Source organism: Chionomys nivalis, chromosome 19 (genome assembly GCF_950005125.1).
Source record: "Chionomys nivalis chromosome 19, mChiNiv1.1, whole genome shotgun sequence".
Classification (NCBI taxonomy): Eukaryota; Metazoa; Chordata; class Mammalia; order Rodentia; family Cricetidae; genus Chionomys; species Chionomys nivalis.
Genome location: NC_080104.1, coordinates 22697924 through 22842102, shown reverse-complemented (window position 1 = coordinate 22842102; position 144179 = coordinate 22697924). Strand labels below are relative to the sequence as shown.

General features: G+C 39.6%; 1 protein-coding gene across 1 annotated transcript; it reads right to left on the bottom strand.

Annotated features, from left to right (window-relative positions):
- Positions 1-52459: 52459 nt before the first annotated feature.
- On the bottom strand, positions 52460-136535 carry Lmbrd1 (LMBR1 domain containing 1). Its single transcript, XM_057751331.1, has 16 exons — positions 136310-136535; positions 130774-130950; positions 120857-120917; positions 102200-102297; positions 100645-100712; positions 95106-95194; positions 91659-91732; positions 84685-84810; positions 81782-81934; positions 65230-65294; positions 64810-64912; positions 64196-64300; positions 62331-62480; positions 60438-60516; positions 53799-53890; positions 52460-53437 (listed from the first exon to the last, which is right to left on the bottom strand). The coding sequence occupies exons 1-16, from the start codon at positions 136367-136369 to the stop codon at positions 53324-53326; spliced, it is 1614 nt and encodes a 537-aa protein (XP_057607314.1). The 5' UTR covers positions 136370-136535; the 3' UTR covers positions 52460-53323.
- Between the last annotated feature and the right edge of the window lie 7644 nt (positions 136536-144179).

The following is a 144179-nucleotide window of genomic DNA, read 5'->3' as shown; positions in this document are numbered from 1 at the left end:
AGTGCTGGGTTCAAAGGTGTACTTCCCCATGCGAAGCTTAGACCAGAATACTTGTTTAAAAAAATTATTTCTATTTTTAATTGGGGCTGTGTGTGCAGATAAACAAACCTGCCTGCAAAGGCCAGAAGAGGCCATTGGATCCCCTGGAGCTGGAGTTACAGGCACGGTTAGCTCTCTCACACTGGTGTGGAGAACCAAATGCCAGTCCTCTGCAAAAGCTGTATGGAAACTTAACCGCTGAAGTGTCTGTCTACCCCAGACCAGAACATTTTGGGGAGCTAATCCAATTGTTAGTTTTTGTTACTGTAATTATTCAGCCAAAAATAAGGCTGCACTTCCGGGTTCTAGAGGGATGCATGTGCAGACAAGCCCTCAGGCAGAAGTGCCTGAATGTTAAAGGACCCCACGTGACCCACATGTTACATCCACGTGTGACTCAGCTAAACCCTTGCGCACGTGTGTGAACCCGACATCTGCGTATGATATAGCCACATCAACCCCCTGTGTGCATGCACTAGGCAGGTTTTAAAAGCTGGATGCGCCATCTTCCCCCAGATAAGAGTCAAGTTATATTTAAAGTTGCCTTGGAGAAGGCTTGCTTGTATTATTATTATTATTATTATAACAAGGTAAAATTGTGCTTTTTATCCTTATTCTGAGGAAACTGAAGTCTGGGAAGTTGAGCAAATTAAACTTAGGCAGAGCCAGTATTAAATCCTTGGAAATCTGTTCCAACCACTGATACCATAATTGATAATTCTGAATTGAAATCTTATCTCTCACATAGGACCTTTTTGGAAAATCTATCTCTAAACCTCATAGAAGTTATCTGTATTAGTCCTTAATAAACAACTTATACTGTGTATTTATGTTAGTTATGTATTAGTGCTTCACAAATTATCTCAAAACCTAAAGATAATAATCATTAGCTCTGCTCAGTCTCAAAGGGCTAAGAATCTACAGGTAGGTGAGCTGGGTGGCTCTGCGTCATTCCTCATACTGCCTTGCAGTAACCTGAAGACAGGGAGTGTGTCCTCAGGAAAGACTGTTGAGTCTTTGCTGTAATTCTTTCTCCTGGGACTTCATAAGTGGCGAGGCAGTGATTTAAGGAGCCATGTGGTGTGTGTGTGTGTATGTTTTATGGTTTTCCTTCTTTCTTTCTTCCTCTCTCCCTCTCTCTCTCTCTTTCTTTCTTTCTTTGAGAATTCTGCCAATTCTCAGTTTAAGCACCATAATATCTGTTTTAACCAAGTCAACTCACATGAGCTGCTATTACAACCCAATCTTAAGAAGCAGAAGAGGGCTCGACCCTCTAAAAAGAGACTCAAAGCATTTTAGACATCTTTTAAATTCATCTGCAATATTTAGTTTAATTCAATTCGAGAGATTTCTGGCTTCCCTGGCAAACTTTCAAAAAATTAATTTTATCTTTAATTATCAGGACTGTTCTATCTATTTACAGCATCTCATTTTAAGATAGGGGAAAAATCTGACCTATGTCATCTCTTCTGATTGTTACCTAGACATTACGCCATTATAATGGCGTAATGTACCGAGAAATGTTGAGCTAATAAAGGATGGACACTGACTAGCCATTCTGTGTCACCATGGCCTCATCTGCAGCCAAAGTTCATTAAATTCCCTCTCCTCTCCTGAATCATGTTAACAAATATACAAAGTTTGTTTCAGACTCAAATGGCTAGCCCTTCTCCTTGGGTTAGTGGATACCTTTTCCATAGGCTCTGGCCTACAATGCCCCAACCAGAGGTGCTCAGTAGGTAGTCTATTATATTTTAACTCTTGCATTTTCACTTACACTAATAACTAATAGGACTGACCACTCAGTCTAAGGAAAATGTTCTCAGCTTTGGTGCTGCCTACACTTGGTACTGAATGTGAAGCACCATCCTGCCCACTGTAACACACTTAGCAGCATGCCTGGCCTCTACTCGTGAGATATTAACAACACTTCTCAGTAAATAAAAATGTCTCTAGTTATTGCCAGGTGTGACCCACTGGACTAAGCTATTATGATTAAAATCAGATATTTTCCATGTCACATTTTAGGGTATCTATGAGAAGTTCTCTTTTCTCGTGTAGTACTGGCTGTCACAGAACCCACTATGTCAACCAGAGTGACCTCAAACTTACAGAGACTGACATGCCTCTGCCTCTGCTTTCTGAGTGCTGAGATTAAAGGCATGAAACATCACACCCAACTCATACTTTATCTCTTACATTAACTTCTCTGAGTAGCAATCACGTACCCATCCTTTCACTAAACATCTTATCAAAATATTAAAATCCACTGGCTTTGTATAACAGACATGCAATTTATTCCATTATGTGTCCCTGACACATAAAGACGCTGAAGAAGAATTGCATAATGTCTAGGTTTCAGAGCTCTTGTGGACACACACACACACACCTAAGCTTTGCTTTTCTTCTACAGGTATTCCTCACTTCCCTCCTCAGTGATTCCTGGTGAGCACCAAACGCTTACAAAGGGTCACAGACTTTCATATGTACATCTCACTTTCCATCAGGAGAACCAATAAATAAGTCAAATCTGGAAGAAAAGAAAGATTCTTGGACAGGGTTAATAATAGCGCTAAAGGGCTGAGACAAGTAGCCCTCTATTCACAGGGTCCAGTGAGAATGGAGAAGGTTGAGACTAGAGAGGTTCAAAGTAGGATGGTGCCATGGGGAAAGAGGAGAAAAGAAGCATTTCTGCAAGGAAGACAACAGATACATTTAAAAGACAACTCAGATTTTAGCAGAAACTTGACCCATGGCCTTGGCTGAAATTAGGAAAGCATCTAAAAAAACGGTTGTCATCATAAAAATGTAAGAAAATGTAATGCATTCATTACTCCACAATAATTGCTTAGTACCCATTTTTGTGTCCAGTGACGTCCTAAGCACACATCCATACCTAGGCCCCTTGACCTTCCCCAAAAGCCTCCAGTAGCTGTCTACTGACTCCCTTACCTTGACAAATAAGGTCTTTTTTACTTGACCCTCCTCTACCATCTCAGTCCAGCCTTCTCGTTTGAGGTACAGTATTTTGCTAATGGTATTTCCTTGAAATGTCTTTCCTACCGTTCAGCCTTGATTTTCTCTAACTGCTCCTGTGCTGGCTAGTTTTAAGACAAATTGACCCAATCTAAAGTCACCAGAGAGGAGGGAGCCTCCATAAGATCAGGCTATAAGCAGCCCTGTAGGATATTTTCTTAATTAGTGATTGATGTGGGAGGGCCTAGTCCATTGTAGGTGGTGCCATCCCTGGGCTGGTGAACCTTATCTCTTAAGAGAGCAGACTGAGCAAGCCTTGAGGAGCAAGCCAGTAAGCAGCATTCTTCCATGGCCACTACATCAGTTCCTGCCTCCAGGTTCCTCCCCTGTTTAAGTTTCTATCCGGACTTCCTTCAGTGATGGACTAAACTGTGGTGGTGTAAGCCAAATACCTTTCCTTCCCAACTTGCTTTTGGTCCCGGTGTTTCATGACAGCAATAGAAATAAGACAACCCTCTTCCCAGCATCTCCTCTGTCAAGGATTTATCATCTCTCAAGACCCAGATGTAATATTTGCTGCTCTAAATCTCAGTTTCTAACTCCAGTTAATAACCACTCACAGTGACTTCTTTAATGCCCTTCGAACCTCTTAGAGGAAGCTTCTGACTAGTAAAGCCCTTCAGAAGGAGAAAGTTTTATTCACCTTTGCCCTGTCTTTGAGAACTCTGAAAACTACTCTTGGTTGTCCACTTGACTACTCATGGAAGCCACCAAAACCCAAGTGGCTTGCTACACCTGTGACGATTTTTTTTTCTTAATTAAATCATTTGAAGTGGAAAGATCAACTTTTGATCCCAGTCTTTTGAGGTTGGGAAGGTACACCTTTAATCCATATCTTTTGATGTAAGAAGACCCACTTTTAATTCAAGCCACACCTTCTGCTGGCATCCTAATATAAAGAACATGGAAGAAGGAAGCTTGCTTGCTCTTTGCCTGTTAGCTGTCATTCTCACTGGCTAGTCCATTCCTTCTCTGGTATGAGAGTCTACGTTAGGATTCTGGCATACACTGCACACCAGCAGAGACATCCAGTCTTATGGACTGAACAACTAATGGATTCGTGGACCATCCATTGGTAAACAGCCATTGTTAGACGAGCTGGACCACAGCCTATAAGTCATTCTAGCATATACCTTCTATATTCGTATATATTTATATATAATCATATATATTCATTCTATCAATTCTTCTTTTCTAGAGAATCCTAAAACAAAGACCATATGTGCTTAGTAAACATTTATTGAATTAAATTAGAAATTGGATTTTCTTTAAAATTTTAAAGATTAAGCAAAACCTAAGCCAGCATAACCATTTCCACTTTCTGTGTATGCTGCCAAATATCTTAATAACTTTGGCATCTGAAGAACTTTATTTCATTTCTGAAGTGCTTTATAAATATTCTCTAATTAACCCTCCAATGGCTCTGGGCCGGTTTATTGAGTGACTCTGGGTCCTGTGGACCATCGCCCTTATGAAGGAGGTAAGCTGCACATTTTCCAGAACACAAAGAAGGAAGCTAGCAGGTTCCAAGTGCAGCAGCTTGTCAGACATTCCGAGGGGCTGTGGCAGTGGGGAGTAACACTCAGAAAGCACAAACATTCCTTTCTCCTTTTTCTTTGTTACCAACCACATTTTTATTTTGACTTTTAAATGTTAATTTTTATAAATTCTAGAAAACGATTCAGGTCCTCTGGAGCCATTCTATTTTTGTAAACAGCAAATGTCCAAAGCAAAAATATAAATTTGTGTATGTGGTTGTGTTCAGAGGGAGAGACAAAAATTAATTAAGCATACTAGAAAGCGTCTTTTGGATACAGGCAACTCTAAGCCAAATCATTATGGAAACATATAGGTCTGGTGGATAAGTATGTTCAAAAGTCACTTGTAACACAAGCATCATGAATCTGGCTCTCTGTCATAACATCTATTTCACACGCAAAATGAGGTTCCACACAATTGTTTTATAATTGTATCCTCTAGTCAAATTACACAGAACCATATATAGAAAGTTATATGTAAGAAAGTGCTTTCCCCTCAGATTTACTACTCTGAGATATCATAGAATTGTGTCTAATTTAATTTAGTCCAACATGTTACAAAATTTATTTTAGCACCAACAACAAGTCAAGCACCACACCAAAATGTTTTTGATAATCTTTTTTTGCTTTTTGTTTTGTTTTATTTGTTTTGGTTTTGGTTTTTCAAGACAGGGTTTCTCTGTGTTATAGCCTTGGCTGTTCTGGAGCTGCTCTGTAGAGCAGGCTGGCCTTGAACTCACAGAGATACACCTGCCTCTGCCTCCTGAGTGCTGGGATTAAAGAAGTGTGGCACCACCACCCAGCACACCGTAACAATATCAAGCATCTGTAAAAGCATATCTTGTGCTGTAGTTAAGCACATATAATAGTATTCCTAAGATATTCTAGGCAGATTGACTATGAAGACATCATTATCAATGTATCTCTTGATTTCATGCACACTGAAGCACTTAGTATTTAAATTACAAAGTATGAGAACACATTTTCTCATTTAAGCAATGTTAAACTCAGAAGATATGACCCAGGGTTCAAATAAGAGAGTAGTGCAGTACCGATCCCTTTTATTAAGGGACAGTTTTCAAGAGTCTTAGAGGATGTCTGAAAGTTCCAGGAAACCTGGCGAACCATCATATATGTAGCACAGTATGAATACACGGAACAAAGGGGTGATTCGTAGCCTGGGTAAGACCCACAGAGAACTCACCACGCTACTCAAAACAGTATACAGGGGCTGGAGAGATGGCTCAGAGGTTAAGAGCACTGGCTGCTCTCCAAGGTCATGAGTTCAATTCCCAGAAACCACGTGGTGGCTCATCCGTAATGAGATCTGGTGCTTTCTTCTGGCATGGAGATGTACATTCAAGAGGAACACTGTATACATAATAAATAAATAAATCTTTTTTTTTTTAAAAAAAAAGTATACAGCCTTAAACTTTTCAGTTATTCCTGGAATGTTCACTTAGTATTTTTAGACCGCAGGTGAGAGGAGTAACTGAAAACAAGAAAATGAAACCGCAAATAAGGGGGGCTATTTTCTATATTAACTTGTTCCAGTGAGAAAATTAAGTTCTCCCTTCAAAACTGCTGTGGCAAGTACACAACCGCTGATCCATTTCCTCTCCCGGCAGTGTGTATTTTTGATGAGACTGGGGGTGTTTAAGGTGTATCGCCATAGACGAGTGCATGCTCTTGAAACGATGTAAGAAAGACAACATGTCGTCTCTGTGGCCGTCCTCCTAAGAGCGTATAGCTTTGACTTAGCAATTGAATCTCTATGAAGAGAGACATGCTATAGCCCGTTTGATTAGGATTCTTCACAACTTTCAAGATCATTCCAAACAAAGGCTGTCACCACCACCACAGGTTGGCTAAAGAGACATGACAATTATGGTTAATCGCTTAGATAAAAACCTGGAACAGAAAAGGGGCATTGGATGAAAAATGGGAAACATCACTAACACATGGCTTCATTAATATTAATGTATCAATATTGGCTCATCAATTGTAGCAATGGACCATGCAAGTTTACAGTATTAGTAACATAGGGAAGTGGGTGAGGGATACATAGAAAATGTTTGCTTTCTTTTGTCCCATACCCCTAAAAGTTCTAAGATAAAAGCTCAGTTTAAATTAATTTGTGCTAAAGAACAAGAGCAGATACCTATATCAAGGAAAGAACCCATGCATAGACTATGTAGAGACAGAGGGATGGGGTGGAGAGGTGGCTCAGCACTTTAGAGTATTTGCTGCTCTTAGAGAAGACTGAAGTTACAATATTAGGACCCATGCCAAGTGGCTCAAAGCATCTGTGACTGAAGCACCAGGGTATCCGACACCTCCCTGGTCTCTCCAGGTACTGCGCTCCCATGCACTTTCCATGCATACACATACAAATATGCATAAATTTAAAAAATAATAAATGCTTATTTAAAAAAGAATGAATTTGTGTCAGAATATATATTCCGAAACAACATGCCAAGGGGAAACTATAAGCACTGTAATTTAAAAAAAAAATTTCAAAAGAGAAATTGCCAATGACCAGGTAGAGAGGACGGTGATTAGTATCATCACTTATCAAGAGAAAACAAACTAAAACTATAAGAAACCGTACCACTTCCAACCAGATGAACACGGCTTCAGAATCTTAACAGTGCTAAATCCTGGTGTGAAGACAGGAAGTCGTAACATTGATGCTGGGATGGGGTATTGGTGAAACTATCCTGTAAAACTATTGTCTATTAAATAAATTGTTTACATCCTGAATGCCACACAGTGTTAATCATAAGGACCCCAAATCTAAATAACCACACTCTAAATCCCACCAACAAAAAATGGATAAACATCTGCACATGCACATAGTGGGATATTAAACAATAACAAAGAGACATGCAGTTACCACATATAAACATTGTAGGTGAATCTCAGAGAAATGAACGAAGGAGCCAAGCATACAAGGGTCCTACCATACTCTTAGTCAGAAGACAGGTGTGAGCTATGGAACTGAGAGATGAGAATTCACAGCCCGTTTCTTGGTTTTGCAGACTGCCAATCCATTGCAGAACCCTAGCCCCGGCCTTCATTGTAAACACTTCCATTTTCAAAGTAACAACATGTCTGAAGTCGAACACAGTATTTCTTAACTGATAACCATGGACTGTCAGCTGTCTTCTAAGGAAATGGAATATTTGTTGGATGTGCAGCAACCAAGAAACATGCAGCTGTTTCATGGTGTCTGTCTCCAGCTGGGCAAAAATGCCTTACTGCTGTTAGCATCCTTCAGGCTATAGATAGGCTGTTACTACCTTTTTAAACTAAGGACCAGGAAATGGTCTTCCCAGTGTGTACTAATGAATAGTCTATATCCTCACACCTCAGCTTCATTATAATATTTTCATTGTGGTGTTGGCCTCCCCTCCCCCTCTCTGAGCTTCTCTAGAGGATTATGGGAAGAAATACTTTAAAAGGGAGACCCTGACAGCCATAAATTGGGAGGGAGAGAAAGGGTCACTTCCCCTTATGACTATGCCCTTTGCCTCATCAATATTTATAAAAACATATCCATTCCAATCACCAAACTGTCAAAACACAATCTTTATGAAGTCATAGAGAAAATACGAGTCTTAGATATCTGATATTAAAGAGTTGCTGTTTATTTGTAATGCTAATCTTAGTGGCTACATGCTAAATGGGCAGCCCTTGTGCTTTGCTTAATACAAAGTTTTATTATTTCACTTTAAAGTTATGCATAAAAGTAAATAGTCGGAATGATAATGAGATCTATTTTATGTCCTTGATTTTTCAGGTCAGTATACCGAGTGGATGCTATTACGCCTTTCTGTCATAGTTCATTCATCTTTCTTCTCCCCCCAGTCCTCCTTCATTCTCTGGAACTTCTCTTACTGTCCCCTTAGTTTCCAAGAAGCCCCTCTAGGAACCGTTGTTGATGAGGAAGGAGAAAAGACCTGCGAAGAGGCAGTTCAAGGCTGTTAGAACTGGGACCGGCATGAGTAGCTCTGTCTCTTCCCTTCACAACTAGTTCTGTCTTGGTCAGAAACAAGAAACGCCCTGCTTCTATCAGCAGCTCTGTACCAGCTGGCGAGCAAACAGCAAAAATGGTTAAGTGCCTCGATTTGTGCTCTTGTTGTTATTTTTCCTCTCTGTGCCAGTTACTTTTAGTCAACTTGTCACAACATAGAGCTACCTGGTGCCCTACTTAGGGTTTCTATTGCTGGGATGAAACGCCATGAGCAAAAGCAACTTAGGGATGAAAGGGTTTATTTGTTCACAGTTCCATGTAACGGTTCATCATCAAAGGTAGTGAGGGCAGGAACCTGGAGGCAGGAACTCATGCAGAGGTCATGGAGGGTGCTGCTTGCTGGCTTGCTCGGTCAGTTAGTATTCTTAAAAAACCAGAACCACCAACCCAAGGATAGGGCCACCCAGAGTGAACTGGGCCCTCCCCCATTGATAAACCATTAAGAAAACGCTTCATAGTGGGATCTTACGAAGGTATTTTCTCAGCTGAGGATCCCTCTTCTCTGATGACTCTAGCTTCTATCAAGTTGACCCAAAACTAGCCAGTACCCCTGGGAAAAAGGAACTTCCACAGAGGGATTGCCTCCATTGAATTGCACTACAGGCCAACGATTGATGTAGAAGGTCTCAGTCCCTTAGGGTAGTGCCACCCTTTGGTAGGTAGCCATGTGTCATAGAAGTAAGCTAGCTGAGCGAGTCTTCAGGAACAAACTGGTAGATAGCATTCCTCCATGATTCCTGTCTCTCTTTCTGGTTTGAGTTCTTGTCCTTGACTTCCCTCGATGATGGACTGTAAGCAGGACATGTAAGCCAAATAAACCTATCTTCCCCCAAGTTGTACTGCTTCATGTTTACCACAGCTGTGGTACCCAACTGGGGCACTCTTCTTTCCTGCAGCAACTTAAGGAGCACAGCTATGCGGAAGGTCTGAGAGACTGGATGCCCCATTGGTCCTAGAACGTGTCCCTCCAACTCCAGTCTTGACACCTGGGTGGAGAGGCACATGTATACCCTGAAGGTGTGAGACCTCGATTGAGCAGCTCGCTCCTACACTGTGCCTCAGCCCAGTGAAGCCGTACTGACTCCCAGTAGGGACCTCCCAGCTACACAGGCGTTCTTCCTGTTTCCTTCCTACTGGTTACTCACCTATAATGAAGTGCTTTCCTGGAACTTACTCCTCCATTGTCAGTGAAAGTCCTTCTTGGAGCTCCTGAGACAAAGTACCTGAAGATATTGGCCAGGAGGGCATTGGGGGTTGTTTATTGTTCAAGACCCTAGCTCCCGGAGTTACACGCACCTCAAGTAAGAAAGCCTCCGTCATACTCAAAGATCACTGGCCCTTATTTCAACACATACTTCATTACACTTTCTTTTCTCCACTTTAGCCTCTCAAGAAAGTTCTCCTTCCTCGTGGTCTTATTGTTCACTTTGCTGTTCTACACACACACACACATTTAAATCTAGATTATGTATGTTATAGACAATTTAAAGCATTTGTCACTCTGAGTCTGCCTTATTTAAAAATCTCCAGAGAGATCATCGTAAGAAAATGTTTTTTTAAAAAAAACCTCCATGTCGTATTTTCTTTAACTGTTCATCTGTTATGTCATCTGAGATGGTTCCATTTCTTGGCTATGATGAGCAGTATAACAATAAACAACGAACATAAGCAAGTACCTCTGTGGCAACTCGACTTAGAGTACTCTGAGTATAGCCAGAAACGGAATTTCTAAAGCATATGTTAGTTCTACCTCGGGTTTTGCAGGCTTCCCACACTGATCTCTTTCTTTATTGGCTGCACTGTCTTACAAGTCCACCACTGGCGTTTACGGGTGCTGTTTCCCCACGCCCTCTACCAAAATTATTGGTACTTCTTTTCTTTCCTTCTTTCCTTTTGTTTGTTGTTTGTATGGTTTCTGAGACAGGGTTGATCAGTGTAGCCTAGTTTGTCCTGCACTCTCTCTCTCTGTAGACCAGGCTGGCTTTGAACTCACAGAGATCTTCCTGCCTCTGACTCCTGAGTACTGAAATTAAAGGTGTGCGCCACCACCTTCCAGCTACTTATTTTCTTCATGAGAGGCATTTTGACTTGGGCAAGGTAGATATAAAGAAGTTCTTTCTCAAATATATAGTGGCCACTGGATTCTTTTGAAAATTGAACAATTGGTTGATTGTATGATTGAAGTATATTTTGGTTTGTGTGTTCAATTTTATTTTTATATTTATTCGTTTTATGTCTGGGTGTTTATCGGTCTGTGTGTCTGTGTACCATGTATGTGCCTGGTTCCCAAAGAAGCCAAAGGGTGGTACTGGATATCCTGGATCTGGAGTTACAGGGGATTGGGTCCTGGGAACCAAATCTGGCTCCTCTGCAAGAGCAGCCAGTGCTCTCTTAAACACTGAGCCATCTCTGCAGCCCTAAGTATTTTTTTCCTTTATATATTATAGATATGAACACTCTGTTGTGCCTCTGGAAAGTATTTTTTCCTACTCTGTAAACTAGCTCTTCATTTGAGTGGTCATGTACTTTGCTTTGCAAATTCTAATTTGTTTGTCAGTTCTTGGGATAATTCTCTGTTCTATCGGAATATTTTTCAGTAAGTTCTTATTTGTGTATATGTCATTAAGTATTTTCCATATGTTTTCCTCTGGGTATTTCAAAGTTTGATGTCTTACTTTAAGTTCTTCAGTCCATTTGTAGTTGATTTTTGCGACAGAAGGGTACCCTCCTCTGTCTGTTATCAATCTCTACCATCGTCTACAGACACAACTCCTCCTTTTTTAGATGCTTCAAAATTTGGACCAGTAAAATGAATCATCCCCTCTAATAATTTGCTTACAGCATTTAATTTTACATATATATATATATATATATATATATATTTTTTTTTTTTTTAAAAAGCCTGCCAATGCAAGATACCACTATGGTAAAATTCACTTTACAGTTACCCAGGAGCAGTTCATAGCCTGCACTCGACTAAATCCACAGAAATAATTCGCCCAAGGAGTTAATTGCCATCCAATTCATTGCTTTTCATATCATCTAAGCTGCTGAAGCAACTAGTTACCTGAAAAATTATGTATTTTTTTTTTGGAATGCTTGTCAAATTTAATTTGGTTGAGTTCTAAGGCCGAATTAGCAAGCATTTTTCTATTTCTTATGCCTGAAGAGTCACAGGTATATCTGCTACGTTTGACTGTGGTGTGCGAGAGAGTAACCCTTCTCTCGGCAGCTGTGCCGTCTCTCAAAGGACACCTCTGTTGAAGCTGCTGTTGAGCATAACAGCTGTCGACAGCTAATTGCCTGGTAGCATACCTAGTTTTCTTACATCGCAGCCATTGATTTGAGCTTTGGGCTGGTGTTTGATGTGTTTTATCAAGGGCATATCCATTTTAAGAGGAGGCTCTTTTAATGCAAAAATCAATGTCTCTTCCTTTGGCTTTCTTCACCAATTTGATAGGAATAAATTTGGTTGTCCTAACACTGAGGGAGGAATGCTGGAGGGCTCAGAAGTTATATTCGTGTGCTATGTCTAAATATAAATATAAAGGCTGAGAACACAATTCACTGGTAGATCAGTTGTCTTGCACTGTGAGCATCTGAACTCCAGCCTTAGCAGCGTAAAAACCATTGATATTCAAGTCCTGTCTTCTGACTTCTCATTAATTTGCATTATTTAAGCAAATATCAAATAAATATATAACACCTAGTAAATTTGAACACCAGATAAATAATAATATTTTCAGTCTAAGTATGTCCTGTGGATATTTAGTGTATTTTATGCATATAAAGTGCTTATGCAACATTCACCTATAAATGCTAAAGAACTTGTTGTTTACCTGATATTCAAATTTAATCTTGTATCGTGTATTTTGTTTGATAATCTTAACCCTTCCTTACATCAACACTAGAAACACATTTCTGGCACTCACAAGTATATGAGACATTGCACATCATTTTAGTTATTACTGGGCTTACAGGACTGGTGTCTCAAGGGTACCAAGTTGATAGTCAGCCAGTTATACAGAATGTTTCAGAATTGAATTTCAAGAGCAAGTCTTCACCTGAAAAGCAAAGCCATCATCCGAAGCATCTCAGTCAATGTGACAATAGATTCACTTGGAGAGAGAGTTGTCCTCTTAGCTGGAGAACTTGACATTCTGCATAAAGAGTGTCAGTAACTTTCCTCTGTGACTTGGGGGCAGCCACAACCTTGCAGAAGAAATCAAAGTAATCTTTACTAAAGAATTGCTTCTCAAACTTTAAACACATGCAAATTACCTTGGGATCTTGTTAAAATGCAGATTCTGCTTAGGGGGAATGAATTCTGCATTTCAAACAAGGTTTTAGGTAATTCTCATACTATACTCCACTCCAAGGAGCAAGGGGCTAGAGCAGCTCTTTTCAATCTGGGGGTCGCAACCCCCTGGAGGGTCGAACGCCCCTTTCACAGGGGTCGCCTTAGACCATCTGAAAACAGATATTTACATTATGATTCATAAGAGTAGCAAAATTACAGTTAGGAAGTAGCAACAGAAATGGTTGGGGGATCACCACAATCTGGGGAACTGTATTAAAGGGTCACAGCATTTGGAAGGCTGTGAACCACTGAGCTAGACTAGAAGGACCTAGGTAAGAGATGCTGGGCAAACTGTGACACCAAGGAAAGCTACCCCATGGTAATAACTTGAGTCTCAAGGATGCTCAGAATCAGGTAAGTGACCTGTGCTCAAAGTTAGGAATATAGTCAGAATTTCATTAACGAATGATTGAGGATGTATGAGAACCAGCCCTAATTGTATATATCTGTTGCCTGAGACAGGTAAGTAACACAAATACATGATCATTGCTTGGGTCACAAAATTAGGGTTTACAAAAAATGTCTTAAAAGCAAACCAATCCATAAGGTTCTCTGGCTCTGGGCTGGAGCTGTCGCCTTAAGATGTATATGCCTACCTGGCCCTGGGATAGGTTTCAGGACAGCACAGGAACCTCTTGACATCATGTGAAATTGGATGCAAATGATGTAGCACTGATAATTAAAATAGTTAACAAGCATATGGCTCAGGGGTAACTCCAACTGAAAGGTATGTCCAGCCAGCTCAGAGAGGGACTAGCCTGTAAGCCATCCTGTGTGTGTCCCAGTTGAGCCTCGGAACCTCCTGTTTCCAAGGCTGCTTTACTTTCCAGTCACCTCCTGAAGAAATCAGTGATCCACACAAAGGCCAGAGCCACAGCTGTCAGTGGATTGTAGCCGGCCATGGAAAGTTACACACTTCAGAAACTGAGCCCACTACGTGATTGATGAGAGTTATTATTATGTGGTTATCACCATGTATTTTTCAAAATTGCTTTCCCTGAGTTAAATTAGAGTTAAATTGTAAGGTTTCACTGAGGATTAACAAGAAAGAGTCTCATGAAATTAGCTATTATAAGTTTTTTGAAGCCCACACAGAGCTTATTTCATTGTGAGGCCTACCCAACAGAGTTCCAGATCTAGACTGCAAGTCAGCTCAAGGGATGTCTAAATTTGAAAGTTGTTTTTTTTTTTTTTTTTAAAAAATCTCTTGTTACCATTTGCAGGTTTGAAGGTTGTTTTTATGATATGATTAAAAGGACTTCTTTTCATTTCCCACCCCCAATTCTTCTAACTTTGTAGAGAGCTCAAGTTGGCTGCCAGAGAGAGAATTCTTCAAGTCAAGAGTGGAAGCCTGAAGAAGAAGAAAAGGGGAGATGAGAATTTGCTCCCACAACTAAAAAGGGACAAAATTATCATCATCATCATCATCATCATCATCATCATCATCATCTTAGCCATCTTTTGAGAAGTCAAGAGCCCCCATAATAGTGTAACTACCTAACTCTAATTCACTGCGGCTCTCCCTGGAGGAGGCTGCACCCACATGCGTATATGCACATCTGACTTTCTATGACTACCTGTTGGAGAAGCCCACACCCATGCTCACTGCTATATCTTACTTCCTTTCTCCAATGACTCTCTCTTTCCCTTGACTTTTAACCTTTAAGCCTGTCTTATCTTTAATAAGATCTCCAACTCAGTCTAGTTCCATGGGCTATGTCTATTTCCTTACCAAAGGTAGGAATCCTGGTTTGGTTAAACTGAGTCCAAACTGAGAAGTTTGGAGCAACTCCTGAGGCTGCTGTGTGACCATTTAGAATAGTGTCTCGTTCCCCTCATTACTGATGACTGAACCTTTGCAGAAGCAGAGAGGAAGGGATGGTGGGGGGAGTGCATCACTCCAGTCTCACATCCTCACTGGGCACCCTGCAAATATGTACAGAACTCTAAGAGCACAGCAAAGAGAACTCACCAGATCACCCCGGAAAGGAAACACCCAACTGCCAGGACTCAGGTCCAGTCTGCTCAAGGTGGGGTTTTGTTCACCTTTATGACCAAGGGTTGTGAGTGCAAGGATTTCTTCCTTGACCTTTTGTTTTGTTTTGTTTTTTTTCCCAGAAACTCCCAGGCCTGCCTCTTTTTTAATTCTTTTTCTAATAGACCAATGAAAAGAAACAAAAGCTGATGAAACAGACAAACAAAGCATTCACCTCAGTGCTGCAGGGTAACCTAGTCAACCTTTAAATTAAAAAACCTGAGTTTCCAATCCTCTGCCTCTGAGGGTTCTGTCTCCCTGCTGATAGAAGCAACTCAGGAACTTTATTTTAAGAAAGAAGGGTCTGGAACAAAAAGCAGCAAGGAATACAGGCAAAACACAGCCGAGCATGAAAGAAAGCTGAGATGAAGAGAGGAAAATAGCTGCATTACCTGTGGAGGCTTAGAAAAGCCAGCATAGAAGGGAGATGACGGTTTGGGGTATTTGTCCCTAAATAACAGATGCCAGCTTGAGAGCAATTTTTCGATGAGAGATTTTGTATGTTTGATTAAAAGGACTGGTAATACATGGTAGGTGCTCAATGAATTGTAAAAAACAGACTGTAAAAAGAAAGAAATTAGGGCAATAAACAAAAAATTGGAAGATGTACTGATCACATTTGTAAATAGTCTTTAAACTCAGAAGAATGGAACTAATAATAGCTAATAATATCTTTTTATATAAAGAAATCTCATTAAGCCATATTGGACACGGTCAAACTTATTTTAGTACAATTTAGCTCGTAAATCAAAGGTTGAACTGATCTAGAAGGTGATTCAAAATTCATAATTAAAGCGATCTGGCCAGTTACTACGTAGACAGAATAATCTTTCTATTACTTTGTAGCTAAAATAAATCCTTAGCCCTGCTTCTCCAACTTCTCTCTGGTGCAATCATTGAGTTCTAGTGTTTCTTTCATTTTTTATTTTTTGTCTTTTTATGTTGTTTCTTTTAAAAAAGGTTTATCTTATTATTCTCATTTATGTATGTATATGTGTGCATACATGTGTAAGCCAGAAGAGGATGTCGGTTTCCATAGCGCTAGAGTTACTGGCAGGTGTGAACTCCCTATAATGGTACTAGGAGACAAACTCTTGTCTTCTACGAACTACTGAGCCCCCTTGTTATAGCCTTCTTGCTTTGTTTTTATCTCACCATCTCTTCTTAGAATATAAAACAGCTTCCATCTGAGGAGAAAAAGACATACAACTTTACCCCAGGATATGAGATATACATCATGAAGTTCCTTTGAGTCCGTGCCAGTATCAAATGACAGGTGATATGCTAGTTCCTAAAACGGCATTGCCAACAAAGATAGGCCTAAGTCAATTGAAAGCAGACGACTAGAGGGGAAATTTTGTGACGGAAAGACAAAACAAAGCACCCTCCACCACCAGAAAAACTATCACGGAGACCAGCATCCCCCTCCCTAGAAAAACTATCATGGAGACCAGCATCCCCCTCCTCAGAAAACTGGCACTAAGACCAGCATTTTCATTTTCTCTGTATTTCTCCGCCTCAGAAGAGCCATGTTACAATTTTGTTGTTTTGCTAATGTTCCTTATTTGTTTGTTTTGAGATGAGATAGTTTCACCTTGAGATTTTTTTTCCAAGATTAATTTTTCTTACGTTCACATACCTGTGTCAGTGTCAATGTATGTCACGTGTGTGGATAGGTGCCCATGAGATCCAGAAGAAGACTGAGATGCTATGGAGCCAGGGTTACAGGCCATTGTAAGTCACCCGATGTGAAATTGCTGACTTTCACATTGAAATGAGGTTTTCTAGGATAGCCAAAAACACTTGTAACTGCCGAGTCAACTTAGGACCCCAAGAAATTGTCCACTCTTGATAATTTTTAACTTGTTTTTACATTTATTTGTTTCTGTGAAATGATTTTTATAGTGATATATACTCATAACATACATACTCATAACATTGTAAATAAAACAGTTTTTTGATGAATTATTAAGATCTTTCCATAAAACACAATCCATAGATGCAAGATGAAAGGTAACAACAACAACAAAAATGTTATCAGACATTTAGGGGTAAACACTGAGTCCTGGCAGCCTTAACAAGGTAAGCTTAGCTATGCTTCCTCGATATGCCAATTAAAGAGACAAATAATAGTGAAAAGAAGGGAAAAAGGATTCATCCGAAGTGGCTGGGTTTAGGTTCAATGGTTCCCAAGTACATCTTTGTGGTACTAAGATAAGGCTTGGGCTTAAACAGGGGAAGAAGCATGAAGCCTGCTTTCCTGCTGGAGCGGTCCTATCCGTCACGGACAGCACCTGTTACTCCAGGTATCAGAACCGTGTGGAATCTCTCCTAGAAGGCAATTTACTCCTGTGGCTGGCATTTAGACGTTAGTCTTTCTCTTCTCCCAGCATCAGATTCCTGGAGAAACTTTTTTCAAGGGTTTGGTGACAAAAAGTCCCCTACTTTAAGATACAGGACCTTCTGCCCGGAGAATAGCAATCACACTGAGAGGTACTACAGACGACACGGTGTCTTAGTGAAGGCTCACAGGTACCACTAGAACACAGAAGATCCTGAGGATAGCTTCATTTATGAAGCTTACACTAGGTGAGGCTCCTGCTAAGCTCCCTTAATTATTTTACTTGGTTCCTGAGGATAATTCAATGATAGGACAATGTCCATTGTTCAGATCAGGAAGCTAAAGTTTAGGAAAGTCAAGCAAATGGCTTAGGAGTCACAGTCATTAAACTAATGTGAAATTGCTCCTTTTAATTACCAATAAAATGTGATGGCTGATGCTGGTTGTCAAATTGACCACACCTGGAATCAACTAATATCCAGGATGCTGGGCACTCCTAAGAAGGGTTCCTTAATCAGATTGTGTAAAGCCGGGCTGTAGTGGCCTGAAGAACCACCCTAAATCTGGACCACACCTTCCAGATAAAAGGACCCAAAAGAAGGGAGTTTTGCTTTGTGCCTGCTTGCCCTCACTCCCAATAGCAAGTTTCTCTGATATTAGAAAAACTTCTCTAGGATTCCACCATAGATCAAACACTAGCTGCTCTCCAAGAGTCCCCCAGGGCCAGATTGGGACTGCTCAGACATGCAGGCTTGGGGACTGAAAAACTACCAGATTCTCAGCCTTTTCGGTATGAGATAATTATCGTTGAACTCCCAGGACTATACCACATCCTGTAAGTGTGTACACACACACATATGCATATATAATGTAAGCATATATATGCATAAACATATATATAACTATCATTTCTGTTCCTTTAGGTAACCCTGACTAATACACCAGTTAAAGCAAGGAACAAACAGGTTTTGAAATTGCTGCCTAAGGAAAGTTGGCTTTTTAAACCCACATCCACTCAGCCCTCTTTCTGTGCTGACTCGTCCTTCTAAGCAGGAGGCAGCAGCATCAGTCAGATCTCATGGTACAAGGACAACTGCTTCAACCCTTCAAAGCTCTATCTGCAAATGTCATAGAGATGCCACCTGGAATGTTCTCCTCCGGTATCACAGTGTAGATTTGACTGCTTCTTACTAATTTTATCAAGGCAGACCACTTGGATGCACCCCGGTTCAGCAATCAGAATAGCACGGTGCATTGAATGGACTCATGCTCGCGTTTTCCTAGAAGACAGAACACATAAAAATACCCCCCCCCCCGCCTTGCTGGACATGACCAGATTCTATGTGGGAACATTAATGAATTCTTTCCTGATCGGCAATGGATAGAAAGCCCAAGCGAGGCGACCGAAATCCATTCTTTAATTTGCAGCCAAGTAATTAGACGGCAGCGAAACGCATCCTGAGTCCCTTGTAGAAAGCCCAACAAACAGCCAGAGAGCGAACGAGCATGCAACTATTTCAAGGCAGTGGAAGTGTGTATACATGCTAATGACATGATAGAAAATAAATCCCTTATCAAAAGAATGTCTAACAGCTGAGAAAAGCCCACAGCATCCCTATGATAAAAAGAGATAAAAAATGTAGTTTTCTTAAAAGTGTCAGTCTATAAAAGCTGCTGCTCATCACACAGGAAAACCTGGGGATGGAGACTATTCAGCTTTTAATCCCCATGTTCTTCCTTGTTCAGAACTGAACATAATACTTTGGTATTGTAGAAATGTAGTTCTTTGAGGCTTGAAGAATATTAAAACTTGAGTGTCAAACATCTCATTAAAATGGACAGTTTTACTTGCTTCCAGACAACAGAATAACTTAAAATTGGAACCTGGTATTTTTATTACAAAACCACGGTTCTATATTTTGAATATAAAGTAATAAATATATGTGTGTTTTATGCATTTTGGTATAAAATTTTTCTCTGATAGTATTTTATACACTGTAATTATATAGAATTACACATACTGTTTGCATAATTGTAAATTTTAAAAAGAAATGGGAGTCAAATTGTAGGCTGACATTTTAAAATATGCATTAAGTACAAATTGCAAGTCGGGTAGCATCCACTTTTGTATTTACTGAGCTGTGATCTTTGTATTGGGGGTTGGAAATGCATTCCTGTGTCATTAAAGAAAATCCCAAGCACATTGTCAGCTCCTTACTATGATAAATATTATGTATATTTATACTAACATTTCTTTTCTATTTCTAGCTTTTGTTAAGATTTCCTATTCTATTCAACTTCAGATATGGTTAAGTCTTTGGGTAAATTAACATTCAATTCTACTCTTTCAGAAGCAAGCCCTTTTGATTTTTGATAATTGCATTCGTGGGTCACTAATTACCTTGGTTTTGTTCTAATTCTTGACTCCAAGACTATTACTTGACTCCGTTTCCTCTATCTGACCTTCTGCTTTCATTTCACCTGGCCCCTCAGGTAAGTGAGCACATGATTGTCGGCTGCTCTGTGTGCTGGTTTGAATGAAAATGGCCCAAGATAGTGCAAATGTTTGCATTCTTAGTCGCTAGTTGTTGAACAGTTGAGAAAGGAATATGAGGTGTGGGAGTAGGTGTGTCCTTGTGGGAGGAGGTGCGTCACTGGGGGTGGGCTCTGAGATTTCAAAAGCCCATGCCAGGTCCGGTGTCCCCCCTGTCTCTCTCTCTCTCTCTCTCTCTCTCTCTCTCTCTCTCTCTCTCTCTCCCCCCCCCCCACTGCATGAGGATCAGGATGCAGATCTTTCAGCTAATGCTACAGTGCCATGCCTATCTGCTCCCCACCAAGATGATCATGGGCTCGCCCTCTGAAATCCATAAGCAAGTCCCCAATGAAATGCTTTCTTTTATAGGAGTTGCCTTCATCATCTTGTCTCTGTCATACCAATAGAAGAATTAGTAAGACATGTTGTTATTCTCCTGGCTTTTTTTTTTCAATAGTGAGGGGCAGACCCAGCTCTCTACTGTCCTCTTCAGCAGGCTCAAAAGGTTCCTACATCTTTGAGGGACCTTGACTCAATCCCAAGCAGGATTCATGGCTTTGATGCAGAAAAGGATTTCAGGCCTAACCAGTTGGATGCAAAGCTGGAGATTTTATTAAAGATTATTCCCTGTAGGTTTTAAGTGAGGGTTTGGAGATGGAGAGATGTTCATAGAGAACTAAGACACGTCCAAGTGAGTTTCCTAGGGGAAAGTAAGAGCTACGTTTGAGTATGGGCTCCTCACAGGAGAGCCACTACCAGTCTTACTTAGATTTAGCCATATATACCATCTTGGTAGCTTATAAGTTATAGTTCAAAAGACTGCTGTGATGACTACTCTTATTTGTCAACTTGCCTACATCTGGAATTAACTAAAATACAAAAATGGAAGCCACATCTGTGAGGGATTTTTGCTTAATTTGAAGTAAGAAGATCCCCTGCAAATTCAGATTTTTGAGGTAGGAAGACATACCTTTAATCCAGATCTTTTGAGGTGGTAAGACCCTCCTTTAATCTGGCCCATACCTACAGCTGGAAGACTATATAAGGATATGAAAGAAGGAAGCTTTTGCTCTTTGCCTGCTTGCTCTCGCCTTGCTGGCAAATCCATTCCTTTACTGGCATTAGAGCCTACTTCTTTGAGATTCTAGTACCTAATGAAGACCAGCTGAGACATCAAGCCTAATGGACTAAGTAACTTCTGGATCCTTGGACTTTCTGTTCACAGCCAGCCATTGTTGGATTAGCTGGACCACAATCTGTAGGTCATTCTAATAAATCCTTTTAGATAATAGATAGATAGATAGATAGATAGATAGATAGATAGATAGATAGATGATAGATAGATAGATAGATAGATAGATAGATAGATAGATAGATTAAAATTTTGTTCTATAAGTTCTGTTATTCTAGAGAACCTTAATTAATAGAGTTGCTAATAAAATAAATTTTCTTAACTTTTTTTCTCTCTTTTGATGAAATTATAGGTGGCTCTACAGCTGCTTTTGATGGAATTATAATCTGATAAAAATAAAACCATGTGCCACCAGGAATGTTCAAATGAGAGGGGATGGTACATGCGCTTTCTCTATAAATGGTATTTCTGATGAGATTCCTAGAAATTTTCAGGTTTATAGCTTGAAATGAAACAAGGCCTTAAGGAGTCATTACTTGTTCTAGAATTCTTGCTTCTTTACCTACGAGAGGCTTCAGCTGGATTCCTGAGTGAGAAGCCCCTCTATACTCTCTTGTTCCCAATAATCCCCATCTCTTCAGGTGTAAATATTTTTATTGCCTGAAAAAGTGAAAAGGATCCTTTACATAAATTAGCAATCATTCTATAATGCTGGTATCCAGCGTACCATCTGTTGCTGGATTTTAGTCTGCTATTCTTTGAATGCATCAGTTGCTTCTTCAAGGTGGGCTTACACATATCTGTATTCTCTCAGAAACAATTCTCTGGAGTCATCTTTAATTTATATTCACGGGGGACTTTGGTTTATAATTACATTATCAATCTCGAGAACAGTATTCTACAATGTACCTAGATTAAGAGAAAGCTAATAAGTATAGTGTTAGACCTGACTAGTAGATATTATCAAACCAGAGGTAGAAAGAACAAGAAAAGCCGCTTCCATTTCCCAGTGGGGCATAGGAAAGAATATTTGGATGGATCTTTGAGGTCCCTACTACTTTCTAATCGCTGATGTAAAAAAAGATTTTTGAAGATGAATTCTGTGGGACTATGTATTAATAGAAACGATGCATTGTTCCACTTAGTTTAGCGTGGATAAGCTTCTGACTTCAACCCCGACTCCCTACACACACATGTTATTTCTCATAGCTTTTGAGATCAGATTAGAAAGCCATTCAAGTCAAAAAGAGGCCTATCATGAGAACTAATACTTGTGGAGGATTTAGTATCTGACAGGTATACTTCTTAATTTTCATACCTGTGAATCTATTTTAGATTTTTCAATCCCCAGAACAAAGCTTTCTGATCCCATTTCACCTGTGAAGCAATTGATACAGTCAGTTACACAACTGGTACATAAAGAAACCAACATTGGACAGCTTCAGTACCCAGGCTCTTAATCAGCACACTCTGTTTCTCTGGATTTGACCAGGAAAACACACACACACACACAGACCCAAATACAGACAGACACATAAACACACAGACAAACACACAGAAAGATACACATACATATGGACAGGCACACAAACACACATAAACAGACAATACACACAAACAGACACACACACAAACACACAACTAGGTGGATTTACAACTAGGTGGAACCTTCGTTTGAGTTAGAAGCACAATAATCTTGACTAAAAACAAGTCCCCAAACTCTCTGACTATTGGCTTCTTTGGACCTCCATAATGGTCGGGTCCCCATGACCATGTTTCCTTTGTGACTTCCTTCCTCATTGTAACTCCTCATGTGTTTGTTGGTCTCCAAGGCACCGTCACCCTTGTTGCTTCTCTTCCATGCTGCTCACACCACTGGGAAATGTCTGGTGATGAATGACGTGGATCACCAATTTGACAGGATCTAGAATCAAACCCTTGCTACACCTGAGAGCTGGTTTCTCGATGGAGTCGACTGAGGTGGGTGCATCTATTTAATGAGCTGGAGATCTGGGCTGAATAGAAAGTAGAAAGCGATCTGAGCACCAGCATTCGTCTCTCTCTGCTTCCTGACTGCAGACGCAGTGTGACTAGCCACCTCACACACCTGCTGCTCTGTCTTCCCTGCCATGATGGGTTGCATCCTCCAAACTGTGAGCTGACATCCCTTCTTAAATTGCTTCCGATTGGGTATTTCATTTCAGCAATGAAGAAAGTAGTTAATACAAGTTTTGTAATTAATTGCCCCCAGCAGTTAAACAGTCAAATATGGATATTTTTGGCTAAGTGGACTGCTACATGGCTTCCCCTCCTCCCCGACCCTCTCCAGTATCTTCAGAATGTCAGAGTCATTAATATATGTCAATAAATAAAGTGTAGAGTGAGGCATGACAGGAATGTTTGAAATGTCCCCGTTATTTTCACTTGCTTATTCAAAATACATTTTCTGAGCACTTACGACTAGCTAGGCACTGTGCCGTGTGCTGAGGGTACAGCCATAATAACCATGACCGAATAGGACCTTACTAGCATGCAGCTGACATTTCAGGGGATAGAGCAACAAGTAATCAACAAGCCTTGTAATTTGATAACTACTATGACGAAAATAAGTAGACTAGTGATACAGGAGGCAGCTGAAGGCTGAGGGAATGCTCGTTCAGCATGATGCTCAACAGAGCTTGCTCTGAAGTGCTATCCTTTTAGCCCAGCATGGTAGAAATCACAGGTGATGTGGGGAGATGAAAATGCAGATCATTCCGTGCAAAAGCAATGAATACCAAGACCACAAAGAATGGCAGCATCTTTTGGTGAAAGGAAAGAAAATGAATGTGGCATATGTATGACAAGGGATGAGGAGAAAGACGTAGATAGGAAAAAATAAAGCTTTCTAAATCTTTAGAAACTGGTCACTCTTTGACTCCAAGAAAATTTAAAATCTGTGCAGTACTAATTTTGGTCAGGATAAATGCAAAGAAATCTGTCTGGAAAGAGTCCGCTAAGGGGAACAATCAAGAAATCAGGAGGGCTCAAAGCAGGAAGAATCAATGATTTTTCTAAAGGTAGCATAAGACCTTGTTTCTGGTATGTTGTGTTGCAGAGCCAGCAATGACCACTTATGAGATTAAGAGCAATAGCTTCTTTCTTTCTTTCTAAGAATAGCATTCCGTGGTCCCTGGAGTTTCATCTGGGACTTGGTCATCTGGCAGTCAGAAATATCCCCGTAAGTCATGTTTCCCAAGTAATCATCTCTTTACATTTTGAATCCCATATGGGTGAGACTCCATACTTCAGATAAAAGCTATTTCTCGGGGCTGGGGAGATAAATCAGCTGACAAAGTGCTTGCCATGTAAGCATAAGGACCTTGGTCCAAGACCCAGACCCATATTACAAAAAGTAAAGTAAAAAAATAAAGGTAGGTGAAGCAACCCGTGTTGGTGATCCCAGGACTTCAGAGGCTGAAACATGAGGATCTCTGGGGTTCTCCAGCCAGCAAATCCAGTTCAATCAATGACAGCCAGTTCACTGAGAGACCTGGTCTTGAAAGAAAAAACTAAAATGTAGGACAATCGAACCAGTTACCCGGCATTGTTCCCCTGGCCTCCACACCTGCATACTTTCATTTATGCCTTCTTGCATACCCATGAGACACATGAATCCACTCTGACTGTGTTTTTCTGCGTCTGCTCCTGAGTACACATTGGCAGTCCTGTTCTAATTTAATACTTCAGTTGTGAACCTACTTCACCTTACTCAAACTTAGCATGGAAGACCCAGAAATGGAGGTTAATCTACATACTGACCATACTGCATACTACATACCGAAAGAGTTGGATTTCTGCCTGAAACTCTAGTGCAACAAACAAAGACATGGCTGAGCCTCAATATTAGAGTCAAAGCCTGATGAGCTGGGTAGGGAAATAGAAAAAGCAAAAGTGAAGTCTTCGGTTGAAGGGCTTGTGGACATGAGCTGATTTGTGTTTATTTGTTGACATTTTTAGGGTGCAGGAGGACTTTTCCCAGTAGTCAATCTCAGCACTTCTGGGCAGTGAGCAAATCTGCAGATGACTGGAGTACATTTAGAGGATTGGGATGTTTTATTTCTCAAGGGTCCTCTCCAAATCACACAGACATGTCTTTCGCCCATCTCTGCAAACATCCGAGCACGGCTGATAAATGTTAATTTGGTTCCGTGTTAATTCAGCATCCTTCAACCTGCCAAGACATTCGGATAGAAATTCTTTTTTATGCCCTGGGCCATTTGCTTGACTTCCATTTCTTATTTGCAAATTTTAATTTTTCTACTTTTATTTATCCCCAAAGAGGGATGAACAACATCCAGTGGTGCTAAATAAATAAGTATATAATAAAACCTGAGCGCACGTTTGCAAGGGTGCCAATACTGGAAGCTTCCGTAAGGAAACTTCACTTCTGTGGGCAAAGTGGGTTTTAGCTTCCCATCAAGGTTGCATTCAAACCCCTGAGACAAATCTCCCCAGTTAACTGTGAATCTACAAATTCCTCAATTCTGTAGAGAGGTCCTATCTCGATTCTGCTGTTCTCACTGCTCTCCGTGAGTACAGGAGCTTCTCTGTACCTCCCCGATGCTCATCTTTGCCGTGACACCCATCAGGTTTCTGTGAGGCCCCTGTGCTTGGGCCTCGGCAGTGATTCATATGCAGATCTCCACTGAGGTCGAGATAGGAGCGCCTCTGACAGACACCATTGTTAGTGAGCAATCCATCACTGGCTTCATTCGCATCCTGATGTGTCTCTCTTTATCTCTCGGCTCTCCATAGCTCCATTTCCCATTTCCTTTCACTTTTTCCCCATCACATCTTTAACTGATCTACTCAGAAATCCTTTTATGCTCCTCACATCGGTGACATTTCTAGGTGACCTCCTTCATACACTTAGCAGTCTATGCAGCTTGGCAGACTCGGTGAATCTGTACTTCCCTATGGAAATATATCTCCAGATGAAGGAGTAAGAAATATAAACCGGATCTGAGTTTTTAACTACTGAAGTGTTTGAAGGTGCAAAGGTCTTGATAAAGTTAGAATTATTTTGTTTTAAAATTGCTTCTAAATTTACTTCCTTTTTTCATCAATGAGGTAAACCTAACATAAATATAAGCAATAAGAAGGCCCATTTAAGCCGGGCGGTAGTGGCGCATGCCTTTAATCCCAGCATAGGCAGGCGGATCTCTGGGAGTTCGAGGTCAGCCTGGTCTAGGCACCAAAGCTACAGAGAAACCCTGTTTCGAAAAACCAAAAAAAAAAAAAAAAAAAAAAAAGAAGGGTCTGAGTTTGTATCCCCAGGATCTATGTACAAGTCAGTTGTGGAGGCGTGTCCCTGCAAGCCTAGGTCTGGGCTTGTTGAGTCCTGGGAGTTTATTGTCTAGTCAGACTACTCGAAATAAGAAGTTTCAGGGTCAAGGATAGACCCTGTCTTAATGATGATGATGATGATGATGATGATAAGGCAGAGGGACAGGGATATGGCTCAATGGGTAATGATGTAGGTGGGTTTTCTATCTATCTGTTGCTTTTATTGGTTAATTAATAAAGACAACTGCTTGGCCTGATAGGTCAGAACATAGGTAGGTGGGGAAGACAGAACAGAACCTGGGAGGAAGAAGGCAGTGAGGCAGACAGCATAGCTCTCTCTCCAAGATGAATGCAAGATCTCTCCAAGATCCTTCCTGGTAAGCCACCACCGCATGGTGCTACACAGATTATTAAATATGGATTAAAGCAAGATGTGAGAATTAGCCAATAAGAGGCTGAAACTAATGGGCCAGGCAGTGTTTAAAAGAATACAGTTTGTGTGTTGTTATTTCTGGGGCTAAGCTAGCCGTGTGGGAGCCAGGCTGCCATGCAGCCAGCTGCTCCTTCTACAGGTAAAAATGTTCCCTAGGCAATTGTGAGACCTGAATTCAGATCCCTGAAGCCCATGTAAAAAGCCAAACACGATCGTATCTATCTGGAATCTTAGCATTCCTAGAGCCAAGATTGGAGACATAGACAGAAGAATCCTCTGGAAACTAGCTGGCCAGGCTGAGTGCCAAGCACAGTGGCAGGAACAAGAGTGGCCCTCCTTAAATCAAGTGGAAGGCAAGAACTGTCTCCCCTGACCACACACAATCACACCATGGCACACATTAACATACACACACACCAGTCTGATTATTTTTAGCCAGGACAGTTTGTCATCAAAATAAACTGGGACCAAAGAAAACAGGAAAACCAAATTGGGTTTCAGAAGAAGGGGAGGGATGTTTTTCTTTCCTTGTCTAGTTGGCTAACCTACGTGTTTGTAAGTAGTATTTATTTCTTTGTGAAGAACCACCTTGCAGCATTGGAGAGGACATCAATACGATCTAATGAAGTTAATGAAGGTCTGTGGATGAGAACATACAACCCTGATTAACTTAGCTGCCTTTCCCCCATCTCTAAACTAAACACTTCTAAAGCAAAGTGGTTTAAATGGAGCAAATGGCTATTTCTCTGGTCTTTCCAGACACATTTAATAAAATGAACCCAAATCCATTTTTAAGAGCTGTCAGCCAGTGGGTATTTTGCAGACAGAGTGATGTTTTACTCCTGGAAACTTGAGAACATCTACTGAGGAAGAATCAGTTTTCAAAACAAATCAACCTGCATCATTCGAAGAGGATCAGTTAGAGTGTAGAGTTCCAAAGAACAACAACAAAAACTCCTTGGAAATCACAGGGCATTTGTTGTCCCTGAGGAAAGTGTCTCTACGTCACTGAAGTAGTTTGGTGATCTAAAGAATAGGGAACAAAAGGATGGTTGCTGCCAGGATCAGTCTCCTTTCTAAAATCCCATTTATTAATGAGTTTAGATATTGGCCATAGCAGCACCAGACTTCTCAGAAGCATATTCATGAGCAAGAAACAAAAACTCTAGAGTTTCAGTTTAGCTACTGTCTTAAATGAGTGTATGTGACCTTGAGCAGAGGACACAAACACCATTTTCAACAGAACCACAAAACTCCTTAGATTAAATTCAAGGGAAGGCAAATAAACAGAAAACAGTAATCTGGGTGTAAACACCTTCCTCCCACTAGCATTTTGTCCACACTAAAGTAGAACAAAACTGCAGGAGCTCAGAGATAAACACTACCCCAAAGTACATTTGTTGCAAAATGATTTTATGAAAAAAATAAAACCTATTCTCAAGGAGATAAAAAGTGGATGGGATATCTATTAAATAGGATAAATAAAACAAGTCCAGGGCAAAATAAAAACAAGATGGAATCCGTAGTAACTCAATTGAGGTCACTGTTGGGAGCAGCTATAGATGGGTCACGTTGAGAAGACACAGAGTGCAAAGGGAAGTGTGAGAGCTTGGAAGGGATTGCTAGGAAGCACGCCACTGCGCTGCCTTGAAGTGTTCAAGAACAGGTAATGTGACCCAAACACAGTAATATAACAACTAGGTTTAGGAATTATTATGGATCAGCTGGACCAAGAGTGAGCACAAATCTGAACTTTCTACTTCTTCTGTGACTTCTCGTGAGTACCAATTCTCTACTTCTCCTTCTGTGACTTCTATCTGACCCTAACAAAGCATTTTTCTCTGTATTTATTGAACATCACAGGAAATATGGCATGGGAAATAGATGAGGACTTCATTACAGAATTTTCTTAATAGAGTTTTACAAGAGAAGAAGTTACTTTACTGACTCCAGCAGACCCTTAAAAAGTCCTTAAAATCTCAATAGGTAATAATCAACCTATGTCCACATGTTCATTACTATGTTTATGGGATGTGTGTCTTAAGGTTGCTTTACACAGCAAATGCTTACATCCACATACATTATCCTGGGTCAGGGCATGGAAGAATACGTAACTGAAGATTAAAGCTACACATTTCATTTCTGTTGTAAAAGTTGATGGCATGAGGTATCCAATGCACAGCAAAATTGGTTGCATTGTTCCCTTAGAGGCATGTTAAACCTGAGCAAGCTGAGCATACAGGACATGAGGCTAAGTGCATAGTTGTAAGCCATCTCAGGGTTTATCATCAACTTGACTGCAAAGTCCAGTGGAAGGTCAATCTTTTTCGGGTCAAGAGATGTTTTCAGAAAAATGCATCCCGTGGTGTTTCAGAAAATTTGTACAGTTTAACTTTTCAGATGAGCATGATGTCTGCATAAATACTCATGAACGTATATGTGTATATCTGTATATTTACATATATAACATATATTTGTGTAAATTTAGTAGGAAAGGTTTAAAAAAATAAGAAAATTAACTATTCTAAAGGATTTTTAAATCCTGGAGTCTGGGGTTTCCAGGACAGTAAGACCATGAATGTAGCTTCTTGTCAGCAAGCTTTAAAATGAAACATTCTAATGTAAAACAATCGAAAATAATCTAATTTGATATTTACATGTTAAGGAGTGATGATATGGTTTAGGGTTAGGGTTACAGTTATATTTCTAAAAGAGCAGAAAACTTGGTATGGACAGTTCAAAACACTGTCGCCCATTATCATACATGAGTCCTGAAGTGAATGGGAGCTGATGTGTTCCGGGCTGTGTTGTCAATGTACAATGTCTTAGCATGCACAGTACAAAGTACAGTTGTGTGTTCTGTCAGGCCAGAACCAGTAACAATGGCCAGGAAGTGTCTCGGATTCTTACGCCTTTGACGTTGAATTAGTCACTGGTCACTGAGTGTTCAAGAAGCCCATTGTGTTGCGACAGATGTTTAATGACCCCTCCCCACACATCCAGTTCTGCAGCTCGGGATCCTAGAACACTCTTTGTGAGTTGCAAGTGGAACATCTCATCTAGTCTTACAGCTGACAGCCACTAGGCTGGCTGTAAGGACCGCTGGTCGTCCTTTCTAGCTAGAATGGCAACTGAGGGCTGCTTATTCTGCTCCGCTCAAGCACGAAAAAAAGTCAGGGTTTTCACAAACAAGTTAAAAGCAAGGATCCTTTAAAGTATAAAAGATTTATGTAAACACTGTCAAAGGATTAGAAAATATTAACACTCAGCTTTGAATTACGATTTAGAAAACCAATATGTACAGGCAATAAGTAGACTGATTTAAAGCAATAACAAGCACACTTTAAAAAGTTATCCACTGTTCTTCAGTGGCCATGTCTTACTTCCTCGTGTTTCCTTAGTCCCTAAGGCCATCTGAATACAAGCAGTTTCTAGTTTATAAATAATGTCAAAAACTTAATCAAATCTGCTTTTCAAAAGCACCCCTTTCATCTGAGCGTTCAATCCTATATTCCCATTTTAGTAAGATCTGAAGTCAACATTTTTAAAAGCAAAATATCTCTGGGTAAAAAGTTAAAAGAGAGAGTGGAGAAAATATGCCTTCCTTTCCAGAAAGTTGCTATGGGAAAAAAAAAATCTGCTTAAAAGTTTAAGATAGATCTGAGAGGCACATTAACACTGAACTCACTGCATTGCCCTTACAGAGCCTGAGACCTGCCTGTGTTCGTACTTCGTTCACGGCAAACTTCTTAAGGCTGTACTCAGTCTGGTTGGTACGGTGAAGTTTGATATTTCCATGGCATTTCTCACTTTAAACGTCTTCAACCTTTTTAAACTTTCATACGTGGAGATCTGGAGGAAGGTTTTGTTATTAAAAGCTAAAGCGAGAGAGATGAATTACATACTATGCTTTCTGTAGTCTTGAGGTTTCCTGAGTTTGGGTCCCAGACCTGCTACCCAGTAGGCTCTGGGGAAGGAGTGGTACTTCCGGGCTGTCAGACCCACCTTTCTTTTGCCACGCCCTCCCTCTTTTGCTTGTGCTTTTTGACCTGCTTTTGTTTTCCAGATGAGCAGGATTTTCTCTTTTGTGACTATCTTCCCTTTCAATTTGTTTATTGATTTTTTTTTGGGGGGGGGTTGTTTGTTTACTTTTTGAGACAGGTTTTCTCCACAGAGCCCTAGCTATCCTGGAACTAACTGAGGAGCAGGGTGACCTTCAACTCAGATCTTCTGCCTTCCAAGAGCTGGGATTAAAGGTAACACCACCATAGCCCAGCTGTATATTGAATTTAAAAAATGTTTTGAGATGTGTAGCCCGGGCTGCCCTTAAACTGGTGATTCTGAGGATGACTTCAACTTTTGGTTCCACTGCTGAGTTCTGAGGTTACAGGCATATATCAGCCCATCTATTTTTTATGGTGTTGGAAATTGATCCCAGAGCCTCATGTATGTTCGGCAAGCACTCTAACAATTGAGCTACAACTCCAGTTCCTATCTAAATTTTAAATTGCTTATCATACATATATAATTATGCATGTAATTTAATGATTATTATATTAGGAGTTAGTTTGATTACATGATTATATGATAAATATATTACAATCACTTCATTTTCTTTAGAAAGCCTATTTTGTACCCTAATTTGTCTCTGAGGTTTATTTTAATGTATTTGTGTTCCCGCCTCCTTATCGAAGAGAATCCAGTATTCTATGTGATCAATTTGGCCATCCTTACATCTTTAGATTGAGATTTTTGAAGCCCAGAGAGTCGAAGACAATCTTTGCCAACTCAACATTTGATACAGGATTAGTGGCCAAAATATTTAAAGAACTCCAAAAAAGCAGAGTCAAGAAAACAAGAGGCCCAATTGAAAACTGGGCTATGAACAGTCAGTTCTCAAAAGAAGAAACAAACATGGCTAAGAAATATTTCAGAATGTGTTCAACAACCTTAGCAATTAGGGAAATGTGAATTAACTCTACTTTGGGATTCATCTTGCCCTAGTCAGATGCCTCAGGTCAAGAAAATGACTGACCATGAATGCCGGTGTGGCTTTGGGCAAGGGGAACCCTCACTCACTGCTGGGTAGATTGCAACTGGTACAGTCACTGTAGAAAGTAGCATGGAGAATACTAAAATGATTTTTTTTTCTCAAAGGCTCCTTTATCTGTCTTCTAATTTCCCTGTACCTCCTCAATTTCTATTTAAAGAACAATACTGTTCTTTCAGGATCAGAGTGTCCTGAGGTCTCTCTCTGTCAGCATCTGCAGACTACGGATTGTTGTGAGCCATGGCTGGATGAACCTCTGTGGAAGGGAGATCCCTAATAACCATGGAGAGAACTTTTCACGTTTGACTTTTGATGGCTTTTCATCTGTTCTAAATACAAGTCTTTCAAATATCTCCTCTCAGTAATCTGGACTTTTCATTCTATCTACAACTTTTAAGTGGTAGAACTTCTCATATTTGATGAAATGTAATTTATATAACTCTGCTCCTTTACGTTTTGTGTTGCAAGTATAAAAGAGGCTACCCAAATGTTTCCCAAAAGTTTTCACTAAATTTTCTTCTAAATTTATTAGTCGTTTTGGTTTTCTGTTGTTGTTTTACTTTGTTTGTTTAGGGGGGGTTGTTTCCCCTTTCTCTCTCTCTCTCTCTCTCTCTCTCTCTCTCTCTCTCTCTCTCTCTCTCTCCCACTTCTCTCTTCTTCTTCCTCTTTCTCAACCTCCTCTCCTCCTTATTTTCTTTCTTTCCTTGCTCATTGATTGAGACAGTCTGTCTTGTAGCCCAGGTTGGCCTCAAACTCCTTAAGCAGCAGAAGCCCATTGTGAACTCCTGATCTTTTATCTTCCAAAGTTCTGATACTGGTGCTGGTATCGCAGGCATGCACCACATCCCACTCAACGTCTAGGTTTAAGGTCATCTATGGCCCATCTCATATTAAATGCTGTGTATGGAATTGCTCCAGCACTGTTTGAAGAAAAGACTATCTTTAGCCAACAAGTTGCATTTGTAACCATATAAAACCAGCTGTTCATTGATGCTTGAATAGATTTCTGCCATTTACTTTCTTTGGAAGTATCATTTTATCTCAATGTCAATATTATGTGCTTTGGGATGGTTTATAGTACCTTGGAAAAGGTACAATAAGTTGTAAAGCTTTTTACCTTTTTCCACTTGTTTTGCTGGAGGGTGGAGAGCCAGGGTTTTAACACTGTTGACCCAGCTGGTCTCGAGCCTGGCTCAAACTCAAGTGATCCTCCCTCTGAGCCTTCTGAGTACTGGGATTACAGTTGAGCAACATTATGCCCATTTCCATGGACATTTACAAATACTTTAGAAGTAGGCACGCCATTAATGCCAGCTCTTGGGAGGCTGAGGCAGGTGGACCTCTGAGTCTGAGACCAGCCTGACCTACATGGCAAGTTGTAGGCTAGCTAGAGCTAAATAGTGACAAATTCTGCCAAAAAAAAATGCATTGAGATTTTGATGAGATTTTCCAGAATCTGCATATTAATCTGGGGGATAATTTACATCTTAAGATATAGAGCCTTTGATTCATGAATATCGTTTCATTTGCTTAGGAGCATTCCCAACAATGTTTTACAGTTTTCTAAGTCTTGTATACATTTGTTACTTTAAATCTTAAGTATTTTATGCTTTAATACTAAGGGAAATTATATTATTTAAATTCTGGCAGCACTTTACTTGTATATAAAAGTGCAACTGGTGTTTTATATCATCCTTAAACTATTTGACCTTATTTAATTCATCTTTTCAAGAATTTTCTTCATAGGTCTTGCTGCAAAGCCAGTTTTTCTTTTCTATTTCAATATGCATGCCTTTAATTTCTTCTGATTGCTTTTGAAGCTTTTCCTTTGAAGTATGTTTTCAAGATTACAAATGTTTGAAAGAGAGGGAATTTCCCCCTACAGATTTGGGCACTTTCCTTAAGAAGTGCACCCTCTAGTGAAAAATCTCCCTCTCTGTTTGTAGATACTCTGGCAGCTCCAAATTCTGTCCTTTGATACCTCAGTATAGTAAGAAAGTCCTTGCTTGAGATGTAATTGTCTTGTTCCCTGCAGGCTGGAGGGGCCCCTTGAGAAATAGTTGTTTGAAAGTGGGTTTTACTCAGTGTACTTCTTTACTTTCAAAGCTGAATTCCTTCAGGTTTTCCCTTGCTTTTGATTACTCTTCAGTGCTATTCTTGTTCTTCTTCGTCTTTAAACTTTTAAACTTTATTTAGAATTTGTCATTGTTAAACTTAGGAAGGAGGCAGGAGGCAATTCTCCATGATGCTACTAAACATTTAATGACATAGTTTGCCTCAAAAAATCTTCCCAAGCGTGTTTGAAAGAGTCCTGAAATGTACCACTTCCTGCTCCCATGTGTCATGAACAATATGGCTTTTATTTTGATCCAAGTCTTCATTTTGGTAGTATGGATGGGGCGATGGCAGGCTAACTTGTTATCTTGAAAGTCCAGTAAAGCTGAGATCTTTCACAGTCTGGACAATAAGCTGGTCCTTGTGCCTTTACTCCATTAGACCAAAGTCTGAGCTAGTTTAATTTATTTATTTTTGTACTGAATATAATATTCCACGGTGAGATGATATGTTAACATGTTTAACACAACATTTCCATATTAATGGACTTTCCCTTTGTCTTAGTGTTCCTTGCTATCTCCCACTGCCACTTTGAATAATGTAACTGTGTGTGTGCATGTATATATACTTTGTCAAAATTCCATTCTATTTGGGCATGTGTATTTTTTTGCTACTGTGATTGCCAGAAACATGATTATTCTTTTTTATGTTGTAATTCTGTTGTCGGTGTCTTGACTGTATTTATTATATTTTACCACAGGGATATTTTAGTGTTTGTATAGCCAATTAAATACAACTGTGTAGGTTTAAAGGTGACTATTTCTAGCCCTAATAAAATCAAACATAACCAATGTAACTCTAAGTACCACAGGTGATACTTTGATAAGCCACCCTTCAGCTTCTTGTTGGACATTAATAGGAGGCCTGCATGTCCTCCAGACTCCAAGCTTCAGAGAACTGCAGTCTTCTCTCTGCTGCCCCAGACCTAGAGATGGGGTGGTAGTGATAAGGGCAGTGGTAGCAGAAGATCTACACTGTGCAGTTCACAGTCTTCGTGTCTTCACTGCCCCTGTGCCCTTGGACCTTCCAACACTGTGCACCCAACTTTCCACATAAAATATTCTCTGTTGAGATGATGCATGTATATCTTGCTTTTTGACTTCTTCACAATTATTTAAACTTCCAGGGTATGGTGGTTGAATAAGAATGAGCTCCATAGGCTAATCTATTTGAATACTTAGTTATCAGGAACTGACACCACTCAGAAGGATTAAGAGGTGTGGCCTTGTTGGAGGAAGGTGTGTCGCTGGGAGTGGGCTGTGAGGTTTAAAGAACCCAAGCCAGATCCAGTGGGTGGTTCTTTCTTTCTGCAAGGATCTGGATGTAGACCTTTCACTACCTCTCCAGCACCATGCCTGCATGCTTGCTATGCATTCTCCACGCTGATAATGGACTGAACCTCTGAAACTCTAAGCCAGCCCTAATTAAGCACTTTCTTTTATAAGTGTTTCTATGGTCATGGTTTCTCTTTACAGCAATAGAACACTGAGTAAAACAAAGAGTTAAGTTTTAAATATATTCCATAAACAATAGATTATGTTTATCTTAGGTATTTCTATATGATTTTTTTCTATACATTGAAATCTTTGATATGTATAAAATTAGGTTGAAATCATGGTATAAGAGGAAATTTTAATTTTATTCAAAATGAATATTCTGTTAAAACAGTAATCATTTCCTAACTAACTCACCCTATGCTCTTTAAATCAGAATATTAAATTGTATTGTGAACTACTATATACTAAGATATGTATGATTAACTTTTGAAATCTGACTAATTTTTAATTTTCTTCTGGACTCCCCACCATGAGAAAACAAATACACATGTTTAGTATTGAACAATCTTGGTATATATCAATGATAGATTATAAAAAACCTCCCCACCAAAAAAAGCCCAGGTCCAGACGGCTTCAATGCAGAATTCTACCGGAACTTCCAAGAAGACCTAATACCTATATTCCTTAATGTATTTCACAAATATAGAAACAGAGACGTCATTGTCAAATTCCTTTTATGAAGCTGCAGTTACTCTGACACCAAAACCACACAAAGACACAGCCAAGAAAGAGAACTACAGGCCAATCTCACTCATGAACATCGACGCAAAAATACTCAATAAAATACTGGCAAACCGTATCCAAGAACACATTAGAAAAATTATCCATTATGATCAAGAGATGCAGGGCTGGTTCAACATACGAAAATCTATCAATGTAATCCATCATATAAATAAACTGAAAGAAAAAACCATATGATCATTTCATTAGATGCTGAAAAAGCATTTGACAAAATTCAACATCCCTTTATGATAAAGGTCTTAGAGAGATTAGGAATACAAGGGTCGTACCTAAGTATAATAAAAGCTATTTATAGCAAGCCATCAGCTAACATCAAATTAAATGGAGAGAAACTCAAAGCTATTCCACTAAAATCAGGAACACGACAAGGTTGTCCACTCTCTCCATACCTCTTTAATATAGTGCTTGAAATTCTAGCAATAGCAATAAGACAACATAAAGGGATCAAAGGGATTCAAATTGGAAAGGAAGAAGTTAAACTTTCATTATTTGCAGATGATATGATAGTGTACATAAGCGACCCCAAAAACTCCAGCAAAGAACTCCTTCAGCTGATAAACACCTTTAGTAGCGTTGCAGGATACAAGATCAATTCCAAAAAATCAGTTGCCCTCCTATACACAAAGGATAAGGAAGCAGAGATGGAAATCAGAGAAGCATCACCCTTCACGATAGCCACAAATAGCATAAAATATCTTGGGGTAACTCTAACCAAGGAAGTGAAGGATCTATTTGACAAGAACTTTAAGTCTATGAAGAAAGAAATTGAAGAGGACACCAGAAAATGGAAGGATCTCCCTTGCTCTTGGATTGGGAGGATCAACATAGTAAAAATGGCAATTCTACCAAGGGCAATTTATAGATTCAATGCAATCCCCATTAAAATCCCATCAAAATTCTTCACAGTTCTTGAGAGGACAATAATCAACTTTATATGGAGAAACAAAAAACCCAGGATAGGCAAAACAATCTTATATAATAAAGGATCGTCTGGAGGCATTACCATCCCTGACCTCAAACTCTATTACAGAGCCTCAGTATTGAAAATAGCTTGGTATTGGCATAAAAACAGAGAAGTCGATCTATTTTCTTGTTTCTATTAGCTGCCTCTTCACTTTGATTAATATCTTCTTTGATAACCAGAAGCTTTTTATTTGATGCATTTATCTATTTTTGTTTCTTTTTCTTTTTCTTTGGGTTCTATAAAAAGAAGACCTGGCCATTCCAATGCAATAAAGCAATTCTCTAGAGTTTTCTTCTAGTAGTATCAGCTATTGTGTTTTAAAACCTTCATCTATTTTGTTTTTGTAAGTTGGGAGAGATCAGCACTGTTTTTTTTTTTTTTTTTTTTTTTTTTTTTTTTTTTTTTTTTGCATATGAGTATCCAATTTACACCCATGAAACTCACCAAAAATACCATACTCTTCCCAAAGCACTTTTGTCAAAAATCAGCCAGCTGCGGGGGTGTAAGCTTGCATCTAGGCTCTCTTTCACGTACCAGTCATCTCTGTCTGTCCTTGTGCCGTATTGTAACAGTGTACTCTGCTTGAAGACAGGTATGGCAATCCCTCATCCTTAGCTATTTTTGGTCAACGTGGTTCTTTTGAGAGTCGATACAATTTGAGCTATCTTTTTCTAGTTATATATAGAGCATTATTGGTATTATGATTGGGATTCTGTTGACTCTATGGAGTGCTCTGGATATTGTAGCCACTTCAACAATATTTATTCTCCCTACCCATGAGGACATGTTGTTACTCTATCTTTGTTGTACTGTGTAATTTTCAGTGTCTGTCATAAATGTTTTAAAATTTCTTTTATAGAGACTTTTCCCTTTTTGACTAAATTATTAATAGGTATTTTATTATTTTTAATAACTAGAAGTGAAAATCCTTTTGATTTCTATTTTGGGTAATTCACTATACATATATAGAAATTTTATTAGATTCTGTATGTTAGTGTTATATCCTGAGATATTCAATTTTTAGCTTATGATAATTCATTTCTTACATTTTGGTAGAATATTGAGGCCTTTCAATATGTAATATTACATCACCTGCCAACAGTGACAATCTGACTTATTTGTAATTTTGATTTTCTCTAGTTCTTTCTCTTGCCCAGTTGTTCTAAGAGACTCAGTACCGTGTTCATTCATCCATTGAAATTGTTGTTTTGTTCCAGATCTTAGTGAAAAGGCTTTTAGGTTTTTTCCTGTTCAATAAAATACTGACCATTGACTTATTACTGATGGCCTTTAATTCTAGTTCTCTAAGCTACAGAGACAAGTCATTTATTCAAGATCACCATGCCTTTTTTGATGTGGACACTGATTGCTATACACTTACCACTAAGTATTGCATATATTGTGTCTCCACTTTGATTTATTTCAACTATGTCATGTCTCCACTTTGATTTATTGCAAAAAAATTAATTTACTGCTTCAAAGCCAGCCACAGAGGTATATGTCTATAATCCTTGCTCTAGGGCATCTAAAGCATGAATAGTCCATTGTCATCAGGGTACAGAGCATGGTGGCACGCAGATAGTCATGATGCTGAAGAAGAAACTGAGAGCTCTACAACCAGATCCTCAGGCAGCAGGAAGAAGAGAAACACTGGACCTGGCTTGGGCTTCTGAAGCCTTAAAGCCCATCCCCTCAGTGACATACTTCTTCCAACAACATTTCTTAGTCCAAGTAGTGCCACTCCCTGATGACTAAGAATTAAATATATGAGTCACCACAGTATTTAAATTTTTTTCTTGTAATTGATTTCTAGTTTTATTGCATTGAAGCCAGAAAAAAATATTTGCTATCATTTCAGTTAAAAATGATTTTATTCAGAATGGTTTTGCAGCCACTCATAGGATATACCTGGGGAAAATGTAGCATGTGGTGACAAGAGAAGTATGTAACTATAGTGTTGGGTAGAATGTTGTAGAGCTCCCAGGTTTTTAACTGTGGCTTACAAACCTGTATGGGGCTGTATAGCTGAATATGGAGGTTGGAAAATTTTGCAATGGTAAAATATATCTGAACATACAAAAACCACAAGTGAATCTGAAATTAAATATAGTGGTCACCAATGATGGATCATGCTTCTTAACTGTAATCTTGTGTACTTGGCACTGCATCCCACTATACCACTCAAAGTCAACAAACAGATCTGAAACATCTTGGCTTAAATTCAAAACTATTGTATTTTATGAACTGCAGTGACTTTTTTTTTAACCTGCTTATAAAGCTTTCTGATCTTAGAGTAGCATAATGGTTTAAAATCTTTCAGTATTTTTTACCCCATTCCTCTGCATATAAAACCAAACTAGTATGTCTTTGTGCTATGTATTAAAAACTGATATTTTAGGTGCTGACTTAAGTTTCATTAAAAATAAATTAATTTTGGCCTGAGAATAGGACAGAATTTCAAGGAATTTCTGAAAAGTACGATTATGCTTCTACCATTTATATGGTGTCATTGGTATTGATGATTATAGGATCAATACAGATCAACTCTGGAAACCATTGAAGATGTTTTGCATTCTGCATTATCAAATAGTCAACCACGATCTGATTCATTACATAAAAATATAGAGGCATATCCAAACAGTCAAGCTAGCTTTTGCCTTCAGTAAACAATAGCAGATAGATAGATAGATGATAGATAGATAGATAGATAGATAGATAGATAGCGCAAAGAATTGTTTTAATTTTATGATTTACTACTAGTAAATGTTTGTCTTGTCCACTTATTTTGTATACACAATTACCTGGAGTCCCCATGAAAACATCTCAAGATAGGGCTTAGGTAGACAGTGAAGATATTAAGAAGTCTGTTCTAGAATATCTGCTGGCTACTAGAAGGCACCATCATGTTTCAATTGATTGACTGTCAGTCAGAGTCAGAACTGCTTTGGAGCAAAGGTTGTAAATTATATGCAACCAGATGATCCGGGATTTTGGAGATATATAATTCATCTCTACAACTGCCATCTATAGATGGGGAGGAGGCTTGGCAATGACGGCTTCGGTTATTGATGCCGAATGACTCTGTCATTCATTCATCAAATCTGTCTTTTCCCAAGATCTCACGAGGGAGTCTGTGTATGAAATGTGAGTTACTCCAAGCTGTGATTGTACCTTTCTGCTCCTTTTGCCTTGAAATGGTAGTGTCACCCAGGTTCTGCCCCACAGAAAGTTTATGCCACACTTCAGTTCGTATTGAGGATGTAACTGTCACCTCGTATAATGATTGCTGTTCTTAAACAACGATCATAAGAATTTTGCTGTAATTAAAGACTTATCTAGATTCTCTTTTGTCAATATCTGCTCATGAAGGTTGACTAAGTTATCTTCTAGGCAAGATCTCTTAAAAACTACACAACTTGCAGGCACAGCACAGCAATGACCTCAACATTTGTGAATAGAGCCAGTAGGATCCTAGAGTCATGGGCCAGTCTAGGATATGGAAACAGATCTTATCTCAAGACTAACAAGCAAAACAAAAACACACAAACAGACAAAAATATGACTTATAACAACTGTTGACATTTCTTTTCTTTCTACAGAAAGTTGTCTGCTGAATCTTCCATGCCTAAATATTCCCAATAAAGGTAATTTTTATCCGGGTATAGGTGTAGTGGTATCTGTGTTGAGGGGACTGGGGTAAAATGTTGTGGAATATTAATTTAAGATGTGTACTTTCATTTATGCTGTGGAATATTTGTTTAATGATGCAAAGATGTGTTACATTTATTTGACTAAATAAACTTAACCTGGGGTCAGGAGGCTCGTCAGCAACTAGCTGACAGGAAGTGGTAGGGAAGAACCATGTGTAGCAAGATTTTTTCCCCCTTTGGTTTTTCGAGACAGGGTTGTCCTGGCTGTCCTGGAACTCATTTTGTAGCTAAGGTTCTTCAGTGGGGGCAGAGCAGAAGGATGCCGGTTTGCAGGGAAACATGCCAGGAAAGGAGATTAGTTACTTGCTATTCAGCCTCTCTGAGGGGGCAAAATTTCATCTCAACCTTTGAATCCTAGTTCTATAAAGGGATAGAGATCTAGATAAAGTTTCCTTTAGTGTCTGAAGGAACAGAATTTCTGCCTGACTTCTTTGGCCAGTCCTGCAGATTATGATTGCATTTGCTTAAGGGGCAGCTACTGAATTAAATGAAAAACAACACCGGGGGAGGGGAGTAGGACAAAGAACAAACAATTATTTCAATTATGGAGACTGTGGGATGGGTGAGAAGTTTCTATTGTGAGCAGGAACACCAATGTGTAAAATAATAGAACCGACTACCTACTAAACCCAAAGCGTCCCACTGGGGGATTTTTGTGGCTCCTTCTCAGAGTAAATGTGCACAATGCAGGCATGCAACTGAGCCAAACATAGCATCAAGTTCTGTCAGTCTCTGCTCTCACCCAGGGTGATTGACTTCTCCCGGGTAGAACTGTGGACCAAGATCACTGCACTGCAGCAAACACAAAGGGGTTTGGTTTTCTGCATGGTGAGCGTGCACAAAATTAGATGCTGAGATTGAGAGCTAAACTCAGCACGACAACAGTAAGTTTGCTTATTCTAGGTATTATGAATCTAGTAAGTTCTTGGTTTTTCCCCCCTCTGGTGGTTGTACATGTGCCCAATGTTTAAATACTGTACATAATATCAATTTATCAATTCAATCAGATAGTCTGTACAGAAGGTGCAACTTTGAAGTTGCTATGGTTTTTATGTAGTTAAAGCAACCTGGTCTTTGGATTTCGGTTGTTTTATTTGACAATTATGGCAGAGGTTTAAATATGCTGAGTCAGATCCATTTCTCAGCAGCATTTTGATGTCTACCAGGAGGGACATACATCCTTTTATATCAAATGAACTGGATCAAGCAAGAACTGTGCAGCCGTCATAAAGGAATCCACGAGGAAGCAAGCCAACTGGGGCTCAGTCATGAGACATGGAAAAAGCATCATGCTGAGAATCGTGGGGCTTCCCCGGCTGAAAGTTTTCCTTTTCTTTGTTAAACTAAAGGGAAGTGATAGTTTTGAAAGAAATGAAATTTCCCTGGAGAAATTACTGCAACCAAATGGGGAAAGATTGAGATAACAGACAGCTACCATGTTGGGAAAGCTCCTGGAGGCCGTCCATCTTTGATATGCATGAAACCCCATCTTTTTCACAGGAAAGTGATACTCAAAGTAGTGTACATGAAACACCAGAGGTTCAGCTTTCAAAGCTTTGGGAGGAAGAGGAAAAGGATTGTGACTGACAAGAGTAAAAGACAGAAATAAAGCTGCACAAGCTGGGCTTCTGTGGTCTCTGGCAGCCAGGAGGTTGAGGCAGTAGGATTGCTCCAACTCAGTCATCTGGAGCCTGTTTGGGAAACCTAGCAAGACCTGTGCTCCAAGCAAGACACAGTGAGAAGATGAAAACACGCGCTCCAAGACAAAGATTCAGTTCATCGTATATTGGTATTCTTATGCCTTTAAATTTCCTTGTACATCTGTTCTGGCCATAAAAAGTAATTTAAAAAATTAACTTGTTTACAGTTTTAAAGAGGCATAATTAGCAAAGATTTTTTAAAATATTTTTTCAAGTATACAATGTAATGTTTTGATATACATAAACATTGAGAAATGATTACTAAAGTCAAAATAATTAGCATATTTCTCAGTTTAACTAGTGTGTCACAAAAGTAGTTATATTCTCTGTAAATGTGAGTATGAATTATTTTTAATTATAATCACTAGGATTATAGAAATTGTTCATATTATAATTGAATCTTTCTACCCTTTTTCAGTAGTTCCTTCTTCACCTGGCCCTTGGTAACCCTCTATCTATTTTTACAAACTTTATAGATTAAATTTCAAGTTTTAGAAAAAAAAAACCATGAATGATAAATATCTTTTGGTCAGGGCCATATTTTGCTAGATATCTATATAGTCCTTCTCTTCTGGTCAGTTAGTCCACAGGAAATAATAAACGACAAGGGTGAGGGTCATATACGTGCTTGGGTTTGCAATGTGATGTCAGCATCCATCTGCTTGGGGTGTTAGAGCTTACTCGTTTCACACATCCATCTATTTGAACTCTAGTGACAGGGCGGAAGGTCCAGTGCTCGAATAAACAACCTTCGTGGAGCATGTATCAGCCAATGTGCATTGTTAATAAGTGGGACGTGTGGCATTGTGTATATCTTACGCCATGATGTTTTCCTAAGGCTGTACATGTGCAGGGATTACTGGTAATGTCAGCTGAGAGCCTAATATGTCTGAATGCTGTGAATTCTTTTGATAATTAACAAGATTGGAAATGTGGGTCTGTTTTACAAAGGAAAGATTGTAGAAATAAAAATTGTTCCCCTAAAATCACCCAGTTACTAAGCAACTCAGGTTGGCTTTTGACCCAATGCATGTCTTTTCTTTGTACTTCTGCTATACTGTTAGGGGCAGCAAGTGTGTGAGATATGAGAAAACCAGAGTCTATGTACTAAATACAAACTGTAGCCTGCAAAGTGACACCAAAGGTTTCATTTAAATTTATTTTGATTTTATACTCTGTAGCGATGGGACATATACAAATTTTTCTTCATTTCTGAAAGGGGGGAAAAAGCTTTACAAATGTTACTTTCTGAACTTGAAATGTTCTGTGAAGAACTGAAGAGAAGTACTTCACTCTACAATAAAGTAAGCAGAAAAATACAGCCTGGGAGACAAAGACTGCACTGTTGTCCTTTCTAACCGAACTGAGCAATGTGGTGAAGGCGCAGGCCAGTGGTTTCTGGTTCGGACTAAATAACTGTTCTGACTGCCTCTGCGCTTGAGTTACTGTGATGTTCTATTCTTGAATTTCATCATGTGCAGTTTTGAAAACCAGTTTGAAGAAAATCAAGTCACTGAAGACTTACGTTAGTAAGTTTTGTCGGGTTGTGTTTTGATTTTAAAGCTATTAGGAGTTGGCTTAATGCCAGGCCCAATTAGCAGAATGATTACAGTATGCTCTACCCTAGGACCTATAACCTCTTTAAATCCAGCTTCTTACCCCCAATAACATTGCTAAGTATGGGTTTCATTGTATGGATGAGGACTTAAATCCTATTTGTAAAAGTAGTTGGTTACTCCCATTACATTTATGCCACTATTGTACTAGTGAGTGTTAGGAATATTTTCTAACACGAGCTCTTTGCCAATGCAAAATAATCCCAATCAAGCCAAATCAGACCAGATTAAAAAATATCCAGCTTTAATTAGACACCTGCGCTCCTGGGTGGCCCCAAGGGGAACAGAAAGTCACCAACTGGAGAGGAAAAGGGAAAACCACATGTTTATTTTCTGGGGAACAGTTTAAATAGCCCATGGGAGTGGTCTTGATCTTTCCTAGAGAAAGGTCAAGGCTTGGCGGGCCATCTTGACCCTCCTTGGGGAGGGGTCAAGGTTCAAGGAACACAGGGGAGGGGCCTCTAAAGATGGAGGCTGGAGGCTGGGATTTACACTGGGCACGTATTAGCAGGCTGACAGCTATTGTGGATTTCAGGGTTACACAGCTGGGTAAGACTGATGATAACTTTTCTCCTCTGTTAGTATTCACAGACCTTTCAAACTCTATGAAAGCTAGCTGGTAGTGATGAAGCTTCCAGGTCAGTACCACTTTGATTTTTCTCTAAGTTCTATGACTCAAGTATATGCTTTTTTTTTTTCTTTTTTTTTTTGCAATAGGTTCTCACTGTGAAGTTCTGGAGTATAACTGAGAGCATTGGCAATAGCCTGTGCTGTTTGGGTCTATGCTAGCTCACTGATCAACAAATCCAAAAGAAGAAACCCATTCCTGGCATTGGACTTTTTGTTATCCTCTGATGTCTAGATGTCTAGTGAGACATTGTTGCCCCATTATAGTATATCTTGATTTAACCCTCCCCTTCCCCCATATATGATGAAGTTAGAGTTTGCTTGAGCAACTGAACTCATCCTAGATCCGATTGGTGAATTAACCTGGCCTATTTACATTCTGTCCATATATATGAACAGGGTTAGGGTTAGTCTAGATAGGTCATCTGGACAGTACTCCTGAAAACAAACCCACTTTAAGCAATGGAATTAATGGAAAAGTCTAGAGTTTGTCATGGTATATAATGAGCAGAGCAAATTGAATTAGAAGATTATTTTTTTATTTTTGAAAGGGTTGTAAAGTAACAGAAACGAAAACAGAATACATGACAAAAAAAAATCTTGGTGTAGCCTACATGACAAGTACGAAATCCCTAACCACTCTGCCCTTTTACAGAAAGGGTGCAAATGCTTAGAATAAAGGGGCATTCTCAAATATCAGGTACAAGGAAGTTTCACTTTCCCACTGTAAATGTAAAATTCTTTTCTCTGCTTCACCAGCGGAGTGACTAACTTAACGCACTTGTGCTTATTGGTACAGCTGTGGCACATGCCAACACTTCCTCCCCAATCCTGGCATCAGAAAGGTGTACCATAGTGATTTGGGTTCTTAGCACACTGGAGCTGAAGATTAATACTCATCTGTAGCACGATTTATAAAAACCCAGAGACAGAAATTGGGGTTTAATCTGAAGGTCAGAAACGCAATACAGCCAGCCACTGGCTCTTACCTTAATCTCAGTCCGAAATGGCGATCCTGCTTCCAGGAATCCTCACAATGAGACTGTTCCTGAGAACTCTCTCCTGTCTTACATTCCTCTCTAGTGCTGGGATTAAAGGCGTGCATCACTGTCACTCAGTTTCTATGGAAACTAGTGTGGCTACTGGGATTAGAGGTGTGTGTCACCGCTGCCTGGTCTGAAGGCTGACCAGGGAGGCTGTTTTACTCTCTGATCTTCAGGCAAGCTTTATTAAAACACAAATGAAATACCACTGTTCTCATCAATTTCTGGTCCCCACTTCCTCAGGCCTGACTTACTTTGAGGTTGAAGCATGGTTGGCGAGTGCCACGTGTTCATGTCCCTCCTCACTTGGAGTTACTCAGGTGTCTCCCTCTTAAGCAGCGCACCCACTTTCCATGTTGCCCATCATGACGTCTCTGCCTCCCTTACAGACTCACTCAGCAGCTTCCACTCTCCTTCCACTTGGACAAGTGATCACCTGTGAGTGGGCTGGCATTTGTTATCTCAAGAGCCTCAGCCTTTCTTATGCGGAAGCCACCACTGTCAGCCTTGTCACAGGATGGAATATGTTTCTGATGGCACTTGCAACATCAAACTGTCTAATTTTAAATATGTCTCATGGTTTCCAGCACCTTGAATATAGGCACAATTTTGTTTCTGTGTCTCTGGCATATAGCTGTTTCTAACACACTAGGCACTCAAATATCAGTTTAAGCAAATGTATCAGTAAATCCATTACCAAAGCTTTTGGACTTGATTATATTGGTGCTAAGTTAGCATTTGAGCTCTTGTGCACATGAGGAACAAACTTCTTTCTCCTATAAATTACTCTTAATAGGAAGATTGTTTTTTCCTTACACAGACTGAAATCTTATTATGTATATAAACATTTACTTACACATACATCTGAAGTTTACAAAAAGCTTCAGGCAAATTTAGTGAAACTGTTATCAAGATTAGTTGTGCTTGCTACTTTTCTCATATCTGTGATCATACCCCTGAAAAAAGCGATGCAATGTGAAGAAGTAAGGGTTTATTTTGGGTCACAGTTTGAGGACACAGTCCATCATGGCAGGGAAGGTAAGTTGGCAGTGGTCACATTGCATCTGTAGTTGGGTGGCAGAGAAAAATGAACGCTGCTGGTCAGTTCTCTTTCTCCATATAATTCAGCTTAGGATTCCAGCCTAAGGCACAGTGACACTCATTTTCAAAGTAGGTCTTTTCTGCTCTGTCAGACCTTTTTAATTGCAGCCACACAGAGACACCCAGAGGCATGTCTCCATGATGACTCACATCAACATTGACTACCACAGGTCCACCTCCAGTAGACCCAACAGTGCCACTCACGTTCAGGATGGGTCTTCCCTACTGTAATCTTTGAAAGCACTCTCATAGACATACCCAGAAGTGTTTCATGATGATCCTAAGTCCTACCAAGCTGGCAATGAAAATTAGCCATCATGTTGTTCTTGCCATTAAGTATTAGAATAAACCACACAACAGGTTCATAAATATCAATATATTAAATTGCTTCATCAAATAAACTTTGGTTCCAATCAAAATAATAAAATTTTAGACATACTATCAGTCTTGTCCCGTGGATCAGCCTGAGGTGTTCATTGTGCATGCTAGGCAAGCACTGCCCTGCTGAGCTCCACCGTCATCCTGTACCCTGGTGCTGAGTGCGGGAAAGAATCCGCTGATGAGCCACGTAATCTCTTCAAGTGGTAAATCAGCTGATGTGGGAGGCCCTCTGTATGCTGTGATTACCATTAATAAATAATTTGCCTTGGCCTGTTGATAGGGGCAGAACTTAGGTAGGTGGGGAATACAAAACTGAATGCTGGGAGAAGAAGAGCCAAATTGAGAGATGCTTTGGAGCTGCTGCCAGGGTTGGACATGAGGGAACTTTGCTGGTAGGCCATGACCTCGTGGTGATGCACAGATTAATAGAAATGGGCTAAATTAATATGTAAGAGTTAGCCAATAAAAAGTTAGAGCTAATGGGCCAAGCAGTGATTTCACTAATACAGTTTCTGTGTGATTACTTTGGGGCTGGGTGGCCAGGACAAACACATGGCCTCCCTGCAACAGCTGGCCATCTGCTTCTCTACCACAAAAACCACTTTCTTCTGTGGACAACGGATGCTGGTGCTTCATGCACCTGTACTGTAATACTCAACCTTGACCACATTCTTGTTCAGCAGCTTTAGTATGGACCTGAAGTAGAAATAACACATAGTGAACCATGTGGAAAACTTAAAGTAAGTCATCTTATCTTGGGCCTCAGTTAAAAGGCTATTCCTAAATTATGGCTTAATATTCATTTGTTGACTTTGTTATAAGTTTCACATTCCTTGTCAACTCATCATTGAAAATTTTGAGTGGTTGTAGAGTTATCTCAGTAGCAACTGTCATATGGAATATGTAGGGGCTTATGTGTGCTGAGTAAAATAAGTAAAATAGACACATTGTATACTGAGAATCCTTGATGGGCAGCCAGGTTTTCTCAAGAAAACATTCTGTATCTCTATGTTTTTTTCTGTTGAATTTTTAGTAGTCATTAGCTCACTATTCAATTTCTCTACGTAATAATTTCTGTTCTAACTTCCTTCTAAGGTTCAATATCACTGAGAAAAACAGGAAGAAACAAGGAAATATCTGTAGTAAACTGAGCACTGCAACTCAAGTGTAAAGACTTCATCTATCATCTTTTAGTCTTGGTTGCCAGGAAATTCAGAGACTGATTCACATATAATTGCAATGGATATTTTATCTTCTAATGAAATCTCTCCATAAGCAGTGTGGTTTTTATTTTTAATATATTTGTTATAGACTATAAAGCATCATTATCCCTGTGTTTGTATATTTTAAGTGTCACCTACCGAGTTGCCATGATAAAAGCATTTTGATTGCTTGAGACAGCTCCCCCATCTACACCTCATCCTTAAGCTATTTCTCTCTCCTCCTCCTCCCATGCACCATCAGTCAGATGCTCGACTGATTACATTACCTTCACAATCCTAATAAAGTGCAGCGAGAGAACATAATCTTTCCTCTATCCATCTTAGCACTCCAGTCGGGGCTCAGTAACAAGATTAATAGGAGAAAAATCATACATGCCCACTTAAGTTTTGAACAACACAGAACCTGTGGTATGGAACTTGAATGCTTCCAAGCTGGACAAGACCAGTGAACCTTGCAAATGGAACTAGACATCAGGATACTAGACACCAGAAGTTGGCCTCGGGCAATTGATGGTGCACAAGTAGGGAGGAAGTGAAGGGTTAGTGAACAATTTGTATAGAGTGCATTTCTTGTATAGAGTGGGAGGAGCTGATGACCAGGATGGGGCAGAGAGCTTCTGTAGAGGGGTTCATCTCCATTTAGAAAGACAAGTTCCCAGTGTCCTTGCATTTGCTGTTTTCTAAATACCTTTAGTTCAAAACAATCCTTATACCAACATATTTCCGGTGGGGTGTGCTGCCACACAATAGCACTGACATTCTCTACTCGAGGCAGCATCTTCCGACTGCTCGCCCCTTTCCTTCAGTTTGCTTTTATGGTTCAATGATAAAACACTGACCAAAACCGAGCAAAGGGTTTATTTGCTGACTCCCTACATGACTACTCAATGGCTCTTCTAGCCCAAGGTTCTAAACACTTGCACAGTTTTCAGGAAAACAACAGTCAGGTCTGTCAGCAGTATTTTATACTCTCTGGGTCATTTTCTCTTCTAGTTCGGTTTCCATAGTTGAAACAAACACCATAACCAAAAGTAGCTTGGGGAAAATGATTTATTTCATGGTAATACTCCATCACTGAAGGCAGTCAGGGCAGGAAGTGAAGCAGGGGCCTGGAGGCGGAAACTGAAGCAGAGCCTTGAAGGAGTACCGCTTACTGGCTTGCTTTATGGCTTGCACGGACTCAGCCTTCATTCTTACATAATCCAGGACCACTTGCCCAGGGGTGGCACCATGCATAGTAAGCCAGGCCCTCCACATTAATTTATCAAGAAAATGTCCTACAGAGTTGCTTACAAGCCAGTCTGAGGGAGGATTTTCTCAATTGAGGTTGCCTCTTCCCAGATGATCCAGTTTGTGTCAAATAGACAAAAAAATTAACCGACATACCCCTGGATAGGAAGGTTTTAGTATCCTTTCCTCTAACGTCTTTCCTTTCCCTCTCCTTTTTTTTTTTAAAAAAAAAAGTTTTTAATTATATATATAGTGAAAGGAACTGAGTTCACTTGAGATGTGCTCTGGGACTGAATATCGGAATCCCAGCCCCACATTTTCGCTGCTACCTGACCACCACCACCAGGGACTTTACCCACTGTGCGCTCCCCACCATGCTGTCTGGCCTTTCTAAAAGGTTTAATGCAAGCAGAAAATGGACTGCAATCTTTGGAATTGGGAATCAAAATAAATCGCTCTTCCTTCCAATGTGATCCTGCTCCAGGTTGTCACAGTGACAGACGACAAAGTGACCCAGCCCGATATCTACTTTCATTGCAATAGCCAACAACTACTGCTCTTTGTGGGTTATTTCTAAAGTAGTGCATTACTCTAAATACGAAACATCCAGAGAGGACCTTTGCAGAAAACACTATTAGTTTAATCTATGTGGTTTCAGAGTGCAGGTATGTGGAGGTCAGAGGACAAGTCTCAGGAGCCCCATTCTTCCTGGGTTACCTTGGGATCCTGGGACAGAACTCAGGTGGTAAGGACTATGCAGCATCTACCTGCTGAGCCATCATGCGGGCTCACGAAAACATTCTTATATTGCTTTTTCACCCCTAGAGCTCCTAACCGGTTTTCTTTTCTTATGCAACAATTTTTTTTTTTTTTTACTTCTTTGGTACAGCAGCTCTGAGCTGTCTAGAAGCCGGTGCCAGGTTTCTCATTTCCCTTCTACATGGCTAAATAAATTAATCACTTTGAAATCTGCATGGAACATGAGGGCCCTTGGTCTTTTGGAAACTCAATGCTCTAGATAATCTCTAATTTAGGCATTTCTGCGAGGACTTCAAAGAAAAGACATTGTTCATTAGTGGAAGTCCTAACACTTGAAAATCAGCTCTCTGCAAACGGAAAGCCCAATGCATTCCATTCCACCAGGAGAGGGATAAGGTGGTATTAGCACAAAGTAGGCTTCTAAACACACAGGAGATGAGGGTGGCAAAATATACATTTACATTTTGTTGTTTAAATAACAAAACATGTAAAGAAGGCAAGCTAAGAAGTTGGTTCCTGTAAGTATACAGAAGAATTAGAATATTTCTAAACTTATTAAGTAGCAAAAAGAAAATCTCAAAAAAGGCATATATGCCTCTGTAACTTGGAGAAAATACAGCTTATGTAGGCTTAACCAATGTAGACATATTTACGTCTTCAAATTAACAAATTCACCTATCAAACATGCACTTTCCACATGTAAGGAGTTATTCTGGGTCCCCAGAACAAAGTTATAAAATTGGGTGCTCTGTACACGGATTTGCAGTGCAGGGAAGGTAGAAATGGAGGCAGGTGGTCACGATATGCTGTCACGTACAAGGTCCACATGAACAGCAACGAGCTAGCACCTCACCTCCTCGAGGGGCTTAGAGGAAGAACGCAACACTAAACCTAAGGGTCGGAAAATAAGAATCTTCTTAGGAGACAACAGGAAGACTGACAAGCAGAAGGAACAGTTCAACAGACTTGGCTGTGAGGAATCACTCATAAATGCTGTGGGAATAGCGTAGAAGTCCAGGAGCAAATGAAAACAACAGAAAGGCCTTAAACTCACACGAGGGCTTAGAGGCTTCATTTAGAAATAAGTGAAATCTTTCACAGCAAAGCAATGAACTAATTCCAGTTTTTCTTTAAATGTCAAGGAAAAGCTGATAGGAGCCAGGACTTGCTAGAACACTCAGTGAGGAAGTTCAGGATGTGTTAGCATGCCTCAGCTGAATGACAAACACCACAGACTCAACGACTTGAAAGCCAAAAGCATATTTCCTGACAGGCATGGCAGCAGCTGGCAGGGCTGGGTCCTCTTGGGGTCTCTTTTCTTAGCTTATAGGTTATGGCCATCTTCTGTGCCCTTGCACAGATTCCTCCCTGTGCTGCCTGCACATTCCCAGATGTTTATGAGGGACCCACTTAACTGCCTATTTTTACCCAAATTACCTTTCTCAGGGGCCTCTAAATAGCCATTGTCTAAGGAACCGGGGTGAGGACTTCAGCATATGAGCTTTGGAAGGTGGATATTCAGTGCATAACATGGTAAGTGGCCTTGGAGCACACAAAGAAAGAAAAAGGCAGTTAAAAGCAGCTGGCTTTGTGATGAGCCTGGTATGTAAGGGTTGGATAATTAGGGAGCCTTGACTGACAGATCAGGCCGTTTGCCATTATCAAACCAATAAAATAAAATCAAACATAGGGAGGCTTAGTGTGTCAATAATGGGGATCAATTTAACCCACCGCAATTACAGCAGTAATGTACCTTACCCCCACCAAAAGGTTAGTGTTTGGGAAAGTAATCAGATGGAGGTCAAAGGGTGTTCCACCCAAAATGTAAACCAGGAACAGAAGAGACTGGCATCCTAGCGAGCAACATAAGGTGGGGCACACGACACACGACAGGAGCAAAGGGCAACATGAAGGTTCTAGAAGCGCATCAGGTGAAGCAGGGAATCAACCAGAACAAAGTGCTATTGACCCTCAGGCACGGAAGATTCATTTGCAGACAAGGGTTAACTCTTAAGTCTTCTCCAGGTGATAAAAATATTTTACTTCAAGCATAAAGATAAATACTTTTTAATGAGTTCTAATTGACATTAGCAAATTAGATTTTATTTTTCACCACCTAGAACATATTCAGAGTATTCCATTATAAGTTTCCAAACAGTAAATGAAAAAATAGCAGAGTATGATATCATTTATCTTACAACTCTTAGTAAACTCAATTTTCGGCATTCATTATTCTTGATATTTCCACTTATGATAATACAAATTTCAAAGTCTTCTATAAACAAATACTATCTACATTGACAGACGTGCCCTAAATACTCCTGTGGAGGTAGCAACACTCTCAATGCATTAAGATTTGAACAAAAAAACCTGTAACACATCCTGGAATGTTAAGCTGCTTAACAATTTTTCACGAACTCTACTTGAGTTGACTAATAATTTGATGGACAAAACTGAAAACAGGCTGTCCACGAGAGTTAGGTTTATCCACGAGCAATACTATGACACGGTCCTTAGCCTATCAGAGGAAGACACTTAAAATTTTCACATTATTCCAGAAACCCTAAGGCACAAGACAAGTGACTTCTTATGTCTTTAAAAAGCAACAAAGGAAATGTAAATTCTGCAAGGTTTTAATAAATTTAACACTATTATACAATAAAGAAAATTTCCATAAACATTCTCTCACAAACCTGGAAATACTGTATTTACACAGTATTATTATAGCAATTTAAATTGTTAATCTATGATACAATAATGTTACTTCAGAAAACATAAAAAATAAAGTTCTTTTTAATAGCCATGCTCTCATTTTTGATGAAAGCTAGACAGTTCACCCTAATGTTACTTTAAAACTTTGAAAATGCATAACAGATAATCAGCCAGCTTCATAAAGCCCTTAGGACAGAGACTGCTCATACGGAGTAGACAGACGGCTCGTCGTCACTCATGTCCGAATCTTCATCCACGCCTTCAATGACTGACTTCTTCCCTTTACAGCAGGACACAATTAATCCAATCAAGAATACCTGTAAATTCAAAGATGTGGTGTTACTACTATCTACCACCTAAGCAACGCACTGAAAACTCAGCAGCCGGAATGAGAGTGATGGCTCAGATGTAATATGTTCTCCCAGGGGCCTGAGTTCAGTCTGCAGCACCCACACGCAGCAGCTCCCAACCTCCCATAATGCCAGCGCCTGGAGATCTGGCCCCCTTCTGGGCTCATGGCTACCTGCACACACGTGGCATTCACTCACTTACACAAAAATTACACCTTTAAAAACCCCTCAACGGCAGTCTGAGATTCTAACAGACTACTGAGATACACATAAGCTTCCAGGTGGAGCAGAGCAAAGGGAGGAGCCGTGCTTGGGCTACTATACTTACCCCAAGAAAGGCCCAGTTGCCAAAATAGTACGCAGCACTGAAGAACCAGAACTTGTGGAGGAACAAGTACGTGCGGGTAACGGTACACTGATCTACAAAAGCAAACAGTTATGTTAAAGCTGTTCTTTTCATAAACCAATGACTCACCTTTGCCCAACTATCGGCTAAAGCACAGAGGGTGAACGTCAGACAGAGGTGGGGGCTTCTGCCACAGCTACTCTCAATCACAGCCAGTGTTAAACTGCTGACTATTATGACATGGAAAAAGAGAATGTCACTATTATAATTTTGATCCTAAAAATAAAAGTTTTATCGGCCAGTTCAATTTATTTGAAATAGAGAAATAAGTACAACTTGAAGTGCCAGACAAATAAAACAAAAAAGGCTCTCCCATCAGGAAAAAATAAAAGAAAGCGTAATCAGATATGGTTAGCAGACACTGCACTTTTTAAAGAGACTGCTCACAACAGCTCACACTTGAGAGGACTTTACTGCCTTCCCATCCCCCTCGGAGCACTCTCCTGAAAAAGAGCCGGTTCTTCTAAGAACTCCCATTATCATTGTTTACAGTGATGGCTCCTGTAGAATCATAGCCTTCATAAAAAGCCAACTCATTTATATTTCTCCTTGAAATAAAATGGAGCTCAAACAGAAAGCAGACAGGTTACTCGATAGCTGTGGTGGACTTTACAGTCACACTGTACTCATTATTCCCATGGAGTTACAGACACAAATGCATGTCCTCAGCGAAGTCCGAGGAAATGTTTCAAGCGACTCAGACAGGCATGGCAGCACAGCTGGACACAGCTGTGAGAGACACTGTTTGCTGTTGCACAGGGTTTAACAACCTTCCTCACTGCAGGGGGCCTTTATTCTCCAGAAGAAAACAAACTTACAAAGCACCTTCCTTCCCATCTACTAAGAAAGACAGTATGCCTTCTACATACTTACATCTGAAATGGGCAGGGGCCAAACATCCAATTAGGAGTTATTATCATATCCTACTACTGATTAGGACAGTACGCCTTTAATTCGTATTTTATGAGCCATCTTCTCAGCTTTAATAATGTTAAATGCCGCTCTTTTCTTGAAGCAAAATTAAGCAGGGAGTTTTGCTGTCCAGTTTATTATTATTTACAGGATCTAAAATACTTTCCTAAATTTTATGGCTGATGCACAGTTTTCTGAAAAACTAGAAATTAGGTTATATTTTACAAGAACACAAGACCTGTCCTAGAGATCCATTATGCAAATATTTAAATAACCTCCATCTCATTTACTCTGACCCTTTCCAGTGTATCTCAACATGCATTTCTGAACTGCCCAATATCAATGTTTTGGCAGGGGACTATGCAGTCAGCAGGGATACAACCTCCTTCCTGCATCTGCCCATGAGGGTGACAGTGAAATTCCTATCTGACTGACTCCCCACGGTCTCGTCATATCCCTTCCACTTCTGTGGGAACTGTGTCTGTTTAGTTTTAGACAGGGTCGTCCTATGTAGTCTAGGCTGATGTCACGATCCTCTACCGAATGCTGGCTCTAAACACGTCTTTGCCCTTCTACCTGTAGCACTCAAGTTCATGGCTTTAAACTAGGTGCTGGGGTTCAGTGCACCCGGGGAGACACCTAAATAAGAAATTACTTCATCATTTACTCTGCTCCTCCCATATTTTCCTCTCCTCAATTATACAGTTATTCCACAGTAACTCACAGTAATATAATCATCTGTTACTTTCATTAAATAAGTCCGACTGCTCTAAAGTACAGAACGTTCACCTGCCATCATACTAAATATGATGAAGGAAAAGAAAATTTGGTCTTACTAAAAATTCAGACTGCTAAACAGAACATCTTCTAACTTTCTTAATTAAGATCTGACAGGAGTCTAAGGATGTAAAAACAAGACCCTTGAGTACGTCATCAAAATGAAGCATAGATAAATAAAGACCACTGTGGTGAATGAGGGGTTAGGCTCCTGAGCCCAAGAGCTACGCAGGCAGGCAACTATTGCTTATCCTCTCTGCTATGTGAACCATGGCGCCTGTGAATTGTAAAGATGGCTACCATCCTTTCTCCCCAGGATCACTACACAGACTGAGAAATATCAAAAATCCTGCACCAAGTGACGACTAATATTCTTGTTTTGTTAAATATAATGAAATTCACGATGTAACATGAAATATATAATAAGATAACATGATGGCAATTCTCAGGAGTTGCAAATGGCTGTGCGGTACTCTTTGTGAGTCCCGCAGGAGTGAGGAACAATTCCTCTGGCATGAGTGGCATCACTAGTTTGTACAGGCTCACTGCTTTTCTCTATGGAGAGCTGAACCTCAACGGGCCAAGAAATTCAAAGGCGAACACTTCCACAACAAGAGATACCGCTGGAAAGTAAAATCCCTTTAGATTAGTCAAGTCAAGTGTTTATAAATGAACACGATAAGCTGGAACTTAGGGAAAAAAATTTTTTTTTTAAAGTTTTGTTTAAAACTGTAATGATCACTCTTCATGGTCAACTAGACTGGCTTTGGAATCTTCCAGGAGACAATCTCTGGATGTACCTGTGTGTTTGTTTCCAGAGAGAAGAGGAGGGGTAACTGAATGTGGGCATCAGACTACAGAAGAAGAAAGAGGAGAGAGCGAGCTGCATTTACCCCTGCTTCCTGACTGCGGACAACATGTGACCAGCTGCTGTACTTCTCCATCAAGATGGAAGGCAACTCTTCTTAAATCTAAGCCCCAGTAGATCTGTCTCCCCTTATACAGCCTTGCCATTGTAACAGAAACACAGGAATATAAAATCACTGAAAAGCAAGGAGAGAATCTTCTCTGGCGAAGTATTACATGAGCCTTATGTACAAGCATAAAACTATCCGGAAACCGTCACTCAAAACTCTCAACACGAATGGCAGACTAAACAAAGAAGTAGAAGTTCTATTCATTTCCACACTGGAGGACACTTAGGGAGTTAAAACTTGACTGAATTAGAAATCTCAGGGCCAGAAGAGGGATTACAGGGCAGCAGCTGAGCCGGCAGAAGCAAGTGCAAGTGAAATCAAATCATTCTTCCCCAGAGGCCTAGTAATCCACTCAGTGACACTTGAAACTGGCTTAGACCGGATTACTTGGCCTACCACCAAAACTGTAACTTAAATATTTTCCCAAGCGCGCTGTTTACGTGCTCTCCATTTTTAAAGGTGTGTCCTCGATGCAAGCTTTCTAAAATCAAAAATATTGTCAGAGTTTGGCTTTGTTGCTAAAAGTGAAGTTCCCTAAAAATCCATACACAAGCACGCGATAGCATTTGCTATCTTTATGTACCTTCTGTATTTAGTTTATTTACAGAGCGTGGCAAGTACTCTGAGAACAATGCCTGTAAATTAGCTCCTTGCTCATCTTTCATCCTAAGGGATGATTCCCGACTGAACAAAGGGAGGGAGATCCTTGTTTCCCATCTGCCAGTGTCCAGCTGCTCCCATGAATCCCAGACATCCAGTGCATCTCTAGCTCTCTAAGTTTTCTGAGGAAATGAAAGTAAAACAACTTAAATTTCTTTACCTTTCCAAATCAATTTCAGGATGGAGCGAGGGCTCAAGTGGGTAAAGCGCATCTGCTTAGGTGTGAGGGCCTGAGTATGGAGCCCCACACTCTGTATAGTGGGGGTTACAGTGTGCATTTGTAACTTCAACACTCTTAGGTCAGATGAAGGTAGCAATATGAGTATCCGGTGACACTCAGGCCAGAAGCCTGATCACACAGCTGGGCATAAGACACCCTGTGCCAAATCTCAAACAAGGTGGAAAGTGAAGGTCAGCAGTGCTTTCAAGTCAGAAGTATTCAGGAGACTGTTGCCATGGAATATGGCACATAAGATTTCAATAACACCAACGACTAAAATGTCTTTTTCTTTCTGATGACAGATGTAAGGGCACATGAGTAAAACAGGAAGATTTCTAAGTCCCGTGTTTGCTACTGTCCTCCACTGCTTCTCCCACTCCATCCGAGTAAACCAACAGCAAATGCATCATTGTGTGTCACACAAAGCATGTTCACTCTCAGAATCCAGGTGCATCTGCTTGCCACAAGAAGGAGGCAACTGCTCAGGTGCCATTTATAGATGTTTCCTTCATACTATTATGACTTGTACTTTTAGAACTGTTTATAATTTATGTGGTTCTTTATAGCTTTCTTCCCATTTTTATGATTTCCAAGCAAAAAAATGTATGGGTGGGGATAAATTCCCTAGCCCTAACCTATGCAGTTAGTACCTTAGATAAACGGTTTCAGGTCACCTTGCATTTGTTGGCAGAGAAAATGACTGGCAAACATTTTATCTATGCAGCCTGGATTTCAAATCATCCCTGGATGCTAGGCTTATTTACTATAAAACTTAGTGGCCAACTATTTCTACAGTAAGATCAGTGCACAGCTTCTCTCCTAACTGCTCTGAACATTAGTATTCATCATGCAAATATTTCCCATTTTCCTTTTACATCTCATATGTATATATTACCATGTTTTCAGTTGTGTCTACTTGGCTATGTAATAATTCATCTAGTTGGGATGGCATATCAATTTATATTTTAGTATTTGAGTGTATGACCCTACAGATTATTTGATTTCTTTTAAGGCTCTACTCTATTATGTGAGCAAATACACTAAAACAAAATGAACACAAAAATGAGGTCTGCTTTACAGAGAAGATCACATGTTCTGCTACTCTAACGCCAAAATACGACAATGAATTTATTTCAAGAAATCTTCAAATAATGGAATGAGATTTTGTGTTTAGGGATCTCTAATGTTAACACCTGGGAACACAATAATCTCCAACCCTGAACTTCCAACTTGCATTCTTAAATTCAACTCTCAAGGTCATATGCTCCCCAAACAACCTAATTACTGTTTGGAATCAATCATGTCAGTTCTGTTGAGTGATTCAAGAAAAGCACAGATTGGTAACTTACTCTCTTTCCCTATACATACTTATCTCGATTATTAGCTTTTTTTAGACAAATTCTTCTGAGCCCTTTTATGAACTATCAGAAACTACTGCCACTTTCTTTCATTTTTTACTTCATAGCCCAATACATCCTGGTGGATGGTTTGAATTTACACTTCATGGAGAACTGAGATGATCAAATATTTCTGGTACTTCCAGCTAACCCTCAGATCATGCTAGAACAGTACCCAGTTTGGCAATTTAGAAAAGGTGGTACCCACAGTCTTTCTGCAGTGCTCTGTCTTCAATGTCTTTAGTGTCATGTCCTCCAGAACTAGGTGACCCACAACCTTCTGCTTTCCTACTAATTCTATCCCATAAGCTCCTAAAGCCTCTGGTGATCTAGATAAACAAAACCCTTCATTCTGCATGCATGGCTTTTCTAGTTTTTAATCTGTCTCTCCCAGGCTCTACTGTGCATTTCAGAAATGACTTAGGCAAAACATCTTCCTTTCTTCATATTCCTCTTTACTCTCAGCTTGTTTTACGATCATCATCAAAATTTTTCCTGTTTTGCATACCTCTCTGTATCCACTTTTGATGTGAGATTACCCTCTGTAAGCTGTGAATATGCTTTATTACCATCTGTTAATAAAGAAGTTGTTCTGACCTGTGATAGGGCAGAATAGAACTAGGTTGAAGAAACTATACTGAATGCTGGGAGAAAGAAGGTAAAGTCAGGAGACGCCATGTAGCCACCAGAGGGAAAAGATGCGAGCTGCCAGTTGGAACCTTACCAGTAGGCCACAAGCCTCACGGTAAAATTTAAAATAATGGAAATGGTTAATTCTAGATGTAAGAGTTACAGAGCAATACACTTAAGCTATTGGCCAAACAGTATTGTAAATAATATAGTTTCTGAGTGATTATTTTGGGTCTAAGCAGCTAGGAACGAATGAGCAGCATGCACTTTATCTGCTCTCCTTTGGAAAATGACGTTTTTGAATTCCAGTCTGAATTCCATTGTCGTCTCCTCCCTTCAGTTTGGTTCTTAGCATGCATGTCCAAATGTCTTCAGTGACCTCAAAACCCCTCACCCCTCTCTTTATTCTTACCAATGTCTTTCATCTTGCACTTTACAGTTTATTCAAGCTTTTCCATCTGTCTTGGATCATTCTAGAATTCTTCCTTCCATAATTTACTTCCATGCTCTGATCTCAAATCCCTTTTCTATAAAACTATCAGATTCAACTTTTAGAAAAATAACTTCTCTGCCTTTACTTAAAACTTTTCTTGGTTCTTTTGTCACTTCCACAGACCTTTCAGTATCTCATCAAAATCCTGCAGTTTTCTTCAGGCATCATTCCAACCTCGTCCTCATAAGCAAAAACACGCAATGTTAGACTAACCATGTTTTCAACTCTCACGATCACACAACACAACTGTGCAATTTCGAAATAAGCTGTTTGTGTCCTTTTTTCTTTGGCAGGGAACTGTTTGATCTTGATGCACACACCAAATACATTCTTCTGCAACCCTGAAATGCTACTTCAATGTCTATGACCCAGAACTTCTCTTTGGCTATCATTCTCCCAGTATCCACTAGGTAGAGCACGATTCCTTCCTGTAGGCTACCTTATTAAGTCTTACAAATTACAAATTCTAAGACAGCTTGACAAAAGCTGCTTTACCTTCAGGGGCATCTGCATCACATCTTTTTGGCACAGAAAGGGTTGAGTTGCCTTTATGGACATCAGAAGTTATATTGCTCTGAAAGATGAAAATATGATTAAAATAAAAATATTGCAGTCATGAATGTATCTGAACTAATCACATTGCGAACTTTATATTCTACTTTATACTAATGACATCTAATATTCTAAAAGATCAATTTAATAAAAATTGTAAGACAAGAAGATACGATAAATTTAATATTAAAGTACTTTTGCAACAATAATTTAGGTCTTATGGTAAACAATAGAACTTCTTTTCAGAGTAGCTTGATAACAAAAAAGAAAAACGCAAAAGCCTGGAGTCTTGGATTTCATTTGAAATCCCAGCATATGGGAGGTCGAAGCAGAAAGATTGTGGGAAAAAAATAACAACAACAAAAACCTATTCGAAAAGTATCCTTCCCCACTACACAAAAAGAAACACAAAAAGAAAAGGTGGGTGGGGAGAAAGGTGAATGGAGGGAAGAAAAGTGGAAAGAAAGGAAGAAAAAGCAAACAGGGGAAAATATCTTTTCTTCATACAAAAGAATAATCTTCATTCCCAGAAGAACAGTTGCTGAGTATCAGCTAGGAAAGCAGGTAAGTGATGAGGCAGGAGAATTACAGGGTCTGCACATTCACAATCAGTTCATGTGATCTCATGATCTAGCACGGAGTTCCCAGGCTCCTGTACCACATGATCTGACTGGAGTGTTGCATCTACATTAGTAATTACTAATGTTCTCTTAGAAGTGCCTTTCTGAGATGTTAGTGACACAAGAACTGATGTGCATTTATTTATTTATTTATTTCATGTAAAAATAAACACGGAAAGGAGGAAGTTCGAGAGAAAGGAGATGGGGAGGTTAATGGGAAAACATGGGTCCCGTGTAAACTGTTAGGAGGAACGACCACGTGCATTTCAGGAAAAGGAAAGAGAGTGGTGTTTTGAATGAGAAAGTCCCTTCTCCAATCTGAAGTATTTGAACACTTGGTCCTCAGTTGGTGGTCCACTCTGGGAGGGTGTAAGAGGTGAGGTCTTGCTTGCTGAAGTACATCATGGGGGGAGGTTGGAAGGGGTTTTGAGAGTAAAAAGGCTTCCAGTTAGTCTCTCCTCTTTGGGCCTGCAATTAAAATGTGAGCTCTTGGCGTCCTGCTCTAGGCAATGCCTGCTGCTGCCCACCCCTGCCATCACACACCGACTCTCTGGAAGCTAAAATAAACTCCCCCTTTGTACACTGCCTTGGCCATGGTGTTTATCACAGCAACAGAAAAGCAAACAATATACTAGACAAATGTTGAATCCAATACAGCAAAAATACTTTGTCAAAAATCCAAGCTCGCTATATTCAATTAAACCTAAAAAGCATTGTTGGTTTTTATTAGTCAACCATATCAAGAAAAGAGAAAAACAGCACCAAGAAACTCATCATGTTTAAAAGAAGTCCAATTATTCACAGATAAAATATCCAGGAAACCCCTCTCACTGAGCTATAGGAGCAATACACAAACATGATGTACACTCTGCGACTTTTGGCAACAGCTAGTAGAAGTATTTAAAAGTGCTAATTTTTGTAGAACAATTAGGAGTATTATCTAATAAAGTGCTTATGAAAAGCATAGTAGCTTGGTATCACAGGATCCATCTAATGTATATTTATAATAAAATTAATTTATTTTTAAAAGTATGAAACAAACATAAATATGTTTACAAGTATTGAAAAACCAGTTTTATCAAAAATAAATTTAATAATTAACAAATAAAATTTGCTTTTACATTTCTAAATTTGTTTTAAGTTTATTTTTATTTCTTTCAATTATATCAGTGTTTCTAAAATACAGAACTAGTAAAATTTTAATTACTGCACTTACCTCTATTAAGTAATTTTGGCTTCCATACATAACGTACTGGGGAGCAAGACTATAGATCATGTAGCTAGTATGAAGGACAATTAGCAGGAGTATCATGCATAGAAATAAGAGTGCCTGAGGCCTGGTTCGCCCTCTTCTGATTTTATATAGCTGAGGAAAATAAAAAACAAACCGTGACTAAGTTTAACCGAAGTTATTTTGAAGCTTTAAGTCAGGCCACTATGTAATGGGGACATACTGACACAGTTCCATTGTTCTAACACAAACACTAATAACTTGAAAACAAAAGAACAAAAAAGATCTTTTTTCCTATAAAACTTTCAGCATTAATCTTATGTGTACTTGGAAATAATATCAGAGAACCTATGCTCAAAAAATCTCATATATATATTTGATATTTATTGAGCTCTACATTTTTCTCTGCTCCCTCCCTGCCCCTGCCTCTCCCCTCCCTACTTCAACCCTCCCCCAAGGTCCCCATGCTCCCAATTTACTCAGGAGATACAATATCCTAATACCCTCACACTATACTTTGTCTTAAAAACTAGCTTATATCATTTATGGTAATCTGATTATAGATGTGATATTTTTATCTGTGCTAAAGAGGAATTCAAGTGTTAACTGTAACTTAAGGAATTACGTGACTTGGTCCATTGTAATGGTGAGCCCCACCTTACTAGTTTCTGCTGTTTTACCAGACAACAGCCTATCACAGGCTAACAGAATTCTGTTCTGGATGAGATGACAATATAGTCACTGAGAAATGTACATTTCCCAGATCCCCTTATGCTCAGGAGTGGTCACACAATAAGAAGCTCCTAATGAGAAACTGAAAGTCACATCACTATTGGATCTCGTACTCTAAGCACTGAAGCATCCCCCACAGAAAGAAGTTTCTCTTCAGCTCAAATGCATGTTACTATGTTTTCTTTTATTCATATCTAAAAGTGATGTCTATCTGATTCAGCATCAATTTACAATTTATAATTTTCTCAGGATCAATGTAAGAAAATAAGCAATGTTTGCAGTTGTCTTTGGTATGGGGATGGAGGGTCCAAAGTTTGCTATGACACCAAAGTCTGCACATTCTCAACTCCATTGAGTGCAGGGTGTAGAGTTTACATGGAGCCTATGCAGTCACTTCTGTGCACTCTAAATCATGCCTACGCTAATGATAATTAACACAAGCGGGGTTTATGATGTTCAAGGACTAACGAAAGGGCAAAGGTCAGCCCTATTCCATCTATTTGGTTGGTAAATGTACAGGTGGGAATTCATGAACAAAGAGGCTAACAGTAGCAGTCTCTGACACCCACCAGGGAGGGGAATCTCTGAACTTCGGTGTGTTCATTGTATGCCCAAAGCAATCAAAGACTAAGACAAACAGCATACCTTCTAGACCAAGGTTTCTCAGCTTCGGAAGTTTAATTGGCAGCATCCCTGATGCCTAATCCTTACACTTCCACAGAAGTCCCTAGTAACTATAACTAAAAAATGTTTCTAAACACTGCTAAATATCTGAAAGAAATAGTGTGTGTGTGTAAAAGTGTGTAAACAACTCCTACATAAGACCTCCTGCTCTAGAAAGTACTTTTATGTTAACATGGAACATAACATTAGTATTTCTATCACGTTTAGTACCATACTACACATAAAATATTCTAAATATAAGAGCGGGCAGTCGCGGTACACGCTGTCATCCTAGCACAAAGATAGGAAAGGTAGGAAAATCACAGACTTAAGGCCAATCTGGGCTACAAAGACTTTCTCAAATAACACACAAACTAACAAAGACGATAAATTGCCACAATGGAAATAATGTACAAAGTAATAAATACAAAAGCCAGAAGATATTATATACTTACTCTAATCCAAAAGAACCATATGCCAATATTTCGAATTCCCGCCATCGAAGTAAAAATAAAGTACATAATAATAATTGTTATTAGAATATAATCAAGAGGGAACACCTAAAAAAAAGATGAAAATCAAGTTTAAAAGCCAAGCTATGAAAGCTCTAGAAATTAAAACAAAATAGCTTGAAATCATTATTTACATTTGATAATTAAAATGTTAATCACCTTTCAGATTAGGCTAATATGAGAATACCATGAAAAAAATATTTTTATAAAATCCCAACTATTATTATGTTAATAATAGCAACATCCTAAGGAAAAAATTCTAAAATCAATTATGTTGTATTTTTACATATGAAATAAAGACTTAATTAAAATTTAAAAACTAAATTGGTCTGGAAGAGTTCACTTTGGTAGTAGTAAACATCTCATATCAAAAGTCGGCCAATACACAGATATAATCATCTATAAGCCAACATCAATTTAGGAACAATTTGCAAATAAAAACTTAGCATAGAGCTCCAACACATGTCTGACTTTTGCAAGTCTGCATGACAATGACTTTACTGGAACAGATGACACAGTGCTTTGCTGGAGTGGAAAATGACTGACATGTTACTTACTGTTTGCAACAAAGGCAAAAGCATGTTCAGTGGATTACTCAGGTTAGTTCCAAAGATGATGAAACCCGAATCTATTCCAGCTGAATGAAGAGCTTTATCTAAACTAAAAGAAACCGTGAAGAATGAATTTACATTATACTGCCACATTTCCAGTCCAGCCAGAAAGAACAGCATCGTAACTTAAGCATGCCACTTCTGCTGAGCCACAGAAAGCAAATTAAACTTTGCTGCAATGTCTCACAGTCACTGTCAATAAGTAAAAAGGAAATACTGTCAATACACAACCTTTTAGCGATTCTCTGGGTTAATGCTCTACAACACTTCAGGTAGAATAGGCTACACTAATGGAATTCAGCGCCAAAATGGATGCTATCAAAGATTTTGTATATGCGCTTTAGAAAATATCTCTACTGTACTTACTTTGACAGGAAGAGAGAAGTTACAAACAGCAATGCGACTAAGATGAAAAATATTCCCCAAATGATCTAAAATGAAAAATACAATCATTATAATGCAGTTGTAAACACTGTTATTGAAAGAATAAAATCCGTAAGCTGATATAAGTGGCTACCACATAACAATGATCTTATACAAGGTGCAATTTAGTTTAGTATATAGTCCCAGCATTTGTGCCAAAATTTCCATCAAGATGCTTTGGTCAATAATGTGTATGCAAAGAGGCAAAACATTTAAAAAGTCTTGACTAACAAGTAAACAAAGAAAACTTTAGTTTGATCGAAAACATTTTATTCTATTACTGAAAAGTACATTAAAGAGAAAAGTAACTTCACTCACACATACACGCCTACATACATACTCATGCACAGGCACATACATGCACTGTTAAGGAGATCTCAAGTCAGAGAAGTAAGTGAAATTTCTTCTGAAACAGCATCAGCTTAGGGAACTGTCTTATGTTTCTGTGGCAATACATAAAGTATTTTAACTCGCACCCCTACAGTACGAACTCGGTTTTTGGAATGGACATAAGAGAGGAAACAAAATACCGGGAATGAGTTTCTAAACTACTGTTTCAGAGTGAAAAAGAGATGGATTCTTTAGCAGCAAAATCGTGAGCTTTATTTATTGGTTTGTTTGCTTAGCTGAACCTGTTTAAGTTCAAGGCAAACCCGAGTCAAGGTAAAGAACTGGCAAGGCCATAGGATTAAAAAAGGCTCTGTTCTAAGTACAGGCTAGATCTGTTTACCTCTCCCTTTAGAACTGATAAGAACAGATAAGTGTGAAATTTCATTTCACATGAAGTGTGCTTCAGAATGTTGAGATGATAAAAGTAAATACTAACATATTATTCTATCTGCCATATCAAGATGAGCGTATCAGATAATAATTTTACAAAAAGGTTCAGATTTGCCTTCTGTGAATTGTCCAGTTCAAACATAGTGTTTCTGGGGCTTAAGGAGTAGGAAGGACAGCAAAGGAGAGGGTCAAGACAATCTCATGGAGGGGAGCAACAGTCCTTGGACCTAACTCATAAGACAGGACCTCACTGAAAACTCATTACAAAAAAAGGGTTTTATTGACAAGGAACTCTGAAGTCATTCCTTTGTGGTACCAAATGGTCACTATAAGAGGCGAAGTTCTATCTTCCTTCAGTACTAGATTCAGATACCAATGTGTGCTGCCCATGTAACATGGAGGCTGGAGTCTTATACTGAGTATCAACTGGTAAGGTGTATCTCTTCCTAACTGTTAGTGAAAAACAGCTTGTAAAACTGCCAGCTTCCAATTAGAGGTCCTGAAACATGACACAGAAATTACAGACCTTGAAGATCCAAAGACTCCCTTTTGTTACATTTTGGCAAAAACATTAAATACAAAAATCCTTAGCTGTCTTACCAGTCTAAATATGAGTCAGACTATTTAATTAGCTACTTAAGATCACAGAATAAAATAATCTAAAATACTTTATGTTCCTCCAACGTGCATGTATACAAGAAGTTAAATTAGCAATTAAATATCTCACCAGTGATGAGAATATTGAGTTGACCTAGAAGCCACAGATTATGCTTTAGCCAAGATGCCAATTTCTATATGAAAATTAAGCTGTAGAGGTGGTGCCACAAAAGTCATGGAGTAAGAACCGTGAAACATTTATTCTCCATAAAAGCAGCAAAGGAACTAGCACAAATGAAACAACCTTTTCCACACTATGGACATTAACCAAAAGCAGAGAGCAATCCGTGGCCGTGAACTCATGATAATGTGGTTTAACAGGGGTAGGGCACAGCAAACTTGAACTTATCCTAGCTCCAAACATCCTACTCTAACGCTATGGCCTGAAAACAGCCACAGGGCAGCATCTGGAGGTAACACAGCACACAGGGCAGCATCTGGAGGTAACACAGCACACAGGGGCAGCATCTGGAGGTAACACAGCACACAGGGGCAGCATCTGGAGGTAACACAGCACACAGGGGCAGCATCTGGAGGTAACACAGCACACAGGGGAAGCATCTGGAGGTAACACAGCACACAGGGGCAGCATCTGGAGGTAACACAGCACACAGGACAGCATCTGGAGGTAACACAGCACACAGGCAGCATCTGGAGGTAACACAGCACACAGGGGCAGCATCTGGAGGTAACACAGCACACAGGGGCAGCATCTGGAGGTAACACAGCACACAGGGGCAGCATCTGGAGGTAACACAGCCAAGGGGAACATCTGGAGGTAACACAGCACACAGGACAGCATCTGGAGGTAACACAGCACACAGGGCAGCATCTGGAGGTAACACAGCACACAGGGCAGCATCTGGAGGTAACACAGCACACAGGGGCAGCATCTGGAGGTAACACAGCACACAGGGGCAGCATCTGGAGGTAACACAGCACACAGGGGCAGCATCTGGAGGTAACACAGCCAAGGGGAACATCTGGAGGTAACACAGCACACAGGGGAGCATCTGGAGGTAACACAGCACACAGGGGCAGCATCTGGAGGTAACACAGCACACAGGGGCAGCATCTGGAGGTAACACAGCACACAGGGGCAGCATCTGGAGGTAACACAGCACACAGGGGCAGCATCTGGAGGTAACACAGCACACAGGGGCAGCATCTGGAGGTAACACAGCACACAGGGGCAGCATCTGGAGGTAACACAGCCAAGGGGAACATCTGGAGGTAACACAGCACACAGGACAGCATCTGGAGGTAACACAGCACACAGGGCAGCATCTGGAGGTAACACAGCACACAGGGCAGCATCTGGAGGTAACACAGCACACAGGCAGCATCTGGAGGTAACACAGCACACAGGGGCAGCATCTGGAGGTAACACAGCACACAGGCAGCATCTGGAGGTAACACAGCACACAGGGCAGCATCTGGAGGTAACACAGCACACAGGCAGCATCTGGAGGTAACACAGCACACAGGGCAGCATCTGGAGGTAACACAGCACACAGGGCAGCATCTGGAGGTAACACAGCACACAGGACAGCATCTGGAGGTAACACAGCACACATGGAAGCATCTGGAGGTAACACAGCACACAGGACAGCATCTGGAGGTAACACAGCACACAGGGCAGCATCTGGAGGTAACACAGCACACAGGGCAGCATCTGGAGGTAACACAGCACACAGGCAGCATCTGGAGGTAACACAGCACACAGGCAGCATCTGGAGGTAACACAGCACACAGGGGCAGCATCTGGAGGTAACACAGCACACACGGAAGCATCTGGAGGTAACACAGCACACAGGGGCAGCATCTGGAGGTAACACAGCACACAGGGGCAGCATCTGGAGGTAACACAGCACACAGGGGCAGCATCTGGAGGTAACACAGTACACGGAAGTGGGATGAAGTTCCTTGAAAGAAAGCATCATTTCCAGAAAAACACCATCATTTAAGTGGCCTGGTGGTTCTCGAGGAAGCTACTCATAAAGAGGTCGTACATGTCCTGGCAGTGCTAAAAGCCTCTGGGTAGGAGCCATGACTGCCAACAGTGACAAGAAATCCAGGGACTGCTGCCAGCGCCAGTGGACAGTGCACAAAATTACACTAACCAAAGTTTTAACAAGAAGGTCCAGGCAATGGGACACCCGCTGGGAGTCTGGAGTTCTCATACTTTCTAGCATTCTAGAAGGAATGTGTATGTTTGTGCTCAGGAAAGATCCAAGAAGGCCCGACTGCGCAGGAAGGAGTAAAAGCTAAAGCTAAGCTGAGAGGCTCCAGCAGTGTTGTGCACCCACACACAGAAATGCCCCGGCAGTCTAAACTCATGGCTTGCAAGAATTTAAGAAAATCTCTGTTAATCAGCACACTTACTGACAGGAGCTAGAGAGAACACACAGCAAAGAATAAAGACCTTGTGGAATTTATTCATAAGAATTACTAAAGCAAATGCCAGTAAAGAACCCCAAAACCCAAGAATATGACAAACAAATAAATAAATCATGAAAATAAATTTAAAACAAGAAAATATGATAAATACAAAGAAGATAAAAGAATTAAGCATTCTGGGAAATCTAGACTTTGATATTAATAGATAAAACCTTTAAATTTGATTAAAACCTTAAAAAATTAAAATCAATACCTTAAAATGATGTTTTAGCAAATAAACAATATCAATGAAGACACAAATGTCACTTAAAGACGGACTGAAATGCTGAAGGGGAAAACAGGAAAACTGAAGCAGAAGTTCAGAACTCACGAGCAGACATGAGCAGGCAGAAGAGTGAAGGAGGAAGTACAGTAACTGAGGTGAGCCACACCAAGGAACACACAGAAGAGGCCACAAAGAGGAGTGAACAGTTTTAAAGACACATGGGCTAATAAAAACAATGGGATTTAAAGAGGACAAATATTTGAAGAAATAACGCCCAATCTTTCTCAAACATGAAAACTACTGATCTATATACTCACGAAACTTCAAGTAGAAGGAATCAAAGATACCATACCCGCCACACACTGAGAGGAGTGAGTAAGTGGGGTGGAGCAGAAGAGAGGGAGGGAGAGTGGGGAGGGAGAACACACCCCAAAGGATGCAGAGAAGGACTTAGGGCATGAAGCTGATCTGCATTCCTTCAGGTTCCACAGATAGAAGGCTGAAGACAAACCAGAGAAAGCCAAGGGAAGAGCATGGAGCTCAGCTCTGGGGCAAAGAATGTGACAGGCACACAATACCCTCGTTCAACACGCAAAACTAAGAGACAAAAAGAACTACTTAAAATATATACCATCTGGGACTAGAGAAACGGTCAGCAGTTAAGAGTACTGGGTGCCGGGCTGGAGAGATGGCTCAGTGGTTAAGAGCATTGTCTGCTCTTCCAAAGGTCCTGAGTCCAATTCCCAGCAACCACATGGTGGCTCACAACCATCTGTAAAGAGGTCTGGCACCCTCTTCTGGCCTTCAGGCATACACACAGAATATTGTATACATAATAAATAAATATTAAGAAAAAAAAAGAAAAAAAAAGAGTACTGGGTGCCATTCCAGCACCTATATGGTAGCTTAAAACCATCTTAATCTCTAGGTCAAGGGGATCTGATGCTCTCTTACGGCTTTCAAGGACCAAACATGCTAATGGTGCATACACATACACAGACAAACCACCCATAAACATAAACATAAATAATTAAATTTAAAAAAAATTGTAGAATCATAGAAAGTCACCCACTATAAAACTAACTTAACTAAAACCACTATAAAACAACTGAGATCTAAAACAGGTAAAAGGCTAATAAGAGGTATGTGTGTGTGCCTACTTTGTAAAAAACGAAAAATAGCCTAGGGATTTAGGCTATTATAACATAACCACCGTGTACTACTGTTATGTTATAAATGCATGCACAGTCCCAACTTATGGACTTGTATACTGAGGCCCTCACTCCAAAAGTGACACTTTGGGAGGTGGAGCTTTAGGAAGAAATGACATGGATGTGGTTACATGGAAGGACCCCTCACAATAGAACTGTATCCATGGAAGAAAGAGAGATCAAAGCTTTGCTCTCTGTACTGGGTAAGGACAAAAGAAAAAGGAAGACATGTTCACCCAGGAAGCGACAGCTAGGAGAACTGATCCTACCAGCTTCCAGAACTAAGGAAATGGCTTCTGCTTAAGCATTGCAGACTGTTTTTAAGACTTGCTCGAGATGAGACAAACACACTGAACATGCACACAAAACAGGAAAGGGCAAAAACAAAACAATTTTTTTAGATGGAACATACACTCTGTTAGGAAAATCATTATAGTTGTTGTTGTTGGTGGTGTGTATGTGTGATTAGATTGACTTTTTATTTTCAAAAAGGGAGATAACAGAAATGGGAAATATGAGAGACTGAAGTGCAGACCTCAGGTATCATGTTGTAGAAGAGGAAGCAGACACCGTTTAAAAAGTAGCATTTAAATTTAAGAACAAAGCTTGGTTAAAAACAAAGACATATAGCCCGAGTCTCTCTCCTCAGAGCTAACAATCATCAGGAGTTTACAGTCAGTCTTCCTCCTGAAAAAAGTACGCTAGTGTGCCTGTGCAGGTGGCTCACATACACTATGAATGAAAAGACAGCTCAGTCTTTAAGAGCCCTCTCTGCTCTTCCAGAAGACCCAGGTTCAATTCCCAGCACCCTGATTGTGGTTTACAAAATAGCCTGTAGCTCTGGCTCCAGAGGATGGTCGCAATTTTGGGAAAAGGCTGTGGTGCATGGGCATCATGCATCAAGGTGGGTAGAAAGAAGTGGCACTGCTGACTGCCCTGTCATGTCGCTTCTTCCAAAGCAAGTGACCAGACATCAGGTATGGAGTATGTGGAGACGAGACTGTGCAGTGCAGGAAAACTGCATGAGTATGCTACCATTACTTCAAACATGAGCTCTTTATCACTCTGTTCGCATCAGGTGTCTTCAAGAGTGCTTACTAACCCGTATAAGGTCACGTCAATTCATTTGAAGAGTTTGAAAAGAATGGTAACTACACCTTTGTTCTCCCTAGCAACCATCTGGTTTCCTGTGTGCAGTGGTGGTAGGCATTCTGGACTGCCGATGGTCCCAGTCCTCGAACTGATGCTATATGTACTATATTCATCAGTCACCAAGACTTCCTCACAGATCAAAGGAAGTCACATGGTTTCCATTGTTTAGGCTTGACAGGTCATATCAAGGGGAACTATGATTATGTGAACAGAATTATGTTAAGAATGGCCCCATTAATATGATTTTAAATGCTGAAAGATAAAGCTTTCAGTTCCACCACGTGTAATACTTCAAAGTTGCACAAATTTTCATGGTGATATCAATGCAGCATCACTCAGCTTGTGAAGGCAGCTATTTTCCCTTGTTATCTACAAGAAGCAATTTATTTAGTACACTATCACGCTAATGAAAGAGACTTTTGTATAGCTGGAAGAAAGAGGGCTGGTAAAGATAAAGGGAAGTCTGAGGAGGAAGAAGTATCTGGAGGAGACACATACATCTTCTTATTTTCATCTCAGCCATGTTCAAAGACAGTACAAAGATCCTGGTGTATCCCCCAACCCGATTCTCCAAGGATCGCAGCTTACTTTCCTTTATTATTTTGCCGTGTATACTTACGGAACAGTTTGAGGATTAGAAATAGATAAAATGCTTTGTCATACCTATGTCTAAAAAAGCAGTAATGTTTTTAACATAAGCACAATTCAACCATAGAAATCAGGAAATTAATTCTCATATGACCTTAGCCAAATCTGAAGCGCGTCATTCATGTCATTTACAGAAAAGCAAACTCCTCCAGTCTAAAATGCAACCCAGCATCTCACGCAGCTCCTGTCATTTTAGTAACCTTCAGTTTGGATCAAGTCCTAATTACTTTTTTTATCCATAATCTGGACATTTTGAGACCGGGGCAATTATTTTATAGAATGTCCTTCAAGCTAAATGGTCTATTTCTCATGAGTATTTTTTTTAAAAAAAAAAAACAGCTGAGAAATGTTACTGAGTCCTTCGAATATATCACATTAGGAGGCACAATCAAGTCTATTTGTCCAGCAACTGAAGTTTCTCTACTGTAAAAGTGCCATTTTCCTTCTCTAATACGTTTTGTGGTTTTATACTTGAGAAGAGGCAAAACTTTATCCTTACCAACTGTTTGCCTTTAATTTTGGCATCTTTACGTCTCTTCCTAGAAACGGTACATGTTATCTGTTGAATTCTGTTTTCTAGCTTGCTGGGTTTTTCTAATTTTTTGTTTAATGAGCTTTATTTGGCTTGTTCATTCACATCAATATAGACTCATAGATTTGTATTTTATTCATGGAGCTATTATCATTACTGTTACTATGTATACCGTTAATATTACTATTCAGTACCTAAATAATCCTACATTTACCCAGTGGTAGACCTCAAAAAGTTGGCCCCTTCTGTTCTGAGCATTTCTCCTTGCTGTCTGGAACAGGAAGCTGTTTTCAGCTATCTTTGGCTCTCCCAGGCACAGTACTAGAATCAGGCATTTTGCCTGGGTGGTCCTAGTTTCTTTTCATGGAGTCAGTCAGGGACTGTCTATTAGAAAACAAACGCTCTTGACAGGAGCCACTAATTGACCTGTCTTCCCCTTTGCTCTCAACTTTATTTTCTTTTGTGGCTTTTATCTTTTGTTAGCTTTTTGGTAGCTTGGAATGTTGTGTTGGAGTTAAATACCTTTTCACTTCCATTTTTACTGATAACTGTGTTTTGAGCTATGTATTTCTCTGATCACTGTTTTAAGTTGATCTTCTAGCATCGACAAAGACATGAAGCATCAGCCCGACAACTTGAAGAAACAGCATTAGTTCAACAATCAGAATGAACAGGAAGGGCTTCTTCCACAGTCTCTAGAAAGAGCCCAGGCCTTTTGATACATTTCTACTCCAGACTTGAGTATTCCTTATCAAATGTGTGAGTATTTCAAATTTTAACTTTTGCAAGCTTTGGCTACTTATGTAAAATTTACCATTGAGTATCTTTAACCCAAAAATAGAAAATGGAAATCTTACAAAATCTGAAACGCCTTGATTACCACAGACTACTAAATAGTAGGTCTGCAACATCTGGACGGGGTGCTCAGGTAAACCATTAAGTTTTAGAAATTCTGCTGTCTACTCATTCAGGAGGTGTTGACTATAAGGTTAATTTTCAAGTGGAAGGGGTCTTAGTTTATTGATTTCGTTTAAATTTCTAGTTTCAATAAACTGTATTTAGAATAATGTACATACTATATCTACTTTATAGAATTTGTTGGTACTCTTCTTTCTGACCCAGTTAACATTATAAATGGTTTTCCACATGGACTTCGAGAAAAAGCATAGTCCCTATTATCCAGATATAAAGTTCTGAAATATATATTGATTATATTTGGATCCTCTCTCTCCCTCTCTCTCTCTCTCTCTCTATATATATATGTGTGTGTGTGTGTGTGTGTGTGTGTGTATACATATACACACATATATAATACACACATGCATGTATGTATTTATGTGTGGGTGTTTTGCCTGCATGTATGACTGTGCACCATGTGCATGCAGTACCTGCAGAAGCCAGAAGGCCATGTCAGATTTCCTGGGATTCTTCAGATGGTTGTGAGCTGTCCTGTGGGTGCTGGGAAACAAATTAGGACCTTCTCGAAAAGTAGCCGGGGCTTTTAACCCTGAACCAACTCCCCAGCCCCTCTCCACATTCCTTTGCAATATTGTTTACATGAAATACCTTACTGTGCACATGGTAGATGTTTCTTAACCACCTAGTACCATGTTACAGTCTATTTCTTGGATTCTTCCATACCTTTTTCTTCATAAAACATAGTTGTTTGATTTCACAACAAATGTTCATAACTAAAACATTATCAACTTTTAAATTAAAATTTTGTTCATTTTCTATTTCAGCTATAGAAAAATTTTCAACACTCTGTTAGCAAAACCTATACCCAGTTAATTTTTTTTCCTCTGTTAGCAGTTGTGGGTGGTACATCTAGACAGGATGTAGCTCTCATCTGCCTCATTCCTTAAAATCTCACAAGGCTAAAACCAAGCTGTCAACAGTACCACTGCCCTTTCTGAAGACCATAGGAAGGAAACACTTTACATTCATTTCCCGAGGTAGTAGGGCTGACACGTCCATCTCTTTTCTGTATCATTTCTCTACCTATGATACTACATCAAGTCATTCTTACATGTTGACGACCAATGTCATTTGTATGATTTCTGTCTGCTTTTAAGGTTCAAATTGTTAGATTAAGACCACCCCGAAAGTCCCAGATAACCTCTGCCTTTTGAGGCCTATAATCTCAATCACATCCTCAAAGTCCCTTTACTTTAAGGCAAAGATATTCACAGTCCCAGGGAAGAGGTCATCAACATCATCATCCTACTTCCTGACAAAAGTGTCTTTTTTTTCCACTTAGTATTTTTTATTGACTCTGACTGTCAAACATTATGACTACAGTCTGTTTTCCATGGTTAATGCTTATCTGTCCTTAAATATCATCTTGTTTTTAGTCTTCTTGAGTTGCTGTTTTACGTATATCTCTTTTAAACAGCATATACTTGGATCTTGCCTTGTGGTAAAAACTTGAAAATTATTCTAACTGTGGGTCAGGTCATTCACATCTGTTGATATTACTAATACATTAAGTATTAATAATGTCTTATTATAGACAACTGTATGCCTTTCTTATATTCTTTGCTTTATGTACCTAGACTAGGTAAACTCTAAGAGAAAAACTAGAATACTGGTCATAAAGAAATGGAATTATTTTTAGTGGGCAGGGTGTTTTGTTTAGGAAATAAGATGGGGGAAGAACAGTGGTTATGATGGGTGTTCAAAATGATGAATGTACTAAGGTCATTGGATATAGACTAAAAATGGTGCACCACTGTGGGACAATGCTCTTGTACCCTGTAAAGTACTTGTCACTAGTATTGACTTAATAAGACACTGATAGGCCAGCAGCCAGGCAGGAAGTATAGGCAGGGCAACCAGACTAGGTGAAAAAAGGCTCAGTCTGCAGTCACCACCCAGACATAGAGGAAGCAAGATGAGAAATGCTGCACTGAAAAAAGGTACCAACTCATTTGGCTAAACAAAGATAAGAATTATGGGTTAATTTAAGTACTAAGAGTTAGTTAATAATAAGCCTAAGCTAATAGGCCAAACAGTTTATAATTGATATAATTCTGTGTTTCTTTGCAGAAACTTCCATCTATAGTAAACTTGAAAGTATAGAAATCAATCACAACTAAAGATTAAAGAAAGTGATGTCACCAGTAATATTATAAGTATGTACAGAAATAACAAACCCCTCAAATTATATTTAAGCAGACCTAGATTATTCAGACCAGTGAGTATGTCAGAGCTTTAAGTGTGGTTTTGTTTTGTTTTTTACTAGGAAAAAAGTTTAAGTATTGATGAACAATAGACTGTATATAGATAGAAAAATATTTTGTTATTACATATAGATTCTGACTAAAGGAACCTCTAACTTGTCTAACTAATTTGAATTAAGTGCTTACTTTTATAATTTGTCTCAATAACAGAATAATTATATTTCGTTCACCTGTTGTATTTTAACAGTTGAAAAGTTGGCACATACAACTGTAGCAAGAACATCAGAAATAAAGGATGTATGGCCTAAATTACTTCATTTAATTCCCATATGAAAACAAATGCATGGCTCCATTCTAAAGAGGATCAAGCAGTTACATAGCTAACGAGGAGCACAGCAAGGATGGAACCAGACACTGCAAAGCCTGAGCTTGGAATCATCACACTTTAGAAGAGATTTACACATCCTGGGGAGAGGATGGATATGTAAAATACAAGATCAACAGGCATCTTCATGGGAGAAAAAGCATTATTTGAGTGGGGGGGGTCGGTAGAAAATATCTCTGAATTTCTAAATATATATTTTATGATTAAAACAAATGGATTACAGAACAGAGCAGAAAGGCTAGCACCACAGTTTGAGACAGAACGTAGTTTGAGCATGATGACTCACTCAGGGAACGTCAGAGCTCAGGAGGGAGAGGCAGGCAGATTCCTAAGAGTTCAAAGACAGACTGATCTACATAGTGAGTTCATTGGTAGCCAGGACTATAGAGTAAAATATATAAGATAAGTAAATAAATACATCTATTAAAATAGGTAAGTAAATAAATAAGTAGAACTTCAGCAACTTTTGAAGTCAACTTCAGCACAGAATGAGCAGTACAGATGTGAACAGACCTACTCAGACCTTTATCAACAAGGCTGGCCTGGATGCTTATGTTTAAAAAACACTAAACAAAAGGTAGTTTTCTATTTCTGAATTACACAAACTATAAACAAATACGGAAGTGATAATTAATGACTTTCATATGTCATTTAAAGAAAAACTGATGTGATTATCTCCTTGTATTTTTGTTAAATTATTTGAAAAAAAAAAATCAGACTATCCCCCAGGAAATTTCTTTAGACATTCCTGCCTTATTTCTAGCTAAGAAGCAGAATACTGGTAAGAATTAAGGTCACTATTCAGGAACAACACATTTATATAACAAATAGTAATAAATGTCGAGTTGGCTGTGTTAGAAGTCTCAGACAGGAAATTGGAAAAAGGGGAAAATCAGCAACTGGAAATCTTTGAATTCATTATCATTTTCGTCTACTGTCTATCACTGTGACAAAATATTTGACATAATAAACTTCTATTTTATTTTGGTTTATTTTGGCTCATAGTTTTAATAAGAGTTTTGGTTCATGGTCAGCTGGCCTCATGGTTTTTTTTTCATTAACAAGACAGTGTATCACAGACATGCAAGAAGCAAGCTGCTCACCTCACAGCTGTCAGGAGGTCGACAGTGCTGAGTCCTAATCTCCCCACAGGGCCCTCCTGATGGCAGGACTCCCATGAAAGCTTTGAAAAGTCATAGTCTCCCGGAAGTGCCAGAGCTGGACTCTAAGCCTCTATTAAACATCTGCTGGGGACACCGACCCAAACCACAGGCCTTACATTAGAAGGGAACAAGTCAGGCTGTCTTCTAGCACAACTAAGAAGAAAAAATTTCTAAGAAATCTACAGTAAAGTTACTAGAACTGACAGTCCAGCCAGGTTGCAAGGTGAAAGGTAAATTCTTAAATTTTACAAATAAGTACTAAATAGTGAAAATTGAATAGCAATAATATAATTTTCAACAGGATATAAAAAGAAGTGGAAGCATTTTTTCAGGTCTTTTTTAAGGTTATTTTTTAAAAACAATCTTTTCTCATTTTACATACCAATCTGCTGTGGGACAATGGTCTTGTACCCTATAAAGATTTGTCACTTGTACTAGTTTAATAAAATGCTGATTGGGCAGTAGCCAGGCAGGATGTATAGGCAGGGTGACTAAAACAGGAGAATTCTGGAAAGAGGAAAAGTTCAGTTTGCAGTCATCACTCAGACCAAGAGTAAGCAAGCTGAGAATGCCTCACTGATAAAAGGTATCGAGCCACATGACTAAGACAGATAAGAATTGTGGGCTAATTTAAGGTGTAAGAATTAGTTAATAAGAAAGTCCGAGCCGGGCGGTGGTGGCGCACGCCTTTAATCCCAGCACTTGGGAGGCAGAGGCAGGCGGATCTCTGTGAGTTCGAGACCAGCCTGGTCTACAAGAGCTAGTTCCAGGACAGGCTCCAAAACCACAGAGAAACCCTGTCTCGAAAAACCAAAAAAAAAAAAAAAAAAAAAAAGTCCGAGTTACTAGGTCAACCAGTTTATAATTAATATAGACCTCTGTGTGTTTCTTTGGGACTGAATGGCTAAGGGACAGGGTGGGACAGAAATCCCCACCAACACCAATCCCAGTTCCTCTTTCCTCTTCTCTGCCCACTCCTTCCACCTTTCTCCATCCTACCCCCATCCCCTCCTCAGAGAGGGTAAGGCTTCCTATTAGAGACAACAAAGTCTGGCATATCACTTTGAGGCAAGATCAAGGCCCTCCCCACTGTATCTAGGTGAAGCAAGGTATCCCTCCAAAGAGAATGGGCTCCAAAAAGCCAGTTCAAGCACTGGGAATAAATCCTGGCCCCACAAACAAGCCCCGTCATATAAGTGTCACCCACATTCAGAGGGCCTAGTCTGGTCCTCCACATGTTCCCCCGCTGTCCGTCTGGAGTAAATGAACTCCCACTAGCTCTGGTCAGCTGTTTCTGTGGGTTCTCACACCACAGTCTTGACCCTTTTACTCATATTATTGCTTCTCCCATTCTTCGACCAGACTCTGGGAGCCTAGCCCAGTGTGATCTGTGGATTCTGCTTCCATAAGTTGCTGGATTTTCAAGTTATTTTGAAGATATTATAATGAATATAAAAACATTGACAGAGAGATATAAATAAATAGTTCACAGGCTAGAAATTCAGTAATGCTAAAACATCACTTCTCCACAAATTACTTTTAGATTGTGCAAATTCAGAATAACCTTAGTAGACATTTCAACAGGTGTTACAGAATTCAAGATGGAAATTGAAATGATCTACCAATATCAAAATAACTCTGAAAAAGGAAGATGAAATTGGAAAAACTTCTGCCTGATTTCATGGTTGACAATAAAGTTCCATTAATGAAGCTTCAGTACAAGGACATCCAGAACAGTGGGGCAGAGCTCAGAAACACTAGACAGATACCCCAAGAGAGTGAGAGCTGCCCAAGTTCAAGGAGGGAAAAACCAATTTCTATGCAAACTGTGCTGGAACAGATGGGTACCAATATAAAAATAAACAAGTCACAAAATTAACATTAACCAAACATGAACTTGGAGTTAAACTATAGATTTTCTATAAGAGAATGTAGGAGAAAACTACCTTAAGAGAGACAAAAATTTATGAGAACATAGAACAAATGGGAAATAAATTGGATTTCACCAAAATACAAGAAATATTTGCACAATAATATTAAGATAAAATAATGCCACAAATTGGGAAAAGGCACAAGCAGTGAATTTATTTGATAAAATCCTTGACATAAAAAGCTTAATGATTTTATAAAATGTCATAGTAGAAAAACCCACTGATGATTACACACTGTAATACATACTGAGACTGTCACCACAAGTAAGAGTGATATATTAACTAAAACTATTAAATGAATAAAACCAGTGTACCAGTTGGAGGGAAAAAACAAAAAGGCAATTTCTCACAAAGTTAGCCATTAAACAGTAGATGGAAAATCTTTCCTGCAAGGTATTTATCCACAAAAAAATCAATGAAAACCCATACTTACACAAAGATTTAGTCTCAAAAAGAAAATAACCAAGATAAGCAAACTGTGATATGGACATACCAGATTACTTCTTGGCAGTAAAGCAGAGTGAATGATACAAAATGAAGCAACGTGGCTGGACAGCAACAGTGCTGGGGCTGGAGAGACAAGCATGCTGACTCCCAGCACCCATACTGAATGCTCAGGCACCTGTAAAACTCCCACTCCAGAGACACAAAGGCTGCCTCTGGTTTCCAGGGGTGTTTGTACAGCCATGGTATGAAAAGAGATAAAATAAATAAAGATAAATCTTAAAAACATATCACTGTGCTGTGGCAAAGCAGGCATTTCTGTGTTTCACATCTATGAATTCTTGAGAGCTTAAACTAAACTGTGTAAGACCACTGTACCTGGTCTGAGCTGCAGGGAACAAAGCACAAAGTCGATTCAAAGACATTTATGGGAGTTCTATGCATTGACACAGTTATTTGGCCAAAAAAAAAAAAAAAAAAAAAATCAGTCCATATACTTAACAAAATTGATTTAAAAATTCTAAACATATGTTCAACGAAAAAACATATGCTTACATGAATGCAGCTGATGACAGAGACTAGATTTTATTATAAATGTTCCTTAGATGATACAAAGAATTTATTATTAAACTTAAGATTTTTGGTACAATAAGATAAATCACCTTAGGAGAAAGGACCAGGGTGGGGTCCTTTAAAAATTTCATTCTGAGCTAAGTGCATGGTTCAATGGCAGAGCATTTGCTTACCATACACAAGACCCTTCATCTCGGCCGCAGCCCCACAAAAGTACACAACCAAGCAAGCAAGCATCCCAAGAGACAGAGCTCAAGCAAGCATCCCAAGAGACAGTCAGAAAGCTGACCACCTAGAATTAACTAATTTCATGGACCATATATTCTTATTTTTAAAAAGTCAAAAGAGTAGCTTTTAAGGTAGTAAATAAAATAGTAACAAAATTCAAGCTGTCTGACTCATTTTTTATGGCATTCTCTGAAACATTATTTTACTTTGTGTTTTTGAGACCATCTATCTCATCATGTAGTTCAGGCTGGCTTTGAACTTAAAGACTACAGTTGCAGTCTACCAAATATAGGAATTGGAGCATATGTCAGCCTACATCTAATAAGTCAATCTATGTAATGTGCGTCATAAATTCCAAACTGCATATTAATGTCTATAAAATTCTGACCTCTGAGAGTCCCCCAATGTAGAACACATAAACTTGGATGTGAAGCTAACAGTGTCAATTACTTTCCAGAGTCACCATCATTGCCTTAGGTACCACAGTAGCACAAACAGAAAGCTGGCAAGCAATGGATTTTGAAAGGGAGAAAACAATGGTTTCCAGTTCATTAGTAGTGCTTTACATACTTCTAGATGCTCATCTAACAAGGCAAGCTGTCACTTTAAGGCAGCTTCCTGAGACCTACTATGCCTCCCCATTCTCCCATGTACAGCACAGTTCAGACCAACAAAATTTGCTACAAGCTTATTATACTACTTATCTTTACTTTCACTTGAATTTCCTAATGATACATTATAAGGAATAAGTGGATCTCTGATGGTTGGTTATGTGCCTTGTTCAAACTACCAAACCACAGAGCAAACCTGACTATTTCAACTCCAAAGTCCATGTTCTTAAGTTGCCTTCGTACAATAATGCCAAGGGAGAACTCAACCTCTCTAAAGGTCCTACATAAGCTTGCAAAATAGTGACAGGGTAATTTTTTAAAAACTCCATTTACCTTCAGGGGGCGCAGGGCACCACAAAATTTCGTCCACCAGCTGTTTTCAATGAATTCTAAGTGCCGGTCTCTTTTCCTAAGTGTTCGTAATCTTTCTTCACATTGCTTCAAGGTACGTCTATCCCTCGCAGGCAAAGGTCGACCATCTTTGCTCTACAAACAATAGAACAAAATCAAGAGTTTCGTCTTTCAAATCCTTGAAGTCTCAACAAAATAATCAAACAGCCTTTTTAAAGTTGGACACTCACAGGCAAATGCACAGCTCAAACAATGTAACAGGTACAGTCTGACCAGGGTCTGTGCTGAAAAGGAGCAGCCTGATGTGTGCTTCTGCAGTATTTCTAATACACGCTAAAGATATGTGAGCATAAGGACTCATAAAAGCATTCCATAGAAACAAATCCAGAAAGCCTGCTTTATTAGAAGCACAGATATCTACTTGGGGCTCTATTTTAAAGACGCAAAGACACTACAAACAGGAGGATTTCCATACTGTTCTATTAAGGCACAAAATGTACACTCGTGCTACTGCAGCCTCAATGTGAGAGAACAAAGAGAAGTTAAAATAGTTGAATTACCTTTCAGAGACGCCTCCCACAGTGACAGACATCTCTCCACAGTGTCCAGGCCCTCCTGGAACTAACCACCCTCTTTCACAGCTTATCTCAATGGACCACTCCGGGTGGAGTTCGGAAGTCCAGGATGTTGGACAGTGGAAGCGGGGCTCAAGGGGTTTCAGAGGGCAATGGAGCTTCCAACAAGAACCCAGAGAAGCCCATTCAGGTTCCATTTTGACAAGGAATCTGGCTGCATCCTGTCCAGGTGCTGAGAACTCAAGTAAAGTTAAGTTCCAAAGGAAAGGGCTGTGCCGTGAGGTAAAGAAAGTTTTAAGACAGCATACATTCATGCTGGGACGGGACGACTGCTCAATCTTCCTAGCTTTACGCTGAGCAGATGGAGCGTCCAGACAGGAAAAAGGAAGAGTTTGGGGAGAAGGGAGCACGAAGAGCTCAAAGTTGTGACCAAGATGGATACAGACAATCGCCGGTAAGTGTTTCTGAGAACAGCACCTCTGCAGAGCAATCACAGACTCACACTGGCTGGTGGAAAAGGGGCTGGAAGGAAACTCTGCCCATTGAGAATTCCAAGAAGTAATATTTCCAATCCATTTGAATGATGATGCCTGAAAGATAGCTCCTTCAGGGCAGTCTGCTGGGAAATGGTCATCAAAGAAAGTGCCCTCCTAGGTTGTCAAAGATACACATGTGGGCCAGGGACCAGGCTGTATCTTGGGCTGGCATCAGAAGGTGGTATTCACAATCGTGATTTCCAAGCCTGCAGTCTGCAAGAGTAGATTATGAGGCTTACAGCAAGGTTCAGAAAGTCACAGGCCTGGCAGTAAGTAGCAGGGATGGGATTTCTGCAGAAAGCTCCTGAGCAGGCTTCTCCCAGAGCTGTGAAGGGAAAGCCCAAGCTGGAATGGAAACCCCAGGATATGGGAGCTGCCAGAAGCGTGAGACATCTGCTGGGCAAAGCCAAGCCGTGGACACCGAGTAGAACCAAAGCAAAAGAGCCCGCATGTGACATGTGCCACCACTAACACAGCAGGAAGAACAGAGCCACCTAAGCTCACTCTAAGAGATGACATGATGCCACCAGGAGCCCTAGAAGCCAAATCTGGAACTTCGGGTTTGGTGTCTGCTCACTTTCCTTGTTATCTTTCTGTTCGTCCTTGTTGCAATGGGGATGTTAACCCTATGCCACTGTAAGGTGGGTTTATCAACCTGACTTTACTACTGTACAGGGTCTCATAGTGAAGAGATTGCATCCTCCTTCCTCAAGACCCTGGCACTGTAGCAGTATCGGCACTGTTAGCATGCCAGGGACACTTACAAAACAGACTGGTTCCATTTCACAGTATGAGACGGGGTAGACTGCTATGCGTTACAGGGATCTTTCGGGGCATCAAGTTTATAAAGGCTGGACTTTTGATGGTTAATTTCACTGTGAATTTACCGAGTTAGGAAAGCACGTCTGGCCTTGATGAGACACACTTTGGGATTAAGTGAGAAAGAAAAGGCTACCCTTGAACACAGGCAGCACTACCCCATGGAGATAAAACAGGAGGCAGTCGGCTCTGTACCAGCACACCCGTTCTCTGTGCCCAGGTGAGAAATGCAGACTCACATCCCTGAATACATAAAGAACTGCTTCACGACCTGCTAGACGGTTCAGTGAGGAAGGGTGCTTGCTGCCAAGCCTGACGGCCTGACTTCAGTCCCAAACTCATATGGTGAGAGAAGATAACTGTCGCCCATAAGCTGTTCTTTGACTTCATACATGTGCTATGGCATGTGCCCATCACCCCCATCCCTGCCAGATAATGGATTAAAAATAAAAGAGTTGCTTGGCTAACACAGCATGCCAAGCGGACACACTGTACCTTTAAGCTGAGTACTTAAGTAAGCCCTTCTTGTTGTTAAAATAAATCCATAATATGCTATTTGAAGACAACATAAAAAGAAAAATTGCTATCATGCTCTTAGAAATACATTTACATCATACAAAATTAAAAGTAACCTTAAACTGCTCAACAAATACCCAAATTTGAACCTAAGAGAAGCAACAAACCACATTACACATAAAATCCAGGTGACTAAGAACTGGAAAAGTCTTGGCCATAAGCAAACAGCAGGCCATTTTTAGTTGTTAAAATACCAACAGAAATTCTGAAATTGCCACTGTCTTATATACTGCATAGAAAACTAGTAATAGGGACATAATCCTTGAAGTACTTGTTGCACAGATGCAAACAATGTAAGAAGTTCTGGGTCTGTCCATGGCAAACTCACATCAGAATGGATAAGGTCAACCACACTTCCAATGACAAGACGGGAACTCACTTTTGATCGAATCGCTTGAATGTGCTGCTCCACTTCCTCAATGTCTTCAGTGTTTTCCAGGCGCTCATAAGCAGCATTTCTCGTGCCTTTTATCAGGTTTAAAGGTAAGGCTGACATGCCATATGCCTGGAAGGAACATACACATGTTTTACTAAAGCTACTCAAAACATTTTATACACAATTTTCATGTTCAAAAACTGGTTTCCTTTGGAGTGATAACTTGAAAGTGAGCAGAAGTGAATAAGTAAAGTTGGTTACCTAGCAACGTGCCTACATGGCTCTGAGCACATTCACTATTTCTGATTTCTTTTATTTACTCCAGTTATACATACACAAGTATGTTTCTAAAACGAATTAATCTGACTTTATCAGAGTGGTAAGTTACAACTTCAGACTAATAATGTTAAAATAGTATGAGCTAATACAAAAGGTAAAAAATTAATTTTATTAGTATAAAAATAATTTTTTCCATTACATGAAGTAAACCTATAGAATATATTCCTGATATTTGATGAATAGACTAATTGTCTATATACAACTTAATATCCTATGTACAAATAACCAAACTTTTTACTAATCTTCATATATATATATATATATTTCAACAATTAATTTCCATCATTAAAAATAAACATAGCACCCAGTTCCATATTCCATTCCCAAATTGTATTTTTTATTATATCCACCAACATAAAACTCAATGGCATTTGTTACGTGTTAGGTTTCAAACTCAGGACAAGTGGCTAAGGTTTCTCTTCCCTGCATAATCCAACCATTTTAATTGCCCACTCTCTTTGTATCTTTGAGTCTCCTGGCTGCTGCACACGGCTTCCCCTCTCTTTTCCTCGCATGGTGTGGGCTCAGGGTCATGTGCACTCTGTACTCTCAGAGGTTCCTGCCTCTGGTTATGTTTTCCACATAGGAACCCTTCCCCTCCATTATACTTAGGAACAGTCATGTTCCTCTTCTTTTCTTTTTTATTTCTTTATTTCCTTCACTATGTGGTCATTATTCAGAGACACATTAAGAACTATCACCTTGTGGTTACAACAGCGTACTCTGAACCAGACGCAAGCTTGTCATCTATGCACACAACCACAGTACCTTACTCATTCTCCCCATAGTTAGGAAGAGGCACGAACTGGGCCCTCACTCTGTGCTGAACAGCTCTGAGGTTTTAACATGGTAACTCCAGTACCGCTGCCGTAGGAATCTGGTGCTTTAGTCATTATTTACAGCATGCTCCCAATCCAGTCTGCTGTCACAGCGCTGGCTATGGACATCTTCCTACTGTTCTGCGCTCTGACTTAGTTCATGTTCATCTTCTATGCTGCTTCAAAGTGATCGTGCTCTACCCACACCAGACTATGTTATCTTCTAATTAATAACCTTTAAGAGTCTCCAGGACTCACGAGGATATAATTCAAAATCTTCTCACAGGAGAGGATTCTGGGAAAGTGCTTTGAGGGTCAATGCAGAAGATAAGGGGAGAAACAGCAGGCATTATCCTCAACTGCTATAGCCAGCGCGGTTCTCCTTGTCCATCCATTTTTAACACATACACACACGCATGCGCGCACACACACACACACACCTCCAATTCTCACTAAAGATTGTGTTAAAAGAAGTTTTACTAATTGTTAACATGAATTAGAGCTCTTGTAGCAATCTTGCATTTCCATCATCTTGTTACCCTGACCCCCCCAATTGCTCACCACTCTGCAAACACTCCAGTGAGCCACTCCAAACTCTGCTGTCACTCTTTAATACAAGCAGGGCCCTCCTAGAATGTCACTATTACCTCGCCTCATGAGAGAAGTTCAGTGCATTTCAAGTCAGCTTAATTACGCCATGCCTGAGAAACTTGCCCTGATTTGCAAATGTGTCTTGCTTATAATACATAACAATGTGCAGTCGACATTACTGGTCTGCCAAACTTGGCTAATCAGGCTTCTAAGCTAGAGCTGAGTAACAAGCACAGAGACTATTTGATATGTTCAGACGAGGTCCCAATTCTTTTCCTTCCTCTTCATTCTAAAACATTTACTAAGCTGATAAAAGAATTTGCCTATGAGGATAATACTTGATTAAAAACCTTCAGAAGAGAGACCTCGTAACATGGAGTTATTTTCCTACACACACTGATGTGCTTAGAGGAAGAGCCAATGTGAGCTGCTCAGTAGTGTCATGGAAAGGACTTAAAAAAAGATTCCTATGGTAATAACCTGTTTGAAGAGGACACCAAGGGATGCCACCTTTCTCTGAAGTCTCACGGAAGGTGCTAAATACAAGGCAGTAACCACTGCCTGGACACCCAGCTTTGGCTTGCTTCTCAATTGCACATTTAAGTTTCAATGATTATCAAAAATTTAGCTCCAATGTCTAGATTTTGGTAAGCTTGAAATAAACATTTTAAAATACTAAGGTTTCTAAATAATCTTTTGAATTTAACTTCATACTTCGTGTGTGTGTGTGGGGGGGTGTACAAAGCACTTTTATTGCTTACTACTGCCCTCCAGTGGATTTCTAGGAAACTGACATGTTTAACATGATAAGCCTTTAAAATGCTTGTAGGTTAGCCCTAATTGCCTCCAATTTTTGTTGTTTTGTTTTGCTTCCAAGAATAAATCAACAATCAAAGTGTTTAAAAACACTATGTAGAAAGTTCAAACATTTCTTCCATCTTATTTCCCTGCTCAGTTTAGGATGGAAACTTTTTTATATACGTTACTCCCTTACTTAGAATGATGTTTTTGACTCAAAATTCTTGGATTTTTGCTAAGATTGGACAACAACGAGGACATGGAAAATAAACAAACATTCCCCATGCACTGTAAAACCCATAATTCAATGACACACGTGTTGTGACTTAGGTCTTCCTTATAAGGACACATACATCGTCTCCCCTTTCCCATCAGGGACACTGACACTCTTCTAACTGCCGACGAGACAGAGTCACGACACAGCAGTGTTCCTAGCACAACGCACTGCAGTCCTGGTTACAGAACAGTCACCTTCCTTGAGCTACATGCATCGCTGGTATAAAATACAGAGTTTAACTGCCACCTGCAGTAGTGCCTTAATGGTGAGACAAAAAACAACCCAACAATGTAAATTCACTGACTGGTGCATTAGCAGCCTCAAAGCAGATCCCAAACATGAGCGGAGAATACTGCAAACCAGACACATTATGAGTTCTCAACAGCATAAAGAAAATATCGTACTACACATGGCCACTAAAATCCAATCTATAGTAAATGTACATAGAGTAGGATAACATGACATTTTTAAGGTCCCCTGATGAGTATGCAGTTAGTGATCTTGTCTCTAAGCACACCACTGGCCATATTGTGCATGAAAATATCTTAATTTAACATTTCCCCACTTGGTGGCACCAAGAAAATTTACAATATCTACATAGATATGTATCCCCAGAGGTTTCATTTGTTAAATTTAAAAGGTATCAGCTCCCTTTTCAACTTAAACTTAAAATAATGAGCAGATTAAACTAGTTTTTCATTCTCTAAAAACTGTGTGTAAGATTACATAGCTAATCCTTATGACACAAAACAATGTCAGAAGCAAAGTGAAAATTTAATAATCAACTAGTTTCTAAACTAAATTAAATACATATATATGAAATTCATATATATATATAAATAAAACATAGTTTAAACATATGTGAAACCCACAAATTGTTGGTTTAGAAATGACTGTAAATTCAATATAAAATTAGCTATGAATTCTGCAGAAGACACCATTTCCTATTTAGCTAACTGTCTAGACAGGGTCACAGCAGTCTGCCTCTTTGTCTGCCTCACCTTCTTTCACACTACACGCCAGAAGCTGGCCAATCAAGCCCTTCCATCTGAGGCTGGAAACCTGTGTAGATCAATTGTAAACAAATATAATTAGTAACATTAATTACCTATTTACACTAAAGGTGCCATCTACAAATGATTGTGGGATGATTTTTGTTTTTTGTTTGTAATTTCCAAAAGAACTGGCGTGTTTCTGACTAGACTTTAATAAAATTACGATTACTGGCCCATTTCTACCAGGGAAGCAAGTGATCAGATAGGAGATGTCATATAAAACCCACACAAACTAACTCAGCTCTACACGCTCTCCTTCCTTCCACTGCCAATATCGGTGATAAAATGCCAAGCCCTGGGTTAGGTGTGAAATATTATCTCACTGTGCTCCAAGCATATTTCCGGTGCTATTTAAATGATATTTATTCTTTTTCCACATCCGCCCAATTCCAACTAATCATCAATTATGAATACATCTCTGACTTGCACATATTTGAATAATTCATTTCCTCACTGTTCATGATATAATTGCTTTTTTTTAGTTTCGGAGAGAAAAGAAAGAAGTAGAAATTGCAGTTTGATGTAGATAAAACTAAATAGTCAGCAAAGTTAACAACAATTATTTCATAGGTAGTCAGTGGATTCTAACTTGTTACGCTGTTTAGTTAAACCATCATACTGAATTTCTGAAATATTATTCACCTTGACCACGAAGAAACGGCAATGACAGAGTGGTTAGGGAAGTCTTGAATGCGAGATTCATAGTAAGAACCTCCATTTTATTAAAGAAAAGCTGTGACTCCTAGGCCACTCCCCAGAAACCTCTTCCTTGACCTGGGGACCTCAGAGCCTTCCTTTCTACTCTGCAGCTCCTCGGTGCCCTCTGGGTCCCAATACTAGAAATAAGTGTTACTCTGGTTACTTTAGCACTATCATAAAGGTCACTCTTTTGTGTCTGAGAAAAACAGCTTTAAGAATATTTAAATTCAACATGATCATTTGGTTTAAATTATTAAATGAAAAAATTTCGAAGTTCTATTTTGAACAACATGGAAGAAACATTAGTTAAATATATTTTTCTATGGGCTGGAGAGATAGCTCAGCATTAAGAACACTGGCTGTTCTTGCAGAGGACCCATGTTCAATCCCTAACACCCTCAAGGCAGTTCACAATTATCTACGAATTCCGTTCCAGGAGATCTGGTTCCCTCTTCTGGCCTATGCAGGCAGCCGAACACAAGTGGTACACATACATGTAGGCAATACCCCCAACACACAAAATAAAGTTAGTTAGTGAATTACAAACATCTATTTCTCTATATCATAACACTGCTCCTGCAGGAAGCTATCTTTCAAATGGTCTTAGTGACTTCACTCACTTTCCTCCTAACTCACAAAGTAGAAGTCAGGAATCACCTGATCACCCCCCCACACACACACACACACCCATAGTCTCATTTGAAGGACATCTGGGTAGCAAATAGCCTTGGCAGACACAGTCAGTGTGTTCCTTTGGAAGAAGGGGCAGTCATATTTACTGTCCATATAAATGATTCAGAGTTCCCGAGCTGGAACTCTACTCTGTAAGGAGTCTCACCTCATGTTTCCTTTGATTCTACACACAGTTGCTGGTGGAAATTGAAACCCAGGAAACCTGAACAAGACAACATTTAGTCTATGGAGCGCTGCTAATTGGTTGACAAAGTCTTTTGTCTCTGACTCGGAAGTCTTGCATACTTCAAGAGAATCCAGAGAAATGCAGCAGACTCCAAGCAGGGTGACTCCTAGGCCTTATAGAGTTCTTGAGAGTGGCATTACACATCGGTTTCCTCTTGTGTCCATTTGTTTCTCCCAACTAATCTTTCATCTACTGTTTGTCTCATTTCCCCGTAAATTACCAAGGACTTCTATAAACAATACCTCGAACTTCACAAACACCTGTGAAGCTTCTCCTAGTCCCCTCTAATCTAGAAGATACAGACTCAAGAAGGTTAAGAAACTAACTCAAAATAAGTATATCAGAACAGCCAGAGACAGTAGCCCCAGGTCTAACTCCTGATTGGGTTACAATTTGTGACTTCTCTGCAAAAGACAAATAACTAACAAGCTATAAACATACTCTGTGAGACAGACAGATAACTACCCACTACTAGCAGATGGCAAATTCCTTATGTATAATACATTAAAACATAGAAAACTGAAAACGAATACTAAAACTAAGTACCCAAAGAAGCACCTCAAGATATTAAAGATATATGCATATTTGTTAGGCTATTTTTTAAAAAATTATCTTTATACATTATTTCTCTCTCTCTCTCTCTCTCTCTCTCTCTCTCTCTCTCTCTCTCTCTCTCTCTCTCTCTGTGTGTGTATTTGGACATGTGTGTGGATAATTAGTTCAAGAAATCAAATTCAGAATCTGTTAGTCTTGGTGGCAGATACCTTTACCCACTAAACAATCGTGCCAGCCCAAGGACTTTTAATTATGTGTGTAAGAAAACATGAATGATCATGTAACCTGACTTGATTCTGCTATTAGAGTAACAGCCCATCTCTTTTATGCCTAAGGAAAGATATCCCAAAGTGTTTCCAAAAGAACAGTATTTCCCATCTTTACAAGAATCAAGAATACTCTATGCATAATTTCATTAATCTCAAAAGTTTCCAGATCATTTAGATGCTGTTTATACAATTCTGTGGGGAAGGGGTAAGATAGAGCATCAACTATGGCCCCTTCTTAATCTGACCTAACCACAGAGCAATGTGTATACATAGTAGTAGTCTGCCATGCCTTGCTATTTCAAGAGACACTTGAACAAAATCAGAAAGCTAGAAAATACAGCACCAGGCTCTACAGACTGGAGGAGTGTCAGTGTCTGGTTGTAAAAGTACACGTGCAGACAGAACAAATCTATAAGCTAGTAACATACTGGCCTACGGTTCTGGGGTCTGGCACGTACCAACACTAAGTCCACTTACTGCACAGGATAGAACTAGTTGTAATTCATTCACAAGTTACAAGATTCATTTCTCAGTACTAATTTTGCAAACAGATAACTGTGACCAAGTTATTGAAAATTTATCGTCCTCTCAATCTCTTCATTTGAAGAGCGAAGGATGGTGCGTAGACGACTGAAGTGCAAGCCCCTCTGCACTTACTGTGTACGTGATGGCTGCCAACATCCCAATCAAGGTCAGAGAACTGATAGAAAATGACAGCGCAGCTAAGCCATCTGCAGAAATTGAAAACACACAGTTAATGTACATCTTTAATACTCTAATGTTTATATTTATTACAGCAATGTAATATATATATATATATACATACATATATATATATATATATGGCTCCTTAGGCATTATGAAGGAATAAAACAAATATTACTGTGTCCTTCAAATGCCAATTCTATTCAAGAGAAGACTTTCTAAAGAACTCTTTATAAATTGATCTTCACACAATCCTTTAGATCAGCTAAGATTTCCTTTCCTTCACCTTTTAAAATTATGAAGAAAAGCCAGTTTAATTGTTGGACCTAAAAAGAAATCAGTGAACTATTAGATACATATAAAGGTGACAAAAGGATTGCCTGGAGCTTGTCTTCCATGTCCACTTCTGTGTGTTTAGTGTCCGCACTGTGTCTTCCTCTGCGGTCTCCACGTTGGTCTTTCATTGAACCTGAAGTTCAGCAATTCCTGTAGACCTACTAGCCAGCAAGCCTGGGGGCTCCTCCCATCTCCAGTCAGTTGTGAGGTTACAGACCTTTAATGCTGGTGGCCGGGATCCATACTTATGTCCTCATGCCCACCAAGGTACCATCTCCCCAGCCCATGCCTGGACTACCTAGGAATACCCTTCCTTTCTCTTTTTTTCCTGCCTTCCTTTAGTTGTGATAATTTGGGGTTAATTTTTCCTTAATTTGAAAATATTATTTTACATGTCGCCTAAAATTTTGAGCATATTTCATTTTTTTCAAGATTTATTTTTAAATTTTATTTAAAGTAATTGTTTTGAGAATTTCATGAGTACTGTATTTACATCATTTCCACCTGTCCTCCAATTCTGCACATGTTTCCAGCCTCCGAACCCACTCAAGTTCTGATCTCTTCTATTATTATGCCTATATACAGCTTACTAAGTTCATCCACTGTTGCTCTTGTGCATACGCACTCAGGGGTGACCTCCTGAAACTGGATAACGACTCCACTTCTCTCTGCAGCTATCCATTACCTAGCTCTGCATCCAGGGGTGGGCCTGGGAAATGCCCCTAATGCACTGTCACCTCAACTGGTATTGCCACTGTGGAAGCTAAAACCCTACCAACCAAATAAATTAGAAATGCTATCTAACAAGTTAGGAAGGTCAAGAGCGAGAGTCTACAGTGCAACAAAATTGTATCAGGTCACATAAAGAAATACTATGAAAATATAGCTATTATTAACTGAGAATGATATTTCCTTGATAAAATAGGATCAATAACTGGGAATGGACAAAAACAGATCCTATTGACTGAGAAGTTGTGGCATAGTTATACAGTCTATTACTTTGCTATAAAAAACAATTTCATAAATTAATCTTAAAGCACTGTTCAGTGAAAGAAGCCAGATATATATATGAAACTGGCAATATATTGATAATACTTTTAAACAAGTAAAGCAATATAAAGTTTAATAAATTACAACATGGGACATGATATTAACTGACTAGTACATTAAGCAAAATTTTGTTGTTAGATTTGTTCTACACCTTGACTGAGCTCAGATATGCACACATATTTACATAACACGCATGTGCACAATATGTTTGTTTTAGAGCACATCTAAATATACATTTTGAAATAGCTAAATGTACTTGATTTCTAACATATATAAGAAGTGGGATGGGAGAAATGAAACTAGAAACTCTTGGGTAGAGACTGAAGAGATGGCTCAGTAGTTAAGAGCACTGGCTTCTCTTCCAAAAGAGAACCCCAGCACCCACAGAGCAGCTAACAAGCATATGTAACTCCCGTTCCTAGGAAAAAGATTTCCTCTCTGGCCTCCATGCTACCAGGCATGTATGTGGTGCACAGACATCCATACATACATGCAAAATACCCATACACACAAGAAAGTACAGCTGGATAATGAAACTAGATTTTAAAATATATTATAACTAGATTATGTAAGATGTGACATTTTAGATTTATTATAAAATAAAACCAAGACTAAAGAGGGACAAAATTGTAAGATAATGACAAAAATCAAGAATGCTGCCATCTAAGCACTGATGTTTGGGGCAGAAAAGCAATCCAAAACTGTAAAGGAATTAGCAGCAAGAAAAGCAGTGGCCAGTGCAGCCATGGGATCAAGGCCATAAACCCACAGTGACTGCAGCCGTGCCAGTCCCACTCTCCTTACTCTTGCAGCCACCAGGAGATACTAAGGGACTTTGGTGTACAAGATGAAGCATCAAGTGAAAGGCGAGAAAATTACAAGCTGCATGACAGATCCCACGGCACAGTTTAATCATTATTTAGTGTACCTTCTGGGTAAGAAACAAGGCTGATCCAAGGATGACAGGACTGTGAGTGAGCAAACACAAAGCAGGAACACCTCAGTACAGTGTTTATAAAAGGTAGGATGCTACCTTTGTTTAGAATTAGTTGATATGTTCAAACACACACAAGTTTTGAGTAATATTTTACTGTTTTAACCTAATTTCTCTTTCTAATGATAAAGCTATTTTTCAAAAACTAAGGAACTCTTTAAATGTAGCCACCTGAACTTGCAGATTTCTCCCTTTAAAATAGTGGTTCACAGGATGGAGAGCTGTCTCCCAGGATGGAGAGCTGTCTCCCAGGATGGAGAGCTGTCTCCCAGGATGGAGAGCTGTCTCACAGGATGGAGAGCTGTCTCAGTAGCTCATAGCTCTTACAGCTCTTGCAGAAGACCAGGGTTCAGTTCCCAGCACCGACATGGGGCTGTAAGTGGGGGTTCACAACCATCTGTAACAGCAGCTCCTGGGGACCCAACACCTCTGTCCTCACCTGTACTCACATGCACATACCCATGCCCTCCCCACATATGCACACAACTAGAGGGTCTTAAAGAAATCTTCAACTATTAACCTACTCTCTATGACCTAGGCTTTGTTTCATTAGAATTTCAAGAAAAGCAATCCTGATGTGTTCTGCTGACATAAATCTACAGTCAAACATTATTTAATTCATATGAAACATGTAATTTACATTCTCAATGAAATATTACTTCATCTTTAATAGCATCATAGAGCATTCTATTAAAAATTTAAAATAAAAATCAATATGCCACTATCATACTTTTTAAACATGTTACTCTGTTATCATAAAGAATTAAAGAGCACATTAAAATAATAAGTCCATTAAAATACTTTGCACATTAAAGTTTCTTTATAACATGGTAACTTCATGCAAAATTGAAGAAGCTACCTACATAATAGCTGGAAGGCAGTTTGAACAAGTTAAACCTCCTCATTTAAGTAAAGAATGGTAGAGTTAAGTTCCTAGGGAAATAAAAACTTGCTAATTTTCCTAAGTTCCCAAAGAACACAAGACAAGAATTACTTGAGAAAATGTTTTCAATACTTACGACTGCTGCCAAGTTCTTCAAACAGAAACTTCACCTTTTCCCACTCGGTAGAATTCTTGTTGCTGGGAAGATTCAGTGGCACAAAAGCACTAAAGGAAAAGATAACTCTGTCTAAATGCCTCAAAGGAAGTTACAGAAAACTGAGAGGTCTGAAACTCAATTTTCAAGATTTTTAAAAGAAAAATCAATTTTTTCAAAAACTAACCCTGTACAGACAGAGGCCTGGGGGTTCCTCATCTACATACTAACTGTATACTAACCTGTACGGACACAGAGGCCTGGGGGTTCCTCATCTATGTACTAACTGTATACTAACCTGTACAACACAGAGGTCTGAGAGTTTCTCATCTATGTACTAACTGTATACTAATCTGTACGGACACAGAGGTCTGGGAGTTCCTCATCTATATACTAACTGTATACTAACCTGTACAACACAGAGGTCTGGGAGTTTCTCATCTATATACTAACTGTATACTAACCTGTACGGACACAGAGGCCTGGGGGTTTCTCATCTATATACTAACTGTATACTAACCTGTACAGACACAGAGACCTGGGGGTTTCTAATCTATGTACTAACTGTATACTAACCTGTACAGACACAGAGACCTGGGGGTTTCTAATCTATATACTAAATGTATACTAACCTGTACGGACACAGAGGCCTGGGGGTTCCTCATCTATGTACTAACTGTATCACATATTCATTCTGAACCATGATATAAGAAAAGTTCTATGGTGAATCAGCAGAGAAATAAATACATACAATCATTTCAAAATATTTATATGTAAACTGAAATAAAATGTATCACAATAAACAGTAAATATTACACAGTGACACTAGAGATGGATTTTGTTTTTCTTCTTTTCAATATCTTTCAAGATCCTACCCAATGCAAATAACAATACATTTGTCTTTTGTTTTTTAATCTACAAGCAAGAAGAGCACACTCAAAGAGAAACAACTACAAAAGCTTACACTAAGAAACAAATAGAAAACAGAATAGTCAATTTATATTCTAGCCCCAAACAATAAACCAAGACATCAAGACTTTCAGGTAAAAAGCAGATGTCCCAAGAAAACATATATGGGAAACCACTCTATCAGGCAAAAGATAACTCTCACACCTCCTTCCTAAACTAATTTAATTATAAGAAAAGCAGTAAGGTGTATGCAGCTTTTATAGAAGAAATAATATGTTGATATGTTAAAGTATCTGTATAGAAAACATTTTCCTAAAACAGCAATCACTTTTAAATCTTAGTATTCTAACCTCTACTCCAGTTCTTCTGCAAAGATGAACGGGATCTATACGCCAGGCTATTTAATTCCTAACCAGTCAGCTGCAGGTACAGCTCAGTGGTACAGTGTTTCTCAAGGTTTGCCTGGCATACCAAGGCTCCAAGTTCAATTCCCACCTTTTAGGGGGCAATTCTAACTATTTGCATTGCCTTGAGTCTTCTTAATCTTGAAGAATTCAATTCTTATCACATTGAGAAAGAAAAGTAACTACCCAAAAGCACAAGCATAAATGTAAAAAGTTCATTTATTGTACAGCAATAAAATCAAACAGAAGTCAAGAATAGCTTTTAAAAAATAACTTCTATATACTATATATGAATACTATTAATAATTCATTTAACTACTAAGATTTATTTAACAGAAAAATAAGCAAGAAAGAAGTAGTTATATAATAACTCAATTATTTAGCATAACTTTTTCTTTAGAGACCACAAAGTATATTTTGAAATTTTCTGTTGTGAGCATAGAAAAATATTTTATAAAAAAAATTCATTTAACTACGATTAGAACATATATGACAAATATAAGAAGAGTTAAGGTGAAGACTGTGGGATGAATTTGGTGAAATATAGTGTGTGAAATTCTCAAAAATTAATAAACAGGCAATTAAAATCAAATAATGATGTGATATATCAGTTTTGGGGGCAAAAGCAGTTAGTAAGACTATCAGGCATTTAGTAAATGATGATTTTTGGCAATCAAGAATTATAGTTTAATAGGACAGATATAGCCAAATCAAATCAGGATCTTCTTAATTTGCCTTTCTCAAAAACAGCGAATACAGAGCACCCCAGTTTCCACAGGCACAGCAGCAAACAGAATGGGAACACAGCAAGATTAGAATTCTTCCTCTCATCACTGAAAATAATAAACCTAAAAAGCTGCTCAGGAAAAACATTCTACACTCTGCTGACTTACTGAATTATCTTAATTCAGTGTATAAGAGGCAAAGGAGAGGCTAACCAATGACTTCCTGGGATATAAAATTGAAAAGATGAATTTACTGCAATCAAAGACAAGATTTTCACCTCCTATCCTCAACTAGCACATCACATCTCTCCCTCTTCCCCATGGCTCATCCTGTTCTTTCCTGCTCTCTTGAGAAACTGCTCTTTCAGACCCTTACTCACTTCAATTACTAGAAGCTTACCTGGCTGATCCTGCTACCTTTTAATACATCACTTCTCAAACACCATCCCTAAGAGCCCTGTCCACACATCCTTCATAGAGCTGTAACTTTTAAGTCAGAGTCATATATATTAACTTTCCTGGAGTCACAACCACACATCTCCAGTCTTCTCATGGCTAAGTAGAGAAAATCCACTATTCCTTAAACAGTGCACACTAGACTCAGAGCCTACACAGCTGTCTCATATCGTGTGGCAGTGGTCCGTGTGGTCATTGGAAACATCCCATTGTGGTCTATTGGTTGTTTGCTGGTTAGTTTGAGGGGAAAGGTGGTTTAAAGTCACATACTTCTTATGTCATTCTTCAGCTGAGTGGGGTCCTTGTCCCATAAGACTGGCACCCTTGAAATAAGTGGAGAGACAAAACAGTTTCCTCCACATAGCAGAGAAAAAATGGTATAGTAAGAAGTGCCTGTGAGTCAGGCAGAATTTTTTACCAGAGGCCACACTTGCCAAGATCTTGATCACAAACTTTTTGCTTCAAGAACTCTGAAAATGAAATGTCCACTGTTTAAGCCTTCTGGTCTGTGGCACTCTGCTATGGCAGCATGAGCAAACTACTGCAGTCTGTACACCGTTTGCCTTTTCTCTTCAGGTAACTAACTGACCAAGCAATTCAAATTTCAGCTCAATTGCCACTCATTGCTAGCCTGGTCTACAGAGCTATTTCCAGGACAGATAGAGCTGTTACACAGAGAAATCTTGTCTTGAACTCCCCCCCACCACAAAAAGAAAGAAAAAGAAAGAAAGAAAGAAAGAAAGAAAGAAAGAAAGAAAGAAAGAAAGAAAGAAAGAAAGAAAGAGAGAGAAAAAGAAAAAAGAAACCAGGGTATTTTTGTAGGAGCCAGAGAGGTCAAGGACACCAGGAGAACATAGTTCACAGACATCAACTACACAGTGCTAATAGGGCTCATGGAGACTGAGGCGGCAATCAGAGCTTGCAGGGATCCGAGCTAGGTCCTCTGCGTGTATGCATGCGCGCGCGCGCGCGCACACACACACACACACACACACACACTAGCAGTCCCTCCTAATAGTGGTACTAGGGATGACTAGGACTCTTTTGTCTGTTCTTGGGTCCCTTTTCCTCCTACTGAGTTGTCTCACCTAGCTTTGATATGAGGGTTTATGCCGAGCTTATTGTATCTTGTTATGCTGTGGTTATCCCTGGGAAGTCTGCTCTTTTCTGAAAGGAAGTAGAAAAGAAGGGAGAAGAGGAGGAGGGGGAGTGAGTGTGGGGAAAAGAAAAGTGAGGGTGGGGACTGGAAGGAGTGAAGGAGGGGAAACTGCAGAGGGGATGTATTGAAAACAAAAAGTAAATTTAAAAAAATTCTCAAAAGTTTACTAAATCACTTAATTGACATACATGTCTCATTCAAATCTTTACATATGATACTGAGAAGAACACAGTCTTAGATAACTGAAACATTACTAGTCTTTAATTCATGATTCTTGTACACTGGTTTCTGCAGGGACAGGTGATTTTATTGGTAGTTCTCAGTCACATTCTAAATCAGGGATCTGTCACATATTAAGTGACTGTATTTATAAAACTATAAGTTTTACTGTTGCTTTTTGAGTCTATGATTACCCCAGAGCTACAAAAGGACCCACAAACCACACAAACTAACTGCACTGTAAGTCTAAAGCATTTACTTCCTATCTGCCCCTTAAGCTTGCTGACCCCGGTCTAAGAAACAGGCTAAGTGACAAGATTTTCATGTCATCCGAGAAAATTAGCATAAATACTGGCTTCCTCCAGTAGGAAAGGGGGCTTGTGAAAGTATATTCCGTAGCTAAAACAAATAACAAAAGCCTGAAGGCATGGTCTTTCAATGCACCCCTTTTATGACCCAGCAAGACAGGAAAAAGAAACAGGAATGTAACTGAATGGGAAACATATGCTCCATCGTCCTTGGGAGTCACAGAAGCCACAGCAGATCTCATTCCCATCACAATTACATCTAATGAATGTTTAAAGTATTGTAAGTTAGTTACTGAAATATAAAACACCAAATTATGGCTAGTGGTTAAGAGTGCTTCCAGAGGATCTGGGTTCAATTTCCAGCACCCATATGAATGTTCACAATTGTCTATAACTCCAATTCCACAGGGTCCAATGCCCTCTCTGATCTCTACAGGCTCCAGGTCCCAGACCCTGGGGCCCAGGCACCAGGCACACAGGTACACAGACATGAAAGCAAAACAATCCTATAGATAGAATGAAGCTTATTTTATTAAAAACCCACCAAATTAATTATAAACAAAAATTAAGTGCATATTGCCACCTACTGTATGTTCTCAACAGAATGTGAGCACATGAGTTTGGAGGATGAAAGGGAAGGAGAAATGATGTAACTGTATTATAGGATCAGAAGAACTTTAATTGCAATTTTTTAAAAACTACATCATTGCAAATAAGGATCATTTTATTTTGTTATAAAAATGTGAAGCGATCAGATCTATTTTAACAAAGGCGGAAGTCTACAACAAACAAGGACAGAAATCATATGTGTGAGTCAGTGTGAAACTTCACTGACATTTCTACTGAAATAAGACAGAAGGATTCAGAAGGGAGCTCACTGACAAAGATTTGGCAGGAAGGTCAAACATAAGAGCTCTAAAGTTTAGTTTTTAACATGCGAACACCACGTATGTCCTGGGAGCTCAGTCACATGAACAGCTGTCCTCCAAGAAGGGCCTGCCACCACCAGCTGAGGAATCCACACTCCCAGACCTGAGGAGTCACCCAAAACACTGCAGCAGGAGTGTTAATACTAGAACGTCCCAGGAATGGGAAAAATACAATATATAAAACACAAATGTGTTTGTGTAAAAAGTAATAACAGAAGGTACATGCAGAGATGTGCAAAATGACTAGACACAACAACCAGAGTTCACTGCATCTTCACACAGTGATTACATAAAAGGCCATTTGTTTAGTTTTCTTTTCCTTTTTTTTTCCTTGCCTAAATTTTTCTGACTGAACCTTTTGTTACTATTATCCCGTTATTTCCCATTGGCACAATGAGAAATCAAGACTTACCCAACGAGAAGAAGAAGTGCACAAATCACAAGAAATCCCACAGTGTACTTGAGCGCCGTTTTAACTTGCTAGAGGCCAAGGGGGGAAACATATCACTTAGCAAGCCTTTATATACAGAGGTATTATGACAATACAATAATGCAAATATACATTTCAAATCAAGAGCACAAAGTTTCTATTGTTGAACAGAAAAGCCTTCAAATTAGATTTAAAGAAAACTATAATCAGTTTTTTGCATCTTATGTGTCTTTGCAAGATTCTAAAACCTGGAATGGTTAGACCTTTTGAAAAGTACATGCTGAAAACATAAAGGTGAAACTGTCAAAATAGAAAAATATTCCCTAAAAGGAATAACACTCAACACCTATAATAAATACCCTTAATGCAATCACCAAAAGCAATGGAAAAATAAGCAATATTTTTGTTTGGTTTCTTGTATTTATTTATTTAGAGGCAGGGTTTCTCTGTATAGCCCTGGCTGTCCTGGAACTCATTCTGTAAACCAGGATGGCCTCAAACTCAGAGATCCGCCTGCGTCTGTCTCCCAAGCGCTGGGATTAAAGTTATGTGTCACCATGTCTTGCTAAGAATAAGTAATAGTCTTGTGTATATACATATGTAGGATCCAGCCATGATTAGCTTAATAGAAATGGATCACCGAAAGGAAGTTCTTAACTTCCAACAATTATCACTTGCTAGTGTTGGGCCTGGCCATGATAAACTTAATGGAGGCCTGGGTCGCAGTAGTTTACCCTGAGGCAATACCTGGTTGCAGGAAGGACCACAAACTGAGATTACCCAGGCACCACCCAAGAACAGACCATCCAAAGGAAATTCCTAAAGTTCCAACCATTGTAGATAGGATCACCTGCCAGCACACATTCACGGAGACACCCCTAGACAAATGTCAGCCAATCGGGGTCCTGAACCTTAGAAGTTCCTCACCCCCACCTTTACTACTATAAAAACCCAACTCTAACTAAGCTCGGGACTCTCTGATTATTCCAATACATTGGACACACTGAGAGACTGAGTTTGCAAACTTGTATAAAATAAAGGCTCTTTGCTTTTACATACAGGACTCCCGTCTCCTTGTTGGTTTTTGAGGGACTTCGCTGATCTGGGCATAACACATACATGTTTATGTCTATAAAATATAAATACCTAACAAGTACATAAATACATATATGTTGTAAATCACTGTGTATCCAGACTTGCAATCCTCCTGCCTCCTTCTCCCAAGTGCTGGGATTACAGGTGTGCAGCATCACCAAGTAGCTTGTGTGTGTGATTTAAATCTATGTACAACATTTATCATGGCAGGCACTATTCTAAGCATTTATATAAGTTAATTTACCCAACTCTCACAGCAAGGTTATGGTGGGTACTCTAACCTCTAAGTTACAGACAGGGAGCCAAGCCAAAGCACAGAAAAAATAAAGTTTCCTGTATCACCTAAGTTATTAGGGTCTAAACAAGACCTAGAATAAAGTCAAGTAGAGTCATGCCATGTTTTGAAAACTGAGGAAATAATCTCTCGATTGAGACAACTCACAGTGCATTTACTGGTGTCATCGTCGTCCTTCTCTTCATAGTAGAAGTAGACGAAGGGGATCCAGAAGAACACACAGAAGAGAATAACAGAATACAAGGCTGTAGGGATGAATAACAAATGGCACAATCAAATTTACCAAACTGATGTCCTGTAATCCTAACTCTGTTAGTATTCAAACAGCCTGTCCTCTTCCCATCCCAATAAATCAACAAATAGATTAGAATATATAACAACACATATATAACTTCCAGGCAATGTATAACAAAATTAATGATGGCAACTGTGGAAGCTACCATGCAGGTTCTTATTATGTGAACAGTACACAGACCTGTTCACTGTCTCATTTCAATTATTATGTGTACAGTACACAGACCTGTTCACTGTCTCATTTCAATTATTATGTGTACAGTACACAGACCTGTTCACTGTCTCATTTCAATTAACTTTTGCACTCATTCCAGCCCAACATTTACCAGCCACTCTGGCAAGTAAAGACTGAGCTAAAATAATACTATAATGTTTATAGAAATAATTTTTCTATGCTAAATATAAATACATAGAATTAGCACGCTGATCTTAAATGAAATAAGGTAAAGAAAAGGTAAGAATAGCATTAAATCAGTAAAACTAGATTCAGAGTCATTTGGTAGGAATTATTTTTCTGCTTTAAAATAATATTATATTTGAAATATTTTCAGATAGTAAAATATTTAATTTAATAGAAAACTTAAACCATGAATGAAGATCCAGTACATTTATGAAGTAAAGAAAACAATGTAAGTAACTTTTGGAGACTTTAAGATCCACCAAACCTGTTTTTCCAATCTGTGCATCAGCATTTTCTTACACAGACATAAATTCAGGAAAAATAATAGCAGGACAGCCTCATAACCAGTTACCAAGCAGCAGATATCACATTCCTCCGTACAAGAGAGCAAAGCTACCTGCTCACACACTCAGAATGGCAACTGTACATGAGAAAATAACAGGTTGACAAGGACATAGAGAACCCTGTGTCCTCCTATAGGAATATGAAATGGTACAGTCACCATGGAGAACACTACAATGATTTCTCAAACTCTGAAAGTTACAACTACTATGAGTGAAAATTATTTTTTTGTATATGTATCCAAAAGAATTTAAAAAAATGTCTGACTTATTACATAACCGCATTACATGCACAAAGCTTCATTATTTATAATAGCAAAAACACAGCTACAACCCAGGGTTCACTAATAGACAACCAGTGAAGTACAATATAGCATATATGCAGAACAACTATTAGTCAAAATACACTACACATACACTATAACATAGATGAATCTGCAATCACTGCACTAACTAAAATACATCACTCACAAATTAGATACACAGACACCAAAAGACAACAGACACACAGAGACCAAAAGGACACTTAAAGACGCTTATTGTCCTGATCATCAGGAAAATGTTAAGAGAGTCAGCAATGAACTCAAACCAATCAAGCTAAATTATCTGCAATGGTTAAAAATAACTGAGAAGATCAGATGTCCGCCAACAGACTGAGTATACATTCATACAAAAGATATACAGCAAGCAGGGCAGTGTTAGTTACACAAATGAAGTTCACAGATCTTATACTGAATAAAACAAGCCCTGAACCCAAAGGTACATGTTCTATGACTGATAAAGAAATTCTACAAAGTAGCCATACCAGTCTCATGGGAAATCAGAAAAATAAAAAGAAGAGAAAGAAAAAAAAAAAAAAAACTTGTCTAGGGCAGAGACTGACTGGAAGGAAAATTCAAGAGGAAAAGATTTTCCGAGAGTGAACACTTCTCCAAGGCAGCAAGATTCAGAAAAAATTGCAGAGATTGTACTCTATAGGTAGTGGCCACAAAACACACCAGACACCTTCCCTTAATGCTAGTTTCTTGAAATCCCAGGCTAAACCATGTTCTCTATCAGGTTATTTTTCTTCAGTGCCCTTCATCAGGAGTTCTGCCCTTTAGCTCATAAAAGCTGAACTGTAGAGGTAGAATTAAATTAATGTTTATTCCTGGGTTATTTCTATCTCTCAATCTTCTTTCTATATCTATAAACAGAAAAGCAAAAAAAAAAGTTTCTTATACTGTCATGAACCAGAACTTTCATTTAAAGATGTGCCTCAGACTCCACTGGCAAAGGACGTCCTCCTTCACTCCACCCTCAACACCCTATAAATCCCGACACCTTTATAAAGTGTACTTTTATTTGTGTTTGGGTTAAAGACTGCTATAACCAAATTACAGTAAGCAGGTTTTGGGCTAAGAAGCCTATTAATGTCAAAGATTACATTAACAAATAATCTCACATGCATAGAAATTGACACAAATTAAACTCATGATCTCTTAGGAAATTTAAATAAATTTAATATATATGAACCAGCAAAGCAAGCAAACAGAGAGCGACTGGCAAAGACCACATGCTGATCTCTCATACTCTTTTTCTTTAGATACACAAAAAGCAAGAAACCCACCTTGTAAATGCTTTGTGTTACTAGAGGCCAACACAGGTAAACTGAACTTAAATAGACCAGGCTTCTGAAGTATTTAAATTCAAGAATGTTTTCCTCCTGACTACCAGTAAAATGGTTACCTTTAACCCAACACACTATGATAAAGGGTAACAGATAAGTCTTTCTGCATAGACCTGTAATCCCAGCTAATTTGGAGGCTGAAGTATCAAGATCATAAATTCAAGCTCCTCCTCATCCCCCCATCTGGCTAAAATCAAGTTCAAGAACACCTCAGACATCTTACTAAAATCCTGTCTCAAAGTAAAAAAAGCACAGGGATTTAGCCCGGTGGCATGATGCTTGCCTGGCCTGCCAAGGTCCAGTCCCCAACCCTAAGGATAATTAGTCATCACAAAACTTTTAACCTTGGAGGGTCAAAGTACAAAGACACTACACTCTGAGAATAAGAACACTTTCACATTTCTTCAACATTTATCCTGCTGAAGAAACACAGGGGCGCTGCACTCCCAATACCCATATTCCTTTCAGTTTCTGTTCCCTTTCTCCTGCTTCCTGTTTGAAATTGATAACACAATGGATTAAAAGAACTCCAGTGTCGTTTTGGACTTGTTCTGATCTTAAGGGACTATAAGCTGAGGATGAAGAGCAGAGAAGAGATGAATTTCAGACTCTTATGACAAAACATACCAGCCCTGGCCAGCCACCCATTCCAGCTGCTGTGATAGCCGCTATTTCCTGGTCATCTGCGGAATGAGATCAAAACGGCCAGGGAGGAATCACACTTTGCTCCCTGTGCAAGGGAGAGGGTGAAAGCGATGCCTCGTCCTCTACTGGAAGCATTCTCAAACAGCTTCTAAGTATTAACAACCATCACACAGTTAAGAAGGTTTCATAACAAATGACTTGAAAATTTACTGCTGATAATAAACTACTCATTAAGGGACCAGGAATAGTGGTATAAACTGCCTTTTCCCTTTGGTAATTAGTAACCCACAGGATATGGAAGGGAGAAGTCATGCTGTGCTCTGTGATCCACGGCTTTCTCCAAGAGAAAGGTTTCTCAATTCATTTTATAAAGCTACCTCAGTCTTCATACATAAACTTGACAAGAATAAGATAAGAGAAAAATCACAGGCCTGTGTCAATGCAAGTTGCCTGAAGAATTCTAAATGAGAAAAGAGCAAATCAAATGCAGCAAAGAACTTTTTAAAATGCCACCATCTTCACCAATTCTGATTTTCTACGACATGCAAAGTTGGCCGACTAATAATTAACCTATGTAGCATGTATTACATTTAAAACACATAAAACCCCTAAGTGGAATGATCCTCTCCATCCAGAGAAAAAGACTCTAGATAATGTGTTCCATGACTATGCACTGTGAATGTGCTTTGGCCTTCACTCCAGAGGTAGGCATACACCTAAATAAAAATGCAGAGCCCTACTCTAAGGAGATTATATTGCAATAAGGAAAAGAGGCAACATCTCAACTCTTGGGACGTACAAGTCATTTTTATAAGGAGAACATAAAGAAAGTAACCAAAGTCACTCTGAGATTACATTACAGAAGACTCTGGCTTCTAACTTGACCACCCGGTCCCTCTCTTTCTTCTAGAGACTCCAGCTGTCATGCTGTAGTATGGCCTACAGAAAAGCTGCTGTACAAAACTCAGGCTGCTGGTCAACAGAAGAGTGAGAACTCGGGGAGCTGATGCTCAGGAGGACTCACACCCACAGACAGTTCCCCAGCATCTTTGCAGGAGGCCCAGCCGAGATGCATCCAGATTCCTGATGCAGAGAAACTGCAACATAAGGGCTGTTTTACACACCGCTAATTTCTCAGCTACTTTGTTAAATGTAAGAGATAAGTGAGATAAATTCAGAGAAAAGCAAAGCCACTCAGCATTCTCCTGTGTTCGCACTGAGAATACAGAATGGTGAATACAGAATGGTGAATACAGTTGTTGCCTAGCATCAGCTTGGAATTGGTACAGTGAACAACAGTCATGATTTGTTGTTGTTTCCCGCTTTATAGTATTTATTCTACAGCTCACACTACAAGGTTATTTTTAATAGGAATAATTGATAATTAAATAACCAGGAAAAAAGATTAGGCAATTTCTGTTGTTACTCCCACGTTGTCTAGCAACTGAGGACTAGAATGTTTGCTTCAAAGCTACATAGACATTAGCTGAAATAGCAGTAGGCAGGTACAAGGCAATAAACTTTACAAACAGGTGACTCTCGAGGCCATGATTCACACAAGGCAAAGAAGCACATTCCAATTCCTAAGTCTTTGTCTTCAAAACTTAGTCTCATTTTCCTTTTTTATCCTCAAATTAAGCATAAGATTCCAACTACAGAAAAGCAGATAAAATTATAAAAAAACAAAAGTTAAGTAGTTAAGTTTCATGTTATCATGAATGCCTGAAAGGCTAATTTGGCTCACAGTTTGGAGAAGTCAGTTGAAGAAGGTGGCTGCCAGATGGTAGAGCATGGTCAAACACAGTGCTCACTTCATGGTCAACGGTGAAGGAAAAGGGGCAAAGGATGTCAGGTACTCTGGGAGGTCACACCCCAGTGACTTTTTTCCTAAAGCCATGGTGCCTCCAACTAATAGTGCCCAGAAGAGTGCCCTCAACTTTCCAGCTATTTAGCTACTATACTGACTGCCATACTTGTCTCTAATATCAACAAGGAATTAACTCTGACAAAACTCATACACTACATATGCCAAAGGGAAAGAGATGGTAAACTTAAAGACTTGTGTAACTTTTACCACGGCCCACATTTAGAGCACTTCTAAGAGGCTGCCTGTGGCAGTCTACAAGTAATGCCCAGCTGCTTTCCAATCTGAGGCAACCGCTGCTACAGACATTTGGCTTTTCGGTATATTGAATTCATACACACGAATTACTCATGATCATCTTTTTCATCTGGTTTCCTCATTAAGCTCAGAAGTTCTTTGTTTTTGCAAATGCTGACATAAAAAGGAGCATGCTTCACTGGCTGTATATCTATCTCTGTTGCAGGTATTCAACTGTGCATTTGCAGCACCGACGGCAGACACCACACGCAAGTGAACACCTGGCCTGGTGTAGAACAGTCCTAGGGGCTTGCTGATGTCTAACTCAGCTTCCGAATATACAGTGCACTATAAGGGCAAGCATTTCTTTAAGTTTCACCAGCTTCAGGCTTTCCTAATTCACAGCCTGAGTCTACTGTGAACACATGTGGCTTGTGGGCACTGCCTGCTTCGGTTAGGTCGATTCTAGAAGTGGAACTACAGGGTCATATAACAGATTAACCTTTTCAAAAAAATTACAGCTGTTTTCCAAAGCAATGTACCATTTCACATCCCCAGCGGCAGCATTCGAAGATTCTCTGTATACTTAACAATATATGCATTATAATCTGCTATGGACTTGAACAGCTAATGCTTCCCAAATTCTAAAAAGTATTTGATGAGTAGTAAGAAAGCATGAACCCAATCAGGCACCCCAGCAGAAACATCTCCAGTGTGAAGTGAAGGGGATGAAGGCAGGATGACATTAAGGTAGACAGACAGCCCTATCATCTCCTACGGGACTAGATCATTCAGGTCCTCATGAGGAAGTTGCTTGTTTAAACCACCAAGTCAGTTGTACTTTAGGAGACAGGCTCAGCTAAGCAGCCATCTCAGCTGAGGCATTGCATATCTCTCTAGAAATGTATTTGTCTAGTGATTAATAATGCTGGCATTTGTATGTATTTATTAGCCATTCATTTATTTCCACCAGTAAGAATGCCTATTCAATATTTTGCTCATTTCTAACTGATCAGTTTGTGTTATGATTGGTTAATAAGCAATAGCATCAATGCACATTTCTTGTCATATGATTTACAACTATGTTCTCCCTGTCTGGCAATTATCTTTTTTCCTTTCTCTATGGATCCAAAGTAGTGCTTTGAACTCAAGAGGTTCAAGTGATACATCAACCTCAGTCTCCCAAATAAACAGGACTAAAGGTATACACCACCACAACCAGCCAATCACATTTTGTTTGTATCTTGGGTCCCAAGATTAGAACATATTACATAATTATAGTCATTATTAATAATACATTAAAATTATTAATACATGTTTTAGTATATTAGCTCTTTAGCCACTATGAAAATCCCTTAGTCTCAGGTAACACTCATTTTAAAGTTCATCTTGTCTGATATTAATACACTTATTGCAACTGCTGCTGTTACTGTTTGTATGGTATCTCTTTCTAATCTATTTACTTTTCTTTTATTTGTAACCCTGAATAGAAGTTATCGATCTGAGAGTAAACTGATTACAAGGGTTTTCTTTAACCCTCTATGTCAATCAATGGCTAATGTAAATGAAGTAGTTACATCATTTACATTTAATATAATTTCTGATAATGTTGTATTTACAGTTTCCATTTGCATCTCATCATTACTCCTGTCTTCCTCGCCATGCCTCCCAGCCCCTCTCTTTTACTCTTATTTTATATTAAATAATTGTTTTCTAGTATAGCATTTTGATTTCTGATATTTCTCAGTGTATATTTTTGGAATGATTTTCTTGGTGGTTGCTATAGGAATTAATACATCCCTCAATTTATTGCAATTTAGTTCCAACTAATAGTCCCAGGGTTGTGTTTGTGTGTGTGTGTGTGTGTGTGTATGAACTATTTTCTTGTATAGTTCCAATTTTTCCTCTTTTTCTTTTTACTGTTACTATTGAGTTGTCAGCAGGCTTGCCTATCTATTTATCTATGAAGGAAACCCAACACTGTAGTGTTATAATTACGGTTTTATGTAATGTTGATTCTTTTATAAAGATGAAAGGAGAAAAATTATCTTTATATTAACTACTGAACACTTACCTTAAAAGCTTTCTGATGACACGTGTGTGCATGCGGGTGAATGTGGCCTATAGTCTAGTGTCATTCCCTCCCATCCTGAAGGGCTTCTTCCTTCACTATCTTTTTTGGGAAATCCTGCTAGCAATTACTTCTCCCAAGTTTTGCCATAGAACGTCTACTCTGTCTTCACTTCTTGAAAGGTAATATCAGTGCTTACCGGATCCTTAATTAATCTGTCCATTTCTTTCATACCTGGACTACTGGAATCCAGTGCCTTCTGCTGCCACTGTTTCGCATTAGGGACCAGTTAGAAATCGCACAAAAGCGCTCAGGAATTTCCCAACTTTTAAGACTTTTTCCCCTTTGTGCTACATTTTTCAAGTGACATTTCAGTGGTTCTCTGTTCTTCCTATTCGAGCTGCACTGACTCCTAAATGTGTGGGCTGGGTTACTGTTATAATTTCCTCTAACTTTTTGCCCCTTCTTTCTCCTTTCCTTTTGGAAAGAGTCTGATAGTTAACACACAGTACTTTGAAGCTCTATTGATTTCTCTTCAACCTTTCTTTGCCTTGGATCTTCAGATTAGGTCATCTCATCTGTCTTCAAGTTCACTGAGGTTTTCTCCTGTCATGTCAAACCCACCAGTGGGGTATTTTAGCAGAGTTTTCATTTCTCTATTCTAACTCCTCAACCTCAGAATTTTTATTTGGTCTTTTAGAAATTATTTCTAGCTCCTTATAGAAAATTTTCCATTAGTCTCACTTCCTTCTAATTCTTTAAATTCCTTATGCTTTGAACCAGTTCACAGTGGCTGCTTTGAAGTCGGCCACCTAAATTTAACATATAGAAAACCTGTTTGATGAATGGCTGTACCCCTAGCATGGACGGTCCTCTGAACTCTGACAACGCACTGAACTGACATTCGACACAATACCATTTGAGCTCTGTATTTTGGATAGCACCCACTCTGGGCTGCTGCGCTGCTGGAAGAATGCTGTTCCTGCTTTGTCTCTTTGATCAACCACTGTCTGCGTTAAATCTGTCAAGTCTATTTCCACTAAGTTCTTTATTCAGCTGTTTGATTCTTGTTTTAATTCCTGCTTTGTTTTGATCCTTTCCAAGCCTGTCTTTCTGGTGTCTGTCTTTGTGTCTGAGTAAACCAATGATCATCCAAAAACTAGAAAGTATTACTCAAAATGAGTGCCCACAGCTGAGTGGTCCTTCTAGAGCTGCCTGTCTCTGTGGCCTGGCCTGCCTGACAGATCCCCAGTAATCAACCTGGGGCTCCAGGTAGGGGCAGGCAGCAGTGGCTAGTACTCAAGGACAAAATGTAACTCCAACAGAGTCTGCCCCCCCACATGTTATAGACATTACACTGGTTTCCAAAGTACTTCAGTAGTGGAGTTTTATTCAATTTTAGTTCAATTTTCTATTTGGGGGGAGGAATCTGCAAATCTTCTTACCTGACTATGGCCAAAACCCTGCCCTAGGCTCACTTATACAGTAATGCAAAGAAATCTCTTCTTCCATTTACAAGTGGGAAACTCAATGAGCCGCCCTTGGTTACAAAGCAAAAAAATACTCATTTCACAAATATCTGCACCCCACTCTACACCTATTGAGATGTAACACACACTTCTGTGTATGTCCATGAGGAATTTTCAGAAGCAGACCGTGAGGGCTCTGACCTAACCAATATTTAATTCAATGATCATTTTAACTCTGAGTGCACTGTTGGCAGGCGGTGAGACCTTGAGAGTGGCCCCTCACTGGGGGATGCACGACTTGAAGAGGATATATTTAGTCCTGGACCATTCCTGTTATTCTCCTGCATCTGAGCCAGTGTGGGCTGAGAAGCTCTGCACTGCATTTCCATCATCAGGATGTTCTGCCTGACTTCAAGCCCAAAGCAACTGATTCAAACCTGGACTGAGGCCTCTGAAGCCTGAGTTTAAGTTGTCCTGCAAGATTGATTTTTTTTTAAATAAATGTTTCATCACAGCAACAGATACTGATGAAAATATAGATATTGATGGCATATCTAAACTTCATGGATGAAAGGGGCATGGAGAACCAGCACAATAGTACACACCTGTAATCCCAACATTTAGGATTCTGACTTTAAAGCAAGCTAGCTAGACTACACAATGTGATCCAGACAAAAACAGCACCACCACCACCAACAAAAAAGAACAGAAAGTACATTTATAAAGAATATGAACTGTCAAAGATTCTATGGACCATGAATATAAGCAAAGTTTAACACACTGGTAGTACTCAGAATTTCTCCATGGCTACAACCGGCCACTGGCAGTTACTGCAAGGCTCAACCAGGGGTGGATCTGCCTCTGAGCTCACTGTGTTTTCTAGTCTATTCTATTTCACACTGGCTGTGGCTGGAAGCTACTTCATTCCTTTACTATGTGAGCCATTCTATACAAGGCAGGAAACTGCAAGGCAGCATGCTTAATCAAAGTAAGGGAGAGAAAAGAACCAGGGTGCACAAGCAAGGCAAAACTTCATCTCTTAAAGCCCCACATCAGAAGTGATACACCACACTTTTTGCTTAATTTTCTTTGTTAAAAGCACATTATTAGGTCCAGCACACAAGAGGAATGGGCAACAAAGGGCACAGATCTGAGGAGGCAGAGAGCATTAGCATCAGGGACCATCTTAGGCATTTACATACAGAAGAGAGTTGTATGAAACAAGGTCAGAGAGGTTTGGGAGATGAAAAATGCCAGATCCCAGAAGGCCTGGTGGATTTCAGTTACAACTTAATCTTCCTGTGACTGAAAAAAAAAGAAAGTATTTTAGGGCTCTGAGCAGATGAGGACAGGATCACATGTTGTTAAATAATCTCCAAGATAACCATGTCATGAATACTCTGGGACAAAGGAGAGTAAAACGATGTATTAGAAAGCTGCTGCAATAACCCAAGATGAGACAATGGTGCCTTAAGCAGCAGAGTAGCAAGAAAGTAGTGAGCAGGAGTTGGATTTTGAATTAATTTGGATGATCAAGCATAAGAAAACATCTTGCCATATTTGACATACAAAAATGGAAAAAAAGTAGTGATATCTCTAAGGTTTTTAATCTGAAGAAACTCTACCCCTCCAATTTCTATCCAGTGCAAACAGGAAAATCAACAGATCTGGCAAGCTGAAAGTCAGTTGCTTTAGCTGTGCTATATTGAAGTATCTTTGACTTCTTAGTAGAAATTTCTTCAATAGTTACAACTGGAATATGAAGTTCAAGAGATATCTGCACCAAGATTTGAATCTGGAAGTCACTGAGTCAAGCCACAATACGAAACAAGTAAGACACTGAGATAAAGAACTGGTCTGAAGATTAAACAGTTTAAAAGAAGCCAGGGATTAATTGAGATAAAGAACAAGTCAGAATATTAAACCCTGGGGCACTGACACATTAAAGAGGTAGGCAGCAGAGAAGACAGCAAAGAACCAACCAGGAACACTCAAAGGCATAGAGGGATGTAAGAAGAAAACCCGTAGGTTCATGTGTCTCTGAAATCGCAAGTGGGCAAGGTCTGTGACTTCCAGGGGACCAACTGACAGTCTGTTCAGATGCAGAATGTGCAGGTCACACAAATGAAGATGCTTCAGTTTTCCTAGCTTCTACTTGGAGACAATGAAAACAATTTTTACATGAAGAGGAAACGACTTCGGAATATCCTGGGTGATTGACAACACTTTCTTTTAAAAAGGTGAGGGGACAGGGGACAAGACACTCTGTCTTACCAAAGGAACTTTACAGACCTGAGTCACAAACAACAAATCTTCACCCTTTATCTTGTCTGGAAAGCACTTAAATACATCATTACGGACATTTCTAAAATAAAAACTGCCATAAAGATGAACGTGAAGAAGACTACGCGAATGCTTTCAATACCGACTTTTCCCATCACTAATCTCTGATAGGGTCTGAATGGACATCAGCAGGAACATCTACTTATTACTTATTTACATGTTACTAACCATGTGTCTACAACCTTCATAGTATGGAACTGGTACTATTTGATCAGCATTTGCAGGTAGAAAGGTCACAAAATTCTGATAAATCCTATGAGCTTTTTCAAACAAGATTCTAGGAGTTATAAGCCCTGCTAAGCTGATGTATTGGAAGTTCGAGCCCTAATACAGCAGTGCTAGAATGCAGGACTTGATGGAAGATGCCTAGTTATACACTCATGAACACATTGCTGTCATTATCTTAGGACTATGCAGACTGTAAAAGGATGGGTCTCTTGTGCTCTTTGCTCTTCTGTCACAGGATAATACAACAGGAAGGCCCTCTAGGTGCAAGTAATTCTATCGCAGTATTTCCCAGGCTCTAGTACTGTAACCCGACATATTTCTGTTCAATACACTCAGTCTCACTGTTCTGTTAAAGTAATACAAGACAAGCAAGACTAATTTCAGGTTCAAAATACACAGGAAAAGGATGGAAAGATGCCTAAGCAGCTGGGAACACTTGCTGCTCTGCAGAGGGTTCCCAGCACCTGCGCTGGGTAACACAATCAAATGTAATTCCAGTTCTAGGGAATCCCCATGTCTTCTTATGGCCTTAGAAGATACCTGCACACTCATGGTGCACACACAAATGGGTATACATGTAAACACACGAATAAAATAAATACGCAGGAAGGACTGCAGATACAAATAGCAATTAACCAAGAGGAAATGAGGACTAACTTCCTAGAGGTTCTCTCAAGTATTCAAACTCTGACAATGAAACAGAAGTTGAAAGCTGCCAGATCTACTTTATCTTCCCTTAGTCCATAACTTACTACATATGTGTCTACTCTGACACTCCTGTTTCACTACAGAATTTCTTCATAGAACAAAAAAAGAAAGAGAGAAAGAATAAAAAAGAAAGAAAGGAGCTTAATAATCTGGAATTGTTTACACTATAGGAGCATCCACAGAATGCAAAACATAATTTGACCAAATCATTTAATGTATACATAGATCTTGTTGGAAGACATGTTTCAGTTAGCTGAAACTAAGAACAACCATGTGGTCACTACGTTAACATGGTTAGTAAACTATAGCATATTAATGTAACGGTAAGAAACAACAAAACACGATCACTTGAACTAACCAGTGCTAAGGAAGAGAAAGCATTTAGAGGTCACCAAAAGGAAAATCACAGATGAACAGAATAAAAATAATCTTATGAATTTCCACACAGGATTTGGGCACTCCTCATTTCTACAACCTCTATAGGCATCCAAAACTTGAACCAGGCAGCTTGGTGGGGGGAGGGGTGAAGGCCAGAGTAATACATTTAAATGAAATTCTATAAGACGGTAAGCGGTAAAATGGTTGGCTTTGCCATACTACACTTTCAATACAGTTAAAGCAATCACCAGAACAAAGGCAACAGCACAAAAAGTTACAATGAAGAAAGGGTAGAAAGCTAAAGACAACAGTCAATCTAAAACCATTTAGTTAGAGAAAGAGACCTGAGGGACTGCGGTAGTCTGAGTAAGAATGGACCACAGAGACTCCTACATCTGAACATTTGGTTCCTGGTTAACGGAAAAAGATTAGGATGTATGGACTTGCTGGATGAGATGTGTCACTAGGGTCCCAGGCCCCAGGGTTGTTCTGTCTGTCTGTCTGTCTGTCTGTCTGTCTGTCCTCTGCCTGTGAATAAGGACATCAAGTCTTCAGCTACTGCTCTAGCACCTGCCTGTGTGCAGCCATGCTACCCACCATGATGATCACAGATTAACCCCCTGAAACTGCAAGCAAGTCCCCAGTTAAATGCTTTCCTTTTTTAAGGGTTGCATTGGTCACAGTGTCTCTTGACAGCAGTAGAACAGCAACTAAGAAAGGAACAAGAACTCTATACCAGACCTAAACAGAAAAGTCCATCGGAGCTGAAAACGAAAGTGCCACACAACAGCAGTTTGTCACACTGCACGGAAGTATGAGAACAAGGAAGAAAGACATAGAAACAACAAGAAGGGTAAAAAGAACCCTTAAAGGGTCTTGGGTAAGAGAATGCCTCAGGTGGAGCTTCTGGATTAAAGACCCTGTGACCAGAGAGCAAAGAGGCAGGACCAGCAGGTGCCCTTTTCAGACTCCACTGAGTTCCAGGAAGAGGAAGTGAGGGGCAGTAACCCCCACTAGCGGGGAACTACCCAAACACCAACTACCCAGCAGCGCTCAGCCTTACTTGTGGAAACTTTCTATGAACAAACAAAACAAAATTACATGAATTTAACAGATCAGTAAGAATATGGTTTCTAGATTCGAAGGTTTGCAGATGTCCCCACGGGGACTGTTTCACCTGCAGCACAGGCACTGGTTATCCTAGCACTGGGATGGTATCCATCCTTCTGCTGCACTAACACTGGAACTTAGGCATGATGCCGGAACAACAGTGGATAAACCTGGCTTTAGAAGGAACGACAACGGAGGGTCCAAACTATACTTGTACTCACTGTGTTCTTCAGAGGGAGAGAAGGTTGGAGACTGCATTCAGTGCCCCCCTGGAAGCAGCAAACTGACTCTTAAATACCCACCACTGAGGATGGAGCTTTCATGGCTCCGTGGAAGAGCACAGTAAAGCACACATCTCACAACAGCGCAGCAGGATGTGTGTGACTGCAATTGTGAGCCTCACTGTCCAAAATTTTAGTCCCATCCTCCCCTTTTAAATGTGAGAAAACAGATGAGAGATAAACAATGGTTATCCAGGTTGGAGTGGTGGTGTGGGAGAATTGTCTATATTCTGTCAATTATGTTTTAAATAAATGCTGATTGGCCAGTAGCCAGGCAGGAAGTATAAGCCGGACAACCAGACAGGAAGTAGAGGCGGGTCAATGAGAGTGGGAGAATTCTGGGAAGGAGGAAGACCATTCCTCTGCAGTCCTGTCCAGACAAAGAAGAAGAAGGAAGATGTGACCTACCCCGCTGAAAAAGGTACAGAGCCATGTGACCAGCATATACTAGAATAATGGGCTAATATATATTATAAGAGCAATTACGAAGCCTGAGCTAATGGGCCAATCAGTTTATCATTAATATAGACCTTCGTGTGATGTCTTTGGGGTTAAACGGCTGTGGGACCTGGTGGGAGGACAGAAACCAGGCAGGACAGAACACCCCCCACCCCCCGTCAACAGAGTGGATCAGGCAGATTATCAAACCAGGGCATGGGATGTTGGGCACAGTGGGGTGCAGCTGTACTTCCAGTTCTTCCACAATCTAAGGAACCTAAAAGCTGGGTTCGGCTTAGAGAAGATATATTAATTTCAATAGTCTATGAAAAAATGGCTGTCAAATAATTTGCAAGTAGATTTTTTTGTTGTTAAAAACATACACTTCAAGAACAGTCAAAGTAAAATAGATCTCAGTGATTCAGTATTATTATCTGCAACCTCCAACTCTCTCCACACATGCGCACGAGATGTCATATGAAGAGCCAGCCACTCACTTACATCACGGTTTCTCAACCTGAGTGCTAAATCAGAATCATTACTTTTTACTAGTAGATTTCCAAGCTGTCTATCACACCCTATGGTGGTCCATGGCTCCCATAGACTCACGTGCTTAAATGCTTGCTCACCAGGAGTGGCACTATTAGGAAGTATGGCCTGATTGGAGTAGGTGTGGCACTGTTGGAGGAAGTGAGTCATGGGAGTGATCTCTGAGTTCTCAGATGGTCAAGCCATCTTCTGCTGCCAGTGATTCCAGGTATAGAACTCTCAGCTCCTTCTCCAGCACCATGTCTACCTAAAGGCTGCCACACTTCCCACCATGACCATAATAGACCAAACCTCTGAACTGTGAACCAAGCTCAATTAAATGTTTTCCTTTTAAAGAGTTGCCATGGTCACGCTGTCTCTTCATAGCAATAGAAACTCTAACTAAAACGTACACACTAAATTAGAATCTCTCTGGAACAATTCTGAATTATTTAAAGATCCCAGATGATCATGAAATTGCGCTGGGGTTTTAATACTACTAATTATTGCCACAGGTCACACTCCCAGAGCCACTGACTAGAAAGCAGCTAGCTCCCTTAACAGCAAACAGCCCCAGCTAAGGTTGTAACATCCACTTTGGGCATTGCCACTCACTAACAGGATGATCACTAACACCAATTTCTCCATCTCTAACACAGTGTAAAAGTAATGGGTCAGGAAAATTCACTGAGATACTAAGTGTGTGAGTCCACAGTGCATAGCAAGGTTCATGTTATGCCTGCATCATGAGCCTTCTTTAGGGTAAACCTTTAAACATAAAAACCATGTTTTGAGGTTGACATAGTTTAGTCGACAAAAACAGTCAGAAATGGAACTAAAGAAGCTAAAAAGCAAAGTTTGCACATTTGAGTATTTGCCCAGAACTACAGACATGGATAGATGAGATTTCTGTTTTAAGGTTACCTATGTAGCCTTTTGATTATTAACCCTGTGTTAAAGTTTTCAGTTAACTTTTTGTTACAAATATTAAAGATTTTTAAATATGTCCTGAGCTCAAGTCCCAACAACCACACTGGTGGTTCACAACCACCTGTACTGAGATCTGGTGCCCTCTTGAGGAAGAGACCAGGTCAGTGGGCCTCATCAACTTAGACCATGAAACCCAATATGGAGAAGTTCAACAGAGCCACCATGTACAGGCTGCCCATGCATGCTTCAGCATTGCCAGGGCAGAAATTTCATTTTCATTTCATTCCAATAAATTTATAAACCAATAATTTTTGGTTGTTCTGTTTTTGTTTTTCTTGTCTGCCAGTTTTTTATTCCAGAGAGAGAGACTTTAAAAGCAAGTGTGAGTCTGAAAAAGGGTAGGCCATAATCTGATTTCAGAGCCAGCTTCTTAACAAAACAGAACAACACAAACCAACTTTAATATGATCTACATCCAATTGATATTTAGATCCCTATTCTATTAGTTTTAATGGCCAGAATGCTCAGAGATAAATTTTGAGCTTGGGTGGCTGGCTGCAATAGTAACAGCTAAACCGTAACCAAGACATACAGAACACAGTAAACTCACACATTCAAGACCACTCAGACATAAGCATGTAGTGGCAACATTCATGCATTCCAACACTAAAACAGACAATTTGTTTTCACTTTTTTAAGCTATCCTTTTAAGGAGAGGAGCGTTGTTACCTGTTGGCTCCAATTTTCATGGGCACTGGAGAAAGCTGCCCTGCAAGCCTAGACACTGCATTCTGTAACTACACATCGTCATTGAATTATTTCAAGTTGCAGCTCTGGGCAGCAGTGATACTTGGCTTAAAGGAGTTGCGGGTGCAGCATGCCCATAGCAGAATCAGCTTGTCAGTTTTGGTAAAAGAGCTACTTTAAAAATAAATAAATAAAACACAGAGCAACAATTAAGCAACTAAACAAAACTACAGACAAATTGACAGACATGGACAGACCGTTGCTCTAAGGACAACCACCAGAACTCCTGAAAATGGTCAAGTCAAGGGAGTGGGAGTAGTTGGCTTCTGTCCCATAATGTCAGTTCCGAGTGGCAGACACACAACAAACGGTCCAAAAGCAACAAAACAATGCAAATTATTCCTGGCCACCGGAGGAAAAACTAAAATCGAGATGCCAACAGATGATTTTTCAGCACACCTTATCTTCTGCAGAGAATACAGTCCTCTACCCCCAAGGCACCTCACTATTAGTAATGATTAGCTTATCTCCTCTGCATTTAAAATGAGACCAGGACACTTTATCTTTGAGGAGACAAAGACTATCCTTGGGAAGATTCAGAAAAAATACTAAAATCCTTCTCTATAGGTTGACAGAATCAAATTTAAAAGTCTGCCTAAAGCAATAATCTTATTTACAAGTGTCTTGTGACCTTGGTAACAAAAGGTCATCGCTGTGGCAGCCAAGTTCAATGATAAGATATGGTTCCCAGACTCAGAGTTCACTAGCAAGTTTGGTTATCTTGTCACAAGGCCTACAGGGTGGTGACTGTACTGTGGCAGAGGGCAGACACAGTCCCCAGAAAGGAATGTTTAAAGAGGTCATTTCTATCATTTCAGAGGATTTGTAGAGAAAACTTAAAACAGAAAGTTTATATCTTATCGTCTATCGTTACTATATTAACCAGAAGTATTGAGCCACATATTGTGGACGTGAGGCTCCTCTCTCAGCTGACTAGCAGACTTCTGTTCATGGGAGGGCTCATCATTTCTTAAAAGGCATTTTTTTCTCTCTCCTGGCAGCAGCTAAGATTTTCCCCAACCTGCACTATGTTTTCCTCTTAAACACTAGTAAAATGTTCTTCAAGCTCTAAAAATAAAAATAAACAAATAAATAAAAAATGCATTCTCTATAAATACTATAAAAATCCTCTAAAACCTAAACTAAAGGAATTTCATGGTTCTTGTGGAGCAGGAGGAAAGACACAGGGCAGAACCAAAACTACTGAATCAATCCAGTAAGCCTCTTGGAAAAAGAATCATTCACATAGGACGAGCAAAACAGTTCACTGAGTAAGGGGTGTGACCCCAACTCTGCTGACCCAAATTCAACACCCAGTATTCCTATGACGGCAGGAGTGAACCACACCCAGACCTCACACACACACACACAGTAGCACTCACACGCCTAAGCACGCGTGCGTGAGTGAGCACACACACATACACACACACACATTTTCTTAACTATTCCTGCATTTGAAATGTCTGTGTATTTTTCAGTTTCCAATATAATAACCTAGTAAAATCTTATTAATATCTTGATTTACTGATTTAAAAATGGCATCCCTTTCCGGAATACACATTTAAACCTTATTTGAGGAAAGCCTGAATCTGGGACTATCCACAAACAGGAAGCATTTAGGTGGCTCTTTACACCTTCTCCAGTCTAATACCAGATGAGAGGAGAAAGGGAAACAGGCCAAGCGATCATGGCCCCTGGATAAAAGCTGGCAGAGTAGAAGAAGCTCCCCAGAGTGCATTCTACTACCCTCAAGTCTGTGAAGGAACACTAGAAAACACAAGTATCAAATACAGAGTACAAGTGGAGGAAATGGCTCATTTAACACAACACAGGAGATTTCAAATAACTTGATTAAATTATCCTCAACAAGTGTTACAAGTAAAATTAATGAACACAGAGGAGGTTTAAAATGTCTTAGAATATTAAGAACAAATGCATATTATTTATTCCTCGTGTTCAAAATTATAATCTTGCAACTAATATCAAAATTAAGAGTCTTCATGTAGTCTCACTCTAAATTTGATTGGCAGGCAGAATAGAAAATGAAACGGAACGATACTTACTATAGTAGCCATACAGAACAGTGTTCTCAATCTGGACGCTGACATTGGCATTTGCCCACTCCTAGGATAAAAAGGAAACAATAAGTGTATTCTCTTTAACAACAGTTTTGCCTAACATGCAGAGTACAACTGAGTATCATCTCTGGGGTCTGTCACTGGCTCAAATAAAGGATGATCTCTACAAGAGAGCAGACAAATAAGCACACAGTCATCAACACAGAGTAGCGGGGAACAACAATCAGGAGTGATTGACTCAAGGAAGAAAGGGCAGTCTCGGAAAAACGGAGAGAAGATCCAGGGAGGGAAAAGAGAACAGACTATATAGAGCGGGCTTGAAAAAAAACGCACAAGAAGCTCAAGGAGACTCAGCAGCTATGGAAAGGTAGGCAGCACAGAGTGAATGCGGGCACAGGAAGGGCTAACGTTGGAGGTGCCTGGGGGTCAGTCTAAGTATTTTGCATTTTGTCTTAAGAGCAAAAAAAGCAGTGAAAAACTGATGCAGAATAACAGCTGTGGTTTGTGCTTTAGGAAAATCTGGATATTGGACATTGTGGCAGTCTTCATCATCAAGTTGGCTATATTTAGAACTAGGTTTTAGGATTTATAGATTGCTGAGTATGCCTGTGGAGGTTTTTCCAGAAAGAATTAAGGAGGAAGTGAGACACACCTAGAACGAGGATCGCACCATCCCATGGGTTGGGAGCCCTGCCGCAGATGAAGAAAGAACAAGGCGAGCTTGCATCCTCGCCTCTCTGCATGCTCCTACACTAGGATGTCTGTCCAAGTACATGACTAACCCACTGAAACTCGAGCTAAAATGAGCCCTCTCTCCCTTAGACTGTCTCTGACGGACATGTTGTCACAGAAACACAAAGTAACTGCTGCGCTTGGGGTTTTGTTGGTGTGCTGAAACACTTCACCAAAACCAGGAGAGCAACGGGTTTATTTCCCTATAAGTTACAGTCAGTCCATCATACAGCGAAGTCAGGGCAGGAACTGCAAGCAGGAACCACATCTGGGACCATGGAAGACATGGCTTACTGACTTGCTCTCATGATTTAATCGGCTTGCTGCCTTACGTGACCCAGGACTACATGTCCAGGGGTGGCACTGCCCAGGAGGGCTGTCGTGTCCACCTCATCATTAAGAAAATGATCTATGGAGTTGCCTACAGGGCAATCTGATGGACGCAATTTCTCAGGTGAGGGCCCCTCTTCCCAGGTGACTCATGTTTGTGTGAAGTGGACACAAACTAAGCAGCACACTGACTGACACAAGTGTACGATACCTTTTAAAAATACCTAAAAGCTAATTCAAACTCCTTTGCATTCATCCTTCATAGCTGTTATTTAAATTAAGTTTAGAAAATATAATTTAAATTCATCATTTTCATAGGATAAAATCTGTACCCTGCTGAGACAGAACTTAGGTATAATGGAATGAAGACATTCTAAAAGTCATTTGACAACAGACCAATGGCAAGAAAAAAAAACTGAAGGAGATCAACAATAAGAAATTTCTGAATTACTATACAGATAAAACATCACAAGGTTATTATAGAAGCCTTTCGCCCATCCCCACAACTTAGGACTCTAATAACAGAAAGTTCAAAACTATGGCGGAAAAACTATCTCTTATATATTAGAGCAAGATGAGTTATGACCTATACATTCTGTGTTAAATTTAACATAAAAATAATCTGACAAACCAAGACATGTAACAGTATAAACATCATTTAAACAGTACTGTCCAATGAATGACTGGACGGCTTTTGAACTCTTACTGCGTTTTTGGCAACCAAGAAGCCCAAACCGGGCTTTCTTATCCCACCCAGAAAGAGCAGAGTAAAGAATTTCAGTGACTCTGTGAACCCAGGAACCCAGTCTTAAAGTGCCCAACAATCACAATATTCTAGCACATCAGGAACTGTTCAAACTAGTTGATATTTAGCTTATCCACTGACAAGACTGTTCTGCCTGCCCTAAAGTAAACATAAGAAAGTAAAGGTACAGATGAACCGATAGCCCAGTAAACTACAGTCTGCACCTCTGATTTTGATTAATGTCTCTTTACCAAAAAATATGCAGTGCAGTGTGTTTAAAAAAAAGAAAAACATGGAACCGAATAGAAGACCTGGATATCAATCCACACATCTTCAAACACCTGATCTTTGACAAGGAAACAAAAAATATCAAAATAAATCAAAGCATAAATAAGTGGTGCTGGCATAACTGGATATCAACATGTAGAAGAATGAAAATAGACCCATATCTATCACCATGCACAAAACTCAAGTCCAGATGGATCAAAGACCTCAACATAAAGCTATACTGAACCTTACAGAATGTAACATGAATGGGGGCCTGTTTGTTTGTTGGGGTTTTTGTCCTGCCCAGTTCCCTAGCTGTTTAGTCCCAGAGAAAAATCACACAGAGACCTTTATAAGTTATAAAGCTGATTGGCCCATTAGCTCTAGCCTCTCACTGGCTAACTCTCACATATTGATTAACCCATTTTTCTGATCTATGTAAGCCATGTGGCTCAGTACCTTTTTTCAGTGGGGCAGATCACATCCTCCTGCTTCGGTGGCCTGGGCAGGAGTGGGAGGAATCAGCTTCCTCCTTCCCAAAATTCTCCTGTTCTCATTACATCATTTCTACTGGTTTTCCAGCCTATATTTCCTGCCTGGCCAATCAGCATTTATTTATAACATGATTGACAGAATACAGACAATTCTCCCACACCAAAAGAAAAGGAAGTGGGAAGTATACTTGAATGCATTGACACAGGGAACCACTTCCAAACTATAACCCCAGCAGCATAGACACTGAGAGAAAAAATTAATAAATGGAACCTCCTGAAACTGAAAAGCTTCTGTAAAGCAAAGGACACAGTCAACAAGACAAAACGACAGTCTACAGAATGGGAAAAGATCTTCATTAACCCCACATCAGACAAAGGTCTGATCTCCAAAATATATAAAGAACTCAAGAAGTTGGACACCAAAAGAACACATAATCCAATAAAAAAAAAATGGAGTACAGACCTAAACAGAAAACTCAACGGAGGAATCTAAAATGGCAGAAAGACACTTAAGGAAATGTTCATCATCCTTAGTCATCAGAGAAATGCAAATCAAAACAACTCTGAGATTTCATCTTACACCTGAAAGAATGGCCAAGATCAAAAACACTGATGACAACTTACACTGGAGAGGTTATGGGGAAAAGGGAACACTTCTGCATTGCTGGTGGGAATGCAAGCTGGTACAACCCCTTTGGATATCAGTGTGGCGATTTCTCTGAAAATTAGGAAACAACCTTCCTCAAGGGGTATATATCCAAAGGATGCTCAATCGTGCCATAAGGACATGTGCTCAACTATGTTCATAGCAGCTTTGTTTGTCATAGCCAGAACCTGGAAACAACCTAAATGCCCCTCGATCGAAGAATGGATTAAAAAAAAAAAAAAAAAAAAAAAAAAGTGGTACATTTACACAATGTAGTACTACATAGCAGAAAAAAATAATGACAGCTTGATTTTGCAGGAAAATGGATGGAGCTAGAAAACATTATTTTGAGTGAGGTAACCCAGACACAGAAAGAAAATTATCACATGTACTAACTCATAGGTGGTTTTTTTTTTTTTTTTTTTTTTTTTTTTTTTTTGGTTTTTCGAGACAGGGTTTCTCTGTGGCTTTGGAGCCTCATAGGTGGTTTTTAAACATAAAGCAAAGAAAGCCATCCTACAAACCACAACCCCAGAGAACTTAGACAACAATGAGGATACTAAGAGAGACTTACATAGATATAATCTACATGAGAAGTAGAAAGTTGAAAAAGACAAGATCTCCTGAGTAAACTGGGAGCATGGGGACCTTGGGGGAGGGTTGAAGGGGAAAGGGGAGAGGCGGAGAGGGGAGCAGAGAAAAATGTAGAGCTTAATAAATACCAATAAAAAAGGAAAAGAAAAAAAAACAAATAAAACAAACAAACAAAAACAAAGCTGAAGACATCATTAACCAGAGGAAAGATGAGAAAAAGTTTATCAAAAATTCTTAAGATAGAATATCATGTAAATATTAAAGCCTAAGGTCTATTTAAGAAAAAGTTCCCTGGAGTACTTGAGAGTAAGGCGAACAGAACACACTGCACCCAACAGTTTCAACACATTTAACTTCTCTCTTTAAAAACTCAACAAAGGAAGCCGTCCAAACACACAGAAACTGAAACTGTAAGTAGGACCTACTGCCTACCATGGCGAAGCACTGAAAAAAAAACTATGGCCCAGGAGAATACTATTCTAAGACCCCAAATGAGAACACAATCATAAGTGTCAGCTCCTCAGAGCCAGGCGTCCCTCATGATTCCTTATATACCAAAGTGGAAAAGTAAAAAGGATCTTAAGATGATCATATCAGTGAGCTGGAGGATCACTGTATTTCTCTTTGTTTCTTTGTTACACATTATAGGAAGCTCCAAAACATTTCCCACACAATCTGAGGGAGAAGTGCTGTCCTTACTGAAAACCACTTAAAGTTAAAATTTGGAAATTCCAAATTTTAAAATATAAACTAAGGATGGAAAGTATAAAAGTAATTTAATGGAAAATTTTCATTGAAATTTAACATCTTTTAGAGGGCTCTTCTGTCCAACCCATTTTTAAGACAATAGTCCAGTTAAACTGCTATTATTTTGAAGTTCCAAGTATGTGTAAAGTACACAACAGGATGCAAAGGCGATTAGTGTATTGGCTTTCTATGCTGCCCTGCCTCCCGAGGGTCTGATTTTAGACAGCCTTCCTTCTAGCACACTTTGGGAACTGCTATGGCCTTGATATGGTTTGTAAACTCTTGTCTCCCAGAGCAGAAACTAATGGGAACTTCAGCTATTTAAAGGTCAGAGGAATGGGGAACAATCAAGAACTAGGACTAGAGACTAATAGACTGGAATATTTCAGGAGGGTTTCAGATTCCACAGATAAAGGGTATAACTGGTGTGTACACACATTTCCTTTGCTATTCTTTAGGACAACTTTGGAACCTCTCTGTCCAACCTGAGCTCCAACACAGCCCTCCCAATTCTCATGCAATAGCCTCACCTTGGGAAAGGGATTCTAAGTCAGAAGCAATTTCTTTCTCTCAGGGCATCTGGCAATGTCTTGAGACATCAGAGGCTGGCAGAGGGGAAGGGAAGTCCAAGGCTACAGGTATCTAGTGTAGGAGAGTCTTCTACAACAATTATCCAGGGCAAAACACCAACAGAAGGGAAGCAGTCACTTAGAAGTAGGTCTCAGAGTTCTGAGTCTAAAATACAGACATGACTCAACTTACTAACAAATCTAAAACTCATCTCTATTTGTACTCAAATTTTAGGCCTATCTTCTTCAAAGTGTCCACACTACTTTATAGGCAATCCTTCTGTTAGAGTAGCAATAAAAACCTAGTAAGAAAAAACTCTTTCTGGTCAAGAAAATAGGGTCTGTGGCCTGGGTGGAGACCTAACATTCGAGTTAGCAGAGGACAATCCCCCTAAGACAGTGGGCTCACCTCAATCCATGCTAAAGACACAGGCAGAATCCTTAGTTCTTGTTGAAATACTGTACTGGAGCACACACGTACTGGAGGTCACAGCCATGCATCCTGTAAGTCAGTCTGCGGTTCCCCCTTAGAGTGACTCACTTCCTTCTTCTTTCTCAGCATGCTTTCCCTATCATTTTGGGTTTCCCCAGTGTTTCTCTTAATCTCTCTCCCCTTCATCTCCATGTCTCTGCCCTCCATGCCAGTTTAAATGGCATGGCTTTTACCCTTCTCTTCTGCACAGCAATGGAAGTTTACAGCTGGCCAGACTTGGGGTTTTCTTTTAAACGCTAATAAAATAGTCCTTCAGTTTCCACTTGAGTCTACTCTTAAATTCCTTTATTAGTGAGACCAAGAACCCCTAGAGGGGACCCCGATTTCCTCTGTATCACAATCATATTGAGATCTCTAGCCCCTTCCTTTCTTCAGGACACTACTCTTACAATGTTACCCTTTCTTGTCTCAAAAAAAAAACCAACTTCCTTCTCTGATTCATAACATACACAGCTCCAGTAACTTTCATTATAAGACACACAGAGAGGAACACATAACCACCACAAGTGAAAGTACCTGCACTGCTCCTCCACTTCCCTCTCACAGTGGCTCTCAAACTTCCTAATGCTGTGACCCTTTAATATAGTTCCTCATGGTGTGAGGACCCCCCAACCACAACATTATTTTCCATGTTATTTCATAACTGTAATTTTGCTACTGTTATGAATCATAATGTAAACATTTTTGGAGACAGAGGTTTGCCAAAGGGGTCGGCCCACACTAGAGAACCACTACTATAAACCAAAGCCCTCAAACATTATCAGCATTCCCTGGCCCAACTTCCTCACCTCACCGCCCACATTGAACTGACTCTTAGGGTTCAGGAAGCAAAAAAGCTCCAGGGTGTCATTATCACCATTAAAATAGGAGGAAGAGCTGGGCGGTGGTGGCGCACGCCTTTAATCCCAGCACTCGGGAGGCAGAGGCAGGCAGTGAGTTCGAGGCCAGCCTGGTCTACAAGAGCTAGTTCCAGGACAGGAATCAAAAGCTACGGAGAAACCCTGTCTCGAAAAAAATCCAAAATAAATAAATATAAAATAAAATAAAATAGGAGCAAGAGTAGTGCCAAATTAGACATATAAAAATAATATAACCGAACAGAACTGAGCAAGAACTCGGAGAGAAGACTGGTCTAGGAAGAAACTATGTGTGTGTTTTCCGTTTTTACGTTGGTGAGACAGCAAATAGGCTTCAAACAAGAACACAATTTCAGGAATAAAAGACACAGTGCGTGCATGCACATGAGGACACACATGGGGCTGGGTGTGATGAGGATAACGATGTTTATCTGTTGTCCCTGTGCTAGAGAGCCTGAGGCAGGAGGATGGAGGTGTTCTGGCCAGCCAGGGTTACACACTGAGATGATCATGATGATGATGATGACAATAAAAGTAACATTCAAAATCAAATAAAAGTTACCATGAAAAATACTATCACAGTATTTAGATTATAGGAGCTAAAAATAAACAAACTAGAGACAATAAGATATAAAAACTGGATTCGAACCCAGAGTCCAAGGTTGCAGACATGCTTGGCAGATGTTCTACTTATGAACCACATACCCAGTCAGAAGGAAAATGGTACAACTCTTCTTATAAGTATAATAAGAGTTCCCAACGTAAACAACACCAAGGCTAGGAAAGCAGCTCACTGGTAAAGTACCGGCCTGCATGTGCTAACTCTGAGTCGTGATCCCTAGCACTGAGAATGGAAGAAAAACTAATGAACACAGACTAAATGTTTAAGAAGGAAGATAACTGCGACCCAGAAAAAGACTACTAATTTAGGCATGAGTACCAAATATCAACAATATGTAACAAAGTTCATAAGCTCATAGAAATATTTACTTTAGAAATTCAAAGATGAAAACAGTTCTCTATAATGTATAAATAAATATTCTAAATTAAAAACTAAAACTAATCTCAGTTCAAGCAGTAATTATGCGAGGGATAATTACACTGCTTGTACTATGTCAGAACAGTTATGCACATACATACACATATGCATTAATTTCACAGACTGCAGGAGAAAAACATCCCAGAAGTTGATAATTATGTACTTCCTGGATTTCATTATACTACTTCAAAATAAAAACACCCCCACATTCTTACAATGTCAGAATCATTTATCTAAGAAACACAGCTGTGTACCCAACCGCAATCACAAGAAATTAGACATTTCCATGTAATTTAATACTAAAATGACATCAGAGAAAATGGCCCCATAATGCTAAGATAAATCACTTAATTACCTGTATCCAAAATCATTAAGGGTATTTACTTCTTGACCAACAATTAAAAAAAAAAATTAACAAAAAATCTAATGAAACCATTGAAGATAATCATCTCCTCCTAAAATGTCTCAGTGTAAAACACAAAATATAAATTAAATGAAAAATTGAATGAAAACAAATGAAGACAGGAAGAGACTCTTCACTAAACTGAAAAGTCTACTTATTAAAAGGGCATCTTCCCCCACAAAAAATAAATGAAAGACCTCTGGAGGCAGAGAGCAGAGTTTCAATTTTTTTATATATATATTTTCAGGCTTAACCTCTGTTTTGTTTTTTCACCCATAAAGTCGTAGGTAATCTAACTACCTCATAGGACTACTTGGGAGGTCAAAGGGTCCAATGTATGCAAACATTTAATAGACAGACGCAATACAGTCAATGCCATCAATCTTCCCAACGCTACATTTTGGCATACACTAAGACTCCATTATTACTAACTAAGAGTCTGCCCTACAGGAGAAAAAGAAATTTTAGTTTCTGCAACAGTCAGAATATATCAAAACATAGTCACAAAAGAGTTATCAATTATTGAAGGCATTTGAACCAAAATTAGAGTTATTAAAACACTACGAATTACTGAAAATTAAAAAAATATCTATTTATTAAATACCATGTGCAGATACTGACATACGGTACCCACTTCACAGAGGCTGAGCCAGTAAGAAACAAAAGAAATTTACATAACTAAAAAAGAACTTCCTCTAGGCTATGTATTTTCTTTTTAAAATGAGGAACCCAAAGTGGAGAAAAGTTAAGGAACTTGGCCAAAATCACTCAGCTAAGTCTAATGGCTGCGAACATAGCAAACTCTCTCTGTACTCTATGAAGTAAATGCTGTTCTGTGTTCTGTGTTTTACTAAAGTCCTACTAAAACATTTACTTGTGCCATCACTGCTAATAAAATCAAATATGCCACAAAGGAATTATTAGAAGCACAAAAATAAAAGCAATTATAATGAAGTATTTTCACATTGAAAAAAAAATGACTCCCAATACAGGCTGGGATGTTGATTCTTGTAACATGAGGACCTGCTTGTTGGGGTTTCTGTCCTGCCTAGTTCCCACAGGCGGTAAGGTCCCAAAGAAAATCACACAGAGAATCTGCATTAGTTATAAACTGATCGGCCCATTAGCTCAGGCTTTGTATTAGCTCTTGTAACTTATATTAACCCATTATTCTAGTATATTGTTAGTCACATGGCCCAGCAGCTTTTTTAGCAGGGCAGGTAACATCCTGTTTCTTCGGTGTCTGGATAGGACTGGGGAGGAATGGGCTTCCTTCTTTCCAGAATTCACCTGTTCTCTTTTACCTGCCTCTACTTCCTGTCTGGTTGTCTCGCCTATATATCCTGCCTGGCTGCTGACCAATCAGCATTTATTTAAAACATAATTGACATAATACAGAATTGTCCCACACTAGATTCTCATATAAGATAGTTGTCTGCATCTAGTCTACCACTTTGTGTTTTCATTCTTTACAGTTCATTTCTATACTTACCTATTCCCACAAAAGAAAACAGATCTGGAAAAGTTGTTCGGTGGCAACGAATGCTAGCTTGCTGTGTAAGCAGCAGAAACTGAGTTTAGATCCTCAGCACCCACATGCAAGCCAAGCATGGCTGCCCACACCTATATCCTCAGCATTAAACAGGTGGGGGCAGAGAGAGGGGATGCGGGAAGGCAATGCGACCCACCAGCCTTGCCTAAACACCAAGCTTCCGGGTCAGGGACAGAAGATGATGTCTGATGTGCACCCCTGGACTCTACATGCCTATGCAAAGGCACAGAGAGAGACAGACAGACAGACAGAGAGTCAGAGAGAGAGGAAAGGAAGGAAGGAAGGAAGGAAGGAAGGAAGGAAGGAAGGAAGGAAGGAAGGAAGGAAGGAAGGAAGGAAGGAAGGAAGGAAGGACAAAATACACCAGTTTGCTAATGAAACAACTGCTAAGTACCCACAAGGAAAAAATAACCACAAAGCACAGCAACACTTACCTTAAATGTACCATTTTGATTTTTCATGTAAGAAACCAAAAATATGTCCACTGGCAGAAGTGCTGACGTGATCAGTGCAACCGCCAATGAGAAAATAGCTGTTACAGTGGAGACAACTTCACTCTCCCGCTGACTCTGGTATTTACGAACATATATCCAGCAAAATGCCAAAATAGCCTGAAACACAGCAAAAAGAAAGATCTATTACTACCTTATACATCCTTTAGCACTAACAACAACCTGTATTTGGAGTTTATTTGGCCAAAACTTCTTTTATATGTGTAAAGAAAACTTTTATTAACTTGCACAAGATAGAACATTAAAGTCTACTTATGAATGAAAATGCAGTACAATTTTACGTAAGTCCACGCACCTTATGAATAACAATGCAGCAATGCAGATGTCCACAGCAATCATTAGTAGTTACATGCAATGTCATGCCCCAATATCTCTCCCCAATCTAAAGGAAATGTACCAGAAATTACAGCCCAAGATGCCATCCACCTAGAAGTTAACTGCTAATCACCACACAAAAGCTGTAATTCAAACTTTAAAGGGCATTTAAGAAAAGCCAATAATGAAAACAGATTCATGTGCCTAACAAGTTTTCCTGTGAAAACTGTGCCCAGAGGTAATGGAGTTGACATCTTTAGCTGAGTGGCATTCTTTGGACCTTTCTAGAGCATACATAGGTCCTAGGCTTCTACATCATTAGGCAGCATTGGGATCATACAGGGGCCTGCTGAGGTGGGGTGCTGGGCCCACCTCCCAGAGCTTCATAATAGAGGCCCAGGTAGGCTCCGAACATCTCCATGTTAACGGACATATCGTGGCAGTGGTCAGGAACTGCATTTTGAGCTCTTATGTTTTACCCCATAACAGAGAGTTGCCGACAATACTAAGTCTGTGTCCTCAGCCCTGACTGTGAGCTAGAGTTATCTTAGCAATTTTTAAATACCTTTATGCATCCCCTACTCCACAGCAAATCAACCAATTTGTAGGGCTCCTCAAGAGTCAGGGCTTTATAAGTCAACAGTAAGAACCACTGTTCTAAACGAGATCTGTCGGAGTCAGAGACAAAAACTTACTTTGTACCATCTAACTCATTCTGTAAGCATCCAAATTCTACCACAATTAAGATACCAAGACGTTTCCACTAAACTGAATATTCTGATTTGTCTTGGCTAACCTCACTCTCCATCTTCTGCCCTAACCACTACTCCCTGCAATCTGTCCCTACACTTTGTAGCATTTCTCAAATGCCGTTATGTATTCATGTTACCGCTCATCTTTTGTGTCCAGTTTCTTTCACTTGGCCCATTGCATTTGAAATCCATCAAAGCTGCATGTCATTGCTGTCATTTCAACATTGTCATTTACAAAAAGGAAAAAATTAAGTGAAAAGAAGCTAGATGTTAGGCAAAACAACAACAACAACAACAATAATAAATACAACCACTGCAAAAATGACTTAAGCTCAAATTCTGGTTTAAAAGTTCAAACTTTTTGTCGGTTTGTTTTGTTTTCAGGAAGTTACTGACCATAAAATGTTATATTAACATGTAATAAGTTTCTAAGGTGAATTCAAAATTCTTGTAAACATTCCTCAAGTTTGTTTTGAACTCACTGGAAGCTGAGTCTTTTCTCTCTACACTGAATAGCACTGAACACAGCACTCACTGCATTCACTTACAGATCTCAGGAAAGACTCATGGGCATTTTTTACCAAGATGAAGCTGACAGCAAGTGCACAGAAAGCATATACCAATCTCAGAGAGACAGGCTATAAAGAGTTGCCAGGTAGAATCGCCAAGTAAAAGGTTTTGGTTATTTTAAGAGGACCCCATGTTTTCCTTTAGGTTATGCTACAGATGACAATAGTAACTGTATCATGAACCAAGTTTCCTGGCCTATAAGACAAGAATGAAAACTCTTGGAATGGGTTTTCAAGATTAAATGAGCTATTGTGTAGCACACTGCATAGCTACAGTAACTGCTTCGCAAATGGCATTGTAGTTAATACCTCATAAAATAACACCTCAGGGCATTTTATTTTCTTTTAAAATGCTATTATTAAACTAGGGAAAGATTTTTAAATAGTTCTCCAACTCTTCCCAGTTTGCATTTAATTGTTCTGAGCACTACGATTTTTAAAACTCCCTAGATGGTTTTACCAAACGACCAAGGTTGAGAACCAATGGGGTAGAGGAAAGAATGAGAACGCTAAAGAGTTTTGTCAAACTAAGCAGCAGAGATGTTCCCAGGGAGTTTATTAGACTACTTTAATGGGGCTGCCCACAGACTATGGAGCGGTCACCACTCCACAGGTGATGCCCACACCTCAAGGAACACTCATAAATGTGCGCTACACAATGGAGCTTGCCTCTGTAGTAACAGAAAGAGCTGGAAGGTGGCGTAGGCCAAATTACTGAGAACGTGGGGAGGTCAGTGAAAGTGCTCACATTTTAGAGCATAAGGGACCAAACATAATTATTCTGTACGTGGCCCTAGAAACTAACATCCATTTTGTTTGTCAAAGATAGTAAAAATGAAACACTCATTACTTGACCCTCTCTACACAACTGACATTCGTTCTCAAAATGAGAAGTCCGCAGATCCTGTGTTTCTAGAGATTCAAAAACTGAAAACTACTCTCAGAATAATACATCATTTTAAAAACCCGTTCTGACATTCGGGTGCATGACTGATAAACCGCTGCAGGTAACACTGTTGGTATATTATCATGAAACAAGACAATGGGACCAAAGCGCCCTGAGTCTGCACTCTTCACTACACACACACACATACACACACACACACACACACACACACACACACAAACTTATTACTGTGCTTAATGAAACAGGGACAATTCACCTTATTAAATTCCAACCCATGGGACTGAAACTTTTCAGTAAGATAAAAAGAATGTATAATGTCCTGTTGCATACCAAAGTGTGGTTTGGCTATCAAGCAAAGATTCTGAACACTTAAAAGGAGCTGAGAGTCCTCAAGCAACCGCATTCTTTCCTCAAAAATCCACTGATTATTTTAAGACAGGATTTCTCTGTGGCTTTGGAGCCTGTCCTGGAACTAGCTCTTGTAGACCAGGCTGGCCTTGAACTCACAGAGATCTGTCTGGCTCTGCCTTCTGAGTGCTGGGATTAAAGGAGTGCGCCACCACAGCCTTTGCTTTTTAATGGATTTATCACATGAACAACAACAACAAAATATCACTTTAATACATCCAACAGTACTTGTTCCCACTGACAAAATTCATGCTTTTGGGTCAGTGAGGGTGTTTAGCCAGCAAAGGTGTTGCCAAAGCTGAGTTTGCTCCCGAGACCCACACAGTGGAAGGAAGGTGTCCTCCAGCCTCCACCCGCACACCCTGGTGCACTCTTGAGTGCAGGTACACCCCCCCACACACACACATGTGCATACACACCTGCAGTGCTCCCTCAGGCCAGCACACAGACACATCACACAAATGGATAAATAAAATGAAATTTAAAATTTCAAGCTTTCAAGTGAAAATTAGAATTTTGCAAAATTTGTACATAGTACTGTGAGCTTGACAACTTTTCTGTACTTAGAACTTCTCAGGACATTTCTGACAAGGTCTGTGGTGATTTAATAAATGTAACATCTGATATTACACAATACAATGTATCCAGGTTTTGAGGATGCACCTCACTTAGTTACCAGCACCTCCTCCTGAGTAACAAACAGATCACATGAAGAAGAAGGATGGAGGAAGAGGAGGTGGAGGAGGAGGAGGAGGAGGAGGAGGAGGAGGAGGAGGAGGAGGAAGAAGAGAGGAGTGGGTAAAAGAGTCACTGAAAGCACAAGTTGGACTAACAGCCTTGAATGTAAAGAAAATGTCTAGTGTTTTAGATTGCACATTGCCACAGAACCTGAAGACGCTGGCATTTGCTGACTTCTGGTGCAGTCACGAAGAATATCCCAGCTATCAAAAGCAATCCTCTACTTCTGACTCCACACCGCTTAGATTAGATTTTGTGCATACATTTCAGCCGAAATAACTTACTTCAAGCCTGAATGAGAAGCAGACGTGAATACAGATCCAGTCTAATAAGCCAAGCACTAAACAGACTGACATTAACTTCATTTTGAATAAATCGCTATTTTTGCACCTCACCTATGCTCAATTCCATCAGTGTCAAAGTTGTTGCTGATGCAATTTCACTAACTTTCCAAAGTCTGCTTCCGCTTGCACTTTCTTCCAACAACGTTTTCTCCCAAGTTCTATTTCACTTACAAAATCATATTTTATCTTTCAATACCTAGAAATCCATGTTTCTCACATATCAGTCCTTTATAAAAGCCATGTTATTATTCCCTTTGTATCCTTCTATGGTCTACAGCAAAACTATTGTGATTTAATTTCTTTCATTAATCCAAACAGTCCCACTATACTTTCATACTGGTTACATGTTTATTTTCTTCTAAATAAATGGACTGGAAAAAGTCAGTGAATTCTCTAATTCACTGCATGGCTTTGGAGACTACACCACTAACACCTTAGGGATTTCCAATAGCCCCCCCACACTGCCCACTCCCCCAAGAATGGCCCAGGGCAATGGGATTTGTGAAAGTGAGGGTACCATCCTTGAACCAAAGAATCGGTTTAGGATCCCTGAACACACTACACAAGTGCTATGTGTATGTGATTCTTGGTGAAAAACTCTACTAGAGGAACATACTACATAAATGTCAGTCTAGGGAATCGGGCAAACTACGTCCAACGAGTTTCAAAATGTAAACACTGAATAACCGTAGGACTAAAATCCTTGAAGAGCAGGGGAAGGGCTTGACAACGTAAAAGGCCTAAAGAGGAGCAAACTGAACAGAGCCCGTTGCCTTTGTATAGCAGAGTGATAATCAAAGTATTTGGGGCCATTACTGTAGAGTTTGTGCACTCAATAATCTAAGACGAGACAGTTGGAAAGACGGCACCTGAGGCCAGAGAGGTAGTGGTATAATCACACGGTTAGGGTACCCTAACACTGGCTGACAGGAGGGCTCTCACACTGGCCATACTCCAGCTAGCACTGTTCTAGGTGGAATGTGACATCTAGAATGTGACACTCAAGTCATCAAGGCAGAATCACACAATGAGCACTATGAAGTCTGGGCACTTACTACCCCACGGGTTGGAGCACGTGGGAGAAATGGGGCATTTAGAAAAACAAACAAGTGACCAAGGCAGCGCCCGGGAGACTGGCACAGAGGCGGCGCGGACACCAATCAAAGCCATCACGCCCTTCTCCATCCCGAGGGTCGCTCGACCCCAAACAGACCCTCCAGCCACGTCCTCAGACAAGAGACAGAGGCTGAAGTTAGGGAGAAGACCTCGGGAGTCAGCGCCTCGCCCACCTTCCTCTGGGAACCCTCGCGGACCCAGCAGAGAGCAGGACGAGCGAGGAAGCTCTCCCGGTTCGCAGGGCCCGAGCTGGCCCGCCCTCCTCCTCCCACCTCCGCACCCTGGGAGAACTCGGAGCGCCTCCCCTACCAGGAGCAAGAGGCCGAAGATGCACCAGCCGATCACCAGCTCGGCCGCCGCGGCCGCCATCTTCGCTTCCGGTTCCGACAGGCCCGAAGGGGAGGGGAGGGAAGGGACAGGGACGGAGAGGGACCCGGAACCGCGCAGCCTAAAGGTTAAAGGGGTGGAGGGGCGGAGCGGAGGGTTGCCAAGGCGACCCGACCCGCGAGCGTCCCCTGTCGTCCAGCCGAACCGGGGCGGGGCGCACCCGACGCGCCGTGACGTCACCACGCTGCCCGCCCACGCTCAGACTGCGTTCAGGGGTATCGCGGTGGCTTCGGAAAATTTCTACCAAGAGTGTGTTCTGCGCTACTTAATGTTCAAGTGAGGTTTAGGGGCTCCCATTGATTCCCCCAAACGAGGTTTTTTTCCCCAGTATCCAAGCATAAATCATCATGGCGCAGGAATGAGTCAGGATAAAAGAATGCTAGCTGCCCAAATGACTTGATAATTTGCTGGTGACCAGGCCACGTCATTGTTTGCCCGGGCACTTTGTTATCACGTGATGTTTTCATCTGCGAATACCTATCAATTTCCACTGTGGTTTCACACAAGACATCGGAGTCTATAAACATACTGATAATGAGATTGTAGGTGCTTATAATATTTTCAAGTGGATAAAACAGGCATTGCCATAAATGAAGCTGAGGGAAATAGGGAAATCCTGGAATGATTGCGTGGGTCCTGTGGTGGATTAGTGCATCTTTAAGTTAAATAAATAAATCCTTTAATAATGTGTAGTTTTGACTGTAGACTTGACACAATGCAGAACCTATGGGAAGAGAGTCGCAAGGAAGAATTGTCTAGACTAGGTTGGCCTGTGGACTTATGAGAGATTTTCTTATTGGGTTGACTGAGGTATGGGCAGTACTATTTCATGCTCCTGTACAAAAGCTGAGCTTAGCTGAGCACTTAGTATGCATGCATGCATGCATGAACTCATGGCTGTTTGCTCCTGACTGTGGATGTGACTAGCCTCTTCAATTTTCTGCTATCTTAACTTCCCCCCAACGATGGACTGGAACCCTGAATCGTGTGCCCAATAAACCTTCCACATTTAAATTGCATTTACCAAGGTATTTTATCATTTCACTAGCAAAGGAATCTAAGACATTTAGGATGCAGTCAAAACAAGGTTCATGAAATGAAGGTCACAATCTCTACAGCTTATTACACGGTGATACTATTACACACTCTAGACTTACTTCCTCCTGGAAGTCAGCAGTAGCTAAGGGGTGGGTGGTGCTACCTATCAGAACAGAAATGTGAAGAAATTTGGGGAGAACAAGTTTGAGAGGAACTGGTAACTTCACAGACAGGCTTCAGTGTAGAACTTGGCTCTCTGGTAGAGATTTATGCACATCTTTGGAGACCTCTCTTGTATTTTCCTTAAAGCAATTAGAAGCCCTTAAAATTTCTCCATTAGCTGCAGGCCATACTTGAGCCTTGCTTCTTCCTGCCCAGGTCTTTAATTCTCCCCAGTAGGCCTCCTGTTTGGAGGAGATAACTAAAACAATTCAGGACTAGTTACCCCCATTCTCTTCACATAGCCCAAATCCTCTTCTGGAAATAGTCACGTGATCAATAATTTTGTGAACACAAGTGAAGCTGCATTTTCCTAGTTCTGCCATGGAATAATCAGTCTCTCTTTTCTGCATATTTCTATTGGATTCAGTTCCCATTTCACAGTGGGTATAATTTGTTCAGGCCTAAATCAGACAACAGCTTTCTGTATATCTCTGTGTTGTGTCCATTTTTAAATTCTCTAAAATTTGCATTTGTCAGTTTTTCATCACTAAGAAAGAATTCTTGAAGTAATCAACTTATAAAAAGAAAAGTCTTATTTTGGTCCATAGTTTCAGAGGTTTCAACCTATGGTTACTTTATCCTATTGCTTAGTCACAGTATATTATATAAGAGGGCATAGTGGAGAAGAACTTTACCTCACGGTGGCTGAAAAGCAAAGAAAGAGGAAGAGAACTGAGTCCCTTCAAAAGACATGCCCTCAGTGTTCTAATTTTCATTAGGGTCCACCTTCTGTAGTTTCTCTTACCTTCCAAAAAACACTGCAGACTGCGGAATGTAATTGCCTTCAGTGCCCATGCATTTGTCTAATGTTCCAAGTCCAACTTTTATGAATATTTGTAATATGAGGTTGCTTCCTACCTGTTAGTTGTTTTCAGCAAATGATTATTTGTAGGCAGAGTTTCTCTGTGTCTCTCTAGCTGCTCCCAAATAACCATTCAGAGACACATTACTAATTATAAATGCTCAGTCGATAGTTCAGGCTGGTTACTAGCTAACTCTTACATTTTAAATTAACCTATCTTCTTATCTACCGTCTGCCACATGGCTGTACCGTCTTTCAACATGGCATGTTCGCCTTCCTTCTCTCTGGAAACTCCTGAGACCCTACCCTTCTCTGTCTGGCTGTCCCGCCTATACTTCCTGTCTAGCTACCAACCAGTCATCTCTTTTATTAAACCAATCAGAAGACACCTTGGCAAAGACATATCTTCACAGTCTACAAAAGATTATTCCATAAAAATTACTATAACACGAATACACATTGCTCTGGGTCACCAGCATGGATGAGTACACAATTTAAGATTAAAGTTATGCATTCGCCTTAGGTTGTAAAGGTAGTTGCATGGGGAACTCAAGACAAATAAGGCTGATTTGTACATTGTTCTCTTTAAAGGCAGACTAAACTTAAATAGACTGATTACCATAGTAGGAGAGCAGGTTAAATCTTAAGTGATCTCATGGAGTATTACTTGCTAGTTTGACTGTGAGGTTGGGGCCCACAAAGTTCAATTTCTTTGAATGTAAGAGATATTTTCATAAAAATGTATTGTTATAGCTAGTCAAGGTGGAAGGTTTTTATACAGCTCAAGACAAACAGGGTAAGGATGGGGGAGGAAAAGTGATGTGATTCTGTTTAAATTAAAATGTAGAGAAGGAAGGTAGGGGAAATGTGCCTGTCTTCCATGTATACTTGATCAGATTTCCTAATACAACTGAGATTTCCTAATACAAGGTGCCACAGGAGTGTAACCTCACTGAAGTAGGTCTTCCAGAGAATTCTCTTGGCCTAAATAGGAAGACTAGAGCAAAGACAATTAGTTTTGCTCCCCAAAGTACTCAAAGTATGCATCCTCCTTGAGCTGAGCAGTTGAGAGTGTGTTTGGGGCCCAATGGGGTATAAGTATGTAGCCACCATCCTTTTATGAAGTACTTTTGGAAACTCAAGGTAAGATTCTGATTAACATCCATAAACTAGAAAACTAAATTCCCAAAAGAATACTAATATAAGAATTAGTAGAAAGCACAGAAGACTTTGAAATTATTAATAAAGGGGAAAGATGAACAGGCTAGAAGAAAGTTATGTCATTTGGACACAAAGAAGGAGCTAGAAGAAAGGACCTGGACTCTTCAGAAGCCAAGAAAAGGGATGGAGAATTCCTTTGGGCTTGCACCTGCAAAAAGTAGGCTGACAAAAGCCGATGAGGGAGGGCTGCAACCTAAGAAGGATCTCAGAGAGTTGAGCAGGAACTTAGCTCTACACTGAGCCACTCTAACTGCAAGAAGGAAACTGAAGCATGGGTACATACACATACATATGCACAAACATACACATGTATATAAGGTTTATAGCTAAAATTGCATTAAAGCCACAGTGAAGTTAAACTCTCTGTGCAAATTAACCATACAGAGCTATATGTCCAAATTACCTATTGACATTATATTTAGATGCTGACATTTTCATATTGTTAGGTAGCTGAGCATTGTTAAGTCAAATTTCTGAAATGCATTACTCTTATGGAAACTGAAAACACTAGACTAAGTCGAAATAAGCATTAAAATTTGTGTTTCTGACTGTCATTTTGTCTCAAAGATAATCCCTCTTTTGAATGACAAATTCTTTCTTTAGCTATTTTAATTCCTTCAGTCAGGTTACATTGAAGCTTTGCTGTCTGGTGACTTTGCACATGTCTGTCTTGATTTTTAATGTGTTTATATAGTATTTAGTTCTCTGTGCTCCTGGTTTCCCTTGTACTTAATCTTCTGTCAGAAGGGTTTAGGAGTGATCTAGGGTGAAGATTGATGTGGGACTGAGGGAGTAGAAGCATGTCAGCCTTTTCTTTTCAGTATTATATCAGCTATTTTCTCTCATAGCTAGTCCACTGTGAACCCCTAAATTGCTCATCACAGCCCTAAGAAGTTTCTTCTTTTCCTTGAGAAAGGGGCTCGATTGTGTTTATAAGGTCCTCTACACATAATTATTCTGGGGCCTATTTGGTTCTAGGAGCACATTTGTTCATTTATACATAACTCAATGGGGAGCCAGAGGATTTTGCACAAGAGCCAATTCATGAAAAACTGTGCTCATGTCTACATTTCCTGTCAAACTCAAGATTTTTTTCATACCAACATATAAGGTACATTTCAAACATAGCACATGTATTTCACTGGAGCGGGGGGGAAGAGTGCCAAGAAGAAAATGCCACTAAAATGTTAATACCTCGGTGTTTTTAATTTAAAAAATGCACAGGCAACTTCCCAACTTACCATCCTAAAATTAAATTGCACACAGTATGGTGATGCGAATTGTGACATCCGCATGTCCATGTTTCTACAATGATGGGCTCTTAGTGGATGGTGTTCATGATCTTCTAATGAAACAAGTATCTCTGCGTAGACTGGCAATGCATGGTAGTCTCCTTAAGATTTTTCTTAAAGTGAAATGATTTAGTCATAGTTTAGACATGTTAAAATCATTTAATGTCTCCAACTGTTTTTCATTATCAAATGTCAAACTTATTATTTATGTGCATTAAGATGAAAAAAACTTGGATGTACAGTTCATAATGTCAGTTTGAAAGTATATATAATTTTTTAAAAACTGATTTTAACTCATACTTAAAATTATTCATAGTACACACAATGATTTTAACAAAAGATACTTTTGATTTATTTATATATTTGGTAGCATATGTTGCTCTTTTTTGTAACAATAGGGTTCCTCTCCTGATGCAAACATCTGTTCTTTTCATAATGTACTTTTGTTTGCTTCATTTTTGAAGAATTTTCCACCTTAAATTAAAATTCAAATTGCGACCTTCTGTATTCAGTTTTTGCATGCTAATGGTTTATAGATTTGACCCTTTGGGAGTCAAATGACCCTTTCACATGGGGTCTTCTTTTTTTCCTTTTTTATATATTTTATTCATCTTTATTGAGCTCTATATCTTTTCTCTGCTCCCCTCCCTGCCTCTCCCCTCCCCTCTCCAATCCTCCCCCAAGGTCCCCATGCTTCCAGTTTACTCAGGAGATCTTGTCTTTTTCTACTTTCTACTTCCCATATAGATTATATCTATGTAAGTCTCTCTTAGTGTCAGCATTGTTGTCTAAGTTCTCTGAGATTGTGGTTTGTAGGCTGGCTTTCTTTGCCTTATGTTTAAAAGCCACCTATGAGTGAGTACATATGATAATTGTCTTTCTGTGTCTGGGTTACCTCACTCAAAATAATGTTTTGAGCACATGTCCTGTGGCACGATTGAGCATCCTTTGGATATATACCCAAAAGTGGTATTACTGGGTCTTGAGGAAAGTTGTGTCCTAATTTTCTGAGAAATCGCCACACTGATATCCAAAGGGGTTGTACCAGCTTGCGTTCCCACCAGCAATGCAGAAGTGTTCCCTTTTCCCCATAACCTCTCCAACATAAGTTGTCATCAGTGTTTTTGATCTTGGCCATTCTTTCAGATGTAAGATGGAATCTCAGAGTTGTTTTGATTTTCATTTCTCTGATGACTAAGGATGTTGAACAAAGCTATCTTTCAGCCATTTTAGATTCCTCTGTTGAGAGTTCTCTGTTTAGGTCTGTACTCCATTTTTTTATTGGATTATCACTGGGGTCTTCTAAGACCATGGGAAAATACAAGTATTTACTTTATGATTCATAACAATAGCAAACTTAAAGTTATTAAGTAGCAACAAAAATAATTTTATGGTTGTGAGGGTCACCTCAACATGAGGAACTGCCTTAAATGGCTGCAACATTAGGAAGATTGAGACCCACTAAACTGAAGTGTCTTATAGCTAATCACACCTGTAGCATGTGAAGTAGTTAAAAATTGATAGACAAATGATAGACATTGTCATTCCTGTGCGTTTTGACTTTCAAACTTTGTAAAATTTTCTAATTTCTAATTATAGAAAGATAGAAACTGTATTTCACCTTCTATATCTGAGTCTTTGCTTAATATGTTTAATTTAAAAAGCTGGGTGGTGGTGGCGCATGCCTTTAATCCCTGCGCAGAGGTCTGCCTGCCTCTGTCTCCCAAGTGTTGGGATTAAAGTTGTGTGCCACCACATCCAACTACTCTCTTTTTCTTTTTTATTTTAAGGACTTTAACCTTTTGCTTTTCTCTCACAAGCCTGCATATATTTTTAACACACTGTAAACCATTTACAGGTTTTCTTCATCTTTGAATCTCTCTTTACTGTATACTCTCTTTTTCTGACCACATGAGTCTTTAATTTTGGTGCTGTTGCTAGAGTCATTGCAAGATAATGAAGCTACATCAATTCTGTAGATATAAAAGGACATGATAAATTTATGAAATGGTAATAAAGATTAATTTTCAAGATATGGTATCTAGATGTGAATGGTGAATGAAAGAGAATGTAGAAAGATGCTATATTATGGTTCCAACAAACTGAACAGTAGATTAAAGATACAGAGGTAAGTGAAAAGGAACAAGATAGGTAACTAGATGATAGATAAAATAGACGGGTGAAAAGAAAAGCATATAGTTATCCTCCTGGATATTAACTTTCATCAGGCGATGAAAGGAGACAGAGACAGAGACCCACACCGGAGCACCGGACTGAAATCCCAAGGCCCTAATGAGGAGCAGAAGGAGAAAGAGCAGGAGCAAGGAACTCAGGACCACGAGGGGTGCACCCACACACTGAGACAATGGGGATGTTCTATTGGGAACTCACCAAGGCCAGCTGGACTGGGTCTAAAAAAAAAAGCATGGGATAAAACCGGACTCGCTGAACATAGCGGACACTGGGGGCGGCTGAGAAGTAAGTAACAATGGCACTGGGTTTTGATCCTACTGCACGTACTGGCTTTGTGGGAGCCTAGGCTGTTTGGATGCTCACCTTACTAGACCTGGAAGGAGGTGGGAGATCCTTGGGCTTCCCACAAGGGAGGGAACCCTGACTGCTCTTTGGGCTGCTGAGAGAGGGGGAGTTGATTGGGGGAGGGGGAGGGAAATGGGAGATGGTGGCAGGGAGGAGGCAGAAATCTTTAATAATAAATAAATAAATAAATAAATAAATAAATACGGGTGATAAGTAATATACATAGGTGAGAGTTGGAACAAGCAGAATTAGCTTAGCTTGTGCGTTTGTGGGAGACTTGCTGGCTAGGTAAATCTGAAATCCATGCAACAGACTGTCCAAACACAGTCCAAGAATGGAGTCATATAAGAAGAATTCTGAGTACTTATAAGAAAACTCCAACAAATTAATTAATTAATAAAAAGACTATGGACTTATGACCTCAGGTTTTTCAAAACAGAACCGTTCTTGGAATGTGTTTTCATGCTTCTTGTAGGTGTGTAAATTGGAAGTGAGTTTACTTTAATACTCATAATTGCTTGCTGATGTTATTCAATTAATTTTTAAACTATCCTTTATATGCCTCTAGGGATAAAACATGTTTTTACCATATATGACTTGTCCTTGTGATTGTTCACTTAACTCAGGTGACTCTCCTTAACCCTCAGAGTATAAATTGTCTGATGCTTTGAATAAAGCT

Excerpts from the sequence above, each read along its gene's own strand:
- Lmbrd1 (XM_057751331.1), bottom strand. The coding sequence starts at position 136,369 with ATGGCGGCCGCGGCGGCCGAGCTGGTGATCGGCTGGTGCATCTTCGGC. Across the intron at positions 130,951-136,309 it reads TCTTCGGCCTCTTGCTCCTG|GCTATTTTGGCATTTTGCTG; the intron begins GTAGGGGAGGCG and ends GCTGTGTTTCAG. Across the intron at positions 60,517-62,330 it reads GCCAAAATTACTTAATAGAG|AGCAATATAACTTCTGATGT; the intron begins GTAAGTGCAGTA and ends TTCATCTTTCAG.